A 144,179-nucleotide genomic window follows, 5' to 3' on the forward strand; every position below is an offset into this window, starting at 1 on the left:
TTCAAAAAAAGAATCGGGGAGTTGAAATCTTTTGACATCTTGGCATCATAAACAGTTTCACTTAAGTGATTAAAGCAATAGAACCACAGACTACTTTTTAAAATCTGGAAATAAGCAGAAGGTGAACAGTAAAACCGACTGTCACTAAAACTGTGAAAAAAAAAACATAACCAATAATTTGTCAGCCTTTTGACTTTTATTTACATTAGATTCATTTTGTGAAAACAAACAAAAAAGGTACACAAAAAACTCCCTGTTAGCAGCATTTAGAATTAACAACAATACAAAAACAAGGATTACAAAGAGCTGATCATGCAAATGAAAGGGACAGCTTTTCTTGCTGATCAGATTATTCATAACTGCTAATTTCAGAATATTATGTAGTTATATATGAAAAATAATGAGTGCTTTAAGTTAAATGATAAGAATGATATGCTAAATTGCTAATGCTAAGAAGGTGTATGCTTGCTATATTTCCCATCTTGGCTAGGCTAACATGGCTACATTTGCTAATTAACTTTACATACAAAGTACAGCTGAGGAAAGCATGAATGCTGCGAATATTAGCTCAATCCATGCCGTTATTGTGGGGGCATCTTCTCAGACACAATCACTATTATCTTCATTTTGGATTTTAAAAAATGGAATATAACTGAATAACAATGGTATGCTGGCCTCAGCTTCTTTTCAAGTTCCTATCTTAGATGTTTCATCTTCCTTAAGAACTTTGTTGACTGGTATTTATGTGTCTCTAGTATATCCCAACTGAAAGGATCTGTACAATGAGAGGGATTTGTTCTTGAAACTTCTCCATGTTATTGTTTTTTTATTTATTTTTTACAATGTTTCGATCAGTAGCATTTTTAAAGGTTTTGCATGATCTTCACAAATTTGAATAAAAAAACTGATAAACTGAAGTGTATGGTATGTTAACTGAATCTCAGAAATGCCTGAAGATGACAAATGTGATGAATACCAAACATCTTATTAACGTTAAGACCTGTAATTACAGGAGAAGGAAGTGATTGTTATGTTGCATCAAAGTAATATAAAGAATTAGCAGAAAAAATGCATAACCGAGAAAACTTGGTACACATTTGTAAAAATTTTACACAAACCTGGACCCATGCTTTATGTGTGTCCTACACATGGTAATCACTGGCATGCTTTTACAGTGTGGAGAATATGTTTTGATTTTTATATATACCAAAACATTTATTAACATTGATCAAAATGACTTATTGTGATAGGGGAAAAAAAAATCTTATTTAAGTGTTCAAGAGAAGTTGATTTTAAGATGAACTTAATAGGGAAAATCATAATAGTGTAAAGAGTAAACACTTTTAACATACTGGATTGCAAATAGGCAACAAATGCTTTATAAATGTATAAATTGTGTTTTTGTTGAATGTGGTAAAATATTATAAAGTTAAAAAAGCATGCAAATATCTTGTATATGTAATATTTTTGTACTACAGCCGGAACACAAGTTTTGGTTGTCCCTCTGCAGTAACGCTGGCAGTTAGCATTAATAATATCTTGCAAAGTACAAAGTAAAGAGAGAGAGAGCGTTGTGCAGATATTTAACCTTTTTATATAGTCTTACAATTGGGGCTCTCAAGGCCTTTCATTTGTGAAGATCCTGTGGAAAAATCAGGGAGCTTGGACTCATTTCACTACCGGTACAGTATATTTATATTTCAGCTCCAATCAAAGCTAGCCAATATGCCATCACTATGTATTTTCCCCTCTGAGCCCTGCCTCCCCACTATAATTTCCACCGACATTTTGTGTGCAAATGCAGTAATAGACACATTTATCACATCAAAAGAGATTCAATTTTCTTTTCAATCATCCACCGGTATGAATAGCGCCACATCCTCTGTGGCCAACAATGAAGGGCCATTACCGTGAGCCAAAGGATGGCTTCGCCTTCTCTATGCATTCAAGGGGAAAAGTGTGTCAAACTGTTTTCCAACGCCAACATTTGTTCTAGGCAAATGGAGACAGCTTTCAGACAGGTTAGTATCCAATTTTATTGTCAGACAAATGTCATTTTTGTTTGGGGCCATGGTAATCACTGGGCTCAGACACCGGTGTTCCTCTGCGGTAAAGCCGGCAGTTAGTCCATTTAATACTCTAACTCTCATGCCAGTAGCAGATTGCCAAGTCCAGACATGACACCCGCTGTCTCTTCATTATGTGAAGAGGGTGACATGCAGAATTCATGCCTCAGTCCTCAGGGGGAGGAGGGTGATGGGCTAATTGCCTAAGACATTGTTGACTTTGCAAGTGCAGTTAATTGTTGTCAAATCTTGCTGACAAATCAGAGATGTCGACGGGACACTTTATGTTAAGTTTTCTTTGCAGTAGCATGTATATATGCAGGAGAGTTGCGCTTGCAGACATACATAAATTTGTTGATTTTTACTGCCGTACTTTGGACCTTCTCTAAATGTTGCTGCAGTTTTGCAAAGTTAAAAATCACCACTGCTGTCAGCACCGCATAATAGGTGCAGCTTCTTTTCTTTTTTTATAGTTTTGGGGAGTTTTGCCTTTAAATCACTAATGAAACTGCATAGTTTCCATTTTGAAGATGAAACTTTAATTTTAGGTTAGTTTACTGACCACATCCTAATCTATTCAGGAATACATCATGCATTCACAGTATCAGACTTTGTCCAGGGGACAATAATAAAGTCCCGTCTTAGTTTCATTTCCTGATATATTTGAGTGAAAATGTCCTTCTTGTTTTTACTCATTGTTTTTTAACCTTCAAAAATAGTCCAGACAGCACACAAAAATAAGGTTTGCTATTCTCACACTTTCTATATTTCTGTAAATAAATACAGAAATCGATTTGGAAGTTGTGTCAAAGGTTGCTTGCATGTTTTAGCCAACAGCTGGACAGCTAATAGATTGCTTTGTTATTTAAGGACTATACAAGTCTGACCACTACTCTACTGAAACTATTCTATTTAATGTATTTCATGTGCTTAATGTCTTCAAATGCATTACTTTTGCCTTAATTTGACCAAATAAGTGCATCCACACTCCGTCCCTTTTCACAGAAAGTGTCTCTGCTGTATTTTCTGTCATCTCCTGCCATACCTTATACACGCTCCATCGTTGCCAAACCACCCAAGCCGCAGCTGATGAGGTCATTCATGCAGCTAGTACCGGTCCCTGAAAGCTTTGCTTAATCTGATATCATTGGCAGCAAGATACTTAACCAGCTCCATTTCTGGCCACACTATTTTGGGGTGCTCACCATCCAACAATGCTGTCTTGTCTCAGCCTTCGTGGATCCTTAGATCTACTCGTAAAGCTAAATTATTCTCAGTTTATACCTTTGAAGTCTGTAGAAAGCTTGTTCTTGTGATGCCATTTCCAAAGAGCTGTATGGCGGTTGGTTTATTGCGCGTGGTGGAATGGCATAAGCAATATAGAAAAAGAGAAGGAGCCACCAAAACACGTCAGCGCATGAGGCAAAGATAGCCCATTTACTTTTATGTTAAGTAGAGTGTGTTCTAGTTGTGGTCTGGCTACTGAATTATGTTGGAAGTGGAAGAAATGAACAATCCATCTTTGGATTTCGACTAAAGCAAACTGAAAAAAAGTCATGTTATTGACACAGAAAATAAATAATGCAGTGTAAGAATGCTATGCAATAATTTATTAAACATAATTTGTTTCACAACCCAAAATGAGCAACAGCAGCTGTGAATGATATTTAAGATTAACCCACGTATCCGGCCACACATCTTCACATTCTGTCTTTCTCCATTAAATATGTATTACATGGGCTTGGGCCTCTGACCTTGGCTCAGGAAAAAGCTTGCATCATTTCATGTTGAAATAAAAAGAGAGACTGTCCGCAAATCTAGCATGCTAATTACACATTCACTTTCATCTGTTAGAAAATCACACAGATCTGTCCTTAATGTGGCTGTTGGGTTTCTTTTGATGGAGGGGGAAAGTACTGTACTGTATTAAAATATAAATAAAATAAGATAACATCTGTCAGGAGCCCCATATTATTAATATCCACTTGTTCTTACCTGTTTTGATGCAAGCGCTGTTCTTGTTTAATTGAGAAGACATCTGAAACGGGAGGTGGGGAGGATAAATAACGAGCTTCATGAATGATGAATGGTTAATGATCTATATCTATTTCAATCTTTAATAAAAAATATACAAAAAAGCAGCGTCTTTAAGGGACACACTCAGACACACGTAGTAACTCTCACTTCTTGTGTTTATTCATTTTTTGGCTTTCAGAAATTCTCCAGACAGCATGATGAAAGTGGGGATTTTATTTTTGGATTGGTGCATTGGCACATACAGTATCTCTTAAAGGAAAGGTTAGCCAGTTTCAAAAGAGGCTATTACAATTTCCTCTGTCAGGATGCAGGAGGAAGGTTAGGCTTGTTATCCCCATCCCCCCACATCTGTGTGTTAATAAATTCTACTCTTAAAAAATAAAAATCCACAATTTCATTGTACATGTACAATGACAAAGGGCTATTCTACTCTGTTCTAAAGAGCAGTCTACCCAAATAGCATTGTCACTACCTTGTTGGTGCCATCTTTCAATTCTCTGATGTCAAAAGCAATTTTGTTTTTTTTGTTTTTTTTGCTGCAACAAACAAAATTAAGTTGCATGAGTGCATTTTAAAGGGAGAGAAAAACAGAAAATAAAAGCATTAGAGATCTGAAGGGTGGAAGATAGAGATAACATGAGATATTATAAGAAGATAGAAGATAGAAGGGATGCTCTGCTGGAAGGACGTTATACTTCTATGAATTGAACTGAAGCCCCAGCCATCATTTTGCTATCCTATCACTTTAAAAAAAAAATCACAAAACTACACACAACAATATAATAAAACTATGACGTCTATAATAAAAGCAAGAACAAGAAACTAACCACAAATTGTGTGCATTTACCTCTTTTATTGTAAATGTACCTAAGCTTCTAGCCAGAGCAACCCACATATATGTAGCCAGTATGACAGATGGACCTAAATGACTTCATCCACTGGTTTTAGGCAATTTGATGCCTCAAAGTTACTGTTTTGGCTACAAATATGTTAGTTTTTGAAGCCAGATACAATATTTGGTCAAGAAGGTAAAGGCATTAGCCAGTGCTAGCAAGCCTGGTTAGCAAGCTAGGTGTGCTGCACAAACACATGCTAGCTAAATAGTACTAAGTAACAGCCAAACAAAACACACAATTTCACCAACCAAGACTTTCAGCATAGGCTGTACCACAAAGCAAAGAGTATTTTTATTGTGTATCAGCTAATTTGATAAAAATGTCACAAAAGCACAAAGATGCAGTTCAGTGAGTTCAGTTAACAATTTAACATGGTTAAATTACTTTGTCTTGTTTTAATTTATTCTCTTTTATTTTATTTACGTTGGTGTTACCTGTGCTTAGAGGTCTGTTGGCTGCTGATTTAATCATAATAAAGTGAGCAAAAAGACGGGCTTTGGAATGCAGCACACCTAAACACAGGAAGTGGAAATCCACAGACACACACACACAGGCCGTGTCCCAATTAAGAGACTGCACGCGTGAAGTACGCGCACTACGCGTACTACGTACGGTGCGTACTATAAGTACGAGAAGTGAGAGGCTTGTGAAATGGGACGGTATACGCATCGTCGCGCTGTTATACTAACCGCGAGACCCGTTACATACAGCTTTGTTTGACAGAAATGAAGGAGAAAAATGTTCTGTTGGTCATTCATTTTTGTCATGACATCACTTTGATTAGTTGAGTATCTGAGGCTGAGACCACAGGACTGTAAAACATGATTGTTGGGCTTCATTTCTGTGCTGAACAGTCATTTAAGATTAGTTAGTAAATAACAGTTAGTTAATGTTGTTCATGAGACTAAAGTCAACTCACTGTGGCAATGTAAATATAATATGGCCAATATTATACTATTGTCAGATTATTATGATATATATATATAAATATATATATATATATATATATATATATATATATATATATATATATATATATATATATATATATATACACACATCTTATTAGGGAAATTCCACATACATAAATGTAAATTTCAAAACTCAACCCCATCATTTAATTTGTTTTTGATTGAAATTGAATATTACTTTAACTCTCTTAAATTAACTTCCAATAAAAAAGGTTTATCATTGATTGAAATTCGTTCAGAAATGTTTAACGAATGAGCTGTCACAACTTTCAAATACAAAGTTATTATGAAGTCTGTCACATTCCCCCCTCTTTTTTATCCTTTATTTATTTATCCTTCTTATTTCATTGTACTGTATATTGTTACTCTTATTTGCCTTGTATGTCTACTGTACAAACTGAACTGGAATGACTGACTCTTCGCTTTATGGTTTCAATTAAGTTTGGAAAAAAAAAAAACAACCTCTTCAGCCGCTCCCGTCTGCCGTATTTTGCGGCAAAATTATCCACACCCACCGCCGCGCAATGAATTGTGGGATATATGGAACCACGAAGCGTGTCACTACCCGATCCGTACCGGAAACCCGATCGGTACCCCGCATGCGCGAAAGGTTTCTACTTCCGGTCGTAGCGTTTTACGATAGTTACAGGTCAGAGTATCTGTTAAGATGTTAAGAATAACTAGAAAAATTTGCATTTCCTGCGAAAATGCAGTGTGGATGCCTTAACGGCTGAAGATATCTGCTGAAAAAAGCTGAAAAAGTTGAAACAAAAAAAAAAAAAAAAAAAGATGCCCTGAGCAGGATTCGAACCTGGCCCTCCTGGTCAAAGGGCAGCTATTTAGCTCACTGAGCCAAACACTTTCTCACAAAGAAAAGGTGGAGAGATTGACAATTGTGCTAGCAGAATTTGGGCAAAAAAAAGGGGGTGAAAATTCTGCTGAAAAGAGTTCAATCAGCAGAATTTCTGCTGAAAAGAGGTGACTGAGCAGAATTCTGCTGAAAATAGGTTTTTGCTGAAAAAGAGCTGAAAAAGTTTGGATTTGTGCTGAAAAGGGGTTAAAAAAAACTGAAAATTTTGCTGAAAAGGGGTGAAAAAAATGAAATTTGTGTTGAAAAGAGTTTAAAAAAAGTTTAACTGTTAAGTGAAAGAAATGTTGCCATAAGCTGGATTTGAACCCAGGCCTCCCAGTCTGAGAACGGATGCTTATCTCACTGAGGTAAAACACAGCTCAGCCCATCATGCAAAATCAGTGACCACATTGATAATGTGTTCCATTCATTTCAATGGTCAAAAGTCATAACACACATCAGCAGAAATAGCAGAATTTTTTAAAGTTTAAACATAGCATTTCTGCTAAAACTTAGTATTTATGCTAAATAATATTTTTTTCCTGCCAAATCATAGCATTTGTGCTGGAACACAGAAAGTTCCACCAAATCATACAATTTGTACTAAAACATTATTTATGATTTAGCAGAAACATTGGGACTTGGTAGAAATACTATGATTTACATAAAATACTTTGACTTAGCAGAAGTACTACAATCTAGGAAAAAAGTACTAAAGCATAGCAGAAATTCTATCATTGAGCAGAATTACTAGGATTTAGAAGAAATACTAAGATTTGGCACAAACACTGATGTGGCTCAAGAACCTTTATTATGCAGTTATACTATGATTTGGAAGAAATACTATACTTTGGCACAAATACTATGATTTGGAAGAAATACTATGTTTTAGCACAAATACTATGATTTGGCTCAAATACTATAACTATCCTCGGTCAGAAGGAGAGGCTGACATCCAGGGATTAGATTACCACGAGGTGGAGTTTATTGCGGTCAGATGGATGGTACAGGGAGGTATGGCATACAGTAGGAGGATGTGGAGAGGTGATATGGTGTGGTTTCTATGATTAAGAACAGGGTATGCATTACAACATGCATACAGATTAAAGATTAAGAAAACTGGTAACAAATTCCTCCACTACAAATCAGTCTGATGCCACTTTTTACAGGGTTCCCGTTTACTAAGGCACTACCCAAAAGGCGCCACAAGAGGGCACTCCAACACAAGAGATGACCTATTTACACTGATGCACTTAGTAAACAGCCCCTACTTAGCCACTACATAATACAGTGATATTACAGTATACAAATTCACACAAATACTATGATTTGGCAGAAATACTATGACTGAGTAGTAATACTATAACATAACAGATTTCCTAAAAAAAACTATTAAATTGCAGTAATTCTATGACTTGGCAGAGATACTACGTTTTAGCACAAATACTATAACAACGCAGAAATACTATGACTTAGTAGTAATACTATAACATAACAGTTCAATGTTCTTGCACAAATACCACAATATGGCAGAAATACTATGTTTTAGCACAAATACTGTGATTTGGTATAAATACTATGATTTGGCACACATACTATATTCCGCAGATACACTATAACATAACAGATATTCTACAACTTAGTAGTAATACTATAACATAACAGAATTATTATTTGGGCACAAATACCACGATTTGGCAAAAATACTATGATTGGGTACAAATACTATGATTTGGCAATAATACTGCATTTTAACACAACTACTGAGATTTAATTGAAATACTATGATTTAGAAGAAATACTATTACTCCATACAAATACGATACTTTGGGACAAATACTATGTTTTGGTTCCAATACTATGATGTGCAACAAATACTATGATTTGGCACAAGTACTATGATTTAGTACAAATACTATGATTTGGCAGAAATACTATGACTTAGTAGTAATACTATAACATAACAGATTTCCTAAAAAAAACTATGAAATTGCATTAATTCTATGACTTGGCAGAGATACTACGTTTTAGCACAAATACTATAACAACGCAGAAATACTATGACTTAGTAGTAATACTATAACATAACAGTTCAATGTTCTTGCACAAATACCACAATATGGCAGAAATACTATGTTTTAGCAAAAATACTGTGATTTGGTGTAAATACTACGATTTGGCACACATACTATATTCCGCAGATACACTATAACATAACAGATATTCTACGACTTAGTAGTAATACTATAACATAACAGAATTATTAATTGGGCACAAATACCACGATTTGGCAAAAATACTATGATTGGGTACAAATACTATGATTTGGCAATAATACTGCATTTTAACACAACTACTGAGATTTGATTGAAATACTATGATTTAGAAGAAATACTATTACTCAATACAAATACGATGCTTTGGGACAAATACTATGTTTTGGTTCCAATACTATGATGTTCAACAAATACTATGATTTGGCACAAGTACTATGATTTAGTACAAATACTATGATTTGGCAGAAATACTATGCCTTAGTAGTAATACTATAACATAAGAGATATACTATGGTTTTGCAGACATACTATGTTTTTGCACAAATACCATGATTTGGCACAAATGCTATGATTTAGCAGAAATACTATGATTGGGTACAAATACTATGATTTGGCAATAATACTGCGTTTTAACAACAACTACTGAGATTTGATTGAAATACTATGATTTAGAAGAAATACTATGACTCCATACAAATACGATGCTTTGGCACAAATACTATGATTTGGCAGAAATACTATGACTTAGTAGTAATACTATAACATAACAGATTTCCTAAAAAAAACTATGAAATTGCAGTAATTCTATGACTTGGCAGAGATACTACGTTTTAGTACAAATACTATAACAATGCAGAAATACTATGACTTAGTAGTAATACTATAACATAACAGTTCAATGTTCTTGCACAAATACCACAATATGGCAGAAATACTATGTTTTACCACAAATACTGTGATTTGGTATAAATACTGCGATTTGGCACACACACTATGATTTGGCAGAAATACTATGCCTTAGTAGTAATACTATAACATAACAGATATACTATGGTTTTGCAGACATACTATGTTTTTGCACAAATACCATGATTTGGCACAAATGCTATGATTTAGCAGAAATACTATGATTGGGTATAAATACTATGATTTGGCACAAGTACTATGATTTAGTACAAATACTATGATTGGGCAGAAGTACCATGTTTCAGTACAAATACTATGATTTGGCAGGAATACTCTGGTTTAGCAGAAATACTGTAATTTGGCATAAATACTATAATTTGGGATAAATACTATGATTTGGCACATATAATATATTCAGCACATATATTATAAAATAACAGAAATGTTTGGCCCCAAAACCATGATTTTGCACAAATACCATGATTTTGCAAAAATACTATGAATTGGCAGAAATACTATGATTTAGCAGAAGTACTAAGATGTAGTAGAAGTACTTTGCTTTAGCAGAAATACTATGATTGAGGAGTAATACCTAAACATAGGAGAAATATTGATACACAGACACACATACACAGACAGTAAAGGGAACAGGAGCTGTTGAGAGTCTGGGCTTGGTATATGTAGGTCAGTTAAATTAGCTGCACCTGCTGTAGTCAGCCCTTACACACGCAGGCACAGAGAGAGGTGTGAGTTTTCTTCAGTGTATTTCTGACATTCAGGATTCCCCTCGAACAAATGGCCATAATTTCCTAACCGTAGAGGCTAGAACGGTCATTCAGGCATCGTTTTATTCAGAAGAGATGGGGGAATCTTCAGGTCTTCATAATTCAGAGATAAAACATAAATTATTAAAGATATATGACTTGTAATACACTGTAACTGAGTAGAGGCGAAGCAAAAACTGCCTTGACTTGCGCTCAAACAACCTTTGGTAACTCTAAATCTATATGGAGCATCAAAATCATTCTTTCACCGTAAGAAACAGCAGGCTTTGGTGAACAGTCATGGAAATTTTCAGGGCTCTGTGGAAATCCATCAAAAAGATATGACGAGAGAAAAAAGTGGTTCATTTCCAGAGATTGAAATCTGATGAAATCTGAGCGAGGGACAAATTTCCTACCCTCAAACAAGTCCAACTCATTTCAGAATGGTAATAGGTGAGAAAGAAATTCTTGAATTGTGAGCGTCAGGAGTGTCTGAACATATACGGGGACAAGCCTCATGTCTTAACTTCGCTTCGTTAAGGAGATATGACAATTTGAAAATGCCTCTCATTAGAGAAATCCAGCGGTGATTTTGAACAAACTCTCCATTGAGTTTATATGGAGAGTTTTCTGACTTTGTGTTACTCTGAGGAGATTTGCAAAATATCTATGAGTCCCACAACAATGATAGTGACATTTTCTGAAAGCCAGCAAAAATACCTACGTTTTGATGTATAATTTGTGGGGCTTGAGTGGAAATTGAGCGAGTAGAAAGAAGTTGTTTGGACATGAAGAGAAAATTCAAACAGTTTCACTGTCCCCTCTGAGTTAATTGCATAGCAACCATAGCAACGCATGTATTTTCTGAAAAATCACAATTTTGCAACTGAAAACTCAAAGAGGGATAAGATTAAAACGGTAGAAGATCTGAAAAAGCTGAATCATACAGGAATAGCCAAATCATTTGAGAACATTTTAAAGTTTGAATGGAGTTTCTAGGTGAAAGTATGAGGCAGTAGTTAAGTTTCAAAGACAAGAAAGTTTTAGCAGAATTGTGGAAGTTTCCCATTCATTTCAATGGGACAAATTAAAGGAAAAAAGTGTAATATTTTAAAAAGTATAATAGTAATAAACACCAAAAGTCATAGCCGGCATTAGCAGAAAGAGCAGAACAGTTTAGAGTTTGAACGGTGAAAATAGCACAAAAATTGTGGAAGTAGATCCACGGCAAAAAGTGTACGGAAACACCCGGAATAATAACTAGAAAAATTTGCATTTCCTGCGAAAATGCAGTGTGGATGCTTAAAGCTGAAGCTGTATGCAAAAAGTAGCTGAAAAAGCTGAAAAGTTGCAGAAATTGTAAAAACTTTGCAGAAGCAAAGGAACATTGCTAAAATGTAATAATTTAGCAGAACTGCAATATCTTAGAGGAAACATAATACTTGGCAGAAATACAATAGCATAGCAGAACTTAGCAGAAATATTGTAACTTGCCAGAAACATAACTTCTCAAAAATACAAGAATTTAGGAGAAATACTATAAGATAACAGAAAGAATATATTTAGCCAAAAATACTTAAACATTACAGAAACACTATGATTTAGAAAAATAGTACAACATAGCACAAATACTTTGATTTACCAGAGACACTGTGATGAACTATGAATATTGTAATTTTAAATTAATACTATTTTTTAGCACAAATACTATAATTTGACAGAAATACTATCATTTGGCAGAAATACTATGTTTCAGCACAAATACTCTGGTTTAGCACAAATATTATAACATAGCAGAAATACTATTATATAGCAGAAATGCTATATTTAGAAAGAAAAATATAATATAGTAGAAATAGTATGATTTAGCAGAAATACTGTGTTTAGCACAAGTACCACAAAGTAGCAGAAATACTATCATTTAGCAGAAATACTATGATTGAGCAGAAGTACTAAGATGTAATAAAAGTACTTTGATTTAACAGAAATACAATTATGGAGGAGTAATACTTTAAAATGGGAGAAATATTGATACACACACACACACACATACACAGAGCGTAAAGGGAAGAGTATTTGTGCCATGGAGTGTTAACAAGAATGTGAGGTCTATATTAGAAAAGCTGGTAAAATCATAAAAGTTTGCAGAATTGTAATAAATGATGAATATGAATTACTGGTCTGTGACAGTGTATTAATTTGTAGGGAAAAAAAACATGTTGACCAAGGTGGAATCGAACCCACGATCTTTGGCTTGCAGACCCGTGTCAATACCAACTGCGCCACTGGGAAAGAGAGCAGGCGTTTTGAAAAACAGGCTGATGAGGAGTCAGAATTAGATCGCGGTGAGAGGCGAAAAATGCCATTTTTGGAGTTACAAAACAGTGTGTAACTCAAACATTAGGTGGACTAGAAGCATAATTCTTCTACTGGCTGAATCAGCGGACTTTGGTGTACTTTGACTGCGATTTTCATTGCTCTCTGTACATCTGTCGCTGAGATATGACGAGAGAGGAAACGGGAGACCTCAGATATGATTGGCTGGCTGGGAAGCCGTGCAGGCTGTGATCTGTATACTTGAATGTCTGAGTCCTCACAGAGGATTGGCTGCCTGGGGACCTGGCAGAAATATATAGAAATAGTATGATTAAGCATAAATCCTATAAAAAGCAGAAATAGTATATTAAGCACAAATCCTATAAAAAGCAGAAATAGTATATTAAGCACAAATCCTATAAAAAAGCAGAAATAGTATATTAAGCACAAATCCTATAAAAAGCAGAACTAGTATATTAAGCAGAAATCTTATGAAATAGCAGAAATAGTATGATTTAGCACAATAATAATAACTTAAACAGAAAAATTGGAAAAGCAAAATGGACAGCTGAAAAAATGCTGAACGTGCTGAAGGTCCCTCAACTATACTTGTTAAATGAAAAAAATCAGCAAAAAAATCTATAACAGCCACACAATCACAAATATCTACACATAAGGAAACACACATGCACAGAGAGACACACACACAAGATCAAATTCAGTCACCCAGTCTAAATATATTGAATTTGAATCTTACAATGAGATCATCCCATTAAAAGGCTTTCTCTCTCTCTCTCTCTCTCTCTCTCTCCCTGTCACACACAGACACACACACACACACACACACACACACAGGGAGAGAGAAGTAAGTTTCTAGGTCAGCCTGGGAGCTGCTGAATTTGAATCCACCAATCAGAGAGCCTGTGTACTTTTTCCCCACCAAAACGGGTGCTTCTGTTTACACACGCAGCACAGAGAGAGACACTGGATCATTGCAGTCTATTTCTCATAGTGACGACTCCCCTCAAACAAATGACCATAATTTCCTAACCGTAGGGGCTAGAACGGTCATTCTTACACCGTTTTGTTCAGAAGAGATGGGGGAATCTTCAAGTGTTGACAATTTATCATTAAAATATGAATTTTTAGAGATATATGACATGGATGACTTGTTGACTTAGAAGCCACGAATTCCCCAATATGCAAATTTGAATGCCTGAGGCCACATATATGATTGGCTGGCTGGGAAGCTGTGCAGGCCCTGATTTGTGGATTTGAATTCCTCAGCCCTCAGATATGATTGGCTGGCTTAGAAGCCATGAAGGCCCCAATATGCAAATTTGAATGCCTCAGGACACTTATATGATTGGCTGGGAAACCGTGCAGGCCCTGATTTGAAAATTTGAATGTCTCAGTCCTCACAGAGGATTGGCTGCCTGGGGACCTGGCAGAAATATATAGAAATAGTATGATTAAGCATAAATACTACATTTAGTAGAAATACTATGTTTTAGCACAAATACTATAAAAAGCAGAAATACTATAATTTAGCAGAAATACCATATTAAGCACAAATCATATAAAAAGCAGAAATACTATATTAAGCACAAATCCTATAAAAAGCAGAAATAGGATATTAAGCACAAATTCTATAAAAAGCAGAAATACTATATTAAGCACAAATTCTATAAAAAGCAGAAATACTATATTAAGCACAAATCCTATTAAAAGCAGAAATACTATATTAAGCACAAATCTTATGAAATAGCAGAAACAGTATGATTTAGCACAATAGTAATAAGTTAAACAGAAAAATTGGAAAAGCAAAATGGACAGCTGAAAAAATGCTGAACATGCTGAGGGTCCCTCAAATATACTTGTTAAATGAAAAAATCAGCAAAAAAATGCACAGGGAGAGAGAAGTAAGTTTCTAGGTCAGCCTGGGAGCTGCTGAATTTGAATCCACCAATCAGAGAGCCTGTGTACTTTTTCCCCACCAAAACGGGTGCTTCTGTTTACACACGCAGCACAGAGAGAGACACTGGATTATTGCAGTCTATTTCTCATAGTGACGACTCCCCTCAAACAAATGACCATAATTTCCTAACCGTAGGGGCTAGAACGGTCATTCTTACACCGTTTTGTTCAGAAGAGATGGGGGAATCTTCAAGTGTTGACAATTTATCATTAAAATATGAATTTTTAGAGATATACGACATGGATGACTTGTTGACTTAGAAGCCACGAATTCCCCAATATGCAAATTTGAATGCCTGAGGCCACATATATGATTGGCTGGCTGGGAAGCTGTGCAGGCCCTGATTTGTGGATTTGAATTCCTCAGCCCTCAGATATGATTGGCTGGCTTAGAAGCCATGAAGGCCCCAATATGCAAATTTGAATGCCTCAGGACACTTATATGATTGGCTGGGAAACCGTGCAGGCCCTGATTTGAAAATTTGAATGTCTCAGTCCTCACAGAGGATTGGCTGCCTGGGGACCTGGCAGAAATATATAGAAATAGTATGATTAAGCATAAATACTACATTTAGTAGAAATACTATGTTTTAGCACAAATACTATAAAAAGCAGAAATACTATAATTTAGCAGAAATACCATATTAAGCACAAATCATATAAAAAGCAGAAATACTATATTAAGCACAAATTCTATAAAAAGCAGAAATACTATATTAAGCACAAATCCTATTAAAAGCAGAAATACTATATTAAGCACAAATCTTATGAAATAGCAGAAACAGTATGATTTAGCACAATAGTAATAAGTTAAACAGAAAAATTGGAAAAGCAAAATGGACAGCTGAAAAAATGCTGAACATGCTGAGGGTCCCTCAAATATACTTGTTAAATGAAAAAATCAGCATAAAAATGCACAGGGAGAGAGAAGTAAGTTTCTAGGTCAGCCTGGGAGCTGCTGAATTTGAATCCACCAATCAGAGAGCCTGTGTACTTTTTCCCGCCAAAACAGGTGCATCTTTTTACACACGCAGCAGAGAGGCACAGGATTATTGCAGCCTATTTCTCATAGTGAGGACTCCCCTCAAACAAATGACCATAATTTCCTAACCGTAGGGGCTAGAGCGGTCATTCTTACACCGTTTTGTTCAGAAGAGATGGGGGAATCTTCCAGTGTTAACAATTTATCATTAAAATGTGAATTTTTAGAGATATACGACATGGATGACTTGTTGACTTAGAAGCCACGAATTCCCCCAATATGCAAATTTGAATGCCTGAGGCCACATATATGATTGGCTGGCTGGGAAGCCGTGCAGGCCCTGATTTGTGGATTTGAATTCCTCAGCCCTCAGATATGATTGGCTGGCTTAGAAGCCATGAAGGCCCCAATATGCAAATTTGAATGCCTCAGGACACATATATGATTGGCTGGGAAACCGTGCAGGCCCTGATTTGAAAATTTGAATGTCTAAGTCCTCACAGAGGATTGGCTGCCTGGGGACCTGGCAGAAATATATAGAAATACTATGATTAAGCATAAATACTACATTTAGTAGAAATACTATGTTTTAGCACAAATACTATAAAAAGCAGAAATACTATAATTTAGCAGAAATACTATATTAAGCACAAATCCTATAAAAAGCAGAAATAGGATGATTAAGCATAAACACTACATTTAGTAGAAATACTATGTTTGAGCAAAAATCCTATAAAAAGCAGAAATACTATATTAGGCACAAATCCCATAAAAAGCAGAAATAGTATGATTAAGCATAAATACTACATTTAGTAGAAATACTATGTTTTAGCACAAATAGTATAAAAAGCAGAAATACTGTAATTTAGCAGAAATACTATATTAGGCACAAATCTTATAAAATAGCAGAAATAGTATGATTTAGCACAATAGTAATACGTTAAACAGAAAAATTGGAAAAGCAAAATGGACAGCTGAAAAAATGCTGAACATGCTGAGGGTCCCTCAAATATACTTGTTAAATGAAAAAATCAGCAAAAAAATGCACAGGGAGAGAGAAGTAAGTTTCTAGGTCAGCCTGGGAGCTGCTGAATTTGAATCCACCAATCAGAGAGCCTGTGTACTTTTTCCCGCCAAAACATGTGCCTCTTTTTACACACGCAGCACAGAGAGGCACAGGATTATTGCAGCCTATTTCTCATAGTGAGGACTCCCCTCAAACAAATGACCATAATTTCCAAACCGTAGGGGCTAGAGCGGTCATTCTTACACCGTTTTGTTCAGAAGAGATGGGGGAATCTTCCAGTGTTTACAATTTATCATTAAAATATGAATTATTAAAGATATTTGACTTCTAATGCACCATAACTGAGTAGAGCGAAGCAAAAACTGCCTTGACTTGCCCTCAAACAACGCTTTGTGACTTGAAATCTATTTGGAGTATCGATATCATTCTTTCACCGTAAGAGACAGCAGGCTTTGGTGAACAATCATGGAAATTTTCAGGTCTCTGTGGAAATCCAACAAAAAGTTATGACGAGAGAAAAAAGTGGTTCATTTCCACAGTTTGAAATCTGAAGAAATCTGAGCGAAGGACGAATTTCCTACCCTCAAACAAGTCCAACTCATTTCAGAACGGTAATAGGTGAGAAAGAAATTCTTGAATTGTGAGCGTCAGGGGTGTCTGAAGATATTCGGGGACAAGCCTCATGTCTTAACTTTGCTTCGTTAAGGAGATATGACGATTCGAATATGCCTCTCATTACAGAAATCAAGCGGTGATTTTGAACAAACTCTCCATTGACTTTCTATGGAGAGTTTTCTGACATTGTGTTGGTCTGAGGAGATTTGCGAAAGTTCTATGAATACCACAACAATGATAGTGACATTTTCTGAAAGCCAGCAAAAATACCTACGTTTTGATGTATAATTTGTGGAAGTTGAGTGAAAATTGAGCAAGTAGCAAACAGTTGTTCGGACATGAAGAGAAGACTGCAAAAGCTTCAGTGTCACACTGGAAGCCAAGAGCATAGCAACCATAACAACGCATGTATTTTGTGAAAAATCACAATTTTGCAACTCAAAACTTTAAGAGGCATAAAAGTAAAACAGTAAAAGATTTGAAAAAGCTGAATCATACCTGAATAGCCCAATAATTTGTGAACATTTTAAAGTTTGAATGGTTGTTCTAGGTGAAAATATGAGGAAGTAGTTAAGTTTCAAAAACAAGCAAATTTTAGCAGAATTGCAGAAGTTTCCCATTCATTTCAATGGGACAAATTAAAGGAAAAAAGTGGAATATTTTAAAAAGTATAATAGTTAAAAATAGCAAAAGTCATAGCCGGCATTAGCAAAAATAGCTGAATAGTTTAAAGTTTGAACGGTGAAAATAGCACAAAAATTGTGGAAGTAGTTCCACGGCGAAAAGTGTACGGAAGTCCTAAGAATAATAAAGAATAAAGAGAAACAGGAACTCAATAGTGTGGATGCTTAAAGCATCCACACAACTAGAAAGATTTGCATTTCCTGCGAAAATGCAGTGTGGATGCTTTAAAGCTGAAGCTGTATGCAAAAACTAGCTGAAAAAGCTGAAAAGTTGCAGAAATTGTAAAAACTTTGCAGAAGCAAAGGAACTTTGCTAAAATGGAATAACTTAGCAGAACTGCAATATCTTAGAGGAAACATAATACTTGGCAGAAATACAATAGCATAGCAGAACTTAGCAGAAATATTGTAACTTACCAGAAACATGATAACTTCTCAAAAATACAAGAATTTAGGAGAAATAGTATAAGATAACAGAAAGAATATATTTAGCCAAAAATACTTAAGCATTACAGAAACACTATGATTTAGAAAAATAGTACAACAGAGCAGAAATACTGTGATTTACCAGAGACACTGTGATGAACTATGAATATTGTAATTTTAAATCAATACTATGTTTTAGCACAAATACTATAATTTGACAGAAATACTATATTTAGCACAAATCTTATAAAATAGCAGAAATAGTATGATTTAGCACAATAGTAATAACTTAAACAGAAAAATTGGAAAAGCAAAATGGACAGCTGAAAAAATGCTGAACATGCTAAGGGTCCCTCAAATATACTTGTTAAATGAAAAAAATTGGCAAAAAAAAATATAACAGCCACACAATCACAAATATGGACACATATGGAAACACACATGCACAGAGAGAGACACACACAAGATCCAATTCAGTCAACCAGTCTAAATATATTGAATTTGAATCTTACAATGAGATCATCTCTCTCTCTCTCTCTCTCTCTCTCTCTCTCTCTCTCTCTCTCTCTCTCTCTCTCTCGCTCAGTCAAGCAGCCTGGGAGCTGCTGAATTTGAATCCACCAATCAGGGAGCCTGTGCACTTTTTCCCGCCAAAACAGGTGCACGCAGCACAGAGAGACACAGGATTTTTGCAGTCTATTTCTCATAATGACGACTCCCCTCAAACAAATGACCATAATTTCCTAACCGTAGGGGCTAGAACGGTCATTCTTACACCGTTTTGTTCAGAAGAGATGGGGGAATCTTAAAGTGTTGACAATTTATCATTAAAATATGAATTATTAAAGATAATTGACTTCTAATGCACCATAACTGAGTAGAGCAAAGCAAAAACTGCCTTGACTTGCCCTCAAACAACGCTTTCTAACTCTAAATCTATTTGGAGTATCAATATCATTCTTTCACCGTAAGAGACAGCAGGCTTTGGTGAACAATCATGGAAATTTTCAGGTCTCTGTGGAAATCCATTAAAAAGATATGACGAGAGAAAAAAGTGGTTCATTTCCAGAGTTTGAAATCTGAAGAAATCTGAGCGAAGGACGAATTTCCTACCCTCAAACAAGTCTAACTCATTTCAGAACGGTAATAGGTGAGAAAATAATTCTTGAATTGTGAGCGTCAGGAGTGTCTGAAGATATACTGGGACAAGCCTTATGTCTTAACTTTGCTTCGTTAAGGAGATATGACGATTCGAATATGCCTCTCATTACAGAAATCAAGCGGTGATTTTGAACAAGCTCTCCATTGACTTTCTATGGAGAGTTTTGCGACTTTGTGTTGGTCTGAGGAGATTTGCCAAAATTCTATAAATCCCACAACAATGATAGTGACATTTTCGGAAACCCAGCAAAAATACCTACGTTTTGATGTATAATTTGTGGAAGTTGAGTGAAGATTGAGCAAGTAGCAAGAAGTTGTTCGGACATGAAGAGAAGACTGCAAAACCTTCAGTGGCACACTGGAAGCCAAGTGCATAGCAACCATAACAACGCATGTATTTTGTGAAAAATCACAATTTTGCAACTGAAAACTTTAAGAGGCATAAAGGTAAAACGGTAAAAGATTTGAAAAAGCTGAATCATACCTGAATAGCCCAATAATTTGAGAACATTTTAAAGTTTGAATGGTTGTTCTACGTGAAAATATGAGGAAGTAGTTAAGTTTCAGAAACAAGCAAATTTTAGCAGAATTGCAGAAGTTTCCCATTCATTTCAATGGGACAAATTAAGCTTAATATTTTAAAAAGTATAATAGTGAAAAATACCAAAAGACATAGCAGGAATTAGCAGAAATAGCAGAATATTTTAAAATTTGAACGGTGAAAATCGGCTGAAAATTGCGGAAGTAGTTAAGTGCCAAAAAGTGTACGGAAGTCCCAAGAGGAACTCAATAGTGTGGATGCTTAAAGCATCCACACAATAAAGAAGAAAGAGAAACAGGATCTCAATAGTGTGGATGCCTATTAAGGCATCCACACAACAAGTATATCTTAAAATGTTTGCAATAATGAAGCATTTCAGTACAATGTAGACAAAAACGATTGTTTAAATGTCCCGGGCAGTCGAAAAGGAGGCAGAGCTGTTGAGAAATGCTAGGAGCTAACTGGGCGCTAACCGTATCATTCAAATATATTGAATGTCGCAATGTTGGCAAAGAGAGGAAGTGACGTAAGATTTGCGCATGCGGGGTACCGATCAGGTTTCCGGTACAGGTCGGGTAGTGACAAAGCGTGCACCGGACCACGCTTGATATTTGGGGAAATCGACAGCGCATTTGGAGTGTGCATTTGAAGTACACTTCGAATTGGGACAGCCGTCATCGCGTGGCGGTGACGTAACCGCACTTAAAATGCGTACTTCAAGCGTGCAGTCTCTTAATTGGGACACAGCCACAGACACTGAGCTGGATTTGGTTCATGACCAGAGATGGGCAGTAACGCGTTACGGTAATCTGATTACTTTTTTCGAGTAACGAGTAAAGTAAGGGATTACTATTGCAAAAACGGTAATTAGATTACCGTTACTTTCCCGTAGGAACGCTGCATTACTGCGTTACTAAAACCGTGATTTTTTGCGAGAATGTCTCACGACAGTGACGTAACCAAGTGCGCCATTAGTGACAACAGCTGTGTGCAGATCAACAATGGATCACATATCGATTGTGGGAGAGAGTGTGAGCGTGCAGCGTTTAAAACTTGGAAGTACTGACCTTACTTTGAGTTTGATTCCATAAAAAGTGACAAAAACATTACCGTCCATCGTGCGTGGGAAGAAAACGTCTTTTTACAGCAAAAAAACCCCCTAAACTTCCAAGCAAGCACCGAGTGCACAACGACGTAATGGGAAACTCACAGAGAAACTCGCGGATTCTTCAACTGACCGCGGCACACCTGCACCAGGGTAAACCTCCCCCTACCGCAGTCCTGCTTTACAGGTGAAAATAGAGCAACAGGACCGTTGAGTCTTTGACTTTATTTATATTCTGCAGTGTTTTACTTGCATGTATTTGAAAGAGTGAGTGTAAACACAAAAAATATTTTATTTTATGTGCTGGAATGTGCAGAAAATAGGTTTAAATGTTAAACTAATTTATTCAATTCAGAGAATGTTGCATATAATTAAATTTTTGCTTGATGCATAAAGTTAAGATTAAAACTGATAAAACAAGTTTTAAAAAAAGAGACTTTTCCATTTGATTACATTTTGTATGATGGATTATGCAGAAAAAGTAGAATTGGGCTGAAGGATCTATCGTTTTTGTCATGGTTGGCTGTGTGGCAGGCGGGCAAGCAGGAGTGGTGGATCCAAAATGCAGGACTCAGACACAGAAGTTCAACTTAAAGCGCAGCTTTAATGCTGGAAAACCTCTTACTAACTAAACTCACCAAAAGACAAACAAAAACGCTGGTGGACTAAAACACTGAAGCACAAAACACTGAACTGGAAACAAAACACTGGCAACACGGAGGCAAAACACACACAGCTTGTTGAGGGTACGACGCAACACTGACTCAGAGAAACACAGGGACTAAATACACTGGGAAGTAACGAGGAGAATGAGACACAGAAGGAGAGCACAGCTGGGGGAAATTAGAACTGACGAGACAAGCAAAGCAGGACACATTCACATAAGACACGGACCTTCAAAGTAAAACAGGAAGGATCACACAGAGACGCGAACTTGACACAGTGGAGACAGCAACTAAGAAACACAGAGACATAAACCATAAGGCAGAGGACTCTAAGAACCGAGAGACACAGAGGGGAAATCAAACATGCAGACACAGACTTACACAGAACAGAGGGGACATAGAGAAACATGAAGGGCAAGGGATCGAAACTAGAAACTCACACCAAGTACAATAATACAAAAATCACAAAGAACTAAAACGCTGGGTCAGGAGACCCAGGACCCTGACAGTACCCTCCCCCCAAGGGCTGGCTCCCGACAGCCCAACACAAGAAAACGAAAAAAAAACCAAAAACCGCCCAAAACAGAAAACAACCCGACCAGGGCGGGCGGCGGGGGCCCAGGAAGGAGGGCACGAAACAAAAACACCAAAGCACAAGAAAGCCCCAAAACAAAACACGAGCCCAGAAAAAAGAACAATGCAGGGGGCTGGCCAGGGGGCCGACAGCACAGGAGTCCAAACAGGTCAGGGGGCCGGCCGTGCGGAAGGCAGCGGCGGCGACGAAGGAGACGACGGAGCAGTTCAGGGGGCCGGCCGCGCGGAAGGCAGCGGCGGCGCCCCAGTGTCAAGCGTACTGGCTGAGGCCCGGTGGGCACAGGACCAGGCGGGGCAGGACCAGGCGGGGCAGGACCAGACGACGGCGGGGCTGGACCAGGCGAAGCACAGGCAGAAGCTGGACCAGGCGTGGATGAAGACACGGAGGCTGGGCCTGGCGAGGCTGAAGACACGGAGGCTGGACCAGACGAGGCCGAAGGCTCTGATGAGGCTGGACCAGACGAGGCCGAAGGCTCTGATGGAGCTGGACCAGGCGAAGCACAGGCTGAAGCCGGACCGGACCAGGCGAAGCACAGGCTGAAGCCGGACCAGGCGAGGACGAAGACTCGGATGAAGCTGGACCAGACGAGGACGAAGACTCGGATAAGATAAGATAAGATAAGATAACCTTTATTAGTCCCACACGTGGGAAATTTGTTTTGTCACAGCAGGAAGTGGACAGTGCAAAAGTTATGAGGCAAAAATTAGAATACAATAAGAATAAATACAGTACACAACTGTACAGAATAGAATAAAATAAAATACTATATACAGTAGAATAAAATAAATATACAATAAGATAAAAATAGAATACAAATACAAATACTATATACAACTGAGTAAAAATACAACGATGACAGAAAGGATTATTGCACTTAGTATTATTGCATATCAAATCAAATCAAATCACTTTTTATTGTCACATCACATGTGCAGGCACACTGGCACAGCACATGCGAGTGAAATTCTTGTGTGCGAGCCCCACAAGCAACAGAGATGTGCAAACACAACAACACAAACGAGCAAAATACAAGAATGGCCAACCTGAAACTAATAAATATATGTACAATATATAATAGTGTATGCATTTCTGGATGTGTATACTAAATATTTTCCTACGTGTGTGTGTGTGTGTGTGTGTGTGTGTGTGTGTGTGTGTGTGTGTATACACATTTTTACAAATTAAATAGTAAAAAAATAAAATAAAATAATAATAATAATAATAATAATAAAATATATAAAATATACAGAGTTGAATATGTGCAAAACAAGTGGCATTTATATACAGTGTGGAGTGCATAATGTTGAAGTTCCAGTAGTGAAGCTGAGGTGTCTATGACGTGTTCAGCAGTCTGATGGCCTGGTGGAAGAAGCTGTCTCTCAGTCTGCTGGTACGGGACCGGATGCTGCAGAACCTCCTTCCTGATGGAAGCAGTCTGAACAGTTTATGGCTGGGGTGACTGGAGTCCTTGATGATCCTCCCCGCTTTCCTCAGGCACCGCTTCCTGTAGATGTCTTGGAGGGAGGGAAGCTCACCTCCAATTATCTGTTCAGAGCACCGCACTACTCGCTGGAGAGCTTTGCAGTTGTAGGCGGTGCTGTTGCCATACCAGGTGGTGATGCATCCAGTGAGGATGCTCTCAATGGCACAGTGATAGAAGGTCCTGAGGATGCGGGGGCTCATGCCGAATCTTTTCAGTCTCCTGAGAAAGAAGAGGCGCTGCTGGGCCTTCTTCACTGTTTTGTTTGTGTGTACTGACCACGTAAGATCCTCAGCCAGGTGTACGCCAAGGAACCGGAAGCTGCTCACTCTCTCCACAGCAGCGCCGTTGATGGTGATGGGGGTGTGTACTTCTCTGCACCTCCGGAAGTCCACTATCAACTCCTTTGTCTTTGCGACGTTGAGGGTGAGATGGTTGTCTTGACACCAGTGGGTCAGGGCGCTGACCTCCTCCCTGTAAGCCGTCTCATCACCGTTGGTGATAAGACCCACCACTGTAGTGTCGTCCGCAAACTTCACAATGATGTTGGAGCTGTTAGTGGCTGTGCAGTCGTAGGTGTAGAGTGAGTACAGGAGAGGGCTCAGTACACACCCCTGTGGAGCACCAGTGTTCAGTGTGATGGGGGGTGAGGTGATGCTGCCCAGTCTGACCACCTGGCGTCTGTCAGACAGGAAGCTAAGGATCCAGCTGCAGAGGGAGCTGCTCAGTCCTAGATCCTGCAGTTTCCTGTCCAGCTTCGAGGGAACGATGGTATTGAATGCTGAGCTGTAATCTACAAACAGCATCCTCACATATGTGTCTCTCTTCTCCAGGTGTGACAGGGCAGTGTGTAGTGTCAGGGCTATGGCATCATCAGTGGACCTGTTGTGGCGGTATGCAAACTGTAGAGGGTCCAGTGAGTCGGGTAGTGCAGAGCAGATGAAGTCCCTGACCAGCTTCTCGAAGCATTTGCTTACGATGGGGGTCAGGGCTACAGGATGTATGGATATGTATGGATGTGTGTGCTTGATCAGTTAAAGTCTTTATTATGGAGTCTGAGAGCAGTGGGGAGGAAAGACCTGCGAAATCTCTCCGTCCCACACCGTGGGTGCCGCAGTCTCCCACTGAAGGAGCTGCTCAGTGCTGTCACAGTCTGCTGCATGGGGTGGGAGATGTTGTCCATCAGGGATGACAGCTTAGCCGCCGTTCTCCTGTCACTCACCACCTCCACTGGGTCCAGAGGGCATCCTAGAACAGAGCTGGCCCTTCGGATCACCCTGTTCAGTCTCTTCCTGTCCCCAGCAGAGATGCTGCCACCCCAGCAGACCACGCCATAAAAGATAGCAGAAGCCACAACAGAGTCATAGAATTTCTTCAGGAGTGGGCCCTCCACTCCAAACGACCTGAGTCTCCGCAGCAGGTACAGCCTGCTCTGCCCTTTCCTGTAGAGGGCGTCTGAGTTATGCGTCCAGTCCAGTCTATTGTTCAGATGAACACCAAGGTACCTGTAGCTGTCCACAGCCTCAATGTCCATACCTTGGATGTTCAGTGGTTGCAGTGGAGAATGCTTGTGCCTGCGGAAGTCTACCACCAGTTCCTTGGTTTTACTGGCGTTGATCTGGAGGTAGTTCAGCTGGCACCAGTCCACAAAGTCTTGGGTCAGACCTCTGTACTCCTTGTCGTCCCCATCAGTGATGAGGCCGACTATTGCAGAGTCATCAGAGAACTTCTGCAGGAAGCACTGGGTGGAATTGTGGGAGAAGTCTGCAGTGTAGATGGTGAAGAGGAACGGAGCCAGAACCGTTCCCTGTGGGGCCCCCGTACTGCAGACGACCCTGTCCGACACACAGCCCTGAGTCCTCACATACTGTGGTCGGTCGGTGAGGTAGTCCAGGATCCAGGTAGTGAGGTGATGGTCCACTCCAGAGTTCACCAGCTTGTCCTTTAGAACCGAGGGAAGAATGGTGTTGAAGGCACTGGAGAAATCAAAGAACATGATTCTCACAGTGCTTCCAGCGGTCTCCAGGTGAGCGAGGGAACGATGTAGGAGGTGAATGACGGCATCATCCGCTCCAATGCCAGGCTGGTAGGCAAACTGAAGTGGGTCCAGTGATGAGCTTATTAGGCGCCGAAGCTGAGCCAGGACCAACCGCTCCAGGGTCTTCATCAGGTGGGATGTCAGATGAAGCTGGACCAGGCGAGGACGAAGACTCGGATGAAGCTGGACCAGGCGAGGATGAGGCGGCCGCAGGTGGCGGCTGGACAGGCTCCTCGGGCCCTCCAGCTGACGCGGCGTGAGGCTGAACGGGCCCCTCGGACCCTCCAGCGGAGACAGGAGGCTGAACGGGCCCCTCGGACCCTCCAGCCGACGAGGCATGAGGCTGGTGTGGTTCTCCGGAACCACCAGCTGACGAGGAGGGCTGCTGGACGGGCTCCTCGGGCCCCCCAGCTGAAACAGGAGACAAAGGCTGGACGGGCCCCTTGGACCCTCCAGCAGAAGCCATCACAAAGCCAGCAGGCATGGAGTCCACTGGCAGACATGAAGGAAATGGGTGCTGTGCTGAGCACTGGCCCTGCTCAGACAGCACTGACACGGGGCACTTCCCAGGTGGCTGCTTAAACTCCAGGGGTCCAGCATCAGCTGAGGACTGGGACCTAGCCTCTGGGGAAGCCCTGGAGCGGCAAACAGTGCCAATGGCGGCTGAACCATGAAAAGCACCTTGAGTAGGACTTAGGCTTTCTCCCTGCATGGAGTGAACGAGTGGAACCGGTAATGCTGGAGCCAGAGCTACAGGCGGCACTGGAGCTACTGGGGCCTGCGCTACAGGCAGCACTGGAGCTACTGGGGCCTGCGCTACAGGCGGCACTGGAGCTACTGCGGCACTGGAGCTACTGGGGCCTGCGCTACAGGCGGCACTGGAGCTACTGGGGCCTGCGCTACAGGCGGCACTGGGGCCTGCGCTACAGGCGGCACTGGGGCCTGCGCTGAGGGTGGCACTGGAGACTGAGCTGAAGGTGGCACTGGAGACTGAGCTGAGGGTGGCACTGGAGACTGAGCTGAGGGTGGCACTGGAGACTGAGCTGAGGGTGGCTGCGGGGGAGCTAACTGGGCTGAGAGTGGCTGCTGAGCAGGCGACACTGGGAGCTGAGCTGCTGGAGACACAGGTGACACTGGTGTACTGGGGTGAAGGCAACGAGGATGCAGTCCCTCTCTTAAGGGAGGATGGAATGATTTAGTGATAAAGCTTGATGGGAACAGATGCTGAGAATACCAGGCAGCGAGGGCTTCCAGGAGGGTAGCTGACTCTACCTTGCCTGGACCGCCCATGCCAAACAGTTCGAAGCAAATCCTGGCTCTCAGAGCTGTTATTAATTGTTTTAATCCGTTAATGTCCAAAAAACCAGCTGTGCAGAGGGTGGAAGACAAAAAGTTGTCGAAAAAGACCACCTGAAGGAGTCTCTTGGGGGTGTCCTCAGCGTGGATTACCTCCCGGCAGTAATTCCACAACTGCGCGAGATACTGAGACCGTGAGTCCGCAGGATCCATTTGATGGTTGCGTCGTTCTGTCATGGTTGGCTGTGTGGCAGGCGGGCAAGCAGGAGTGGTGGATCCAAAATGCAGGACTCAGACACAGAAGTTCAACTTAAAGCGCAGCTTTAATGCTGGAAAACCTCTTACTAACTAAACTCACCAAAAGACAAACAAAAACGCTGGTGGACTAAAACACTGAAGCACAAAACACTGAACTGGAAACAAAACACTGGCAACACGGAGGCAAAACACACACAGCTTGTTGAGGGTACGACGCAACACTGACTCAGAGAAACACAGGGACTAAATACACTGGGAAGTAACGAGGAGAATGAGACACAGAAGGAGAGCACAGCTGGGGGAAATTAGAACTGACGAGACAAGCAAAGCAGGACACATTCACATAAGACACGGACCTTCAAAGTAAAACAGGAAGGATCACACAGAGACGCGAACTTGACACAGTGGAGACAGCAACTAAGAAACACAGAGACATAAACCATAAGGCAGAGGACTCTAAGAACCGAGAGACACAGAGGGGAAATCAAACATGCAGACACAGACTTACACAGAACAGAGGGGACATAGAGAAACATGAAGGGCAAGGGATCGAAACTAGAAACTCACACCAAGTACAATAATACAAAAATCACAAAGAACTAAAACGCTGGGTCAGGAGACCCAGGACCCTGACAGTTTTATCACCTCTTCAGGTTGTAAATCATGTTTTTAAAAAGTAACCAAGTAACTAAGTAATTAATTACTTTTGAAAATAAGTAATCAGTAAAGTAACGGGATTACTTTTTACGGAAGTAATCAGCAATTAGTTACTGATTACTTTTTTCACGTAACTTGACCAACACTGTTCATGACACAGGGAATTTTATTAATGTAGCACATTTCAATACATAAAAACTCAAAGTCCTCAGTACAAAAAAAGAAGACATAAAAACAATTAATGGTTCAATGGTAAGCTAAAGTAGCTGTAAGACTTACTATAGGGTTTTTTTTCTCTGTAGTTAGTTAATATGTTAATATTTAAGTCCCTTACATGTACATTTTGGTTTCATCAGCTACTGTACCATTTAGTTTAAACTTTGTTTTGTTTTGTTGAGGTTGCAGAATTTCTTATTTGACTTTTTGGTTTGTGGATTTTTTTTGAAGGTGTAAATTTTGTTTTGGAAAATAGCCTGTTCCTTACCTCTGAGGATGTTCTAGTCTTTTTTTTTTAAGGCTGTTCACTTATGTAATGGTCAAAACCCTATTTTGTCTGAAAACCTGTCTCTTAGAAACTGACTTGTCCTGCAATGCAGTAGAATAAATGTAATATAGGAGTGGGTTAATCATTAAATTCTTAATATACTATTATTGTGTCAATATTCACAGTCTAACAAATCCAACAGCTCTGTTTTATACAGTACATGTGTGAAAATACTTGTACACACACCTGTATAAACCAACAGTCACACATGACCAGATGTCCCCTCCAAGAGGTCATACTCAATCAACAAACCATTCTTAATTTTTAACCAGATAAGTCATTTTAGGGGACAGGATGTTACAGTAGATAAGGCAAAGTTTACTTTTCTGTTTGTGGAAAAGTTTTGGGAATCAGCTGGCAACTGTCTAACTTGGCACGCTGTCATCTAATTGTGTTTTTAATTGGAAAACGTTGATTTAAAGCACATCAAAAAGCAATTCAAATGAGTACCAAAATCTAAATAAAGTAAATTTAAAAAGCTATGGTAGCTTATTTATTTATATAAACTTTGTTAGCATAGCTACCAGAGTTTTTATGGAAGTTAAAAAAATAAATAAATCTTGCTCTTGAAAATATAAATACCCAAGAGAAGAAGAGCGCCTGCTGCCAAGCTAAAACTGTGTCAAACAAACTCTGCCTTGTTAGACATATAAAAACTAAAGGCGATGGATTCTGAGGCTGTTACATGATATGCTCCGTCATAACTGTGGACACAGACAGTTACACAAACGTGGCCTGGCGGTTTGCTACTGTCTGCAGTTATGGGCAGCGATACAGTAAAAACAAATACAGTTCTGTTGCCTGGTCGTCTGTAGGAGAAACAATCTCTCCACAAATTCTCAGAGGTGTTGGATAGAAAGAGGACAGAAGGATCTCCTGTGTGGGGGTGTGTGTATCGGGGTGTGTGGGTTTGGGTGGAATGGAAGACCTAAGTGGAGAGAGCGTGCTGTGGTGGCTTGTAAATGCTGAATGGAGCTCACAGGACCAAAGAGAGGAACGCATGTACTTATATTTGTTCATGTACTTATATGTATTTCTAATGTTGTGGGGGCATTAGTCTGTTTGCAGGGAGACATTGCTGAGATTCAACTACATTCAGTTTTAGGGAACATAGATCGTGGATTCTAGGTCAGTTAGCTTTAGGGTTCCAGCCAATGAATGTAAGTGGGTGTAGTAATCATTTGCTGAAGCACAGCTGAGTGTATTAAAAACTGTAAGGGTGACATCAGGTTTCTGTGTTTTTTTAAAGACAGAATGAAAAACAAAATCAATAATCAAAGTATGTTTCATGTGTGTGCGTATAACCACAGGAACATGCAGCTACTGTATTTGATTGTCTATGCAGTGTGTAAATGAAATACTTTGTAAAGTTTGAGAGTTAAGACATAAAGTGATAAAGTATATATTTAGGCTGCTTCTCAGGATTAAGGATAGGTTTTCTCACAGATATGACCCCTTATCATGCTACAGTTTTGAAAGGCGGGTCTCTGATGGGGTTTTTTTTGTCATTAAAGATTTAATTTCAAGTGTGTGGCAAGAACCAGTAAACATACATGGAAAAAAGGACTCAGACTTGTAAGTGTTTTGGGGGATAGAAAATGCACTCAGCAGTTTTATTCAGCCTCAAAAGTGTTTGAACAGCACCAATGGGGGTGGAAAGCAGCACATTTAATCAGGGTACTTTGTGACTTAAGAAATAATAACAAAATAAGGGTTTCTGTTCCATGCTTCCTCCAGAATTACAGTAAATGCCTCGAAGTCTGATTAGGAAACAGTTTGAAACAAACTTTCAATCACTCTTGAAAATCATACTGTAATCGTGAACAAAGCATATTTCACACCCATGTTGATCTAAGAAGGAGTCTGATGAGCAAAAATGCAGTTATGACTTTACACTGACTAAGTCACTAGAAACTTAAAAGAGCATACTATCAGAGAGAGGACTACTCAAGTCATGGAAACGGGCAGTTAGTGAGTTGAGTGTTATTTTCACATACAGTGCAACAACAGCACTGCTGTACTCTGACGTCACTGGCTGCTTCACAATAACAGTGTACTGGACAGCAAACATTGCTGTAACAGTGTTTGCTGTCCAGTCCATGCTGCCTGTACAGAGATTCATGGGGTCAGGAGGAACAAGGCTTCCAGTATGTAAGCCAAACTTGAGTCTGAATTTTCTGAACTATACCTTTGTTTAAATATGAATTAAAAGACCATGGTGTACATATGTACAAATGTTTATCTCAAAAGTTATTTCACTTCTTATATCTGCTTGGGACTGATGAACTTTTGATTGGAATCAATCTGTGTTTGTGTCTCTCTTGCAAACCAAAGGCACATTGTCTCCAGAGAGATGGTACACTGCTAATTAGTCATTTCAGTCAGAGTAAAACTAAAAATGGACTTTTTCTCAACTTTATGGCAAATGTGTTTCACCGCTCACATACTTGTAAGTATGAAAATATAGCTAAGTTTTATGTTCCTCCAGTGAATAGCCCTATATTCTTTTTAACTTAAACATACTGCCATGAGAAAGAAAAGACTTATATCGACTTTATTTTTTTTCTTTCAAATGACAAAAAAAAAAAGCAAAAAACAAAACAAGTTTTCCTCTGTGTGCAGAGAATTCAGTTCTGAATTCAATTCTGTGTCGCAATACACCTCATGCCTATTTAAGTCCTCGGTTCAGGTTGTGTCAGTTCCTTGTCCCCCTGTCAAGTTGTCACGTCTCCTTCCTTATGTTATATGTGCTCCTTAGTCTGTATTTGCATTTCAGTTGCTTTCTCCAGCTTAGTTCTGCTCTTTATTTTGTTCTGTCAACCTTCAACCTACAATAAAGCAGTTGTCCATTAAGTCAGTCTGCCAAGTCCTGCATTTTGGGCCCTCTCTCTGCCTGTCACACACCTAACATGACACATAGTCTGAGACCAACACAGAACCAGCTTTATGAGAAAATGTTACACCATAGTAGTTTGTAAAACTGCAATTTAAACAACTGAGTCAACTTGCACTTTGCTGTCAGCAGTTAACATTAGCTCTATTTCTCAGGTGCTTGCAATAAGAATTGCTCACTGATGTATGTGTGTGTGTGTGTGTGTGTGTGTGTGTGTGTGTGTGTGTGTGTGTGTGTGTGTGTGTGTGTGTATACATGAATTTAATAAAATTAATAGTTTCAATGAGGGTCCTCTTGAGTTTGGAGGTACAAACATGTTTGCTTATACATTATGTGTTTGCACACACGATGTTCAAGGCAGTTTCTCGCTGCCGGAGTTTCTCCAGTCCCTGAAGACCAGTGCTGTCTTTCTTTCATTCTCTCTCTTCCTCTCTCTCTCTCTCTCTCTCTCTCACACACACACACGCGCGCGCGCGCGCGCACACACACACACACACACACACAGATTCACTCAAATGCATAAATACAGACATAATAAAAACACCCTTTGAAACTAGACTGTAGCTGCTCAAATTTTAATCACCACATTTCATTAATTCATTCCTTTTTCCAGAAGCATGCTGGTCTCCATCCAGTGATTTTGGTGAAAGAAAAAGATTCAAAATGTTAATTTTCTTCTGATGAAAATTAACTTTTGTTTATCTTTTACTTTTACTGTGGAAAATAAATTACAGCACTGAATATGCTGAACATTTTATCAAGGCCACAGGTCTTAAGAAAAAAAAGGAGCTTTTTGAGCCTTGGCTTGGTGTATTTATTTGAGAGTCAGTTACGACCCACACAGGGACCTCCTGCTGTCCCACCTGGCACGCACAAATTAAGGCACACTCAGGCAACAACTGAACAAAAACACAGTGATCCACCAATCATTTTGTAGAACACAAAAGAAAAAAAGGGTTTTGTTTCACCTTGAAGGCCGGTGAAAAAAAAGTTTGCTTGACAGTACATGCTGCCTCATGTTCTTTGATCCTTGCTATTGCACCTAAGAAGCCTCTTTTTTTTCATTTAGCTGAATTTTGAATGGTGCAATGGAAAGTTTCTTTCACTAAAAAATACTACATCAAAAGTGGTCGGCGAGTGGAAAGTTCTCTTTGTCCTATTAAGCGGCAAAAACATAGGGAAAAACTACAATGTGTTTTACATGGGATGGAATTTTTTTCTAAAACTCAACTGAAGCTTTTGAGTAACTCAACTGAAGCAATTCTGTTCATAATTTCCTAGGTGTAGCCAAGTGGCAGAAGGCTTCTGCTTGGGTGGTCAGTGCCCACTCTGGGTTGGAACTGTGGGGGATACTTAAACTTGAGTTCAAGTATCTCAGGGTCTTGTTCACGAGTCAATTTATAGCTTTTTTTTGTTTGTTTTGTTTAGAAACATCAGACGCAGCTCATCAACTCTTAATGTTTACTTCAATTTTTTTGTTGTGCATTTTTTGTGTCAAATTTTTCACAAAATTTAAACACTTTAGGTGTATATATACATTCAACGACACATTTGCATCCAAAAAAGTTGTAATTTCATATTTTTTTTGCAACAGGTTTGAAGTCTAAAGGCTTTTAGTCTTTTCTTCTTTAGATTCTATTTAAACTATTATGAAAAGTTCAGAATTTGACACAACTGTCATTTGTGCCTCAGACAGACTTCCTTTACATACATGTAGTGGTGCCCCTATGTTTAGGATCGCAAATCCTGGTGTATGTCCCCTCACCCCCAAACAGTTGTGGTAGATGGCTGTCCCTCCTAGAGACTGGTTCTGCTGGAGGTTTATTCCTGTTAAAAGGGAGTTTTTCTTTACTACTGTCACCAATTGCTTGCCCATAGGGGATCTTCTGTTGGGCTTTTCTCTATGTTATTGTAGGGTTTTTACCATGCATACTAAGGCACCTTAAGGTAAGATTTGTTGTGATTTGATGCTACATAAATTAAATGTAATTGAACTGGACTGAATTAAAATGTATATTAGGGATCACTCAGATTTTATTTAAAGACATTTTTTCTGATGGGACTCTGCCTCCCAAAGTACCCCTAAATAAAGCAACCACGATTCATCACTGTAAAGACTGATTAATGGATTACTGTGAAATCAATAACGTGCAGATCCAAGTGTTTGCTCATGTAAAACTCTTAAATTCATAATCACAAAACCAACAAAAACAGACGCTGACATACAAAATGTTTTTAGTGGTGAATTACCTTCTGACAAAGTACTTATAACAAAAAGAAAGAGAAGAAAATGCCATTTGCCCACGCGTGATTTGTTTTCATTGCATAACATTTATTCTTGCATTCATTCTGCAGTTTCAAGACACAGAAGAAAATTATGAAAGGGAGCTTCTGCACTGCACACATTCTTGGACATTTTTATGGCATTAAGCTTTTACCCTCCACTGCCTTTGGCCAAAAGTTGCAACCACAAGTGCAGATATTAATTACTCTCAGCGTTGTGGTTGTATTTTAGCAATTAAAATCCCACTGGGTCCTCAAAAGAGGCCAACTGGGGAGTTATCAGTAAACAGGAATATTACTCTTTAATTGGCTGTCCAACAGTGATGGCACTTAAGTCATAATTAGTCGTTATACTCTGAGGTCTATATGTGCTGCAAGATGATACTAATGTGGGATCGTGTGTGTCTCTGTGTGCGTGCGTGTATCGTTGCAGAAATGTTAGCAGTGCATTGACTGAGATAAATAAACAGATACTAATGGTTTTTGTTGATTTAGGTTTTTCTAATGAGCTCATTCAACCAAAGGAATGGTGTAAAACTAGTCTGAAAGTACAAGTCTCTCAACGGCAGCTTGTTTTACTCTGGAAGAGTCATGGAAAGAATGTAGAACTAAAGCTAAAAGTCTGTTGCTGCTGGAAAATTGCAAGTGATGTGAAATTACGTCTCTTGAGTTTAAAAAAAAAAAAAGGTGAATACAGTATCTGTGCTGTCAACAGCAACAACTTAATGTCCACAACATTTTATTGAGACACTTAGTAAAACATTTGGGAAAAGGAAGCCTGTGTAAACCAGACAGCAAATGTGACCACAATTAGAAACACTACAGGTCGATCTGTTGAAAGCTAAATACATTTTTTCTTTCATTGATGCAGCAGAACAGTATGCAAATAACACGCCCTAATAAAGCTGCTAAAAGTACACTTCTAGAGTTACTTTCAGCTGCTCTCTTATTCCTACGATGTGTCCTAAGATGCAGGTTGCACTAAAAACTCATTTTAGTTTTTACACCAGTTGCCCTTCCTAAAGCAACCCTAAAGGGATTTTTGTCTCTGCCCAGGACTGAACCACTGATCTTTTGCTTTACAGGTAAACTGAGCCAAGCATGTTTGTTGGGAAATAGAGATGCAGTGTAGTTGCTGCTCTTGTGCTGTCAATTTTATTATTTCCAAAGCCTTATTAAAAAGCACCTACTGCTATAGTAATCTTACAATTATTTAAAAAAAACACATGGCATTTCATGTTATAGATGGAGACCTTGGGTCTTAGATAGCCTAAGATACAGTTTGTCTAACAACAGAAACAAGATTTCACATTTCTTTATATGCATCTTGAAAATATGCAGACTTGCATCATTTTAATCCCTTGACCAAAAGAAATTATCTACAAAGTTTGGACACATTATTTCTTCCTAATTTGTGAGTTTTGGAGAAGTGAAGTTCTATCAACTTCTGAAAGCATTTTTTTAAAGAAGGAGAAATTTCAATCATTGTTTGCTGAAATAAAAAGAGGAAGACAGAGAAAAAGTTTTCCAAGCAAAAGATGTGACACATAAAATATTCAGGTCTCACGGGAGCCAGAGAGAAGTGTCTTCTTGCATTAGAAGTCCTCTGATCCTTTTCCTTCCCCAAATGCCAGGTGTATATATAGCTATAGTTTGGAAAAGTGTTTAGCATAGTACAAGTGGGGGTACAAATATTTCCATTCCCATTTTTGATGAAAATAGAGATGGATGGTTTGCTGATTTTTTTATTTGTTAATTACCCCCTTAAAAATGTTCAAATTGCTACTGAAAGAAAACAAAAGAATGGCAACAACATACACAGACTACTGAAGATGATGTAGAGGGAGGAAAGTGAAAGTTCAAGAGCTAAGAAACTGAGAAAAACTCTACAAGCTACAATACTTGGTCTCATGATCATGGTCAAACCAAAACAATATCAAAAGAACCTGTGTTTTTTAGGCTGTCTGCTTAGTCCTCCTCTTTATTCATACATATTTCATCAGGTTTCAACAAAGCGAGGCAGGAGCATATTCTATCACAAAAGCCTGTGAACACAGTCCCACGTGTATGCTGGACAACACACATGCGCACACACAAAGCAACTCAATTGTCTCAGTGCTGAGTTGGAGTGTTACAAGTCCAGGCTCAGCATTAGTGCCCTTAGGTGAAAAAGAAGCTACAGTGAAAGCAAGAAGACCCTCAATTGTCTCTCCAAGGAGAGGAAGGCTTATGAAAAAAGCTGAGTGTTTTTTTTATCAAAGGGATGGCAATACAAAGGACACATTTTGCAGATCGACACTCAGACATCTTTTTTCCTATTACTTGGTGTATTTCCCAATCATTAGTGAAAATTTAATGTTTAACTCTTCAATAATAGGGAGGTGTTAGGTCCTTTTTAATGCTATTGTAAATGAATGAATTCTCAAACTTTTGATGACAAGTTTTTCCAACTTGGGAAAAATTCTCTCTCAAAGAGAGACAGCATCACACACTGTTAGAGGTCTGCCTCACCACCACATATTTCAAATACAACAAAGGTTTCTACAGGCAAAAACATGGCTGTCACCTATTGTAGCCAACCTTTACATGGAAGAAGTGGAAAGAAAGGCTCCTGGCTCTTTTAAAGGGAGAGTACCCAGCCACTGGTACAGATATGTAGATGACACCTGAGTGATCAGGACCCTACACCACCAGGCAGAACATGTTCCCTCTAAGCCTGAAGGGGAAAAGAAGGAACACACACATGTAAAGGAAGCGCTTAAGACATGCGGTTATCCTAATTGGGCTTTCATCGAGTCAGCAAAGATGCACAGAAAAGAAGACCAGACACCAGCGAGGGAGGATAAGAAGGACAGACGCAACAACATTGTCATCCCTTATGTAGCCAGTGTATCAGAAAAACTCAGGAGAGTTTTCTCCAAGCACGACATCCCGGTGTATTTCAGACCCAGCAACACGCTCAGACAGAAACTGGTTCATCCCAAAGACAAAACTCCTAAACACAAAATTAACAATGTGGTGTATGCTGTACAGTGCAGCGAGGAATGCTCAGACCTCTACATTGGAGAGACCAAACAGCCACTTGATAAATGCATGGCACAACATAGAAGAGCCACCTCCATGGGACAAGACTCAGCTGTCCATCTGCATCTAAAGGATAAAGGACACTCTTTCAAGGATGCCAATGTTCACATTTTGGACAGAGAGGACAGATGGTTTGAAAGAGGAGTGAAAGAAGCCATCTATGTCCACTGTGAGCGACCATCTTTGAACAGAGGCGGTGGTTTACGACACCAACTGTCTGCCATCTATAATCCAGTTTTGAGATCCCTTCCCAGACGCCCACTCACATCCTGGGCCATCTGACCTCAGGAAATCACATGAGAGGATGGGGCCAGGTTTCACAATGAGCTCACCTGAAACCTTGGCTGATTGTGACCCACACCCATTTTCACTCCTTGGCTCATGTGATTAGGTAGAGGATCATTAGGGGGTCCATTGTCCCTCTCGGTGGACAGGGCTTAAATCTGGGACTCTCCACCATTTGACCCTAGAACTGAAGAAGCTTCTCGGATGAGAGGTGAAACGTCTTCAAGCAATTTAAAGAAGTCCAGACGCTTTTCTTTCCAAGCTCCTTAGACTCTCTCTCAGAGAACTCGGTGGTGCACCGAGGACCAATAGGTAAATCTTTGGATCCACCATCTCTTAGTCTCGTCACTTTGATGTTTCCCTGTGAGCCTCATTCAAAAGCTTTTCACATATCTGGTGTTTTGTTTTTTTGCCTATTTAGCAACAATAGGCAGTACTGTAGTAAAATAGTACTGACATGCCCCTTTTAATTAATTGGCTACATTGTTAGCAGTTACTTACTTGCCCAAGCAGTGTGATAGATTTCTTTCAGGTACGTTTGTGTGGTCTGGTGCGTAAAAGTCTAATATTTACCTTCTTTCAGATCCGCATTTGCTCTCTACCAACTACAGGGGAAATATCTGGTTTGCTAAATAGTCCACAAAGTTTGCGAGCTATCTGTTGTGTTGAGCTGCAGTTTGTTGCTGAGCAGGTGGCGTTAGTGCTTACAGACTTTTGAATGAAAACACCTTGGAATATAATACACTGGATAAACACCTTAAATCCAGGGGTGACATTTGTCTGTAGGTTCTTTAGAAAAGCTTTTATTATTGTTATAAATATATTTATTAAACCTGCTTTATGATTTAAATACACAGTAAACCGTGTCTTCAATAATAGGCTATTAACCAGACATTTGTTTGTATTTATTGTTTAGTGATTTCATTTTCTATAATGATAGATATTATAAATACAGAGCACTCTTAACAGCCCTAAAATTCACAACATCTTGCTCTTGACCTCAGTAAAATGTGATGAAAAGACAGACTGTGGTGCTTCACAACTTATTCTGCTGTTCTGAACTACTGGGCTAAAACATTTCTCTCTTTCTGTGTGGTATACACTCTTGTGCTACCATGTACTGTCATAGCACATAACAGGCACTGACCAAAGACAATTTATTTCTTTGTAACAAAACAGAAGATTTTACAGCATTCAATAAGCGACAGCATTCAAAAATACCAAAATGACCTTCACTAAGGCACTGGCTAAAGCATCTTTTTGGCATCTTTTAACTAAGACACAATGAAGATAGGAGAATTGGGTTCCTTTACATTGCCTGTCTGGGAGCTTTGAAAGATAAATTAACCATGACTGTTAGCGGTTAACCCGTTTCTTAATTAATTAATGGACTTTTTTTTTTCTCTCTGTTAGTTACATGTGTAATTATCACCATAATCCTCAATTAACAATGACCTTGTATTCACTGAGTTGATCAAAAACTCCTCTGTCTGACAGCTCCAGCTTGGTCAAGATTGGCTCATGTAACAGGACAATGATGCCAAGCGCTGCAACAAATCAGCAACAGGATGGCTCAAAAAGGAATGGCTCAAGGCCTTGCAGTGACCCAAAGTCCAGACCTCGACCCAAATTAAATACTGTGGGAGGGACCTTAAGCAAGCTGTGTATAAACAAATGCCTATAGACCAAAACTCCTCCACAATGATTTGACAGACCGATAAGCTCATATTTCAGTCATCCTTTAAGTTATTGCTGCTAGAGTTGTTTCCTATTAAACTAAGCTATTAAATTACAGGGCTGCTTAGTTTACTTAGAAAAACTTTCTTTTTCACATGACTGTAACAAAAGCAAACAAAAACATACACGACAGTGGTAATAATTTACTTACTTAGTTATTTTAAAAAATGGTTGCTCACTGAAAAAGTTTATTATTTGAAGAAGATGAGGATAAAATAAACCAAAACTAAATCTCAGTTCTTAAATGATAGACATTTCAGATTGACAGTTTTCTCTGAAACCTTTTATAGAGTCAAAACGCTTCAGAAACAATGTAAAAAAAATTGCACAGTGGTCAAATTTAAAGCATTTCATTGCATTTTTTTTTTCAAAACGTTTCATCTACTTATACAAATACTTACTGTTATGATTAATGAAATAATGAAATTCTCTGTAGAATAACATGAAATAATGACCCACGTTTTCCTAAAACAACATACATGTTTGTTGCATTTAATCTGAAAACTGAGTTGCACTATGCAACACATTTATACACATTTATATGTCCTCTGCATCTATTCAGCTATTTCCTATTAACTGAACGAGAAATTTAGACTCAAACAAAGCTGTAGTCATGAAACAGATACACTCCTTCAGAACACGCGTGGTTTTGTACTGACAATGAGAGTTCTTCACTCTCGGTGATTTGGTGTGCAGGGGATCATACAAAGCTCTCCTCCATGTTGGAACACAGCAGGAAAGAGTCAACTAGACGTGGTTTGATCAGCTGCTGGTGGTCAGCTGCCTCGATGCTGTCTGGACAGCCTGCTGCCAGCCTCCTCAAAGCAGCCTGAAGACATGCACAGTAAGCGTGTTAGCAAACACACGTACCACACAGACATTCATGTTATCATATCTCATCATTGTGCTGCACATATACAGTAAATATGCAATCATGCATACAGGCAACTGCACATGAATAATATGGCTTGACAACCAAAAAGAAACTTATGCATCCTTACAGTTTCAGCAAGAAACTGTAATGAAAATACCAAATTCAATCCTATAACCTTTACTGGGCTAGAAGTTCTTTAAAATCACCCTGTTTTTTGTTTTTCCCAGTGTCTCGCTTTATTTGAAGAGCGTACAAGTTTTACACGTGATGCCTCTAATCCATTCAGCCACGAGAGCCTCCAACATTTATGTTGAAAATTACAAATGATCTGTCAAAGCTCGGCGTCTTTTGAAGGTAAAACTTCAACATCTACAAACGCGCTACTTAACCCTTGGCCAAAAGGATAAGATGGAATCGCATTAATTTGAATAGACTGAGTGTGGTTACAGTAAAGAAGAAGGCATTTCTCAGCGCAGCGAGGCAGCCCAATTAAGCTCCTGACCATTATGTGCTTCAAATCCCCTCATCAGCCCCAAGATCTGCTCTCAATAATTATGGTCAGAATGATAATGTATGAGCAGAGATATTATTCATGATATGTACATATTTAAACACGCAGCGTCTGAAATGGTGCTTTCTCAGCGTGGCTTGGAGAGGATAAGGTTGATATATTTTCCGCTTTTTAAAAATTGCCTTTTAAATGTAATTAAATAGGACAATATTAGGAGCACTGATTGTGGGCCTGTGGTGTATTGCACTTACTTTTACCGCTGAAAATGTATAGTATATTAGGAGTCAAATTTAAATAGGCAGTTTGTGAGTTTGAATGATGTATTTGTATTCAGTACACAGAATAATTTACACATATGTAAAGGTTTGTATGTGCACACACAAATAAAAACACACGGTTTACACCTACCAGGCAAGCCACCAGCACAGAGTCACTGTTATTTCTCTCAGTAGGGGAGCGACACAGCTCAATAAGGCGAGGAACAGCTAAAGACAACAGAGGAACATTTCAGTTAGCAGCTTGTCCAACTCTTTGATGTCAAACAGAGCAACTGTAGCTGTGTGTTGTAGACTTCTGGGTAAAAGTCTTTTTTAGCATTCTGTGATCAATAAATTGAATACCACCCCTTTAAAAAAGAAGAGAGATTCAGTCGCTCTGTCACTTCTGATACAGACTATGAAACATGTAACTTTTTCAAATTCAGATTAAAGGATTCAGAAAAATCAGCTATGCAGAATAACATATGTACAACCAATACTCTTAAATTATTTCCGTCTGGTCTATCAGGCATTTTTTTTAAAGAGTATTGATTATGAGGATTTGACATCCAACTAATATCTTTATGTGGCCAAAATCATTTTTACTTATGTCAGTCAAAACCAGCTGATCATCTGATTACGGTAGTGGCTTTACGTTGCAAAATAAACCTCTCTGAGGCAACTGTTGTGAATTGGCGCAATGTAAAATAGATTTTATTGAATTGCATAAATGCATATGTTTGTATTAAGATGGTTGCATAAATATACAAAAAAAACAAAAAACAGACTTTTTTTTTCCGTTTTAAAAGCTACAAAACTGATAAAACGGAAACAAAATACTTTCCATTTTCCTACTGTCTGTCTGTGACCCTCTAGTGGCCACCGACAGACTTACAGCACTTATGTGTGCGTGTGTGTGTTTTATATATTAGTTTACTTATGCCAGATGTGTGGATTGGACGTGTGTGTCTTTTGGAACATTTAACAATTTTTTTAATTAAATACACATATCACCTTGTACAAAATGCATTTCATTTACTTCTTTTGTACATTTTGTACAATGCGATATTTAATAAGTAAGATAATTGTTAAGTGTTCCAAAAGACACAAAGCCTCACTACCTTTAAGCTGGATAGCTGTTTGGGCCACATCAGGGTCTCTGCTCAGTCGGGCCAGTGTGACGGCAGCTTTCTGCTGGACACGCTCACAGGCAGCGCCCTCTGATGGACTGGAAGAGGATGGTTTTTCTCCCAGCAACAGTAGCAGTCTTTCTATACCTTGAATATATAATATTCAGCACAGATTAGCCAGGCAGGAAAATAACACATAGGAACCAGCAAAATGTAAAATGTAATATAAGAGCAGGAACAAAACAACACATTTAGAGAGACTTGAGAGTTTCCAGACAAAAAGTTACACAAGAGTCAAGGTTTCAAGTGAAAAAGAAAGAAGCAAAACTTTCTACACATGCCTGTGAGAAAGGATATAGAAAAAGTGCAGTTAGTATAATAAAGAAAAAAATTACTGAAGGCAGTCAGTCAGCCCTTCAGCCAGTTATTGTTAAATAATATTTCAAAATTATTCTGAAAAATAAGTTATAAGGCTAACACCCTAAGGGCAATGCTATAATTCAAAGGCCAAAACTCATAAAGTGACATTGAGAGATAATAAATCTAAATCATTTTTAGCTGCTTAATATATGATAAAAATGTTTTGTTACAAAAACAATCAGATTTTTTTTTTCACTGAGGTGCTCGTATGAAAAATAAAATCAAACTGGCCTTAATGAGCAGAAAAAGAGACTGAAACTGCCAACCTTCGATAGTGTGAGACTGAGACAGTGACTCAGACACATCTATCTATCTCACTCTTTTATAGTGTAAGAAGTACAGAGCCAGTGGAATACGTTAAACAGAAAAAGGAAAAGAGTTTGAAAAAATACAAATGGGAATGATGAAAGGATTACAAAATGATACAAAACACATATTATCTCTATGTAACTCTATTTAACAAATAATACCTCTTTAATAAAAATATATTTTTTTTTATGTTCAATGTCTGATGTTTTCAGCTCTTCTAAGCTAGTTCACAGAAATTAAAGTGATGCTGCCCTCCTGAGGAATAAAAAAGAATTACACTGAAGCGTCTCACTTTTACTTTCATCTAGTCAGCAGTTTGGTAGTTTCCACTACCATTAATTTAATTTAAAGTTTTATATTCATTTTGGAGGTTTAGTGGAGTATTAAGTTTAAAGGAGTTCCTAATATTTGAACCCTCTTAGGGACAAGAGGTGGGCGAAACAAATGTGTAAGAATGCTCCAGTCCAGTACAACAACACTAACCATCAGTATAAATTATCACCTTTTTGAAAACATTAGCAAAAACTGAAAATGTAGAGGCTTCATTAAAGGAGAGTTTATTTCAGAGCTGCTGTAATAGAGTGCATTAGATTTTACAGGTGTACCTAATGAAGAGGCCCGTGAGTGTATTACCTTGATTAAACTGCAGTGTAGCCAGGGAAAAAAATCCCAAATATGGGTAAAAAGGAATAAAAAGCTATAGTTAGAAAACAGACTACCTTGTTCTTGCAGGACTTCAGATGCGCATTGCTCTAAGACAGACAGGTTTGCCAAGATTGTCACCACCTACGATTTAACAAAAACAAAATGATTAAAGGTCTGGCAAAGAACTATAGTTGAGAGCACTGCTTAAAAACAGGTTGATTTTTGCATTATTGTTAGTAATAGTGTAATTATATAGTATGTTTGCTTTTATGTGACACTTAGGGTAAGAAAAACATTGCATACATGTGTGTGAATGTGAGAGTGAATGAATAGTGGCATTGTAAAGCGCTTTGGGTGCCTTGAAAAGCGCTATATAAATCCAATCCATTATTATTATTATTATTATTATTATTATTATGTGACACTTAGAGTAAGAAAAACATTGCATACATGGAAACATGTACCTGGTCTTTGGAGTAGGGTGTGTCAACTCTCTGGCGGTCTTTGCAGGCCTGAAGTAAGATGTGGATGGCATTAAGCTGCAGGAGGATCTCACAGGCCATGCTGTCGAAGAAGGTGATATTGGCCAAGGCAGCCGACGCCAGGAGGAACACTTCCCCACAGGATGCGGTCTCACACAACTCTGAGAGAAAAAAAAGACGTAACGTACCAAACTGCAGGGGTATTATTAATACACTGTAACATCCAAAATGCAAGTAAAGCAAACCACAAAATATACGACTGATCCCCTCTCTTGTTTAGAGTTTTATAGAGGTTTAAAAGAAATTCAGTAAGGTAGTAAAGTTTAGCCTCGTGCTAAAACAATCACGTACTCATAATTTTCTATGAAATCAAAACAACTTTTTCCTCCTATAAATCAGTGGTCAGGGTGAGGTCATCACCACTGCGTCCACTCACTGATGAGCGCCGTGACAATGTCGTGCATGCTCTCCAGGAAGCTGGCGAGGTGCTGAGTGGATGTGTGGTGAGGCGAAGTGATCTGAGCTACAACAGCTGCCGCTTCAGCTCTGGCTGCCTCCACGCTGCTGTCATCAGTCAAGATGTCTGCCAGGCACAGGATCCCGTCCACCTATTAGACATACAGCAGGGACTGTTTTACTGCTGCAGTGGAAACACGCAGTCATATTCTTTTCATACTCACTTATTTGTCTTATTTCTTTTATTCCAAAATTGCGCGCAAACAGAAATATAGCTGCTCGGCGAATGGGGAAACTATGTACATGTACTTTATTTCACTGTGAGACAAGAGGTTTTAACTGATGGTTTATCGTCACATGATATACAGTGGCCTGCGTCATCTTTGGTCTCACACGGTAGCACGTTAACCTTGATCGTAAACAGCTTAGACTAACAAAATGTAAAGGATATGGATTCATTACTAACATTTCATTAAAGGTTCTATTTATTAGAATTTGGTTCAGGATCAGGCACTGGCAAAACAACACAGATGCGAGGAAAACTCAAACATGTTGAATCCTCAATGTGGTTCTTAAAACCCATTTCTGATTCCTAAGCTGAAGAGCTTCAACTAACAACACATTTGCAGTGGCTGTCCAGACGGACAGTGACGTTTCCATGGTATCAGCTTGACTAAAGCCAGCACCTCTCCCCATAAAGCCATCAATATTTTAAAAACACCACTTCCTTTTAATGGCCAACTACTAGAGTTAATGTGCTGCTGTGAAACTTGTATATCTGACTGGCATCGACCCAGAGTGTGTGCATCATCGGTGAGGAAGTAAGGGAGGAACTCAGAGTTATAGGAGAGAAGGAAGTACTCATCCCTATAAACAAAACTTTTCTTGTGGGCATGAGGTCATGTATTGATTTAATGTATGCTCCAATGAATTTGTGTTTGCTTATTTGTTTGTACGTGGCTGTAAGACTGTAGAGGAACGAGGAAATAAAGAGGTAGGACAGGTTTCTATCCACTTGGGGGCAGTGTTGATCAGTTCATGCAAACATTGCTACTGATGTTAGCGGCTACTCCGCAAATCTCTGCAGTAGTTTTGAACAAATTTTTCATATCTGTAAGACTTGAAAGTCAGAGGATACTGTGAAAAAAGTCAGAACTACAAGTTAAACGTTTTAATCATACTTGAATTTATGCACGGGAAAACTGCAGTATTCTAAACATCAGCTACTTTAGAGTTTGCAGTCATTTTTCAATCATAGCTTTTGTTGCCATTCATGATAAAACAAATTTGCTCGCTGTCACTCCTGAAAACAGTTTACACAAGTTTGCAGACGGATATCTCGAGTGGAGCACTCAGCCAGCCACACCTGTCAGTCATACCTGCTGACGAGCATCAACGCACCAAGCTTCACAGGGCAATTCCCTATTTTTGTCTCTGTGGACGTCAGCAGCACTGTGCCAGCGCGACCTACTGACGTGGAACAATCTACTCTCTACACCTCCGTTCATCGACTGCTCCCCTGTCCCCTCTTCCCTAACTCCTCCTCCTCGCTAAAATAGGATGATCCCCAGCTCCTCGTCTATCAGACCAGAGGATGTGTCTCATTTATCATCAGGATCAATGACAAATAACTTTCCTTCTTTACTAGGAATATTAAAAGAAATAGTTTAAGACACCTGCTCACAGTTTGAAGTGTTTCTGTGGTAGATCCCTGCTGTGACTGAGATCACGGAAAGGACATACTGTAGAACCGAGAGAATTTCATAAGGTCTTGGTGCTGCAATAGCCAACTTCGTGCTAAATCTCCTGGTACAACCCTACACACTGAAAAAAAAGATTCTTTACCATCAATAAAGATGAAGGAATACTTTCAAGTAAAATGCAAGTGAAATAAAAGTGTTATTTATTGAAATAATGTATCACTAAGGAAATATGCTTGGTATAAATTAATGTATACCAATCAAGTAAATTTCCTTTTACCAAATTCCAAGACTTTAACACTTTAGAACAGCGGTCCCCAACCTTTTTTGCGCCACGGACCGGTTTATGCCCGACAATATTTTCACGGACCGGCCTTTAAGGTGTCGCGGATAAATACAACAAAATAAAACTAGTACCGGTACCGAAAAAAAAAAGATTTATTCATAACACACGTGAAAAGACCCAGGAAAACCAAGTTAACGATAAAAACGATAACAAAATAATGCTGAAAACCGATAAAAACCCTGAAAACCATACATTTCACACCTGAGCCTCAACTCTCGCGGCCTGGCACCAAACGACTCACGGACCGGTACCGGTCCGAGGCCCGGGGGTTGGGGACCGCTGCTTTAGAATGTGCCTATGTAAAAGAATTACATGGAACATTTTCAGTAATCAGGTTAGTTAAAGTCAGCATTTTGGGCATAAAATATTTTTCGAGTGTGGCCACTGCTTATTGAACTCTTATTTGAAATTTTACGAGTGTGGGTTGAAACCTTCACTTTCAGTCAGTTAAATATCGCACTGACCCATGCTCTCTGCCCACGATGCAAAGCTGTTCCTTTTCTTTGTTCATTGAGCATATCTTTTCTGAATCAATAACCAACCTTGCCTTTCCTGAATTCACCTGGAAATGTTATGATTACATAATCATCCGGTTGGGGATAAAACTAAGAAGTATAGCCACCAGTGAGCACTGCAGATGCGTTATGGGCCCCCTTTATTTGATCCTTCAACGGTGACAGTTGTGTTTCTCAAGCCTGAGCGAATCGCCAGTGAGCGGTTGGTAGCGTAGACTTGCCTGACAGCTTTTCCCCCTGGAAGAGGCTGCTAATCTGGGGCGGACTTTGGTTCCCATTAAAGAGTTTTCATGCACGGATGATTCATGCTGTCCCAGCTGCTCTATATGTGAACAGACACCATTGTGGCATCATTATTCACTGCAATCAGGTTATATTTGTCTTTCTGTAAACGCTCGTCCCACACAGGTGCGTCTGTTGTTTATTTTGGTTGAATTCTCCATAGAGAATGAACAAGGACGAACAAAGATGGATGTATCGTTAGTCTTTCCTCTGCCTGTCTCACATTATTTCCTACACACACACACACACACACACACATTCATGAGTTATATTTTGGTGTATTCGCTATATAATTTTTCCAGAAGAGCAAAACATGTACCTTGCTTACGCACCCCCCTCACCTACGCAATATAACATTTCCTCAGCTTTAAATTACACAGCAGTGTTTAATAGTAGGTCCTCGGCTCTGAGGTAACTGGAGCTAGTGAGCTCATTCATGAAAATTTAATCAAGTAAATAAGAAAAGTGCGCAGCTCAGCTACTGTTGTTGAAAGTTTACTCCCTAAAAATACAGGCAGTTGTTCAGGAGTCAGAAATGGACTTGTGAAGAATGAAAAGCTGCCACATGAATATCAATTATTTACTGTGAGACACAATGCTGTTGCTGTTAAATTTGGAACTGACTGACAGCTTCCACATTTCATTTTGCAACTGAGAGCAGCCAAATGTAGAAACCAGCAGCAGTATGTTTATACTCTTTACCTGAGGTGAGTCTCACATGGCCCAGCAGTAATGAGCAACATTTTTAGGGAATGTAATTTTAATTACTGCTAAACACTAGCACCATCAGCAATGACACCACCTCATGTGTCTTGCATGAAGCATTAACTATATATATATATGTTTACATTTTCACCTGTGAAAATAAACTATACATACATAGATATACATATATACATATAGATATACATATATACACATACATACATATATACACACACACACACACACACACATATATACACACACACACACACACACACACACACACACATATACACACACACACACACACACACACACACACACACACACACACACACATATATACACACACACACATATATACACACACACACACACATATATACACACACACACATATATACACACACACACACACATATACACACACACACACACATATATACACACACACACATACACACACACACACACATATATACACACACACACATATATATACACACACACACACACATATACAAAAAAAAAACACCCAGCACGCCCCTGCGGGCGGTTTATCCTTCAAGCTCGGGTCCTCTACCAGAGGCCTGGGAGCTTGAGGGTCCTGCGCAGTATCTTAGCTGTTCCCAGGACTGCGCTCTTCTGGACAGAGATCTCCGATGTTGTTCCCGGGATCTGCTGGAGCCACTCGCCTAGCTTGGGAGTCACCGCACCTAGTGCTCCGATTACCACGGGGACCACCGTTACCTTCACCCTCCACATCCTCTCGAGCTCTTCTCTGAGCCCTTGGTATTTCTCCAGCTTCTCGTGTTCCTTCTTCCTGATATTGCTGTCATTGGGAACCGCTACATCGATCACTACGGCCGTCTTCTTCTGTTTGTCTACCACCACTATGTCCGGTTGGTTAGCCACCACCATTTTGTCCGTCTGTATCTGGAAGTCCCACAGGATCTTAGCTCGGTCATTCTCCACCACCCTTGGGGGCTTCTCCCATTTTGACCTCGGGACTTCCAGGTTATACTCGGCACAGATGTTCCTGTACACTATGCCGGCCACTTGGTTATGGCGTTCCATGTATGCCTTGCCTGCTAGCATCTTGCACCCTGCTGTTATGTGCTGGATTGTCTCTGGGGCATCTTTACACAGCCTGCACCTGGGGTCTTGCCTGGTGTGATAGACCCCAGCCTCTATGGATCTTGTACTCAGAGCTTGTTCTTGTGCTGCCATGATTAGTGCCTCTGTGCTGTCTTTCAGTCCAGCTTTGTCCAGCCACTGGTAGGATTTCTGGATATCAGCCACCTCCTCTATCTGCCGGTGGTACATACCGTGCAGGGGCCTGTCCTTCCATGATGGTTCCTCGTCTCCCTCCTCTTTCTTAGGTTTCTGCTGCCTGAGGTATTCACTGAGCACTCGGTCAGTTGGGGCCATCTTCCCAATGTATTCTTGGATGTTCCTTGTCTCATCCTGGACTGTGGTGCTGACACTCACCAGTCCCCGGCCCCCTTCCTTCCGCTTAGCGTACAGCCTCAGGGTGCTGGACTTGGGGTGAAACCCTCCATGCATGGTCAGGAGCTTTCTTGTCTTTATGTCAGTGGCTTCTATCTCCTCCTTTGGCCAGCCTATTACCCCAGCAGGGTACCTGATCACGGGCAGGGCGTATGTGTTGATGGCCCGGATCTTGTTCTTACCATTCAGCTGACTCCTCAGGACTTGCCTGACCCTCTGCAGGTACTTGGTGGTTGCAGCCTTTCTAGCGGCCTCTTCATGGTTCCCATTTGCCTGCGGGATCCCCAGGTACTTGTAACTGTCCTCTATGTCTGCAATGTTGCAGACATAGAGGACAGACATATATATATATATATATATATATATATATATATATATATATATATATACATACATATACATACATACATACATACATACATATATATATATATATATATATATATATATACATACATACATACATACATACATACATACATACATATATATATATATATATATTAGGGGTGCAACGATACACAAAATTCACGGTTCGGTTCGGTTCGATACTTTGGTGTCACGGTTCGATATTTTTTCGATACAAAAAAAATGTTCATGCCTTTTTAATTTGTCATTTATTAAAATTATAAATATATATTTTAACTCAAAAGTACAGTTTTTAAATTTAACCCTAACCCTTGTGCGTGTTTTTTATTTTGACAGCGAATGCGCACCTGCGGACCACTTATGTGCAGCCCTGGTTATTTAGCTCGTCATATTGCAGCCACAGAAATTCTTTTGTCCATGAAACCATAAAGCTGCACTTTCTTTTTGCCTTATAGTCTGATTTGTCATAACTTCTCCGTTTTGTGGTAAGCTTTTCTTTGGCTGTCACTTCTTCACCCTGACCTGTCTTATTTGGCTCAGCAGAACTAAAATATATATCTGTCTGTGAAGGTCATCATAGTCAAATATATATCCTGCTGCTTTTACGCACACTCACATAAGCTCAGCGATTCTCTGCGCGATCAACCTCTCACATGTTTAAGCTTGCTGCGGGAGATTTCACTTGTCATGTTTGCATAGTAAGCTAACAATTAATAAGACGATGTCAGAGGAATTGGTGCACAAATTATCATCACTCACAGATCAGTGCTGTCATTGCAAAGTGAAAGCAAAAAAACAAGCGCAAATTCAAACGCGACTTCAATATGTCACATATTGACAGTGGCTCACCGATGCCAATGACATAATTACCCAGCTACATTTCTGAAAGAATGCAAAAGCATTGACATATATTTTTCCTTTCTACAATAGCCCAACGGGCAGGGCAGAGATAGATTTTGGTAGCCCGACTGGAAAAATCGCTAGCCCCGGGACGTCGGGCTAGCGATATTGCAAGCCCTGTATCTGATTGAGGAATCACTCATCTTTGGAAAAAGAGAGTTTATTACAGAGAAATGTCTCTTTCCAAAATAAAAGCTATACTATCCGCTTCTTCTGGGCTATATTCTCAGCAGCATATTAAACATATAAGGAGAATCATGTGCTAACAGCTGTCTAAATGACTCGGCTAAAGTTAGTAGCATGCTTGTTGTTTTTGTCTTTGCACTAGGATGATGTCGGTGTAAATGTGCAGTCATATTCGTTGTGTTCCCACTAGTGCTTTCAGGTTAATCTCGTTGAAATGACCTTAACGCCACAACACGCAAATCTCCGTTAACGAGCTACCGCCTATCGCTCTGTGCATGGGGCTAGACGGCCAACACGTTAACGAGCTAACTGCGCTAACACACTAGCTCCCACCCATGTAATTGAGCATTGCATGGCACATCCAACATACTGTTTTACTTTAGTGCATGACTCGCTTACCTTCAGGGTCATACGTCACATGAAAACCAAAATAATTCCAAACGCCAGATCTGAATGAGGGTGCGGGAGGTCCATGTTGTAAGGAGAGCTTAACTTCTGTCTCGCTAGCTTGCCCTGCGCTCTTCCTTCTGACAATGCTGTCTGTGTTGAGCGCTCAGTGAATCTGCGTTCGACTACTCCGCCTAGGCTGCACTGTCGAGCCTAGGCGGAGTAGTCGAACGCAGATTCACTGAGCGCTCAACACAGACAGCATCGTCAGAAGGAAAGTTGATAAAATAAATTAAAAATTTTGTATTGTTCGATACATATGCGTACCGAACCGAAAGCACTGTATCGAACGGTTCAATATCGATACGAATATCGTTGCACCCCTAATATATATATATATATATATACATACACATATAACCTTGCAGTCATATCTTACTGCTGACTTACAACTTCAGCCAAACATCATCTGGCTGGACTGGAGCTACTCACGGTTTTTACTGGATTTATTTTATTGACTTACTTTTACTCCAGACTGATGTAATCTCTCACTCCCCTTATATCTTAAATACGTGCGTGTACCCATTTTTGTTTATTACTTGAAAGTCTGGAAATAGTGCCTCATGCATGTGAGGTACATGTGCTATTCTTCCCCACTTTATTTGATTTGTTCATTCTAACCACAAACTAATGACAAATTTCCTTTGGGGCCACCTTTACTTATTCACAGTTTATCTGTAAATCGCTGCACACCCTTATACACATACATGTGTACCTGAGTGTGTAAGGCGGAGAATTTTACCTTTTCCAGTTGGTTAATGCCTTCCTCCACACAGCAGATGGAGGCCACTGTTCTTAAAGCGTGTGCGTAGAGATCTCTGAAGCGGTCCTGTCTGCAGATCTTAAACAGGGCTACCACAGCTCCTTCCTGTAGGAAAAGAAAACGTGTTATTTTAATATTTAAGTCTAAGGAGAAAAGTGCACGCTTGTATGTGCACTCATGTTATTCAGTGCCACATTCAGGTCCCACAATAGCATCATCTGTTCGGTGAGTCTTGATCAGGGGAACAAGCTAAAGCTACTAAGTCATTGTAAAAAAGAACTTTAAAAATGTAATACATTTACGAAACCAATGTTTCACAAATGCTTTGTGAAAGTTGCAAAACAAGAATATATAAACAATAAAAACTGTTTATCTAGACTCATGTGAGACTGGATGATCATTATGATTATTAATCATTATCATCCATCCATCCATTCTCTTCCGCTTGGGGGGGCTGAAGCCTATCCCAGCTGTCTCAGGGCGAAAGGCAGGGTAGACCATGGACAGGTTGGCAGTCTGACACAGGGCTTAATCATTATCACTTGGTTTATTTCTGCTAAGTGTAAATGCAGAAGCTGTTCACATGACGGCTGGTATAAACTTTATATTTCAACAAGACAATCCTAATTCAGTTGATTCAAAACAAGGACCTTCTTGCCGTGAGGCAACAGTCCTTTTTTTGCTTAAAGTCTATCCTGAGTTTCTAAATTTGTCAGTGGGACACTTTACTATTTTTCAAAGCATTAGTGAATGTGGGACAAAAATTGGTAAAACATTCAGAGTCCAACTTGCAACTTTCACAGGCCTGACATTAGATTGCTCAACGCCAAATTATTCAGGATGCATCATTGTCAGCTCTTGCCTTGAAGCGCACATTACTGTGCAAAACAATGGATCAAATTACTTCTTGCTAGACTGTGTTATGAGAGCCAACTATCCCTACACATTTAAGCCAATAGCAGCATACTGGTTTTAAAGAGTCCAAGAGACCCGGAATGACCGATAGACTTGGCCAGCTTCATTCAGTGAGCCTGCCAACCACAGAACCTATCAAATAGCTCACACAATCTATCATGTCAGGTTAAAACAGCCAAAATATATATATTTCATGAATAGAAAACACTGAGAAGGGGGAAAAAAGATGATTTGCTAGCCATAATAACTGTGCATTTTCTGTTGCGTATGCTTGGTGTAAACAAACAAAAACAGATCCTCCTGTATTGGCTGCATGTCCACTTTAAAGCACCCCTTTGACAAAAAACACTTGCAGGTATTGAATTCTATTCACTGTGCAGATAGCTAGAATTACCTGGAGGAAGATGAAGCCTGTAACTACCACCATTATCCTAATAAGGCAATTATACTGGGCTGGCATGTCTCATATGCTGCTAAGGCCATGCTGCCAGGGCTTGGAGTGGTTAATCATCCTGCCCTCCAGCCTGACCGCTACTTCCCCGCTTGCTGCCTACGCTGTATCGGACCACCATACCTGGAAGAACTACCAACACTGATGGACAGTTTTCAGTAAACCCTCTAAAACACTGAGAGGCTTACATGCTGATTCCAAATGCCTGGGTGGCGCTGGAGAGCCTGTTGATCCTGTTACTTCACTCTGATGCAAATCTCACTTAAAGTTGATGTTCAAAACGAGTCTGTGGCACCGAGCATTAGTTCTTTGGTTTAAATTATTTAAAGCTAGCTTTATTATTATTTTTTAAAATATTTAGTGTCCAGAAGTATTTAACCAACCGAATTATGTCTTCAGTGACATTTTGTATTTATACACATATTTCACTCAAGGCCATTGCAGTCAAAAAATATGATTTAATCTGCAGTCATTTATATTTGGCAGTATGGTCCAGGAACTTCCTGCATTTCTATTTGCACACAAAGCCTTAGGATGGAAGAGCAATATCAAGACTCGCAGTGCCACAGCCAGCATCAGAAATACATTTTATTAAGTATTAAGGGTTTTTTACACATTATCATGTACAATATAAAGCACCTTGAGGTGACTGTTGTGTGTTGGATTTGCTGCTATATTAATAAAACTGAACTCAGTTGAAGTCAGATGCAGCTTGGAAAGGAGGAGCTGGGGTGCAGGTGGGTTGCAAAACGACTTACAGAGACAGTAGCAACTGTAGTTAAACTAAATCGATATCGTGCCCTTTATGACATTTTCCCATAGGATGTGTGCCATTGGCTGACACCAAGATCAGCTGTTATAAATGCACCGTTTGTTTAAGCTTCAGATACATTTAAACTGTATCTCCTGCATCCATCCATTCGCTTCCGCTTATCCTTTTCAGGGTTGCGGGGGGCACCGGAGCCTATCCCAGCTCTCATGGGGCGAGAGGCGGGGTACACCCTGGACAGGTCGCCAGTCTGTCGCAGGGCTAACACACAGGGACAGACAACCATTCGCACTCACATTCACTTGCACATTCATACCTAGTGGCAATTTGGATTATCCAATTAACCTATCCCCACAAGCTGCATGTCTTTGGACGGTGGGAGGAAGCCGGAGTACCCGGAGAGAACCCACGCAAACACGGGGAGAAGATGCAAACTCCACACAGAAAGGATGGTGGAATTGAACTCAGGACCTTCTTGCTGTGCGGCAACAGTGCTAACCACCTTGCCACCGTGCTGCCACCATCCTGCATAATCTTCCCAAAATATAATCTACCTTAAATTAACTGAATGTAATATGTGTATTGTTGGCAGCAGGTTTAATAAAACTGAAAACTATATTGCTTCAGTTTTTTAATACTAGCACCTACTAACAAAAAGACACAAAACTGTAGGCCTTAGTCTTGTTTCAAGCAAAGTACCATAACTGGATGAAGATTCATAGATCTTCTGTGATCTTTCTTAATATACTGTAAAAAAAAAAAAAAAAAAAGTAAATAAATAGAAATGGCTCAGAGGAACAGACTACAGAGATTTGTTCAGACAATCGTCACTCTCTGGTGGAAGCACCTTTCTATTATTTCATCCCCACAGACTTTTCTTTTACAGATTATTAGACTTGTTGGCTTGTTTCTTTTCTCTGACAAACAACTTGCACTTGTTGCTTCCACTGACTTCATCCCCATCTCTTAAATTAAGCCCACAGAACACATTTGTTCTCACACTCACGCATTTTGGTTCTTGTTGCAATAACATCAAGTGAAACTTGACTACTCACTGGAAAATGCTTCTTTATCTGCGTGTTTGCATGTATAACCCTACACGGTGTATAATCTGTTTCCATCTTATAACTTCCTGAGTCGTGCTCTCTGGGCTTGTTTCGCTTGTAAACACCAAACATGCAACTACAGGCAGTTTTCAGCAGGGTTTGTAAAAAAAGAAAGAAAAGAAGAAGAAGAAAGAAAGAAAGAAAGAAAGAAAGAAAGAAAGAAAGAAAGAAAGAAAGAAAGAAAGAAAGAAAGAAAGAAAGAAAGAAAGAAAGAAAGAAAGAAAGACTTTGTGCTTTAAGGGATGAGAAAGATGAAAATGAAGGGAGACTGGCAGGTATCTTTCATCTGATCCTAAAAGGGACGTCAAATTAGAGAGCTTCATGGGATTTACAGTATTTCTAAGCCCCCTTTCTACCCACAGAGCTTTGATGACACACTGGCTCTCACCAGGCCTGAGTTATTGCCATTTCATGCTCTACACGCCTTGCAGTTTACAGCTATCAGAGCAAGGACACACATATGACAAGTCTGCCAACATGGACAAATTTAGATTGAGATCTATCATGACAGTAGGCAAACACTGAGGATGCAAATTCGCGTGCACATCATGACACAGTCACTCTCCAGCGTTCCAGCTGCTATTTGATTTATGGTGTGGCACATGGCTCAGTATTAAAGCTGACATGAAACACCACATTTATAATGGCTAACTTACAAACCTCCAGGTTCATTATGACATTTATAAAGAGAAACTTCACAATTATAATTTACAACTGAGGAATGCAAGGAGGTCCTACTTCTCTGACATCATCACTAAAAACAGCCATAATGCTCGGGTCTTATTTTCTACAGTTGACAGGCTAACAAACCCTCCTGTGTCAGTGGCAGCTGAACTTCATTCGACCATGGCCTGCAATGACTTTGCCAAATTCTTCACTGAAAAAATCCAAAAAATTAGACAAGCAATTGGTACATCAACAGCAGATCCAGGATATGTACTGTGTCCACCAAAAAACTGTTTAAACACCATGAAACAGTTTCAACCTATTAACAGCAACTGAACTCCTCCTCCTGCTGTTTAGATGTCCTGCCAACAAGTTTTTTCAAAAAGGTCTCAAAGACTTTAGAGTCAGACCTGTTACAGATCGTCAACTTTTCTTTATTATCAGGTGTGTTTCCAGAATCACTAAAAACTGCTGTAATCAAACCTATACTGAAAAAGGACAATCTTGACAAGACACAAATGAACAACTACAGGCCGATCTCAAATCTCCCGTTTTTAAGTAAGATCATTGAAAAAGCAGTTTCTCAACAGCTCAGTTACTTCTTAAAACAGAATAATTGCTACGATGCCTTCCAGTCAGGTTTTAGACAGAACCACAGCACTGAAACCGCTCTGACCAAAGTGTTTAATGACATATGTCTGAATACAGACAGTGGAAAAATGTCAGTCCTAGTTTTACTGGATCTCAGTGCAGCATTTGATACAGTTGACCACAACATATTACTCAAACGACTGGAGAACTGGACAGGTCTTTCAGGAACTGTACTAAACTGGTTCAAAACATACGTAGAAAACAGGAAATACTTTGTATCAATAGGTAACTTCACATCTGAGCAGACAAGTATCACATGTGGAGTTCCCCAAGGTTCCATCTTGGGACCCCTTCTGTTTAACATCTACATGCTCCCACTGGCACAGATTATAAACAACAACAAAATAAACTATCACAGCTATGCAGATGACACACAAATATATATCACAATGTCACCAGGAGACCGAGGCCCTGTACAGGCTCTTGGTAAATGCATTGAGGAAATCAATGACTGGTTGTGCCACAATTTTCTCCAGCTAAACAAAAACAAAACTGAGGTAATAGTCTTTGGCGCCAAAGAAAAACGATTACAGGTCACCAGAGAACTTCAATCTATACATCTAAAAACCACAAACCAGGCGAGAAATTTGGGTGTAGGGATGGATGCAGACCTAAACTTAGAAAAACACATTAAGACAATAACAAAGTCAGCTTACTATCACCTCAAGAATATATCAAGGATAAAAGATCTGATGTCTCAACAGGACCTGGAAAAACTAGTCCATGCATTCATCTTTAGTAGGCTTGATTACTGTAACAGCATCTTTACAGGTCTACCTAAAAAATCAGTCAGACAACTACAGCTCATTCAGAACTCTGCTGCTCGAGTCCTCACTAAGACCAAAAAAGTGGACCACATCAGTCCAGCTCTGAGGTCCTTACACTGGCTGCCTGTCCGTCAGAGGATAGACTTTAAAGTTCTGATGCTGGCCTATAAAGCTCTGAATGGTTTAGGACCAAAATACATCAATGACCTCCTGACCCAGTATGAACCATCCAGATCCCTCAGGTCATCTGGATCCGGTCTTTTATCAGTTCCCAGAGTCAGAACCAGACACGGAGAAGCTGCATTCAGCTTTTATGCTCCTTATATCTGGAACAAACTCCCAGAAAGCCTCAGATCAGCTGAAACACTCAGTTTATTTAAATCCAGGTTGAAGACTCACCTGTTCTCAGCTGCATTTGAATAAAGCACCAAATCCACACTTTAAGCTTAAATTTCAAAACTTACATTTAACTACTGATTTTATCTACTGTTCTGATTTTATCTGTTTTGATTTTATATACTGTTGTTTGTTTGTTTGTTTGTTTGTTTGTTTGTTTGTTTGTTTGTTTGTTTGTTTGTTTGTTAATTAGTTAGTTAGTTTATTTGGTTGTTTTATTCAATTTTAAATCATGCTTTTTATTTGTTCTTGTTTCTAATGTCTCTGTAAAGCACTTTGAATCACCTTGTTGTTGAATTGTGCTATACAAATAAACTTGCCTTGCCTTGCCTTACACCATGGAGTCTAATACAGCGCACCTGACTCAAACAGGTTCTCCTCCATACAGTCCTCATTTGTAAAGTGCTCTAGAAACCCAAACATTACAGCAAACAGGGGGATTTTCCAGTTTGAGTGCAGCTAGTAAAGAATGAAAAACGTGTTGCTTTAAAGACGGAAAGTAAAAGTGGACGGTATATCCTCTTCTTTTTTTTTTAACATAAAAGCCATTGTTGTAGCCACAAGCAGTACAAAACTGACCTCTTTAGGCTTCTTTTCAGTTTTAATTGCCTTGTTTTCCACTGAGTTATCGGTCCTATCAGTTAGCTAACATAAACTAATGTGAGTCCATCCGGTCTTTAAGTCTGACGTCATTAGCCGTTTCAGGGTCCAACTCTGCTTCGGGTCCCAAAGTCAAACAAATACTGCGGCATCACTGAGAGTTACAAACTGATTCAATTTTTTCATCTTTAATAAAATGACAATTGACAATTGTGATCCATGAAAACAGAATTTATTAAATTTAACAGAGTTAGAAGTTAGCAGGAAGTTAGCTCACTAGTTTCCACCTAAGCATGATATACCATGTTCTGACTGAGAGATTTCTGAAAAAATTAAAACGTACAGCTCTGCTATCACTTCCAACATAAATGAAGACAGAAAACTAAACAGCAGTGACGTTTGTAGGGTTACTGAAGTTGGACTAGCTGGTATATAATGATGTGCTATGTGATGGCTAGCAAGACAGCTATGTTAGCATAACGTAAACACATTGAAGCTGGAGGATGAATGCTAACTTTTTCCACTCAATAAAAGTTAATATCATTGCATGGCAGGATGGTGTAAACGGACCAAGTTAGGAGAACAACTGAGATAATCTATCCACAATATAAGGTTAGTCATTAATATACTGCTGCATGGGCTGGGCTGTACAGGGAGTGCAGAATTATTAGGCAAATGAGTATTTTGTCCACATCATCCTCTTCATGCATGTTGTCTTACTCCAAGCTGTATCGAAAGCCTACTACCAATTAAGCATATTAGGTGATGTGCATCTCTGTAATGAGAAGGGGTGTGGTCTAATGACATCAACACCCTATATCAGGTGTGCATAATTATTAGGCAACTTCCTTTCCTTTGGCAAAATGGGTCAAAAGAAGGACTTGACAGGCTCAGAAAAGTCAAAAATAGTGAGATATCTTGCAGAGGGATGCAGCAGTCTCAAAATTGCAAAGCTTCTGAAGCGTGATCATTGAACAATCAAGAGTTTCATTCAAAATAGTCAACAGGGTCGCAAGAAGCGTGTGGAAAAACCAAGGCGCAAAATAACTGCCCATGAACTGAGAAAAGTCAAGCGTGCAGCTGCCAAGATGCCACTTGCCACCAGTTTGGCCATATTTCAGAGCTGCAACATCACTGGAGTGCCCAAAAGCACAAGGTGTGCAATACTCAGAGACATGGCCAAGGTAAGAAAGGCTGAAAGACGACCGCCACTGAACAAGACACACAAGCTGAAACGTCAAGACTGGGCCAAGAAATATCTCAAGACTGGTTTTTCTAAGGTTTTATGGACTGATGAAATGAGAGTGAGTCTTGATGGGCCAGATGGATGGGCCCGTGGCTGGATTGGTAAAGGGCAGAGAGCTCCAGTCCGACTCAGACGCCAGCAAGGTGGAGGTGGAGTAGTGGTTTGGGCTGGTATCATCAAAGATGAGCTTGTGGGGCCTTTTCGGGTTGAGGATGGAGTCAAGCTCAACTCCCAGTCCTACTGCCAGTTTCTGGAAGACACCTTCTTCAAGCAGTGGTACAGGAAGAAGTCTGCATCCTTCAAGAAAAACATGATTTTCATGCAGGACAATGCTCCATCACACGCGTCCAAGTACTCCACAGCGTGGCTGGCAAGAAAGGGTATAAAAGAAGAAAAACTAATGACATGGCCACCTCGTTCACCTGATCTGAACCCCATTGAGAACCTGTGGTCCATCGTCAAATGTGAGATTTACAAGGAGGGAAAACAGTACACCTCTCTGAACAGTGTCTGGGAGGCTGTGGTTGCTGCTGCACGCAATGTTGATGGTGAACAGATCAAAACACTGACAGAATCCATGGATGGCAGGCTTTTGAGTGTCCTTGCAAAGAAAGGTGGCTATATTGGTCGCTGATTTGTTTTTGTTTTATTTTTGAATGTCAGAAATGTATATTTGTGAATGTGGAGATGTTATACTGGTGTCACTGGTAAAAATAAATAATTGAAATGGGTATATATTTGTTTTTTGTTAAGTTGCCTAATAATTATGCACAGTAATAGTCACCTGCACACACAGATATCCCCCTAAAATAGCTAAAACTAAAAACAAACTAAAAACTACTTCCAAAAACATTCAGCTTTGATATTAATGAGTTTTTTGGGTTCATTGAGAACATGGTTGTTGTTCAATAATAAAATTATTCCTCAAAAATACAACTTGCCTAATAATTCTGCACTCCCTGTAGTTACATCAGAAGGTTTTAAAAACTGAGCTTTAAAATGAATAGTGGTAATAAAAACCGAGCGAGGCCAACAATTATCACTGCCTTTTTTAGGGGCTTGTTCAGATTAAATAGAACAAGATACAAAGCATTAAAACGTGTTAAAAACACAAGAACCTTATTAAACGCAGAGTAGTTTGGACCTGGAAGCAGGGTTCATATGTCATCACTTAAAGACCAGTGGCAAACCAACCAAACAACCTAGTGATGTCACGTTCTATACTGGCACAAGATGGTGCTTTAAATGCTCTAAAAACGTTAACTTTAAACACTTCTTGAATCCAGCTTTGCAGACACTGCTAAATCCGTGACAACTGCTCTTTCTGCCTGGCTGCTGAATTTTGTTACTGTATTGGTTGATGTGTTTTATTCCTAAGACATGCAGAAAATATAAATATAAAAAATGTAAATGACTATAAAAAGGTAGGTATGTATAATTATGGTTCATCTCTAAAACACCAAAGAAAATAAAATAGTTTGAATTTGATGGATTAAAGAATAAATAATGCTTTTAGATGAATATGGTGGGCATTTATTTTGTTTGTTTTGTCATTTTGAGTGGGTCATGAGCTAAAGGCAGGCATGAATAGTGTTCAGCGATAATTTGTATGATTTGTTCTGATCTGTTTGGTATGACAGATGTGTGCAGTCAACCGTCCCAAATCAGCCTTGATGGCGTAAATACTCAGGGTCTGATAAGCTGTCAATTACTGAGAAGTGCTTTGGAAAAACATCACCTACAAGGGTTTGAAATCACAAGAGAGAAAAAAAATACTTAATATGTTTTGAAATAATGGCTTATTAAAATCAGGGCATGAGAGTTGATAGACTTGACAATAATTTGTTGACACATATTTTTTAATATTTTCAATTTAAATCATTTGTGCAGCGCTTTTTAAAAAATCCTCCTCAGGTGTAGGTTCAATAAAATATCTGCAAGTTGAGGAAACGCACAGTTTTAATACATGTGATTTACTTACTGTACTGAACACTGTACATTTTATTTACAGCTTCTATAATCAACTTAAAATATTACAATTGATCAAATGACTTTCTGTGTGTCAAAGGAGTAACTCATAGTGAAAAACCCACAGTGATTTACTGGTTGGCTGTGCTGACCCTGTAGGTTCAGCACTTTACCTACTGGTACTTATAAAGTGGTTTTTTTTTTACTGTAACTGCACTCAAAGCACTTTTGACTACAAATGACATTCGCCCAGTCACACGTTCATGCAGGCGCTTTTTCTGTACCTAAGTGTTCTGTACCTAATATTTGCACACACACTCACGCTCCGATGGACACATCAGAGGCAACTCGGGTTCATTGTCTTGCCCAAGGATACTTCAACATGCAGACTGGATCCACCAACCTTCTGATTATTAGATGGCCTGCTCTAAGTCCTGAGCCACAACTGCTCCCACTGTGTAGTCAAGTCATTTGTGTAATCATGGGTTGGGTCACAGGACCTGCATTAAAGGCTAGACTCCACCCCTGCACCACATGGATTACATCAGATTTTACAAACCGATTATTTACTTTATATTATGTGTGATGTGATGATTCCATGACAAATCTTAGAGTACGACACTTGACATAACAACAACAACCATCAACAACCAATAACTAAGCAAAAGCAGCAAATCTTTACTCCTGTTGTCATGCAAATTACAAGTTATCATTATCACACTATTTCCTCTTTTAAGGTACCTCACTGGCTCAAGCTGTATGATAGCTACAATGATTTTTAACATCATGGGAGTCCACCCATCTGATTTTTTAACCTTTTTATCTTTTTATCTAACACTAAAATCAGCCCATCAACAAAGACACTGGCATAGAGATGGAGAGGGTGGAAATGTCAGGTCCCCACCCAGACATTTAAATGGCTAATTGCTGTTCTTCAGTGCACGAGTGAAGTCAGCAGCAGTGGAAAATTTGTAATGAGCAAAATGTTCAAATATGAGCTGATGTTATGCATCAAAGGGGTGTGTGAGAAAGTGTAATAGACATATAGCTGAAAGCAAATTATTTGCTATGGTGGGTTTCAGGATTCCTCTGAGATGGTTCGTCCAGCTCTGCTACACACCAAGTTAAGAACATAGACTGTATTTTAAGGATGGATGTAGGCACTGTGACATTATCCTTTGGTTTGTAAAGCCCAGTTTTGAAGCCTTGAGATTGGTGTTTGGAGGGGAGTGGAGTGCTAAGTTATTATCTAATGATCACAAAGCTTAATTAGCAAATTGCATAAATAGACTACATGCAATCAAATATGTGCCATACTGCAAAAATGACATACTGAAAAAATAATACTGGGTCCTGGAGCACTGAAACAGGAGCAAAGACTTCCTTGACAGGCTGTTGGTATAATTAAGCATTATGCCACATATTCAGATAATTTATGTGGCGGTGAAGTGAAGATGACCTGTAACCTGTCACTTAAGGCGACCTCATCTTTAAACTAGATATAAATGGTTGAAAATGTACCCTTGTATGATTGCTATGAAGCCTTTGTTAGCTTTTAAGAGTACCACACTGTAAACATTAATTTGTTTCTGCAAAGCTCAACGATATCCATGGGGACTGACTTGCTTTGCAGAAACAGCCTCATTTTTACATGGCTTTACTTTCTTAGCCCTGGAGCTTGGTTAAAAAAGCGAGAGTGGATTAAAAGGTAAAGACACCTGAGCAACCTGAATGTGTAATCAATACTTACGACTAATGAGAGCTGACAGTATTGATCTGACAATTTGGCTGCAAAGAGCGTGTATGTGTGTGTATGAGTGGGCCAGGAAGTGTCTTATCAAAAGCATCCTGAAAGCGGTCAGCTAACTAATGGCCAATACAGACTTGCTGTCCAGTCTGTCGTTTCTTATCTCACAGTGAAATAGCTTTATAGAGGCATGTATAATAAGATAGCTGGCAATCCCAGGTCTGCTGGTTAGAATGACAAACATCGGTATAGGTGGACTTTCCACAGGAGTGAATAAAATGAAGCAAGGTCCCAGTTGCTCTCTAAATGTAGTAAGAAGGATAGCATAGAGTCTATTTTTATGTCCCGAGTACCTTGGCAATGATGCTGCAGAGCTGAGGTCCATCCTGGGTTAGGGACAGCAGGTTGCTAATGGCACTACCAATGGTATGAAGGCTGTCCGATGATTCAATCTGCTTGATCAGAACCTGCAAGGAAATTGACATCTTTATCATTTTATTCACAACTCAACACATTTCAAATCATCACTTTTAACGACATGATGCATAAATCTGTTTCTAGTGGCTCATTAATACTGTTATGGTGTCAGCTGTGTCATCTTATTTCGATACAACCACTGGATAGCACAAACATGACAGGCATTTCTAAGTCTATTTCTATAAGTGTGCAACAATCAAGGGACAATTTCTCTCCTTCTTATCTGACCCAAACATGGAGTGTAACTATATATATACATATATATGTGTGTGTGTGTGCTTGGATCCAAAATATTACTATACACAGTATCTGTTTTAACGGCATCACAGTCAGTGTTGCTTAAAGTGGGACAGAGAACAATAGACTGCATTTATAGGATTGACTGATTGGTTGATTGACATAATATTACTGGCAACTTTTCGTGTTGCCCCTAACTCTCTGTCTAGAAAAAAAAAAAGAACTAAGAGTAGCCAGCAGTATCTGCAGGACTGTACACCATGATTAAAGGCACTTGTTGCAATTACCCGCCACAAAATTTAAATGATAGCCTTCACCACCAGGTGGAAGCATTTTACCAGTAGGTAGGTATGTGTAGGTACTTTAATTACAATTTCTTTCCATTTATATTTTAAATTGTCTGAAATGAGCCTGTTAGTTCTCTTTGATTCTTTTAGTTATACAAAAATTATTTATCTACATGACACTGTAACGATGATCTATTAATCGGGAGGCTATTTAGGGTTTTGTTTTGCTTTGGTTCTTTTCCTCTCAGCCTACTCTTAGGTGGAGATGGGCAGGTTCTGCTGTGGGACTCCACACTTCAGCGAACACACCTTTTAGGATTCACTCATTTCCATCCAGTACTTAAGGACCAGCTGAAGCTCACATTCTTCTCCAGATTGTTGTTGAAAGTAGCCGTGGTGATCAGGCTCCTCGTGCTAACTGTAAGTCACAAACTATGTATGGTCCTTGTGGAAATCTTGGTCTTCCCCATCGCCAAAACTCTCTTCTTTCTTTTGATCACTCCATAACAACAAACTTTGCTAAATTCAACCCTGAGATTGTTTGGCTCTTACTTCAGAGTTGAATTATTTACACCACTGATTACAACACTATTATAAATTAGGCAAAGCAACACCTCAACCTATCAGCAAAATTATAAACACATGACACTGCAGAGCACACAACGGAATATGCGCAAATACAGAAACTACATACCCGGATCTCATTGGCTAAAGCCATGTCAATCATGTTGCTGAACGAGTCACTGACATCTGTAAGGATCTCATGGATGGCCTCCCTCATGGATTTCAGGAAGAATTCATCGTCAGTGTGAAGGCACCTGTGGGTGCAAATCAAATGTTTGATTTAGAAAAACAAAGTATTTGTTTGGGAGTTTTTTAAATTACTGCATATTAACGTTGTAGATTTTACCTCTCTGTAATATTAGTCAGCTCCATACACTTTTCCAGCAAAGACTTCTCATACTACAACAAAACATGCACATTTAAGTGGTCAGACCTCCACAGTTCTAAACATAAATGGCCTGTCAGTGGGGTATAACTGCAGGTATTTGTAGATAACAGATGAGCAAATAATGTTCAGTAATGTAAGCTCAGCTTATGTCAAACAGCTCCAGTTAAAAAGAAACATTGTTCAGTTTTTTTCATTACTGTAAAATGGGCACATTTTTATGTATGCAAACCTAATTTTCAAAGTCAACCATCACCTTCTGCATCTCCGGCGGTGTGTTTCGAGCTGCACTGTACTCATGTACCAGTGAGCGAACATGGCAGTTTGCCCGTACAGCCGTGCTGTGGACCCTCTGCCAGCGTCCCTTCTCCAGCCGCTGAAACATCTTTCCTAGCTCTGTGCTGACCACCAAAGCTCGGCGAAGGAGCGTCTGCAAGTTGTTTCTAGCCACGTGGTCCCCTGCACTAACCCCAGAGCCCACAATCAGCTCTCCCTGCTGAGAGTCCTCCTCTACCCCGATGGGTTTGGCCTGGAGGACACACATGCACTCTACTTCCGTCATGTGACGGAGGTCTTCCATCCACCGCTGGACCGAGTCAACCTGAAGAGACTGCGCACGGGTACTGTGGGTGAAACAAACAGAATAATAGATTAAAAAATGTAATCTAATGTAAAAGTCTCAGTGTGAACAGGACTTTTTCTTAAACCAGAGGCAAAAGAACTAAGAGCAGGGATGTAGATTTAACACAATTTCAAGGAATCCCCTGTTTTCCCCATGTTTACATGCTGCATGTTCTCATTTATAACTCCAGCTTCGACCAAAAGTGAGTCAGCAATCCTGAAGACAACGGTGTCCCAATTTTTTGATTTTTGTTAGTGATACAACAGCGTTATTCAGCTTGTTGTGTATATCTGGTCCATTGCAAACAAAATGAAGGAAGATGGCACAGACTATTTTTCTATTGCCATCTATTGATTGCGGTATGCGAAGAAAACTTCTTTCCCTCCTTCTTGTTTGCTCAGACTAAATCGACAGCAACTGGCTCTTTGGTTTCTCATTATTAATTAGAATATCGAATACATATTGCTAAACAAACACTGCTACATACATGAAATGAATGTGCACTGGTTACTATGTACTGAGGGCAGTGTCATGTTAGAGAGAACATCATTAATGCTGACTGTCCTGCCTGCTATTCTGTAGCTTAAGCACATTTACATGAAAAAAGTCTGATCATCTTTGCCTCCTCCACAAGAAATAACATGGGTAATCAGTGGAAAATTAAGGAAATTCAAATTGGTTGTTAGGAAGCTTACTTGTCTGTGCCACCCTTGTCATCTCTATATAATTTTCCTGTTGTTTTTTCCTTTTCTCTTTGGAAAAAGTACATGATATATCATTAATCTCTTATGCCAAAACAAACACTGCTAATCCCTCACACAAACATCAATTGTCTTTATCCCATCATGGCCGGTGTATCTGCTCTGATGCAGGCTACTCATTATTGGATAAAAGAGAGGACAGTGTTTGAGTCAAAGATGGAACCTGCTCACTTCAATATTGAGCACCTGGCTTGTGAGTCAGAAAATGATCTAGCTAACAAACACAAACTGTACACCACCACTGGACATGGGTTGGAGTTCTTGCTCCTGTTGGCAAATCTTGCTGCAATAAATATAAGGTGAGCTGATATAAGGTGACAGCTTAAATTTTAGTTAGCTAAAACTGACCTCCAGCAAAGAGTTTTTCTTTTGTGTTTTTGGTAGTACTTGCATGTGTGTATTTCATTCTTTGTGAAACATGACAGATTGAAAACTTTTGAAGAATTCCTTGCTCATAGGGGGTGATTGTTGAGTTTTTCTCTGTATGTATTAGGGTCTACCTTACAATATAAAGCGCCTTTAGGCGACTGTTGTTGTGATTTGGCACTATATCAAAACAAAACAAAAAAACGGAATTGAAATGAATTAATTGGAAATAAATTTTAAAAAAACATGAAAAATAATGATGCTCAAAATTATGTTAAGTATATTAAAATGGGTTTCAACAGAGCAAATAACTTACATATGTAAGTACGTACGTATGTTTAAAAAGAAAAATCTAACCCAAAATTACAAAATTTCTTAAGGAACCAGCGAGCCTCGACACATCAATTGGGAACCATCCATATACCATATAGGTTATACATGTAAACTCCAGTATCATGATAATCAGTCACTGGAGACTACAGTATTCAGTTCTAAAATACCCAAATCAATAATGTGTTGTCAAGGTCAGTTATTCACAGATGATAGCCATCTTCTGTCCTCATTAGTCTAATCCCTCGTTTCCCCTCAGGATTGTGATGGCTTTAAGAAGCAGCTTTACTGAGCAAACACTCTCCCCACTTCAATCTCTCCCAGCAATGACCCTAATGAAGGGAGGCTTAAGGGGGCAATCCAGAGGCCAGCATCCCGCGAGGCAAAGCTCCCCGAAAGAGGATGGGTCGATGGCTACAACAGCCACCTTTGCTTTGAGGGAACACAGAGGAAAGGGTCTGAAGATGAATATTTTCCTCTTGGCTCTTGACTTGACTGCAGTTTGAAATGGCAACTGGCGACACATGTTGGGATATTGCACTGGTATTGAGTATTGGCTGACATCATCTGAATGAAGCACTGTTGTGTTTACATTTAGAACAAAGATTTGTCATTGAACAGCAGCAGCCATCATTATTAAGTGATGTCTTCGAGCTATGCAATGACCTTTATATTTTAGCAATAGCGGGTTACACAAGAATAAATCCTTAGCAAGCCACAAATCTAATTATAGCTAATCTTATATTAAACATGATTGGAGGGCAGATGTGTGCTAGGGAATGGAACAGCAGATTTATATCACATTCATTTAAATTTTGAGTCGGCTACGAAAGACAAAGCATGTATGTTCTGATAAATATACATTCAGTGAGTCATCTGCCAACTGGGGATGGGGAGCATCGCGGCGAAAGATGTAAAATGTGCAGGCTGTAGAGAGAGGCAGCTCAGTGGTTCGAAACTCTGAAGCAGAGATAAATCTCATTCATTGTAAGAGAATGGAGATGTAATTAGCTATAAATTTAAACTGGAATAAGTAACTGCACAGAATAGTAAGCATTAATATGCCGCTTACTCTGCTAAGTGGGGTAAAAAGCTTCAGAGTGATCATCAGATGAGATGAGTTTTAGTTTAACTCTACCTAGGCGATTAAAGATATTAATATCTTTAAAATACTACTGAATCCTGTTTCCTGTTTTTTTCCTGCTTATTTGAAAGCCTCTTAAAAACCACTCTAGTTCTTGAAAGGTCCTTTGTTGGAGATTTGTCACGCAGCGGTGAATAACACAGTGATTCAACCTAAGTGGCAGATTAGTCACAAAGCTAAAGGTTTGATAATTATTAATTCTTTTTTTGGGGTGGGGGAGGTTTATTGGATGACAAAGAAACATAAAAAAAAGCCTAATGGTAAAATGTGAACATTTGAAACTGTTTCCAGAATCTCCTGGTTTCTATCAGTCCAAAAATGTCATTTTAAAACCATTTGCTCGGTTATATCATAGCATCACACCAGGATGAACCCATCTGGATTTACACAACCAATAAAGCCCCGAAACACTCCCGTCATCATATGTTTAAAAAAAAAAAAGCAGATAATAATAGGTTTGTTTTCCAAAGGAGGGGAAGCGGTGCACTTCAGCTTGCAGGGCATGACAAATATTTACATGTGGGGCCAAAAGAGGGTCAGGCGACAGCAACTCTATTATCCCAGACAGGATGTCTCTGCAGTGATGAAGCATCAGTACTTCTCATCTGCTGGCAGCTGGCTGGCAGAAAACTGAGCAATGGTGGCAACGAAAGAGACAGGAGCTGGTTAAAAGGAGATAGCTGCGTTTTTGTTGCACGATTCTGCTCTTGTCGGTTTTTCATTTTAGTGTTCATTCTGCGTGATGATGAGGTAGGCGGGAGATGGGCTACTGTCCGATGGTGCTAATTCCATTTTTCAACCTATGCATCTTTAAGGATAGAAAAACACGCAGTATCAACAGGTTCCGCTGTTTAAAAAATGGTAAACTTGGAGAATGCATAATCTGTTTTTAAAAAATATAAAGTGTAGATGGTAAAAAAAAAAAAAGAGTGGGACAATCTCTGAATGTTAAGATGAGTAGCTGAGCTTCATCAAAAAAAGGGCAAATCCTCTATGGATTTGTGAAGGAGTTCGGGCTGGTGTGCTGAGCTGGTGCGCCACAGTGAACTCACTCTTCCTGTAACACATCAGGTGAGAATTATAACCGGAGCTTTTAGATTATTCCCTCTTAAACTTTTTATGTACTTGAGGCACATGGAGTTCTGCTGCATGAGTCACTGTCAGGCTGCTGCTGTATGTTGAGCCCCTAAACGATCTATCCCTTAGCTCCACTGCAGATTTATGAAACAGAGAAGCTTGTGACCGCAGAGTCAGTTTGCGAGTGTGTGTTCTTGTGCTTTTCTTATTTGAAGAGTTATGTTGGCTTTAGGTTAAGATAAGGGTAAGAGTTGGGCTATGCTCAGTCACAAACAGTCTGTTTGATGTTTTCTCACAGGGAAATCGTCATGGATGTTCCAAACTGCCATGCTCAAAGGCGAATGAAAAGCCAGCCGCCGTGGTACTCGGTTGTTGAAATAAAAAGCGACAGAAACAGAAAGTTAGAGACAAAAAAAAAAGTATCAAACCCCACATATCCACTTCACATGAAAGTGAGTGTGAATGTCATAGTGTTGGTTTTGAAAAGTGGGGTTGTGTTGAGGCAAGAAGATGCATTATGTATGTACTGTTTTTTAGGAAGGTTTTTTGCATGTTTTTATTTTAAAGGCACTTTTTTTTTTCTCTCCATGCAAACGCGATGCCAGTGATAGAGGCTGCCATCTTTTTCTGATCATCTGCACGATAACTTTATAAAAATAAAACAAAGTAACTGCATATTAGTTTACAGGCTTGCTTGCTAGACATCAAGGATACTTCTCAACAAGTTGAAAATTATATGAATATTTGACCTATATTAGCAGCCTCATAGCCAATTTTCATTGTACATCGACCTAAACTAGAAAAACTGTTTTACAGCAGTGTCACACACCATTAACTATTGATTACAGGCCAGAGCTAATTATAGGAAAAGCTAGGTCTTTATCGTCATGAATAGAGACCTAGCTTCTTCTAGCTTGTCATTCTATTGACACCATGGCATTTGCAAGGAAACCAAACAGGAAGTTGACTGAGGAAGCTAAGAAGACAAAAGAAAAGTGAATAAGCAAGAAGTCAGGTAAGAGCAAATCTTGCACCAGCAAGATTTTTCAAACCAAAGATGGCAGGACACAAGCTGAGTCAATCTTCCTGCTGACAGCAGTTAACACAATACAGTGGGTGTTCACAGTAGGGGGCACCCAGAAGCAAAAATATCAGTTTCATAGTGTTGCTCAAACTATATTAGCCTTTGAAAGTTGAGTTCTGGTGGCAAACTTTTATGCCAAATTCTCATACAAAGGTCAGTGCCTATACAACTTTAGTCAAAGCAGCTGCCAATCACATATGCCATAACATGTCAAAACATTTAAAATACGCTCACTCTGTGTGCTCTACCATCCCAGCAGAAGGAATGTTCTGCTGACAGCTTCGCTTTGCTGAGGTACATCATTACCCACCACAGTGAAAAATGACAAAAGCATCACTTACACGTATGGACTCTCGCCTCATTAGAGGCTGTGAGTCATTTTGTTTGAGGCTAAAAATAGCCATGTCCACATGAAAGCACTTTGTAAACTTTAAACTCTTTGCACCCAGTCTGTGGGTCTTTCACTTGCATCTTGTAGATGGTTACAATAAAAGATAATATAAATGTGCTCCAAATCACAGAGAGTCATAATTCCCACCCTTAATGCTGTATCAGTTCACAGAGAGCTTGCTAGTTAGTGAGAAGCAGACGGGCAGGTGTGAACTCAAGCACGGGAGCACCTGTTGTCACTCAAGTATAGCAGTTATTGTACAGCAGGAGCTAATTTGTTCTTCAGGGCTGGAAGCCTATTAAAAGGCTTGTTCCACATATCGCTAGAGGCTTCAAGTGATTCAGGTACTATGTACAACACTTCACAGATCATGACCGCAGGTTGAGTAATGTCTGCTTCTCTTTGCTTGATGAATGGTCTTCCTACACGTAGAGTAACCCTGCTGTCAGATGCAAAAGGATCCCACACAGATGGTTTGAATTAAAGGGTAGATGTCCTCTGTGGCTCAGGAACATTTAAAGGCAGTGTATTACATCAACATGTCTTAAAATACAGACAAATAAGTCTCCTCTGCTTTTACGGGTAAAATCACAAGACACTGAATGAAGCTATACGAACACACAAACAGACACTGACAACTGATTAGTCAAATGACAAAACTGGCATCTCCATTTCCTTTGATGTGTCATTCATCTTTCGAATACGTAAAAATGCTATGAAAGCCCTGGTTCCAGGCCGTGACTTCTTGTGGTGTCGGAATAAAAATAAAAACAAAGTTCCAATTGCAAGTTGGCAATATCAACTTAACTTTGAGAGTTTGTTTAATTTGTACTGTTGTATTAGAGGGTAACTAATAGTTGCTGTTCATATAGTGACCTAATTAGAAATGTTAGCACTTACCAACAACCACAGTTATAAACTTACCTATACCAGGCTATATTTGCTAGCAGTAACTAGCAAGTTGTTAGCTAGCAGCTAACACAAAGCTCAGTATAAGTTATGATTGTGTTCTTTGAACTTCTATTTAATGTAATAAATGCTCATACAAAAATCTTTACTCACTTTGTATCATCCTCAGAAGCTGCTTTACTTGCCAAAATCAGCTTTTTGTGTCTTAGACTTCTCCAAAAAATCATCTAAAACAAAATAATTTGTACCTGATAACACACAGACTGCTTTCTTTATAAAAAAAAAAAAAAAATCATGTTATGAATTTACACTCTCATGGTACAAGGAGGAATTTAGGATTAACCAACATCTGGAACTGTCCATTAACTCCAGGCAGTATTCCTGGCATCCTCAGTGTTTCTTGCTTGGAAAATAAACAGCAACATGTGTTGGTTTGTGTCATTATGTCTGTCTGGGATCTGACTGCATTCAGTTCAGATTATTTGCTGCATATTCTTCTGATATGGTAGTCATTTAAGACAGTATAAGCAGGAAGGAGGTCTTCACTGTCGTCCAGTGTTTGGGGTGCATGGATATCACAATCTGATGACTGATGTAATGGAACTAAATGGAAATCTTTCTTAAATACCACAACAGAACCACAGTCCAACTAGGCAGAGGGAATGGAAATGTGGGCAGAGTGAGCTGTTAGATTTTGAGGACCCAGCCATTGTGGCTTTGGCTTCAGCTGAAGGAGGAAACAAGGACACTCTTGTCCCAAACAGAATTAAATATGGAGGCATATAATCAAGTAGGATGTTAATGCATTCCTCTTTAGCTCAGAAACCAGAATATTGCTTAATGGAATCATCTTTTACACAGAAACAGCTTCACTGGGAGGTTTCTATATAATATAGTTTCACTGTGGCAAGAGGTGACAGATGAGCAAAGAAAATGGTTAAGGCATCTGGCTAATGGCATATTTAAATGTACAAGTCACGCCTTGATTTTCTGGGTGAAGGTGGAGCATGTGCTCCTCCTGAAGTAGCACATGGAAAGGGGATATTGTGGCCTCTGACTGGTACAGCTGAATCCTGGCTAGAGAAGCAGACATCTGACTCCCAGATGCTTCAGACAGCCTCTTATGTGTAGCCAAGACTAGATTCTCCTAAGACAAAAAACACAGCCCGTTTTTTCTCTTTTCTTTTCTCTCTCTTTGTCTCAGCCGACTTCTAACCTCAAATTTAATTATCTCAGGCTTCTTAGCACACCGTGTTAAATGCGCACAACGCATACAAATACAGACATATGTAAAAGGCATTAGAATATGATCCATCTCTCTCTCTGTCTCAAACCATCTCCAGTCCATTCATCTTACACTTTGGTTTGCTTCCTCATTTTTCTTAGTCTCACACACACTTTCCCCCACATTACTAAAGCCACACTTTTTGACAACTTTTCCAATTTTCCTAAGTGAGCGGCCACAACTCACTTTAGAAATATACACACACAAACAAATATAAAGAGACAGACACTTGGCTAACCTGTTTGCAGTGTAATGACTCGCCAACCACTTTCAGACTGCGCCCCGAGGCTTTGAATGTGCAGACAAGCCGATCTGGGAAAAGGTTCTGCTGTGGAGATGTTTGTTAGCTGAGTTCATGTACGTGTCCCATCTGTGTTTGCAATTTATTTTAATGCAGTTCAGCCACTTGGCTCGTTTCATCAGCTGATTTACTGACTGTTAGTGCACCGTGCGCAGCACAAATCCAATTTATATTTGAGTCTGTACATGAGACACAGACAGAGATAAGTATGAGACCGGTTTGTCCTTTATTTATGTGCGTGTGTGTGTGTGCCTATGGCGTGTGAGTTCCCCTGATTCAATATCCAAGTGCATTCACTGTGCATCTTCTGAGACGCTTTGCGAACATTAGTAAACACCGAACTGTCAGAAGATATATATTCAAATTTATTTTCAGTGACTGAAATATTCTAAACCACAGATGCTGACAAAGCAGCTTCTGTAATTGTTAAAAGAAAGAAGGGTCAGCATGTGTGACTGTCAGTCGACTGTGAGACAAAACTGTGTGTGATAAGAGCTGATTTGCATTTGAGACCAAAAAGTGGTGTTTTTTTGGGGGGTGGGGGTGGGGGGGGGGGGGAATCTAGGACAGCAGTTCACTTAGAGTTTCATAGTCGTAAAGGTTTGAAAACCTTGATGTTTTCTTTGGAGTTCAGTTAATAAAACATGAAAAAAGAGAAGACGCTAAAAAAAACTGACAGTTGCCAATTTCACATTTAAAAAGACCAGATCTCCAGCTGAATGCTGTGTTGTTGGTGTCTCAACAGTGAGAAGTGATCAGCTGAGAACAGCTAGTGGGTTTGTGCTCCCTGTCAGTTCAGTTTCTCACTGCTTGTTACATGTGGACGTCTCTTTTAGCATCTTGGCCACATGTGTCTTACAGATTTTTCAGCATTTTAGATTTTGAGCTCTGGCTTTTTGCGTTTATCAGTAAAGTTTGTAAAGTTTATTTTTTATGTAGCCTCAGTATTATGGATGGGCAGGAAAGCTGAACCCATCCAAACATGGGATTGCATCGTTGGGAAGGTTTTTGACCTTTGCATTACCTGTAATAATAAGGTGCAATAATAATTAATGTGCAATAATAACAGTGTGCAATACAAATACACTTATTCTTCTTTTTTATACTAAGTTAATATACTGTGTTGTGTTGTTTGTTGCATTGTGATGTGTCATATTGTGTCGTGTTGTGTTATATGTAGTGCCGATGTAGGACAGTTTTCCAATTTCCTTGTACTACTGTAGTATGTATGACTGTGCAATGACAATAAAGAGTTATCTTATCTTATCTATCTTATCTTAATTGAGTACCTCAAATATATTGATCTGGGATCTTCACTGAGGTGCAAATATTAGTATGATCAAACATCAAGTTGAAGATATATCCTAAGGCAGATATGAAGGCTTAATTCAGCAACTCAGGGGTCTGATATAACAACAACAACAATAATAATAATAATAATGTCACCAAACATCTCCTCATGCATTCATCTACTGGGAATGACAAATGACACAACTGCACCCTGTCACTACTGCAAACCTTAATCCCTGCTTCCATGAGAGGTGGCACGCATCTCTCACACCACCTCCATTACACTGCATTACCCGCAGAAGATAAGGGGCCAAAGTATGCTGCTTTTTTGGAGGTTCCATTTGCAGATGAAACAGGAGGGTAGTTTCTTGCTATCAGGTTGGTGTTTAGCTGTGTTTTTGTGCATGAAGGTGAACAGTGCTCTCCACATCTTCACCAGTGGCCGCAATATTAACATGAGTAGTCCTGAGAGACAATAAACTACTGCGTATGATTGCTAATAACAAACCATTTGCTTGGGAAATTGTTTTCTCTGATCTCTGGAAATTGTCTAGTGGAACTATCACATTGTCAAAGTTCCTTTAATTTCAGTTCAGTTCATTTTTATTTAAAACATTTCAAACATGTGCCTTCACAATCATTCCAAAATATCATTCCATTATTTGTTTGAAAAGGAGTAGGCTGAAGTATTTACTTATTTGTCCCTACCCCCTCAAGTTTTACCTCTTGATTAATTAATTTTTTTTTGTCTTAAATTAAACAAACAACATATGAAACATATGAAACATATGAAGTAAAGCAAAACAAAACAAAACATACATAAATCAAAAACAAGAAATTAGCAAGCCCCACCACAGTATAGTTTCTTTCATATGAAAAATACAGAATGTGTATATTTGCAGATACACAAGTTATGGAAAAACAAACAAACAAACAAACAATTTGTCTTTTTTTCTGCAATGATCTTTAAACAGCTGGTCCAGATAACATGCAGAATTCAAGGCCTGCATTGAACACTGAGGTCATTTCCGCTTCTCATATAACATCCGCTGTCTTGTATAATCAGTCATTTGAACGATATGTTCACATTGGTGGTGTAGCCTACAAACCGTGTTATTAATATTATTATTCAATGAACATTTGGTCAGTTAAAGAGATGCATTGTATTTTTAAGTAGCAATAACAAAAAGAAAAGAATGTCTTTCTTACAACTTATTTTCCCAATATTCACATTTTTCCACATTTTATTTTTTGCTTTCAGCATGAAATTGGGAGAAAAAGTAAAAACCACTCAAGGAAGCACAGCTAATATTGATGAGTGTATTTTTTATTCTTATTATGACAAAGAAGTGACACATGGAGTGGGTATATTACTGGTGTCATTGTAGCCTTTGTTCAAAGTCCAAACATCAGTGCCTAACCTGCATAAACCAAGTGTATCTGTGCTTTCAACGACCAGACCTGTTGTTAGTACACATGAGAACATTACTTGTTAAAACATGAGGTACAGACCCAAAGTGTGCACACTGGGTTGTTACTTGCCTCATTGGAGATGAAGAGAGTGAGCTGCTCTGTCTGGAGCTGCTCTGAGGACTTGCCATCCTGCCTGAGGCCATCTTACTTCAGCTCAGCACCTGAAATACAGCATGTGCACTGTAAACACCAAGTGATGAATGAATACGAATTTGGACGTCTGCCTTTATCAATATGTCCCGTGTTGGGGAGTAACAGAATACATGTTCTGCCGTTATGTATTTAAAATACGAAATATAAGTAACTGTATTCTGTTACAGTTACTGTTTAAAAAGGTGGCAATTAGAATAGAGTTTGTTGAAATAAATGGATACACAGCGGTCTTTTCCTGTTTCATATGTTAGGCTATCCCCTCTCTAATTTAATTACACGCATTGCCGGAACCCCCAAAAAAAAACATGCAATAAGAGGCTCTAATGTAAGTATCCTATTAATGTTGGTGGCATCACTTACACAACGGACCCGAGGCCAGCACAGCAGAGACAGCAGTACACGGGCAGGAATGCATTTTTTACTTGGAAAATCCAACACCACTTCACATTTAAAGAAGAAAGGGAGAAATCTGACCGTGCAATGCAAACTCTGCCAGCAAAACAGACTCCAAAAGACTTGGACCTAAAGAAATATCTGGAAGTAAGTTCTTTTTTAAAAACTAACGTTAGCCTACTGCAACTACCTTGTTTTACTTGTGGTAGCTACCTGGGATATGTGCCACTTCAGTATCTTCGATGTACTATTGCTATGTGATTTATGACTATCAATGAAGGCTACTTGCCACCGAGCTAGCATTGCTAGCTGGCCTTAGCTGAGGTTATTTCATAGACTGCAGACTGTTAGGCTTGATAGCATTAATGACCTGCTAGCTGCAAATGATCATGTGCAGTTCTGAAAGCAGTCTGTGAACTAACCTCAGCTAACGCCAGTTTAGCAATGTTAGCTCGGTGGCGAGTAGCCTTCAGTAATAGTAACAATTCTCACAGCAATAGTACATTCATGCAGTTGTAAAAAGCATTACGATATATTAAGTTATCCAAAGTAATCAGAATATGTTACTCACATTGAGTAACTTAACGGAATACGCTACAAACTACATTTTGGGGCATTTATTCTGTAATCTGTAGTGACATACATTTTAAAAGTAACCTTCCCAATACTGAATATGTCACCATCAAATTGAATATCAAGTTTAATCAAATGTAGCACTGGAAATGGAAACTTTGCACCACTACACAACATCTTTCAACACACACACTGTAAATATGCTATCACATGATGACACACACGTTACATCCCCCTAGCTGTACTGCTGACCACCGCACTGTCATCCACTACAGTAGCTCCTTATTGATCTACCTCTAAGCTTTCTATTCTTGTCCCCCTCTCCAAGTAATTCAATTATCAATAAACCTCACTGTTTTAAATAGCTTCAAGCTGATGGTGTGCCATGGAATAATATTTCTTATCTTCTAATCTGTTGGCTGGCTGCCAGCCAGTGACTGTCTTCCCTTCTTTGAGCCCGAGCAAGAGGGCTTAAGTGCCCGGAACTTTATTCTGCTGTTTTATTGATGTATCCCATTTAGATTAGTCCATTTTCAATCGGGAGAAGCCACAGATGCCCTCCCGCCTGAACCACACTCTAATCCTTTTAGTTAATGATATCCTGCAGTTGTGTGGTTACAAATTTCGTGTTTACTGCGGAGATATAATTAGCAGGTAGTTACAATGTGAGACGAGCTCTCTCACGCACACAAATACACAACTACCCCGTGTTGTGGAGCAGATTTCAACTGTTTTGCTCTGCCTTTTATTAATTGCTTACAGAGAGCGACGGGATCGATAGACATAAGCTTACAATAAAGTAATTGAGGCTAGAGGGATGTACAATGCGCGTGAAGCGTCTCTTATTGAATCCCACGTCAACCTGCTTCATGAGGGCCGCACTGCCACAATTACAGAATATCTGCTGCTTTTAGTCAGGTTTGAAGATCGAGCGGCTGCACATTAACGGGGTCACCAACTCTGTTTGACTGTTTGCTTCAGTTGCTTCGAAAACTGAGAAATATTTGATTACCGTTGAGTACTTTTTCTTTTTTGGGTTTCAGTAACCTAGTCAGATAAAGAGACGGATGAATGGGTGGAGGGATAGACTTGTAATACAGACACAAAGCAAAAGTAGAGGAAAAAAACCCGCACAAAGAGTAAGATGCAGGAGAGGGGGGGAAAGTGGTAGGAGGGTTGGGGTGGGGAGTATTTTAACTGCAGTCTTGGCATGGCTTCTCTAGGCCCATTTTCAGAGAAAGCATCACAGTGAATCAGAAATTATACCAATACTGTGCCAGGACCATGGAAATCTACTGACAGTAAGCACCCTGTGCTGGGGAAAAGCCCACATCTATTACACTTGGTGCAGTGAGTCATGAAAGTAGAATATCATAGAATGAGTGCTGATATAATTGAACCGTTGGACTATTACAATAGAGGTGCAGATGAATTTTATTGACCCAATAATTGAGCACAGGGTCATAGCCATTAAGTCACAGTTCCAGCAAATTCCATTACATGTGCTTGCGGCTTGTTACAGTGCTCTTCAGTGGATTACCCTACAAATGGAGATGAGTTGTCCAATCAAGCAATTGTCCTGAGCAATTGGAGTGTGCCGCTAAGTGCTGTGTTAAGGACCATTGCACTGAAAGTGATTGCTGTCTCCTGTGAGTGCCCACTGGCTGTTTTTAGACAATCTCCCTTTCAGCCTTGTGGACTGATGTCATTTTGTTATTAGCATTTCCCTGTTAATTTACATAATCTTGTAATAAACGCTAGAAATTTACAGTGAGGTGAAAAAAACCCATTGGCTCCTTTGTTTTTGCTTATTTGTCAGAGTTCACAGTCATCATCAAACACATTTGAATGATAGACAAAGATAACCTGAATAGATATAATATGCAGTTTTTAAATGATGATTTCATGATTAATTGTTTTTTGTGTTTGTCTGAGCTATTCAGCGGTGAAGTTGCTGTGTGTTTTGGATTACAAAGCAAAGCAGTTCCCGACCATCACACCTCCACCACCATGTTTGACTGTTGGTATGATGTTGTTTTGATGAAATGCTGTGTTAATTTTACAGGACTCAGACATTTCAAAAGGTGGACTGAGAGCGATAAGATATGGACTAATCTAAATGGGATCGATAAAACTTTCCGTGCACTGTCTAGTTTTGGTGATCATCAAGCCTCTGTGTTCTTTGTTGTCAGCAGTGGTTTTTACTTTGGAACTCTCTCATGGATGCCATTTTGGTCCAGTCTCTTTTTCATTTTTCATTTTATGAACACCGACTATAACTGAGGTAAGTTAGACCTGTTCTTTAGATTTTGTCCTGGGTTCTTTTATGAACTCCTGGATGTCTCTCCAGGTTTTCTCCATTTGTGGATAATGGCTCTCACTGTGGTTCGCTAGAGCTATAAGATGGCTTTTCTGGACTGACAGATGTTGGTGACTTTGTTTCTTATTTGTTCTTGAGTGTAAATCAGAGCATGATGTGTTGCTTTTTCAGATCTTTTAACCTACTTCACTTTGTCAAACACGCTCTCTTTAGGCAATTTCTTTATTGAACAGGTCTGGCAGTAATCAGGCCTGGTTGTAGCTAATAAAATTGAACTCGGGTTTCCCACAAATGTGTTTAGTCACAATTAATTCATGATTTTACAAAGGGAATAATTACTTTTTCACATAGCGGCAGGTCAGGTTGCATAGTCGTTTCCTCTTAATAAATAAAAATGATTATTTAAAAACTGCATTTTGTATTTACACCAAATTTATCTTTGTTAAATGTCTTTTTTGAAAATAAAATAAATAAGATTTATATCTCTGTGCTGCATTGTGCACAGATGCTGCAAGTGCTACAGAAACTTGAGTTCTGTGAGCAGATGGTCAGGTTTGACTGTATCCTGGCTAATTTTTTCTTGCTAGGGTGGACATTTCTTTTCATGTCTGAGCTGAAACCTGAGTGGCCCAACAGGTTTCCCCATTCAGCTGCAGTTTTAGGTAAGCCAAACAAAGGACAGCTCTGTCTCAGCCTCATGTCACATGCCGGGTAAAATAACAACCACTTAGTGACTTGTGCGTGTCAGAGAATTCACTAGGGTGTGCCTTTCAGATTTACTGCAGCATTTGTATTTATTCTTTGCATGTGTGGGAATTTAGAGGACTTTTAAATGTGGTTTGTGCTTGTGTGCATGTTTCTGTCACTTGCAGTTTTCCAGTCCTGTATCTGTTTCAAGTTAATGTCATGCCAAACCTGTACTAGCGAGGGCAATCTTGATTCTTTGTTACTGGCACACTGGAGCCGTTATAAATTCTGTTTGTGAATATAAAACCAGTTAAAAAGGACAAAAGTAATTTTCCAAAGTGTAAAGACTTGCAACCTGAGTTTCAAAGTCAGTACTGGTTCCTCCCATTTGTCTAGACCAATGTAATGTAATTGTTTGATAGTTGCTGACCTAGGTAGGAAGAACAAACCCCCCCCCCTATCAACCATGCCTTTTTCTTTCGTAGCCCCTGTGCTATTTCAGTTTGTGTGCAGGAAAATGGTGGAGCACGTAAAACCTTTGAGGAGTGGGGATACAGACGTCAGTTTTACTTTTAAAAGGATAAGAGCGTGATGGTAAAGCGCAAACTTGACCCAGGACAGAAAATAAAACTGAAGCTCTTTGCACAAACACACAACGCTAGCAAAGAATCCAAGGTGGTGTTAGAGCTGAGGGTTTGCTGACACCAGACCAGTCAGAGCAGTGTTAATTTCTACAACCAATAATCTCCCAAACTACTTTTTATTTGGATGAAAGCAAAATGATAACTAAATGAAAAAAAGATAAATGATAACTACATGGACAAAGAAATGTACCGACACTATAAATGGGAAAAAAAAAAAATGTATTAGTTCTGATTGATCCAGTCAAAGCTAATCGCCTTGTGGAGCAGTACAACTAGCTCCTACCCTCATTTCTCATGGATACTCGATACAATGCCAACGCTTAGGAGGAAGAGAAGAGTAGCCATACAGATACATTTACCATATGATGTCAGGAAATTAAAGCGCTTTGTAAACCGTTATATGTACTTGTTTCTAAAGCCAAGTCATTGTGGTGATCACGTTCATGTCTCTTTGGGTTGGTTGTCAACTTGACTGTGTGTTGTCAGTTTTGTGTTCATACGTGAACTTTAAAAGAAATATCATCCGTGTGCCGGATTAGGGATATGTGTCCGTGTTCAGATCATGTTACTGACTGACGTGAAAGTAATGTAACGTATTGCATTACTTTTAAGAACAGCAATGCTGCATAGTTTATTTTTTAAAACTACAGCTACGAACATGTTTTTTGACTCAGATGAACTCAGCATATGTGCAGAGTAATATATCACTGTATACCAACTTCTCCCTGTGTGCTCTCTATAACTTCTACATCACTGACTAAAAATACGTTTCCAGTCTTTCTAGAATATACTGTGGTAAAGCAGAATGCCTGTTGCCAGATTCTTGGCAAAACCACTAAATGAATACAAAAACTGCTCTGCAGAAAACAAAATACCACAGCACTGCGGTTTAGCTTCGGTGTTGTGCCAACAACAATGAATTTCTGTTCGACGCAAATACAAGAAACTGAACTCTGAGGAGAAACAGAAGAAACGAGCAAAGCCACTCACCATCTTGAGAGGCCAAGATCAGCTTGACTCAATGTGATTGTGTTCAGGACAAACTGAGTCATGCTGCGTAATCCAAATTTAATGTCCATGATGTTTCAGGGATCCATCATTGTGCAGCCCGTTCCTTATGGCTTGGCTTTGTTTTGAAATTGCCAGTGATTAAACACTCTGGCTTCTTCTCCCACTGCTCTCTGAAACTCACAGACTGAAGAAAGCATATAATATGTGAGTTTCTTTTGGACGCTGGTCTTTAAATACAGTGGACATGCTCTGTATCAGCAAGTCAGCCATGCCGTCCTGCTCACGTCCTATCATTGAGCTGAAGACTGGGTTCACAGGAGGAGACAGCGGTTACAGTCTCACCACAGAGCTGTCATGTGGAGAAGAAAACTGAGCAGGATGGGTACTGTATGAGTGGCTGGGTGGGAACAAACTGGAAGCTGGCTGTGCTCAGCCATGGGCCCAGCATTCCTATCCCACACACACTGGGCAGGCTTAAAGTGCACCTTGTTTTTAGACAGAGAGAAATCCATAAAGGGTGACGGAGAAGGTCTGATGCGAACTAAGCATTTGGTGAGTTAGCAAGTGTATTGCAAAGTTTAACTACATTAGACTATTTTGTTATCAATAATTTAATATTTTCTAATGTATATATGTATATTGCTGTATTTTCTTTTTCTTTTTACACATATTTTAAATCTTACAGTAAGATTTAAGGTTCATTAAGAAACCCCCCACCTCATTATCCATGTAGTGATAATGCCATGCTCAAACTCTTGAGCTAATCAGACAGAGATTTATGCCAGAATAATCTGGCTGCAGTTGACTTAAACTGATCCAACAGAGTAGAGTAAAACTTTTTGGAACAATTATGGAGCTAGAGAACAGCAATAGCTTGTTTAACACAACTGGAACTGTATGTTTGTATACCGAAAATGGTGCCGATTGCTTCAGTCATGACTTCCTGTGCTGCTCTGTTCTGTGAAAATGATCTTTACAAACTGGAATCACAACAGTCACAAAACCAGAATTTCCTGCGTGATCTATTAAGTAATTTAAGCTTGTCTAAATAATTTGACAGGATTTCACAGCTCATAAATTGCAAATTATCCTCCAGTTTGTCCTCTTTGGGGTAAAGTATGTAAGAAAACTTGTATATTTGTTTTGCACAGCATTCTATAAATAATGATTATTAGTATTACTATTGTTTCTTTTACATGAAGCAGATTTTGAAACTGCATACTTTACTCTCCAGACACAACCCTCTTGTCCGCTATCTCAGTCTGAGTCTAAATGCAGGGCATTCCACAGATAACATTAGCATGACATAGCCGCCTATTTTTAATGTGGATTCTGTAAAAATCCACGTGTGAAGCATGTTCTTCTGGGACAGCGTGGGAAACCTTACTAATGCTGAAATTTTTCATGTCCAACTTAAAAATAAAAATACACCAAACTGTGCACATTACCAAATTTGCATTCAAGATGTTAATGGCCAAAGTAATATTAGTTGAATTAACTTTTCCAGCTCTCTTGTGATAAAGGAAAGTTTGTTCTCATGGTCTCATGTTTATTAGTCTTTATATACTCCTATATTTTTATTTATGTCACTGTTATTTCTGCTGTTGCTCTGTCTGGTTAGATTTAAGTAGGAATACATTCAAAAATCATCTTTTTGAGCCGTAACTGACAATTAACTAACTGAAAAAAAGGGCACATCTTGCACTTGCCAGTCAAAATGTGGAACAAGGGATAAAAATGCTGTTCATACAGAGGGACACCTGGTCACGCTATTCATAAGTGATCCATAAAGTCCAGCTTTGGTCTTTACCTTGAAGGATTTATTTTTGTGAAAGCCTGAGTGATTCTAGTGGTATGCTTACACTGAGCTTTGTGTGTGTGTGTTCCATCTCGTAGGGATTTGTTTATTTGGTTTGACTTGTTATGATGTGAGGTGTCATTTGAATTGCACCAAGAGAAGAAAAATTTACTTTATCTCTTTTCTAAAGTTAACTGGATGCCAGATTTTAAGATCTATTCATCGTACAAGCAACTTTAGAGCTTTTCTGTTTATGAGTACTTGATTTACTTATGTGGTTTTACCTTACCAAAATAAACTAGGGTTTCCACTGTCATTAATATCAAGTAGATAAAGCTTTAATCCATCCCCTTTGATATCATCCCGCATCATTCACTACAAAGCTTCCACTGACACCTGAGAGTTGTTTAGCACAATGAGCATTAAAGCCATTCCTTGACAGTGCTAACTGCGGGTAAGAGATCTGAATGACCTTCTCAGCAAGCATTCTGGCCTAAAGCCCAACCTTGTTGCGACCATTCCTCCATTCAGCACTGTTCAAAGAAAAGCTCACAGCCAGAACCAAGAGGAATGTCTCTTCTGAAACATACAGAGATGGATGACAAACCAAAGTCCTACATTTACCACCATGGAAACATTTTGTGTTTAGAAGCCATAGCGTTTCGAAACTGCAAACACAGCAAGAGTGGTCACTTGGAGGCAACTTCCTAGCAATAATGTGGGAGTAATGTGTCATGAGATAAATCTGATATTAACAGATTTTTCTAATCATTTTGTTCTCGGCCAGCAATGAGAATATGTGTAGGTCTTACACTGCTAACTGCTGCAGATTAGCTATATGTTTACCAATTAGCTCCAGTCTCTGTTCTAACTTTGATTAGCTGCTAGTGTACAGAGGGATCTTAGAGCTTTTTTTCTGAAAAAGATTTGTATTGCTGTGCATAAAACATATAAACAACAAGCAGAAACTGTATACAGCTCTATGAACTCAAAGAGAGCTGCAGGTTTTTCTGATCTTTGACTTCACTGGAAAAGCAGCTGCACCATCTTTAGGCATTGTCGTCCCCGTACTCTGTCAATATGAAACGGCTTTACTGATTTCACCATCAGTCAAATCTCACGCAGAGGGAGGCACATTTGAAAACTTCAGCAGCTACCGCATCTAACTCCATGACCCCCAACAACTGTGTTCTTGGCATGTAACAACACATGCAACACACAGCATCGGTGTGAGACGGCTAGCAGAGAAATTTGCCTTTAAAGACGCAAGACCCCATTCTGCAGCAGAGCTATTGTTGCTGTGCTAATGATAGAAAAACAGTGTCAACATCCTGACATGTTTCAGGGGACGGTGACAGGGCTTCATGAGCATCACAAGTTTGAGTGTGACACACCGTGATGTCAGAAATAAATGTGTAGGAGGACAGAGTGGAAGCACCGTTCCACTTTCCATATATTTTTATAACAAAAAATGGCTATTCAGTGTGAAGAGTGAAGAGAGTTGAGAAAGTGGTGGGGATGGTGAAAAATGGGTGATAGGTTGTGGGCAATACAGGTGCTGCCACAGAGCTGTAAAAACACTTCTGCTACAACCCTCCTCACCAAAGAGAGTTTGTCTGCTTCAATACTTCTTTAATCAGACAAACTCAAATTATTCAGACGTGATGTACTGACACTGTTTTGAACTTGTATGTGATTTGCTTCATTAAATTTCACCAAAGTGAACATAACATATTTTGTCATAGTGGTTTCATCTTTGGACAGTGCAACAGCATTTAGCATTAAGGTAATCAAGGTAATCAACTAATCACATGACTGTAGGAATAAACAAGCCGATGTACTAATACAACAAGAAGTCAATAGGAGTTATCTTTAAGGTTTCCAACAGTTAACTGGGTATGTTAAGCAGATTCTTTCTAAATGATATGTAAAGAAAAGATGGGAGAATTAGAAGCAATAGAAAGGTTACATAGCAGACATATAAACTGCAGTTCCACTACTGATAGTTACACACAATACAAGTATTAGAAAGTTGACACCAATTGGAAGGTGTTAGAGTGTCATTCAAGCCTTTGTAACTTAAAAATCCGTTGTGGAGCAGGAACGATTGGGATATCATTTAGCGTCTGTCACCAGCCTCTACAGACAAGATCAGTTTAGATTGTCACGGACCCGGCTCTGGGGACTCGGGGTCCGTGGGCAGTGGGGACGATGACTGTTGTTGTTGTTGTTGTTATTATTATTTGGTGTGTTGTCTGCACTGCCCCTGTGCACATCTGTATGTAGGCAGGTATGTGTGTGTGTATCGCCTTTCTGCTGTGGCCAAGTTACAGGCACCTTCAGCCCCGGGGGGCGTGGCCTAACTTGAGGGCTGGCCACACCCGAAGTCCTGGCCGCACACCTGCTCCTCATCTGGGCTCGTCGGGGGAGCTATTTAGATGAGCGATGGAGCTTCCACCGACGCTGGAGTATTGCGTTTGACTACATGTCAGTCTTCAAGCAAGTCAAGTCAAGTGTGAGTGTATGCCTGCCTGCCTGCTGGGATAAGTTGTAACGGCTGCCTCTATTGTCTTCCCCTCAGGAGGAGTGTGGGACGAGAAGGAGCAGTGAGCACGGGGAGTGCAGGGACACTGGGGCAGAGAGCACTACACGGGGACTTTTGGGAAGAAGACACTACACGGGAGCCTGGGAAACTGGGGATTTATTGTTGTTTACTTCACCACCTTGTAAATAAACACTGTTGCACTGAAGAGTCCGGCGTTTGGGTCCTATTTCCCCATCTCCCCACGGTCTGCCAGCCAGACCGTGACATAGCATGTGATATTCTCCCTCAACGGCGTACCTTGACAGGAGAACCACAGTTTTGCTCCATTGTACTTCCGTCACTCATACTGTACCCAGACCCGGAAAAAAGAGTTTTCCTACTTTTTTAAGAAACTATCAGTTGAGCAAAAAACTTAAAGGATATTCAGAAAAGAAGTGGAAAAATCCTTTTGTATTATTTGCAGAGAACAGTGTGGCTCTTTCCCACTTAAACCTCAGTTACCATTAAAGCTACTGTTAGCAGTTGATATAGTAAAAACATTCGATAAAAAGTTCACTGGAAATTAGGTCAATTTTTTTGTCTAGTAAATCATAATTATCCTCAGGAGTGTCTGCATACATGAGTATGAGATATGAAAACTTCCTTCCCCAAGGACATACTTCTGACTGGAATAATGTGAAGATGCCCTTGTAAGGCCAAAAAAAGGAACAGTATGTTTGGGCCTGAGGTCATTCTTTCCTTTGGCATAATATTATGGAAGTTAAATTTGCTGCCCTCCTGATGTTTCTAGGCAACCGTGTGGCTTATGGAGAATTCAGATGGGGTCAAGTTGCACACGCACATTTGCACAGACCTGTAGCCAGAGTTGTGGTCTAAGATCAGCCACCCCATTAGATATCATGCTAATAAATGTAGACAGATGACAGAGACTGATAGCTCCTACACGTCACAGCAGCAGTAATCACAGCAGCTTCCTCAGGCACCAAAGGAGCTATTTGCCTCCCAAAAAGATTACATTCAGCTGGATAAATAACTACACTGCTTCACCACAAGTCTGCTAAAGTGAACACACCATCTTCTTGGTTGGACACTTTATGGTAAGCTATAAAAGTACCCATAATTCTCATTTTCAGAGGGGAAAAAAGATGACAGCAGCACCATACCTCCCGAGAGATGAAATGGCCTCAAGATCACGCCAAGAGAAATATCCAAATGCATTTTAAGCTTCCCAGTTCCATTGACAGCTAGTCGAAGAAATAACAAGGGGGAATCAGCCAGAGAAAAGCCAACATCCAGAGCTAACAAAAGGCTTTAGAGTAGAGCTCAGCAGCTCTGGGAGCAGCTCCAACAGGCCAGAGACTGGAACTGGATCCCTAGTCAGGCTGGTTCAGTAAAGAGGATCGTGTGGGTACCTGACACCGGAGCAGTGACGGCCAGCAAAACATCAGGAGCTTCTTAATAATGAATGAGCAAAGCCTGTAGAGAGGCACCACACTCACATACACAGCACATGGCTAATAGAGAGTCACACTGAGATAATTGATGACAGACTTACAGCGTGGTCAGGTAAAAGCAGGGTATGTGACTATAATCAGTCGAAGCAACTTGACACATGTTACTAACAAAGTAGCCTGTCATAACTCGGCAGCAGCCACTTTACGCAGAAAGGACCACAAATGTGCCTATAAGATAAGTTTAAGCACAAGAGAAACTTACACACCTCTCTACTTAGTTTTAGTGCATAATAAAAAAAAATTAAATGACAAAAGCGGGAGAAAGGAAAACTGGAAGATCACTCAGTTACAGGCCAGTGTGGTGTTCAAAATAACAAGATTGATGGGTGTTGTCATGTATGACTTAACCCCAACCACACCCACCTCAGAAACAACCTTTGATTGGCTGAGATGCATTTCTTGTGGCAAAGGAGAGGGGAAAACCGAATCAGAGCTGCAGACTGCTTCAAGAAACAAAAGTGGAAAGCTGTTTTTTTTTCAGTGAAACATCAGCTGAGTCACCTCAGAGCCAAGAAGACTGACAAACACTGAGGTTAAAGGCAGGAGACAGAAGTGAATCCATTTGAAAAGTGTGGTCAGACTGGCTGGGTCCTGAAAACCCAGATTAAGTGGGCACAGAACACCTAACCAGAACTAAAACCCAAAAGCAACATCAAATGGAACCACATTGTCATTAGATATGTGCCTTTTGTTTTTATAAAACAAAACTTGGCAGCAGTTAACTCGATTAACTTGCGGAGAACTGCATACCTTAACATCATCAGTGCTATGCTGCTCACTCAGCGAAGCTATAAATCTGATGTACACAGTGCAAGACAGCAAGCCCACCAACTCAGGACATGCTAGTTTTTACATCCTGGTCATAACTTTCTTATTTGTCACTGGCTTGGAAAATCCCTGTAGTAACAAGTACACCTTCTAGGTTTCACCACCTTTTTACAAATCGCTTTTACAGCTCCTAGTGATTATATGATTTTATTCAAATATGCTTTGAATGTACCTCTTTCCTCTTAAGTGTGTCTTTAACTATTGCTATGACTTAACTGTATTCAGCTGTATGTCCAGCTTTTACCGTTATCTCCCATCACGGGTATGCAGTTAACTGAACAAATTTTCATCAGGATTAGGAACCATAGCACTGTAACACAGAGTCTGCTATCATGAGAGTGAATTGTATTTAAATTAGAGATGGACCGATCCGATATTACGTATCGTATCGGTCCGATACTGACCTAAATTACTGGATCGGATATCGGAGAAAAATAAAAAATGTAATCCGATCCATTAAATATCACGAAAGCACCTCACAAAACTTGCAACACACCGTAACTCACCTCAGAACGTTAGCACGTCGGAGCAGTATGCATCACGTGATAGAGCGGCTGTGGCATGCGGGACCTGTCGGTGGTCTGGATAGCATGTGGAGCTTCACTAGCAACCCGGCATTTCATCTCCGATAAAGTTATCCCCGAGAGAAGTAAAGCAAGTGTGTAAGTCCATCTCTGAATGTTTGTAAAGCATTCCTGCGTTAAGCTTAACAAACGACTGCCTCTTCTTGCTGCTACTTCAATCATGAAACTGCTTAACGATCAGCTGATCGGCTTTTCTGTGGCGAGTCCGTGTCTCTAGTTTGCTTTTGGCCCACTTTGCACCAGAAAGAGGAAACCAGCGGATAAACAACAGCAGCACGTTTAAGCTCTATAAGCTGTTGTTAGAATTTATTTAATATTACTTTCTACTCCAGGATCTTTTTCTACGTAGCTGACGCTGGTAACTGTGCAGGGGTGGATCTAGCAAAGTTTAGCCAGGGGGGCCGATAGGGCATGAACAGGGAAAAGGGGGCACAAAGAAATACTTTTCTTTCTTATTCTCATTTAAAATGTCTAGCTTTTAATAAATAATTATCTTACACCCAAAGTTTTAATTTGATGTAAAATGAATAGAAGTCAATTACTGTATATAGTAACTATTAAGTCTAATATATATACCCTAGTAAGCTATAGTACTTTTTCCTTTGGGAAGGTACCATCTGTGCAGTCTGCAATTTTGTTGAAGAAAGATGTTGAATCTATTTAATATTTCTTGAAAAATAATTGATTTCTGTGCATTTTTTTTTCACACTGCATCAAATTAAGGTTGATTACGTCGATTAAGCATCATGAGGTGGAGCGTGAGGGGTGGTTCCCTATTTTTTATTTATTTATTTTTATTGTTGCTGGGAGTTGGAACTCTATTAGTTAGGTTGCTTAATATATATGCTAAGTACTCTTTAAAATACCAGAATAGGGAGGATGGTGTAGGTTTAAGTTTATTAGATTGATCAGTATTGCTGAACTATGAAATATTTTTTTTTGCATACAGGTATAACAGAATAGCTTTAGTGTAGTTGTTGTTTTAAACTTGAGTATGAACTTATACAAAATGCAGCAAGATATTAAAAAAACAGTTTTGTTGATTAAAAAACACTATATCAGATTCATATCGGTATCGGCAGATATCCAAATTTATGATATCGGTATCGGACATAAAAAAGTGGTATCGTGCCATCTCTAATTTAAATTATGGAAAATTCCTACTTTCAGCTCTTTGTTGCCTCAGACAGTGCCAGTAATTCCATTCTCATAGACCTCCTCAAGCATGTTGTCAGCATTCATGGGAGGACGTTTCATTCTTTCCACTACTTCCAGAGACAGATCATCAATGCCAGAGATGCCAACAGAATCATACAAGGCTGGAACCACTTTTACTTCAACTTATTTATTGTAGATTGTACTATTTTTATTCTTTGCCCTGCTGCTGTTTATATTTCCTTGTGGGAAATATAAAGTATCTATCTATCTATCTATCTATCTATCTATCTATCTATCTATCTATCTATCTATCTATCTATCTATCTATCTATCTATCTATCTATCTATCTATCTATCTATCTATCTATCTATCTATCTATCTATCTATCTATCTCCTTGCTTTTTACACAAGCAGATATTTGTGAAAGAAGAAGCGCTTAATGTTAGCGTCTGGCATACAAAAAATGAAATTGAACATAACCTGGTGGTTTTCTGCCAAATAATCCTTAACCATCCATTTCTGATTAACTGTGTGCAGAACATCACATAGCAACTCAAAGAGTGTGCATGTGGAACCGTGAGGGTTCACTGAACTCTCAGCTGCCTCTGTGGAGCCACTCAAACTCAGCACGAGATCTTAGTAAAGCCACAAGCTGAAGGAGAAAACTCTATAAAACAATAAGTGAACAAGTTACCATGGGGGTGTAGCAGTTTAAAGAAAAAAAATATACAGGTGCATCGAGCTACAGATTTTAAGACCAACAAAATCCCTGAAAATCAGCTGCCATGTTTGACTTCTGACATGTGGCCAAAACATTCCTTTGAAGCAGATTCCCAACCACAGCAAGAGCTTTCAAGCCTCAGCATCATTTCCTAGTCTCCTGCTATCAATCACAAACAAAGTGACCTCATGACAGTTATGTCACACAGCTCCTTCAGTTAGATGGAGTGCCGTGGAAATGGCATTGGACCAGTTATGACTTTGCATTACATGTCAGGGAGACCACGCGGCTGCAAGAATGTATGAGTGAAGCACACTGTATGAAGAATTTATCATCACCTGTCAGCTCAGCTATCTCCACCCACAGCCACCTGCAATGTAAATTCATGCCCTATATATCCAGTGCCCAGACCATAAATAAACCGGTGAAAGGAAGGCTGAGTTACACACCTTATTTGGGTATGTGAGTGATGTGATATTAGGGACCACACGCAAAATGGCTGAGAAAAAGAATAGACACATGAATGGGAGTAGGGCTGCAATAGCAGTAATTCCATGCTACTCAAGGCTACAGCTGTTTGACATTAGGAGGTGGGAGTAAATTAGGTGGGCTGGGTCCATGTGTGGGTTTAGGGAGAAAGGAAGAGAAGACTAGGAATCCTGGGTGGAGGATAGGTCTGCTGCCCAGACCTAAGCAAAGGAACACAAGAACCACTTGAGGGTAGGGTGGAACTTTTCAAGACTGTTTTTCCTCTAACTGTTATTCCGCTGCTGCATTAAAAGTGCAGGGTGAACGGCACAAGTGGTCATGTTGATAAGTAAATATCGGCTGCAAAAATCTCAAGGTATGCAGGAAAGGCTCCATGTGTACCCACCGTGCACACATGTGGCACCTCTAAAAGACATTTCAGTGCTGTTTTTTGTACTTTGGGCATGAAAAGTAAACATGCAGCAGTTTTATGCAGTTTTCTGCGTAATTAGAGCTGAAAAACAGTTAGAGCTGCTAACTCTCATTTAAGATATAAAGAATATTCTCATGCTTTAAAAAAGTGTGATTTTAAAATGAGATATGCATCATTTAGAAAGGTGTAACACCACCGCTGGTAGAATTGTTGTGGACATTTAACCTCACCCTCTTTTTTCTTTCTTTCTTTCTTTTTTGGACATAATAATGGCCTTTCTTTCTAAATTCGAATCTGAAAGCTGCTGAGTGTCTGTCTCCGATGTATAAATCAATGCAAGCCACAAGCTGACAAAAGCAGAGTGGGTGCAGAGGTTATCTAAACAGAAAATGACACTGCTAGACCGAAGGAGTAGCAGGCTGTCAAGACTCCCCAAGGTTTTCCCAAACACCACCAAGGCTTGTTCACAAAGAGGAGTGAGCGGTAACCTTTCTGAATCCTACAACAAACACGGACGTACTGAAGCCGCCACTTCCTTTCATGATCTCCCCAGTGGACCAAAACAGTGGGCCAGAGAGCAGATATAGCACATGTCAATTGAACTAAAGACAGAAAAAGCAGCCTAAAGCTCAGCAAGCCATGACCTTCCTCCAATTAGTAGATGGAGATGAGGGGAGAAAAACGGACGGAGCAAAGAAAAAGAGGTTAACTCAAGGGAAGCTTCATACTGATGCTCTAATTCAACCAGTCTCATATTGATTTATCTCTCAGTCTTGGGCCCCCATGTGTCTGCCATATTGGGCCCACCTACACAAAAATTTATACCTGCACTCTTCTAATTGAGTCCATACTTTGAAGAGAGGGCCTCCACTGAGTCATGAACATTGTTGCAGTGATGTGTCAACAGTTAGCATTACCCACAATAAAGTAACGTCAAAGAGGTACATGTGCCACATGTGGATTTTCAACAGCACAAAGTCAGTGACAATGGTGTGGGTTCAAATTTGTTACAAATGTTCATACTTATTGCAGAAGTTGCATAAAATGTGCAAAATATGTATAATCTCAAGAAGTGATTTCTGTGTTTAAATTAAATAATGAAGTTTTGCAGAGAATTTCTTCCTTTCTACTTTTTTTTAACAGTTTTCATTGACGAAGCCGAGATAGACACAAAAGGAGCTCCTTGCTGGGATGCACTAACATGCTATTAGTGCATTTCGTCAGAATAGTCTGTTTTGCTAGTGATGTATGAATGGCTCTACCTAGCTAAGAAGCAAAGCAAATTCTGATTTTCGTGCTTTTCCAACTTTACTACCAGAACTCACTATTGTTGTCCCTCCTGAGTTCCAACATCCAACTTCCGAGGTAACAGGAAGGCGGCATATACCACATTATCGGTGTTGCCAGAAATGTAGTACTGCAATTATCACAATTTACAGATAGCTTTCTTTCTCCATGGTCGAACGCTGACTCTGAACAAAGTAGGCACTCTGTCATGTTCGATTTATACATTACATTTCAGTAATTTAGCTTAGCTTGAGACAATCTACTATGAGAAATATCTTCATATCTTCACTTTCCACCCCATTCCTGGAGCTTATATTCTTCCTCCTGCTCCTACTGCCTGAGCAGCTGTCACCCAGCTGCTCCAGAGACATCAACCTTTTTTCCCCACAAAGTTATAGTCTTCTGCAAAATGCAGTATTGTCATAATTCTTCCTGCTTTCCTCCTTTGTTCCATTTATTTTCATAAATATCAGCAAAAAATTGTAGTAATTCCCGAAAACTCTATTCCTTAATAGTGTGAGCCATAGTTTCTGCAAAGTATACATTAAAATGTGTTTTATAACAACAAGCATTAACCATCCAGATGCTGTCTAACAGACGGTTCATTATGTTTTCCTATTAACTGAAGAACAGTAGGAATGAATTAAAAATATGAGCCAAAAAATACAAGACTGTTGCAACCAATGAATTGTACTACTTCTGTTTTCTCTGAAGAAAACCCTGAGCTCCTGAGCCATGAGTGAGAAAGCAGTCCTGGCTCTATGAGAAATAGCTTCTGGGGAAGCACCAGACTAGTGGGAGGAGAACAAAAAATGACCGGTTCTTGACTCCAGCAAGGCCACACAGAAGCATGAATGAGGGTCTGGAAAATGGAAATAAATTACAAAGAAAGAAACTAGTTTATCCAGAGGAAAGAGGCTGATCGTAGAGAATGACTGGACCAAGTCCACTTTCAGGCATGTAATATAGTCTTGAAAGAGAATGACTTTGTTGTCAGCAACTTTAAGGAGCCTTTAATTATAGGAGCAAATATACTGAAAGGGTTTGACAGTTTTTGATAGATGAAAGAAGTTCTCATGTTCAGTATAAAACCACTTCAGCATCACAGACACGGTTCTGACTGCATAATGCTTTGGCAATGAGCTCTCAAAAGCCAGACTTCCGTGGAGTCAAGTGCAGCTTCATGCTTCCAGATTTAGTAGCAGCCACACCCTCAGTGACAGTAACTGTTCATCTAGAGTGGCACTCTTTTAATGTGACAGGACAATGTGTGGGGGTGAGACCGTAGAGAGACGAGATTTTTTACAGCGGAAACCCTGATGTTCCACACCCGAAAACCTAATTAAACAGCGTGGCAGCACAGTGAGGGCCACACCTGCATGCGCGGTTCATGCTGACCACAACACGCCCTCCTAAGCTGTTCATCAGACAGCCAAGAGGAGAATGCATGGCAGATTTATCCCTAAGCAACCATGTACTGTATTATTAGAAGAAGTGCTAAACAGATATTTAAGGGAAACAGCAGTCATAACCATCTGAGAATAAACGTTTTGTTCTGCTTAAATATAAAAGGAGGAAGAGGAAGGTCTGAACTCTGTTTAGACTGCTGCCTCTCTGGATAGATACATTTTACATGTAAAAATGGCTGTCAACTTAAATTAATATAATTAAATTCATCTCCAGTAAGAGAATTTATGTGGCCCAAACCACAGGAAAGAATTGTTGCACATTTTGTCTACTTGTATTTAGATACTTTAAGTACACAATGTACACCATGCACTTATTTAATTTAACATGGGGGGAATGATGCTACTAGCTAGCTAGTGAGACCTGGCATTGCCATTTTTCTGAAAACTGATTAGCAATCTCTTCCTTTCTGTTACAATTACAGATTGGCAACCAACTTTTTGACTTTTTTCATTTAGGTACTTGTGCACTGCAGTAGAGTACTTATTAGCATGAGCGCAGTTAAGCTTAGCAATGAAAATGAGGTGGGAGCCAAGCTAGTCATAAACATTAGCTAAAAAAGACACGTGCTTAGTATGTTCATCAGGCTGTAACCTGATGAGAACTTCTTTCATTCTGTTAAATTTAAATATGAGTTTTGCAGTACTTTTTGATCCTTAACATCGTGACAGCCCTAACGAACACATTGGGTTATAGCCTACATTAACGAAGTTGAAATCATTCTTTAAAATGAATAATCATGTAGCTGTCTCAGCCTATAGTCTGTGGATAAGAACTTATTGAAAAATCTGCACCTCAGCTTTAACTTCATATTAATGTTTACTCTCCAATGACAAACAGCTTAGGTTCGATCATCATCCACAAATACTGCTGGCCTATTTTCAGGTGAATAGTCAACTTTCAGATCATGGTTTATAACACTGGGTGTTTATCGTTTGCTGGAAAAAGTTTGGAGCATAAATTAAGAGTGCACCACTACAACACTGCATTATTATAATGTTCTGAATCTACAAGATTCACCGTTAGGTCCTGTGTGCTGTTGTTTTTCACATAATTACACAGTCCATGAAATGCTTCTGATTCAGATTGAATGTTGCTGATCAGTGGTCTTTTTTTCTCCTCGTACATTTCCACTGAGAACACAGGTAACATCTCCTAAAGTGGATATGGTGAATAGACCAGCGTGGTGATAGACCACACTGTTCGCCTATAAAATCTCTGGGTTCATATGAAAAAACATGACACAGCTCTCATGTAGTCACTAATTGCCTTTGTCATGCATACACACATTGCCCAAAACCACATCACAAACAGACAGAAGCCTGTAGTAAAGGCATGTGTCCTCATCATTACCACCGGCCTCACTGTAATCTTTGTTGTTTTGCAGAGTCTGAGCTTCCATCATTCCCACACAAACCAGGTCAGCCTATTCCAAACAGTTATAGCAGAAAGTTGGAGTTGAACACGGTGGAGTTTAACTCCAACGTGACTCAAACACAAACGCAGCTATGATGATGGTTTTAACTGTTATTTGAAAGCGAGGAGTTGTTTTTCTTAGGTTATGTTGATGATTCATTCGGTAGCGCCTGTATGAAGGCTGATTCAGCAAAAAAGTTCTATCCTGTAGATTCTTTTCATGACTTTAAGTAGCACTATTCAATAATCTGATGTTAAAACTGAAGAAAAGTGCAGAATTTAGCAGCTAAAGCTATCAGGTTGGTAGAGACCAAAAAAAGAGCAAAAGGGGAGCAAACACTGGACTTACCAAAATTCCAAGAACATTAATTTTAAGTTCCAAGGTGGTGAAAAACCTGCACAGGAAGCACATATGCTGACGACTTGTGAGTATTATGTATTGATCATTAATATCCCCATTCAAAAGTATTTACAGTTTTGTAGAACTTCTAGAGATCTAAACTTAATTTTGTGTCCTTTTCCTATCTGACACTTTGAGCTTGGTTGCTTTTCACGTCTCCTGTGTTTATGAGATTTAAATAATTCACAACACTAATCAGTTTCCAGCTGCACCTTGCTCAACACAGCAAGAGCATCGCCAACTGGAAAAGTCTGTGAACGCTTGGAAAAAACAGATGATCTGCCACGGATGCCCTGCATTCTCTTTTAAGTTTTGTATTTGAATGCTTCACAGCTAAGTCATGCAAGCCAAAGTTTTCCACAGTTTAAAGGCTCAAAGTTCCTTGACAGAAGCCTTTCACTATTCCCAGAATTTGAGATCAGACTGAACTCTTTGCAAAACTTACCCATTCTCTTTGTCAGCAACTGAAAGCTTTAAGCGTGTCCAGTCGGGTTCATAGTTACAGCTCGTAGTACTTCTCAGCACACTCTCCGTGTGTGTCTTCGCTTTCATTCACGCTGACTTAGTCTCTGTCTTCCTTCTCGGTGCCCAGCTGGACCAACCGCCTCTGAAGCCTGCTGCAGTAAGACTGCTCAGAGTGTAAACGTGACTGGCCTTAAAGGTTTTTCTTGAGGAGAACAAACCCACATCCCACTGTCAGTCAAGCAGCTGAGCATAGTTTCAGCTGGGCTGCCATCCAAACAGACATGAAACTAGTCTATTTTGGTCTGCCATATGAGCAGTGGTGCTTTTCAGAGACAGGAGGTGGGGATGCAGGAGGGGGATTCTGTGGTGGAGCATGTAATTGCAGAGTGACCAGTTATGGTGGGATGTAATTGCAGACCTCATCAGATATAGCGAAACTGCCAACAAGACAAGGTAAAGGACTTTAAAATAAGGCTCTTGGAAAAAAAAGAAGAGAGAAACACAACAGACCACATAAATAAATGAGGAGCTGGGTTCCAGATGTGGCAGCACAGGGAGGGAGGGGAGGAGAAGTACAAGGGGGAGAAAGAAAGCACGGCAGTTGAAGGAACTGCCATTGCAGCAGAAAGAAATCTCATTTCTGACAGAGTGAAAGGGTGTTTACCTCCTCAGGAACAGTTGCACAAGACGGAATGGGGGGATTGGGGAAGGTGAAAGGATGTTGGGCCCACCCTTATGTTGTTTCTGGACCTTTACCATGAGTACTCATGGGTGTCTGGTTTCACGTCAGCCTTGGAAATGACTACCTTATGGAAAAACTCGGGGCTTTAAAAATGAGGAAGGAAAATGAAAATATAAACGGCGGTCGGCTGGTTCCCATTACAACCGAGACTCAGCTGGTCTGGGTTGCTGCCGCTAGTGTTGCTACGTACTCTTGAGTGAATAATTATTATGTGACTTTATGAAGCGGGTCCCACTACACACGCACTCCCATGCACACAACACAGGCCTGTTATACTTTAGGGTGTTGATAAATATTAGCTTTAGTTGAAATCTGAACATAAACGCCTTATTTCCTCCGAAATCTTACCTCATTTCCTGGCAAAACCAACAGGAGAGTCAAAAGCAGACCGAGAGTCACATTGCCATATGTGAAGGTAATCCTCAGCCAGACACAGTTTAATAGTTTGTAAATATAGTCAATATCACATCAGAGCCATTATTTTAAACTTCCTTAATTTTCTTCTGCAATATGTAGTGAATACTTTTGATGTTATGATGCTATTGCTACATAAGTGCAGGAAATCACATTAATATAAATAAAAAGACAACAATGATCATACTAAAAAAAGAATTCAATGTGACAAAAATTAAACAGTAAGTTAGGAAATATTTAGCTTGGCATCAAGCATACTGATGCATAGGTTGCTGTATTTTTTGATGATGAAGAAGGATTACTGTAAATGTCATAAACAGGATCTCAAACACACGTCCATTTGGTTTGAGAGTGAATATATGTGAATTTCTAGTCCTGGACAGCTTTTATTGAGTTTGTTGAGTTTAAATGACTGGCCAAAGACGGCTTTGTTTGTTTATTGGATTTTTGAGTAGATAAGTCAATATAATATTTCTGGAACAAGCAGTTTACATGCTTCACCAAATACTACAGGTAAACTGTTGAAAATGTCTCATTATATGTCTTATTTGGTGAACACTGTGGATATAGATTAAAACAATATCAAGAAAATGAGCACGCAAAGAGCGCAAACCTCTATCAAGGCAGCTCACTCTCTTGGCAATACTTTTCACTGAACAGTGTTGTGTTTTCTTTATAGTTGGGGGGGTTTTTTTGTTCTTTTTAAATATTGCGAAGTTTGTGATGCAGTCAGAAAATGTGTGTCTTTTGTTATTTGCCTTGTTGAAACTCATTTTAAAATACTTCACATAATTTTGAGTACAATCTTTTTGTTTTGTTATTATTTCACTAGCTGGGACCACATCCTTGGTAACGATGGGCGATGACGGATGAGGAAATGTGAACTGGTGCTGCGGTTTGGGTAAGGCCTCAAAGGGGACCGGCGACGGCTCCCGGGCCGGGCAGATCCCCATGTACTAACGAGAAGTGAATGAAGGAAAGGAAGAGAGGAGAAGAGAGGGAAAATGGGGGGGAAGGGTGGGGCATGAAAATGAGAACAGCAGGTATTGGTGAAGGGGGGCCTGAGGCCGGAGGGGGCATGAAGGAGGAGTGGTCCCGCTCCTGAAATTCAGACGGTATCTCCACTTGTATGTGGGAGAGGTCAAAGGTCAAATTTAATATGATTTTTTTTAAAATTCTTATACAGTACTTTCTATATGTTGACAGTACACGGGAATCATAGTTTCTCATTTCTAAGACTTTTTGTCAATTTTTTAACCGATAAATCATCGAAGACCTTGGTTCGATGTAAGGCAAATTATGATGAACTGTTAACATGACCCCACTCTGCACTCTCACTCTGCACCCGTACTTAGTTTTCATTCAAAACTTTTTAAGATATCTTGTTTACAGAGAGAATCCTACCAAAAACCTTGGCGGAGGAAATATAGTTCTGCCAGGCAGCTACATTTTTCTGGTGGCTTGTATGTGCTGACAAAGTTTTATTAAACATTGTTAAGAAATAACAAGGATTAAAAGTTACGTGGAAATACGACTCATTTTCCACAAATTTCAAACTATTCTAGGGAAGCATCGTCCAAAACCCCAGGTTTTGAAATTGGATTGTGGTGTAGATTTCTGGGAACTGGACGAGCAGTGCATCTTCTCTTTGGAGTAGAGGGCCAAATGATTGGTTTTCTTATATGAACTGTCTAATTTCCAATTGCAAGGGCCCCATTAAAAAGCAGCTGCATACCATTATGACTGTTATTCTCATTGGCATAGTGAGATTGTGAGATTATTGCTGAGAAAAAAGCCCCAAAACCAAACCCACAAATCAACCCTCAACCTGTCACCATCCCTCAATTATCAGAATCTAGGGTTTATTCTTTTCCTTATCTGTCATGCAGGAAAAGTGTCCATGTGGATTCCAGCATGGATTTAGCAGCGATTTCCTCAGGCATATAAGCAGACAGATACTGAGAGCAAGAGAGAATAAGTGGAAAGACTGTAAAAACAACTGACAGACGAGGGTTTGAAGGCTCGAGAAGGAATGAAGCACAAATCTCCTTTTCTCTTTATACTCCCATAGCATAAGTTCACATATTAGTCAGACATATCCTGTCATCGGGGAAATAATAAGTCATCCAGTTGAGTGGCTAGAATCAAGACCAAACATTTATTTCTCTAAATGTCTGCAGCGCTGATCTAGCGTGTCTGATGTTGATCGGTTGCCATTTTTCCACGTGGATTCAATGTAATTCATAGAAACTAGATACGATGTTTGACAAAAGTACATTTGCTTCCATGGTACTGACAACTCTTGCGTGCACGATGCACTCAAATATCTTGCATTTGCTCTGGTGCACACTTGGCATTCATCCGTGCAGCCAAATAGGATCAACCATATCCTGTTTATCACTTTCACCCTCATTATCCTCTCAGTTTCCCGACTTGCAATCCCGTATGTGCTATCCAAAACTGAGGGGCCTTTATTTATCCCTCCTTCAAGTATTTGTTTTTAGTTCTGTCTGTGATTTTGCTTGGAAAGCCTTCACATCAAATGGTTTGAAACTACTGGCAGTACACTCAAAGCGTGCTATTCCTGGGAAAATACAACATAAAATGGTAATAATGTATTTGTATGATATTTATCTTTTCCAGGTTGTGCAATTAATGTGATTAAATATTTGATTTCCTGTTACATAATTTTCCAAATACAGCTAGAGTCTCTTTTTTGTTGCTTACTAATGATGTGCACTTTTCTTTGAGCCTTTTATTTATGTATTTTTTGAGTTTGTACTTTTCTCAGTCTTACAAATGACCACTCAAGAATTAAATAATCTTCGATTTACTCTTGGATTATATGTTTCTCTTCATCATAGACCTACGTGAGAGTTCAGCAGGTTTTTTATCTTCGTAACAAAACAAGCAGGAGTTCAAACACAAAACCCATACAATCATTTTATTACTTGTGCCTTTTCATTTTGCTTTTCACTCTTTTTTAGGCTCAGATATTCTTCCTCATTTGTTTAATTGTTTGGGAAAATGAAAGAGAAAATAGCTTATGACTATGACTATTTCAGTGTTTCCATCATTTGAGGCAGATCTGTGAGACTCACTGAAACTTTGGTAATTATGTTGCCATCTATTGGAGTTCTGCTGCAAAAACAAGTGAGCCCCAAAATGTTCAATCACGCAGCCATTAATGTTTCACAATTAAAAACAAACCTTGTGTGCAAAGGTGCAAGTGAATCTCTTACATGCTATTTATGGCCAAGCCTTTCTTGTAAAAAAAAAAAAAAAAAAAGACTTGGCTTCTGTGTGCTGAAATAAGTGGTGAACATTTACCTTCACTGGAGCTAAAGAACAACTCTGACTGCAGGTTTGACTGCATTTTATTAAGCAATTCCCCATGCACTGTTTTTTTTTTCTTGTATCAACATGTATTGTAACATATCCATGCCACTGTGGTGTCATCAGAAATATTTCCAATGAAACTGATGTGTTCACACATTCATCTGTGCAACAGGAGTGTGTATGACTGTGCATTCCATTTTTTCCCCCAATACTTCGCCAAATTATAAACGTGTGCTACATGTTTTCACGACGTGATTGTGCATTCGTCAGTGGGAAATAGTGTTAGATTTCTAATCAGCAACTTACAAAGAGCTCTCTGCCTGTGAGATTCCATCATTCGTAATTTGTGGACAGTATTTATCAGTATTAATAATACAAATATAAACTTCTCCTTATATAATCAACTTCACAGTCACTCAGCGTCCTTCTACACTTGCTTAAAAACCTTTGAAGAACAACACAAGTACCCCATACCCGAGTGTATCTAAAATACATTTTAATCTTGCTGAAACTTGTTTTCACAATATTGTTTCATTTTCTGCATCCTCGCTCGGGTCTTCTTTATTGTCTCTAAACAGAAACTGTACAATCATGTTCATGTAAATTGTTCTACATCAAGGCACAAGACAACAGCCGTTGTGGGGGGGGCCTTGGGTATGCTGATCTTTAATGGCGTCCCTCTGGCACACAGGAAAAAAGGATACCCTCGGGAGGGAAGGGAATTATAAGCAATGTAGAAGTATGTATCTTAAATCGGGAGGTGAGGGAGTGGGGAGTGGGTCTGGGGTTGGGTTGGCATGGAAGAAATGTGCTCTGACGAGGTGATAAGCGGAAAAGAATAAAGTGATACCACTGCTGCTTTCATTTTATTTTCCAATGATACGGAAATATAAAAAAGAGGAATGATTAGGACTTTTTTTTCTTTCTTCAGGAGTTCATTTGTTCATGTACATAAAGTGCCTTTTTTTTTTTCTTTTTTTTTTCTTATTTGCCAAAAGCAAAAGGCTTCACTAACAGGATGAAAATTAGGAGATGTCCCGTGGGGTCTTTTTTTTTCCCCTGTTCCTGGAGGAATGTGAAAGAGTGGATAAAGGGCCAGTTCAGTGTTAATTTTCTGGTCAATTTTGTTTTTCTTGATTTATCTTCTCAGGTTATTTCTGATGTTTTCTCGTCAGGTTCTCAACCCCTGAAAGACAGAAATGAACGAGACAGAAAAAAGAAAAAGGATGTAAATTTAAGCTGGCTGTTTGCGTCCGCGTGTAAGTTGGACAGTCGGAAATTTTTATCAATTTGTGAAATCAAAAATAAAATAAAATGTTGTTGTAAGTCTGAAATTCTTGAAACCAAAGGAAATCTATAAAGAAAGTCATGATTGAAAAGGTGTTATTCACCATTTCCCAGATGGGAACGCTCACATCTGGATGCTTCTCCTCCGCCTGCCGAAAGCCTTGGCGCCGACATTGGTGGGGACGAAGTTGCTGTTACCCATTCCCCCCGACCGGCTGAGGAAGTCTGCCAGACGGTGAGTCACACAGGTTGCCGTGTTGCAGCCTCGCTTCTGTGCTGTAACGCTGCTTCAGGAGAACAGAAAGGGGCTTAACGAAAAGATTGGGCCACTGCCATCCATACAATAATGTAAGACACAGCTATACACATTAACGCTAACATCAAAGAACTGAAAGTACATCAAGTTTGGATTTACAGCTTAAAAACAGAATGCATCTGAGTGTTTGTCTTACCTTTGGACTCGGTGACAGCTTCAGACAAAATTTTAAAGGCTCTAAAACTCTTATTTAGGCCCATCATTTAAAATGGCCATTGACTGTCTGCATGGGTGGCTACATGTCTGTTTTAGAGTCCTTAAGAATGAAAATGACCTAAGCCTTCCTGGTAGAAAAATACGTTTATTGAACAACAAACATGGTGTCGCATGAGTGGATCATTTATTAACGTTTAGATTAAGTGATCGCTCTCAACTCTTGAGTTTCAGGGGCTTTGAAATGCCATCAAATTACTCCACATACAGTACACAGAGATGGATGTATGAATTGGCTCCTGAATTACACTTGTGAAAATCGTCTGAGATTACAGGGACAAATCATTCTCTGCCAAAAGAAATATGGGGGGGAGAAAAAGAACTGAAAAACTGCAGTTCAAAGTCATAATCTTCATGTCAATCAAGCAGGTAATATCAGCATGCACGTCCCATTCCAGAAAGAAACTGGGATGAGGAGAGGAAGATGACAGAAGAGAAGGACGGGGGAAAGAATGACAAAGGAAGAGGAGATGCGGGAAAAGTAAAAGCGGGTTTAATGGATGAGGAGGAAGGGGTTTAGATGCTTTCAAACGTCTCGCCGTAGCTTGCATAGCTGTCGCTCTCAGGCGCACTGCGCTTCTTGCCGGGCGTTCCTGCTCCCACGTTCGTGCGAGGGAAAGTCTGCAACTTGTGCAGCTCCTGAGACAGTTTACCCAACACACAGGTGCTGAGGTTGGAGCAGCGCTTGGTTAAGGGCCTGTCCATGCTGTCGAGGAGGGGACACACAAAACACATGCATAGAACAGGCTCATAGATACGGGGAAAACATGCGCTCTGTATCTCTTAAGCTTTTTTTCTCTCTTTCCATTCACGCATCATTTCACTCACATGCATTTCTTTCTCATGCCATTGCAGGTATAAACAAAGTAAAAACATCCCAGGTCCTTACAGCATCATGCCACTCCCCCTGCCCTTCCCAACATTCAAAAACTTGTCATCCATCCCCTCATGCATCAGAACCTCCACCCCCACCCCAGTCAGCCTTTTACCCATAGAACAAACAGAAACCAGTTGCTTCCCACTGTCATGCAGCTCCACTTAATTGACATCATGCACACTTATTTGTTTTGTTAAGCATACAATGTTCACATGCCCGGCAGGCTGGTTCAAAATAGTAGTCTATCCACGCAAGTCAAAATCAAATGCATCCATGCGGGGGCAGGCTCATGACAGAGAATCGGGTTTCGTTTTTTGGGCTTTTTTTGGAGTCACATGTTAAAACTAAGATGTTATTCTTTGATCTGCCGAGAAGTACATACCTCCTGGCCTGACTGAACCCAAGTGGGGAACTAAAGAAATGTATTTCCAGCACATTAAAGTAAAAACAGGATTTGTTTCCCAATAACATCCCTAAAAAATAGCTTTTTTTAATTTTACCTTTTTATTTAGTCCAAAACCAGTTTCACTTTCCAGTTTCTCATTAGTCAAATCCTTGGCTGGTGGTTTCTGTGCAGGGTGGAAATGTTAAACTAATTTTCAAAGGTTAAACTAAATAAGATTCATCTGTACCTGTTTCCCTCAGTTGCCTGCTGCTCCAGCTCCTCCGCCGTCATCTGCACAAACTCCTTCACAATGGCGTTGAGTAACCTTCGCGCTTCGTAGTCCGTGAGCGTGACTCGGTCTGACATGGACTCTAAACCCGGTCTGTGGTTAGAAGTGGAGTGGGGGGGAATTTAGGGGTCAGAGTGGTTGAGGGGAGGGAAACGGCAATGAGATCAGCATTAATGGAAATGCTCCGCTAGGGTTACACCTGCAGTGAAAAAGGAGGGGTGGTGGGTTGAGTGGGGATGTTGGGGTGGGGTAAGGGACTGGTGGGGACTGGGGGGGTAACAGAGACGTCACCACCTCCGTGAGGAATGACGTCTGAGTCGGAGGGCCCCTGGCCAAAGCTGGGGGAAACAATCTGCAGAAAGTGCCCCTTGTGAGAAAGAAGCTGATGTATAACCAGCTTTAGAGTTATTACAAAATCAATAGCTTCATTGGAAAGGGGGGGCAGGAGGGGGAACTTGAGTGGGGACTCAAATTAATATATATATCTCTCTCTATATATAGAAAGATATATGCATATATAGAGATAAAAACTGAATTACATTTGTTGTGTTTCCTGTGCTTTTAATTTAAGTACAACTTTATCCACTTATATTGGAAGTATTACAAGCAATACATATATTTAAATAATATATGTATTTCATTTAAAGCTACCATAGATTAAGACTAAACAGAACAACTACAATGTTCTTTTCTGCATACACACATTTATTTAACCTATGTTGTTACTATGGCGTTACTATACAACTTTCACATCTTACTCTATTTCTCCTGTTTAATAAAAAACATTTTATGTTTAAGTAAAAAAAAAATAATTTAACCTGCAGAGTCCAAGTTCCAACATACTGTTTTTGCATAAACCCTGCCCATCTTTTCTACTGGTTGTTTGCGGTAAGTCTGTTGAGCTGCAGAGAAAAAGCAACTTAACAGTGAGAAGGGTAAAAGGCAATTTCCGTGTGTCTCACCTGGCAGGCGCGGCTTGTGAGCAGTACATCTGGCAAATGACCAGGGCGTACGCAACGAGGAAAGCAGAGATCTTCAACATAACCATGGTCCCCTACACGGCAAGAAAAAAAAAACCAAAACTCCACATCAGCTTCTTGTGCTTCCATTCACACTCACACACCACTGATACAAGAGCTCAAATCTCCTAAAAGTATAGCTACAAACCAGCATGCAACTAGAAACTGCCCTTGTCTAGTCTTCTTGTGTTGTCAGGAAGAAGGTGCAAAAAGTGTCATTCCCTGTGAGGCGAGCTTTAGTTCGCCTTACATCTGAGCTTACTGCTCTCAGCTCTTGTCCCCTGCTGAACAATGCTCCCCTGGCTCACACGCGCCTCCAAAACGGACCGTTCCTCCAGAATATCCAGCTGAGAGCAAAGAACAGGTAGTTCTCTCATGTCGTATGCTGCTGCTCCTGGTGTGTGTCATGCCTGTGTGGAGTGTATGCATGTGTGTGTGTGTGTGTGTGTGTGTGTGTGTGTGTGTGTGTGTGTGTGTGTAATGGTAGGAAGGGGTCCTACATTGTGCGATGTATGTATCACTTGCTAATGCTGGAGGAGGAGAAGTGAAGGGGGGGGACTCCATGCTTGCCAGCTCCCTTGGGGACCAGTGCATTAGTGTAATGAGCTGCCAGCTCTCTCTCACTCACACACACACACACACACACACACACACACACACACACACACACACACACACACACACACACACACACACTACCTTAAAACAACACACACTCACTCAACCCTGATTTCTCCTGCCCATTTTCCTCTGTCACTTGCTCTTCTTTACTTAAGCTTCTTCTCATTTTCGAGTGCCTGCCTTCTCATTCACGCTTTCCTTCTGTTGAAGCAGCGCACTGGACCTTCACAAAATGAGCAGGGGTAACCCGGTGGCCACACTCCATGCCCATAACCACCACTGTCACATCACCGTCTTACATAATGACTCTGGCTGCACATTGCATCTGACCCACACACACACACACACACACATGCCACCACCCTATAAGTAACAATTTCAGTCTAGTTGTAAAACTTCTAACACAACATCAAAAGTTGTCACTTACCTTCAGCGATAATCACCCAGCAAAATAAAAAGTAAATATATATCTCTATGAAGCTCTATGCAAACCACAATAAAGTTGACTTTCTCTCAACTTAGTGAACAACTCTTGATTCTGTTGCGTGCAGTGCCAACGCACCAGCCTATATACCCCACCACTTGGATTTGTGCATTGACTGTGTAGGTGTTTAATTATCTGATGCCAGCCAATCGCATTGCTCTGATGCTAAAGCGAGCCAATGGGATTCCTCCTCTCAGTCCTGGCTCACTAATAAGAGATATGGCTTTGCGTTTACGTCATTCCTCAGTCACTAAGTGCTCCATTCACAAAATCCACCAGTCATTTGGACCATTTGCTATCCCCAATTTGCATTGATGTCATTAATTAAATAGGAGGCAAAGCAAACTGGTGTCCGTGGAGAAGCAACACCAGCAATAAATATTTTAAGAACTTTCAAAAAAATGTTACAATTCATGCTATATCCCAAATGCCAAATCAATAAGCCCCCCCACATTCCCCCACAACTCCACCCAACCGTGTAAGCACTTGCAGGCGGGGCCATCTGCTGGGGATGGATGTATACTACAGTGATGCACTCTTAGGTTCTTCATTCATAATGCTGCTCAGATAACACCAGCTTCAGCACTACACCCAGCCCAGTGTAGACTATCTACAGTCAGCTTATGTAATCGAATCATCTTCTTATTGATTTGATTTGAGGCCATGTCATCTGCTTCACTAGAACTTATAGAGTCATGGCACTTTGCATATCAAAGTTTCTGTTTAAGTACTTTCAGTCTACAAAGCAACTGTGCAATTGTTATCTTATCCAATTCAATCTGTTATCAGTATGATTCACTTTAAACATGGTCCCACTCTCACAAAAGCTTCTGCTGTGCTCTGTTTGCAGTACAACTCGAGCTAAGTATGACAACTTCCCTTCCCACAACAGTGAAACATCAAAGTGTATTGAGTTAATAAAAGTGATACCACAGTCACTTAATGATCGCTGCTGCCCGGGCCTCCTCCCACACACTGAGCAAACGAGTTGTCCTCTGTAAAGACCAAATCGATGACAGACTCCGACAAGAGCCGTTTCTCAAAAGCAATTACACAACTGTTTGCCGTGGACCATCCTCTCTATTCCCTTCCTTTTCATTAGTGCACAGGCTGTGTGTTTTTGTGTGTTGTGTTCACTCCTATTTTACTGCGCATACCAAGACCTTTTTTATTTATGTGTCTGTTTGAAATGAATGCATATCTGTCTGTGTGCACTCACAAGCACTGCATAGTGGACAAAATGAATGGGCGTCCAGTAGGGGTGTGTGTGTGTGTGTGTAAGATTATCTGTCGGACTAAAAGAAGGGGAGGGTTTGCCTCTCCATGTCTGCGTCATAGAGGAACCCCATTAGGCAGGATGAGCCTTTTAGTGCTATTGAGCCACAAGACTCAGCCATGTCAGACGTTAAATCAGAGCTGAATAGACAGCTGCCTGGTCTCAAGCCACATCCGTGCACCTGCATTGCTACCTGCATAACTCATGCGGTGATGGAAGAATACTGGGAGTCAGCAGGCACTCTCAGATCAGCGTCACTTATTTTACCTTCCTTTGAGTGTTTATTTCTGATGTACACTGGGTCACGGAAAAGTTTAAATGAGTTCCTATTGAGGTGAGTAAAAACAAAATCTTTAACCATCCCTTAGTAAGACTGCTTCTGACCCCACCACCACCCCCACCCCGAGCTATACACATATTTCAACTGCTGCTTTTAAAGGGAGCCACGTAAAATGGAGCATTATAACATTCATGGAGCTAGAATTTGTTGCAAGATAAATGAATTTTCCCACTTCCCCACTCGAGTGCACAGACATTAAAAGAAAGCTCCAAATGGACTCAGGGAGGACGAGAAAAAGGATTGTCTGAGGTGTCCACAGGTGTGGGACAGAACGGGTCTACAAGGGAGTATAATCACAGCCTTACTTTAGTTATTTAATGCTTTTGGATAACTGAGGAGCTTAAATATGTCAATAAACATATGAGTGTGTGAAAGTGTGCATAGAAAACACACACACACACACACAAACAGAGAGAGAAAACAAATGATTAGGAAAAAATCTGTTTATTAAGATGAGTATTTGTCCACTGTAAGCACTTGTGTGTTTGTACGTCTCTCTGCCCTTTAAAAATGGACTCGATAAAGAGAGCATGGAGCAGCTGTGTCATGGTTAAAAATAAAGGTTTTTATAGGTGCCCTTTTTTAGTTTTCACCTGACATCATATGGTTTTAACACTCAGTGGCCAAGTACATCTGTTTAACTGCTACTGACAACAACTGACTGTCTTTATTCAAGTAGACATGGTCAAGATTGCCTGATGTTCAAATTGTGCTTGGAATGGAAATAAATGTAAAGTACTTTGAATGTGTGATGGTTGCTTGAGGAACCAAATGCAGACTGCAGCAGACGAAGGTGAAGCTGAGTGTTTATTGCTGAGCTTATGAAAGCATTTAAGTCCAAAAACAGAAAGAAATAACTGGAAAACATTAGTGAGAGCACAACTACATGGGGCAACTAGACAAAGGACAGGAGGAGACTTAGACACAAGAGGTAATAAGGGAAGAGGAGATAAAGATACTATCAAAATAAAACAGGAAGTAATTACACATAGATACAAGGCTTATATACAACTTTGAGGAAAAAAACAAGACATGGGGGGATTCTAGGTTCAAACTTTTAGAGGGGCTCATTTTCACTTTTTCAAACCTCATTTCACTTTACAGTGTTGCCTTCAAAAGAAACTTAATTAGTCGGATGACCTATTGCAGTGTCTAAGAATAATTCAGGATGAATAATCACAGATTTCAATATGATGAACTAGTTTTAAAGTGGACGCTTAAGTTATCAATGATCAAAAGCTCAGTCATGCTGACCACAACTTTCTTAAGTAAGTTAACCAATGATTTGCAGCAAAGCAGATAAGAGGAGAAACATGCACAGTGTTGTTTCAGTGTCTTAACGACCCAGAGGCCATTCACACAGACATCAAGTGCTTAAAGTAGCATTATTAAGTACAGAAACTATAAAATCACCATGCTACTTCATGCACCTTGACAAGAAGCAAACTGGAAATAAAGCTGCTTTCAAATTAAGGTTTTTTGAATTCATACAAAACCCTCTGATTAATGTACAAAGTCAGCACAGAGCATCATGTACCCCAGCTCCAAGAGTAGATAGTGTGATAGTGATAGATACCGTACAATATAAAGCGCCTTGAGGTGACTGTTGTTGTGATTTGGCGCTATATAAATAAAATTTATTTGAAATTAATTGAATTGAATTAGATAGATTTTCTGTCACATGAATGTAGTGGCAAGCATGTTGAAGCCATGCTTAGTGATATGAATCCTGTAAAATACCACTATTCATATGAATGGATATGTTCTAGAATGCCCAAGTTTGCTACTGTAAAGCACACAAAACATGTAAAATTGCTCTTCTACAACCTCTCTGTCCTCCTTCTCTCCCTCCAGGCTTTTCATTTCTTCTTTGCACTGACAGTCACACACAAATATATTGTATTCAACTAGAAAATAACAAAAAGATAATCATATAATAATTATTATGAGAGCAGGTTAAGAGTTTCACATTTCATAACATTATAACACACTGCTTAGTTATGTGAAATCAATGAATGTGGAAATAAAAACAGAAGCTACGTCGACTTTATAATTTTTTATTGACTTTTTGCTCCTTGGTCTCTCCCTTTCTCTCCCTCTCGCTCCTCCTCTCTCAGTGTTTGTGCTGTCACCCAAAAATGAAACGTAACAGTGAAAGAGAATTTACAACTCAATAAAAGGCATAAACGGATCCATATCAATTTACTGCAATATACAGCTGCTGGCCATTGACATGTACTGCCTACTGACTTACTTTCGCCTGGAACTGGAGTTGTACTGTAAACATACAATGAATCCTAATTTGCCCAGAATAGGAATAGAAATCGTAACCAAACTAAAATTATAAAATCAGTCGGCTGATTGGCTGATCACAAGCAACATAACACTAGACTAATAGCTCTAACAGCTACAATGAGCTAATTAGGTCTGGTGATCTAGCTTACTTTAACTTTTTTATGCTCTTTAGGGAACAAATAAAAATAAGGAGACACTTTGTAAGTCACAGCAGCTTCCCTGTATGATCAGAACAGTTTACATTTCAGGTAAAGTGTGTTTTAAATCTGCACTACTCATTTGTGTCATGAAATTACCTCTTCATCTTTCTGCCACAGCAATGCAAACCTGATATATTAATGATGAGCCACTCTGTTGATGCAGTGCCTCTATTTGGGTGCACTGTAACATCATGACATCAAGAACAGTGGGGATTAAAACCTTTTTCATTATAACCTGTAACATCTTCAATAGACAAGTTGGGAAAATACAGTGTTTGAAGACAATGTGAAAAAAACAGGGAGGTTATGGGTTACCCTGAAATCTAGGGGCGCTCGAACACCCTTGAACACCCTTGAATACCCTTTAAAATTTCTACAGTAAACTTAGGTGTGAATGAAACTATACCAAATAACCCTGAAGCAGAATACTAATGGAAATAATCATTTAGGAAAAACAAATAAATGAGACTCAAAATTGTAAAAAGCTACTAATCAAACCAAATGGGCATTAAACAATAAGCAAGAATTCAACAGTTCACAGCTGAAAACCCTGGCTCCAAACCCCAGGACCACAACAGGTCTCTGGGCAAAAATGCCTTGTTAATGTCAGAGGTCGGAGGACCAGATTGCTTTAAGCTGTTAAGAGGGGAATGTTAACTCAAACAACTACTCATTACAACCAAGGCATGCAGAAGGACTTGAAGGCACAACACAAACCTCATGGCAGATGGGCTACAAGACTGCACCAGCTGCCACCCGGTCAGCAGGACAGTTTAAACAGACTCACCAAAATGAAACAAATGAGAATTGGAAAAGACACGGGCTGGTCTGCAGCAATATTTGAATGGTAGGGACAGAATTTGGTATAAACAACATGACAGCTTGGATTGATCCAGCTAAATATCAACGGTTCAGGTTGGTGGTCAAAAAATGGCACGTGATAAAGCTCAGATCATGTCAAACTGGTTTCTTGGACATGATACTGAGCTCACCGTACTCAAATAGCCTTCGGGTCCAGCAGTTCTCAATCCCCCGGAGCACCTTTGAGAGGTGGTGGAAGGAGAGTCACATCATGGATGTGCAGCAAACAAATCTGCAGCAATTGTGCGATGCCATTATATTAATACAAACCAAAATCTCAGATAAATGTTTTGTAATCGATGACAGGCAAAGATTCAACTTGTCAACTTGTCCCACAAAGAATTAAAGCACTTCTGAAAACAAAAGGGAATTCAACCCAATACTAACAAGGTGTACCTAATAAAGTGAGCAGTGAGTGAATGTCACGTGAGCAAATACAGACAGACTCACAAACACAAACACACACACACGTCTTTGGAGGCCAAACATCCAGTGAATCCTCTGCGTGCACTCGGCATGCTTACGTACACGTGCTCATGTTTTTTAGCATTGGTTTTCCTTCTGGGTCATCTGTATCACACTTCACCCGGGGGAGCTTTCAGCACAGACCACCCTGTCCCTTTAAAGTTTCCCTTCAATTCTTGAAAAACTTTGAAGCACTGAGTCAATACAGTAACCTTTGAAGAACCCTCAGCTTAGATCAACACACTCACCCTAGTGTAAGTTATCACTGGGAACACAACTGCTCCTGAGGTAATGTTAGATGTTGCCAAACGTGCTACATTTACACACAGAGAAATGAATGGTGTCATTGCTGAACATGTGAGGCTCCCCGTAATGTCTCAGTGTAAGTTTGAGTTAGTTAAAAGTGTGATGTAGAGGTGTTCGGTTTGCTGCACACTAATGAATCACAGCATGAATTTAAATACACACAAGAGACACGTGTAGAACTTTCTGCTGGATATATCGTGATTTTGTATCTGACTGGGCAAAGCACCTATTTCCCGTCTACAACTGCCTTCCATGACGGTTGTGTAGAACGTATTTTTTTCAAAAAGGGTGATTTTGTGAATTCACAAATGTCATCTTCCCACTGAAATCTGAAAATGTTGAAATTTCCCAAAATCTGGTGATAAGTGGTTTTGACTGTACTTTACCTGTCAGCAGGTGATGTATAAGTGTCCCTACAGCTGCAGTAGCTAGTCAGTTAAATGAATCATTCTAGTTATAGTTTAAACAGTGCTCTCATCTAACTATATAGTAAGTACTCTTAATGCAGCTCATAGTAAATTGGACAAAAGCCACGAAGCTCATATTTTGGGCTGTGCAAACTAAGCTATTTAACTATGTTTCCTTGGGGTTGATTGTGATTACTTTTTTGCATTTCATAACCTTAATTATAATCACTGAAAATAAACAAGTTTATTGAAACTGAAAACAGAAATTGTTGCCATATTTACAATTTCAAATGGGAAATGCTCTTATTGTGTTGGTCTTTTCTGTTCTTAGATACTCACCTACCAAACAGCCTTAATCATTATAAGTTGAGCTGAGTTGAGTTGAGAAGTACTTTTATTTGTCAGTTGCAGTTCCCCGCAACTGAGATGACAGACCTTGCCGACCGTACATACAATACACAGACATCACATTGGGGAGACGGGTCAGGCTAAGTAGCAAAAAGGAAAAACAATGATGCGCTCAGCAATGCAGTTCTTAAATTCCTCTATGAGCATTAGTTCCCGGATCGAAGCCAGGTCAGTGGCTTTGCAGGCCGCACACCACCGATCGAAAAGAACACCTTTTTCCCTGGCAGTTCAGGAGAAAAAAACAAATTTCTGTTCATAATGATCCCCAAAAGGGAGTCAGCATGATGAGAAAACAAAAACTCCATAGCACATAAGAAGCACAGATATCATCACACAGTAAGACTAAAGCATAAAGTCTATGACATCTTTTTTAGTTTTCTGTTTTCTCCACCCATCGTGTTACGTGGAGATGCCACAAATTTCCTGTAACAGAGCCATATTTACACTGTGATGGCTGCAAATCCCTACTTTTTCCCTCCTTTAGACGCAGATTTTTCTTTCAGTCTGTGTACTGTATATGCCTCTCCCAGGACTGTAACACTGTACCTGTACACTAGAGCCATGCACTGAGTTTTCTCCAGTAACCTGCAGGGCTAAAGATGAAGCAAGGTGCTCAAAAGCCTTCTTGAGGATGACTCTAAAACCAAGTCAGTCTCCATAGATCCCACTTTAGAGTAAATATATTGGGATTCTGAAAACATGTAAAAATCCTTCCCAACAGGTTTTTAATGGGACATTATGATATATTAGTTGCTAGTTTTCTCTGTTGCTCAATATAGAAATTTGCCTACTGCCAACCACTAGTATCAGTATAAACTAACTATTTTCAGGCCTTTTCGGGTTTATTTTTAAGCACATAGCTTCCAGTTGAGTTTATTTCCATTACTGCTTGGTGTCCTTATTTTACAACTCTGGATGCCAGCAGGCTGACCCACATTATGCCTCCAAGCTTTGCTCTGGCTCAGAACATAGCTACTACATAAACCAAATAAACATCATTCCGTGGTTTTAAAATGACCAATCAAATAAAGAATGATGTCATGCTCCCGTAATGGAATATCAAGGTGGCCAGCAGTTGCCTCGATACTCCATTATGAGGCTAAACCACAAGACATTGTGTTTGTTCAAGGGGCACAGCTCTCTGCTGACAGCTGTTGCTCCTGCTGTCTCCACCTACATAAAACAATTAGGGTGAACTTAGCTTGATATTGGATATTGGATCTTCACCGGATATTTGTTTTTTCACTTTCAATAACTTAACGAAAGCAAACAATTAAAACTAGAGTAATGATTGCATCTTGTTTCTTAGAAAAGAGAGAACAATTTACAACCACTGGTTTTAATACTTAAAGTGCCGTCCACGAATAAATGGAAGCACACTGGTTCACACCAGTTCTCTGGAGCTTGATGAAGGACATTCTGAGAAAAGGAGGAAATAACTACATAGCCAATGGATACAGATGACTGACTTTTTAATACTCTTGAGGATGCTTTCTCTTGTCGCCCAGCAATTATTCTGCATCACGCTTGAGCATATTGTCAGTCACTGAAGGCTATTATTACATTTTAACGTTGCTACAACATCTCAAAGTTAAAAATATCCTGAAGTCCTAATGTCACTTTCATTACTTATAAGATGGTAGTATCATTTATGTTGTACACAGGTCAGATTAAAATTCTTTGTATTAATTGCATTTCTGTTGTGATATTTCTGAACAGAATCCATGTCAAAAGTTGTTTCTGAAGGTGCATTATTTTATTGCATAGCCATGAAAAGTTTAAACTTGCTGTGCATACATCTGACTAATATGAGTACAGCATATGAATACAGACAGGTTCATACATAATGCTTTTCTACTCTATTTGAGCACTCAAAGCACTTTATACAACAGGCATCTTTCACTCAAGTACTTCTTTCCAGCTTCCAAGTGCTTTCTATCAAACACTCACACTCCAGCTACTTAGTGCAACTGAAGTTCAGTGTTTTGCCCAAGTACCGTTTCTCAGAGTGGAGCAACCAGGGAATGAACCACCAACACTTGGATTAGTACATGACCTGCGCCCTATCTCCTCCTTAACAGGTTTGCCAATCTCAACTCAAACTTTGCACCAACATCATCACACATACAGAGATTATTAAAATTAACGTTTTCAGAAAAGACTTATTATAAATCCCAATTCATTGGATTCTTTTGGTCATTATCGCCCTGCCAATAAGATTTTACGTTCTCCATTTGTATTTGTTTCATGTTCAATGTGTTGCCTGTACATAACTTTACTGTCACCAACATTTGTTTTCCTGATGGGGTTTTGTTTGAGTCACCACTCAATATGGAATAAAGAAAGTGCAGCAGACTAGTTACTTGAAATGTACATTCAGGTTCTTAGGAGACCGTTAAATCACTCTCCAACAAAAAATAAAAAAATAAAAAAATCTAGAGGTAAGAGACTAAATGTGAATTTTCTCTATTAACTGTGACACCATTAGACACAACAAAAACACAAGGATCATGTCAAGGATACGAGAAAGATCAAAGCAACGATATTTCCCATTTTCAATATTTACCTTTTATTTTTACATCCAACGTTTGCAAATTACCTGACATTAGTGGACAATTACCATTGCACAAAAGCTAGACACTGATGCAGACATCAAGGACATGCCATAATATACTGATAGAGAAGGTCCACATCTACACCTATGGCACTACAGCATATAAATGTGAGGAGTGATCTGCATTCATCTATAACTAAATAACTTCTAATTATAGACAAACTCAATTTGACTAATCATTCATAGTCACATCTGTGATAATGACTTAAGTAATGTGTTCCACCTAAGGAGATGGGACTGATATTATAGGTTGCAGAGTGTGATATAGTGAGCACACTAGGTTACTTTGGTTTATTGCTGTTGTTACTTTCTTGGCTAATGTAAACCTGAAACATGTGGAGTTATGGATTTGACTATACATGGAGAAAATGAAGATAAAGGTGGGACTGTTTGTAGAAATGCCAGAACCAGCAATAACCACCTTTAAGTTGTCTGATGGCTTTTAACTAGGGGGAGGAGAATGCATCAGTTTTGTAGCATGTAAATTAGTGCTTGCTTGGATACTTAAAGCAATCACATTGTTATTATTGATTAATCTTATTAATTTTAAAACCAATCATTATTTCAAAAAATGTCTGAAATTTTTAAAAACACCTGGTCATCACTTTGCCTTTTTTTTATTCACTCAATAAATGTAGAAAAAATAAAGAAGATGCTCTTTGTGTCAAAAACTAACAACTTCAACGTTCCCTCTTATCAGGACCTCGAACTAATGATCATAACATTCACTCATTTAGTCATACTGCTTGAAATGACCCTACGATAAGTGTTCCAGAAGTACATATTACAAGTTAGGTGGGGGCATGGGTAGTGGCACAATTCCTCCTACTTTCAACCAGGAAACTGTAATTTAAGTTATGTCTGTAACCACTTCAAAGTGTTACTCATGGTTGTATAAGGATTACTTGAGTATTGCTAGCTTAAAGCAAGATGTAAACATGGGGTACGATAACTGCATAAGGACAAACAGCCTATCGGTACAGTCTCAAATGTTGCAGCACAACGGGCATAATTGGTAACCAAGAAGAAGGTTTAAGAAGACTCCAAAAAGTCTTAGGGGTGTTTCTTTGAGATCAATAGTTTTGCTGACGCACAGAAAAAGACTGATCTTCTACAAGGACCTTTGGTAGCTCCGTAAAAAACAAAAAAAACAAAACAAAAAAATACAAAGTTAACAAGAGCCAACTTAACAAGCTGTGAATATAACCAGTATTCCAATGTCATACTTCTCCAAGTACAGAAACTATAAATAATCATTAAAAGGATGGAGTGTTGATTGGGTCAAAGCTGGGTGATATGATCTATACAGCACTGCTCACCGCTGGGCACATCCCAGTCAGTTAAGGGCAGGTCCATCCAGATAAATCACTTCCTGGGGAGAAAGAAAGACGAAACAGCACTTAAGTCATTATCCAACTGCAGCCTCCTGTAATGGCTCTCAATCTCCAAATCTAATCAGTGGCTTGCCACCACAAAGAAAGCTAGCCACCTGATTAAATGAGAGTTCAAATGAAGGAACTGGTGTCACTTTGTGGTTTTACATCAGGACGAACAGGGATGGTGTTTAAACACCTGGGGCGACGTGTCCATCAGGATTAACAAGAACGGTCTTTAGTAAAGGATGTGTACCTTCTAGCAGGTGTTAACACTCCCAGAGCACGCTGTCTTGTTTGTTCAACCGGAAGAACAAGAGTGACTGAGCAGAAGGTCGTGCTAGTACTCTGGGATAGGTCATCAGTAAAAGAAACATGTTAAATGTCAAGGATGCGAGCAGGGCAGCCGACGTTTCCAGGCGTTTGCTTTTGTTCATCCCCAAGACATTAAGGAGATTACATTCAATTGTTAAAACCTCAAAGCATCAATCAGGGGCCTTTTGCATTGCAGCGTAGGAGGGATGTTGGCACTCTGACTGACTCACTGTCTGAACCGCCTGGGCTTTCTTGTATCTACTCCACATTCATTCAAGAAAAAGAAGCAAACAAGAAAAAGAGACCTCTCAGCAATCAATAGCTAGACACTTACAAATGCTGTGGACGTATAAAGCAACACTGAGGAGACTTTGTGCTTCCGAAAAGTGCCTGTTGTGGCTCCTATTTATCATGATTACACAAGAATGAATGAAGTGACTTGACTTGTAGAAATATGGTAGCAAGAATTTGAGTTGTGTGAAGATTTTGCTTGCCAGCCAGACTATATAAAACATTAGGATTCTGTTTCCCAGACATGGATTAGGCCTAGTCTAGGCTTTTTTCCCCCCAGTGGAGATCTTGATTTAATTATTATTTTAGTCATTTAATAATTTATTTCATGCACAAATATTTTCATATAAAAGAAAGCTAGCAGACTTAGATGCTTACGCACATGCAGCTTAGCTTTGGTTTGGATTCATTCCATTTCTGGGACTTTCTAGATGAAGACTGAAGGCAGCACTGGGCCAATCAATGGTATTGTGGAAAGTCTAATAAGGCAGTTAGATGAGAACACTGTTTAAACCTCACCTATGCTGAAACGATTAAATTATTTGTAGTTTAGCAAATCCTTTTCAGTCTAAAACCACAGAATTTCAACCAGAAAGAGCAAGTGCTGTGAAAACATTGAAGTGATGAAGGACCAGCAGTCATCTTGCAATCCCTTTTGCCAGAAACTATATATAGAATCGAGCTAAATTTAAAACCTAGTTGACACACTTGATATAACTGGTAAACAATCAGGGCAGCTATCAGTCACCTATACTTATTAAAGCAGAGCACAATTGTGCCCTTTTAACTTATCGATACCAATGAGATCTTGTGTAGTGCAACCATTATAGCTGCTTGAATACTCTGTATCTTAGGAAAGAGCAGAGTGACTCAGGCTGGTACCCTGTCAAAAGCTGGGCAGAGGCAAGCAGTTCCTCTGAAGTATCTTAAGGAAACTTGGCTCTCATCTTTGGAGTCATTTCAGATTCAATCACACTTGATCAACTTGGACTGCATCCCGTGGTATTTATAGAAAGTTAAACGTTATGCGGTTATAAAGCCTGGCCGAAACCCAAGAATCTGCCATCGTTTCTGCCTCTGCAGCAAAGCTGAGAGTTGGAAATTTCCGGCTTTTAGTGTGGCTCAGAGATGCTTAAATTACAATGAAACTGAGGAAGAAAATCTTCATGAAGAGGAAACATAATATACATTTAAAATGTGCTATTCTTTTGCAAGTTCAACTTGTATATCATTTCCAGGAAAGGTCTAAGCTATTACCTCTGTCTTGAATGTTTCTTTTGCCTGTTTTGCATTATTTTGTGCATTCTGTAGTCATCATCCCTTTAAAAAACTTGCTCTCATTTCCAGAGAAAAATACTGCAATTGTGGACCATTAAATTCCCGATCCACGAACTTGATCTTTCGCTTGTTATGTCACTCTTGTTGAGTTAAAAGAGTCTACCAGTTAATGGTTCAGTTGGCCTGGCAATGAAATTAATATAGTGTGTTCAGCCCTTGCATTTTTTCCCTCTGCCACCAGAAATGGGACAGTTTTTCCAATCAGTCAAATGCAGTTAAAAGCACCCTTCACTCGTAAAAGCCATTATTGTGACATGATGGATCCTGAAGCACAAGAGGCCATTAAGGGAGTTTAATGAATAGATTAGTAAGAGCAGCCAGGTGTCTCTAGAACAACACTTGATCACACGCCCACCGAAGTTCAAATTGTGGCATTGCCAGCTGGTGTGTGTATAAATACAAAATCTGATTTTATTTTTTTTTAGAAAAACTGTGATTTTTTTTTATTACAGCCTATTAAAATCTGGCACAGAAAGGCTTCACTGAAGATATAAACTACTGCTTAAAGATTTGGGATCATCCAGTAAATGTCATATTTTTGATCAAAGCTACTACTGCTTTCATTCACCAAATGAGTTGCAAAGTGAATAGTGAATATATCCAAGACATTGACAAGGTTGTAAGTAAGGATTTTATTTTTATCTGTCACCCTGTCAATTTGTTGAACTAATCTAAAAAAAAAAACTTTCCCTGATGCTCAATCAAGCGCTTTTCACAAGTTGGATTAGCTTGATGGGCCTTTCTCATCACAGCCAATAATACAACAATTCTCTGTGGGGTTTAGGTAACTGTGCTGGCCATTTCACTGTAGACAAAAACAAGCTGCTTGCTTCTTTTCTCAGTGGTTATTGTATAGTTTGGAGCTGAGATTTGGGTCATTTTACAAAGGTCAGAGTAAATTAGCTCCATGGGATATGGCATTGTAAAATCAAGTGACTTCCTTGCTCAAGATCCCATTTCTCATGTCAAAGTAACCTCAAACCATCACATGTCTTTAACATGCTTTACAGGTGGAAGTGACTCATCCTCCTCCATGTTTTTATGAGTCATTCATCTCACAAATGACCCCAAATCCTAGAACTTGGGTTCATTTGTCCACAATATAAACCTTTAAAGACTGAACCATGAAATAATTGACAGAAATCTGCATATCAAAGTTTAAATTTGTATCTTATGTTTATTTAGTTTTTTTTTTTTGGGGGGGGGGGGGGGGGGGGGGTTGGCAATTTATTGCTTAAAAATATATTGCGCAATTTATTTCTTTTTGGCTGGGGATCATACTGATGATCACAAAACTCCTGTTTGAACTACGATACACTTGGTTTTATTTATTATAATTTAAATTTTAGGAGCCAAACCAATGCTCAAGACTCGAGCAAAAAAAATTAATTCTTATAAAAGCAGAAGAATTTTTAGCTGTACTAACAGCTTTATGATTGTCTAATGATCAGTTAGCCTTTTAACATGATAAACCTGCATTAAGTAACAGAATACAGCATGAACGCCTGTTGAACAATTCATTTGTAATCAGAAAATTTGATTTCTAGATTTTGAAAAATCTCCTGTCAAGTCTTGGCATGTTGGGAAAAAATATTCTAACTATGATATTTCAAACATTACTTTTTTCTTCATTTTCTCTAAAATGGTCCTGCAGTTTTCTCCAAAACATTGAGTATAGGGTAAGGGTAGTTGCTTTCTATCTATCTATCTATCTATCTATCTATCTATCTATCTATCTATCTATCTATCTATCTATCTATCTATCTATCTAGATATGTATGTATAAATTTTACTATTTGTTTACTTATAATATTATAACAAATGTCTCTTTTTCTAAAAACATGAGCTTATTTCTAAGTGACCTTCTGAGTGGTCTTGTATAAATATGTCTAGACTTTAGTGGCTATTTCATTGGATTTCCAAAACAGGCAAGTCTAAAAGTCAAAAAGCATAAATATCAAACTGAGGTAGCCTTTCTCTGTGACCTGGAATTCCTCTGCATCTAGCTTCCTTCATATCTGGGAGTATTGATTGGCACGTCCCGCTGTCCTAATTTAACATCATGCTTTCTTCGCTGTAACCATACAACCATTACGTAATGCCAGGATTAATTCCAGCATCCGAGCTGATGACATGATCAAATACCAATGGTTCTCGAAGCACAGTTGATGCCTTTTTAGAGCAGCCTGTAATAACTTAAACTAGACACACGTGCCCACGCTAAACCAGAAGCTCTGACAGAAATTCCATGATAAGCACACAAATGTCACATCACATGAAATTTAAAGCTGGTGGATATTTCAATTAGTTTGACAGAACGATCTGATGGCTTGCCATCTTCAGTTGTCAGTTACATTGCACATTATTTCTCTAACTCCACACTCTATTATTGTTGTGTAACAACCCATTCTTATTGACACCACCATCATTACTGATCACCATTACTTTCAATGATAAAGACATATTGCATTCTTTTAGACCAGTGAAAAGGGAAATATATTTAGCAGCATACCTCTATGTTTCTTTTCTTGCCTGTTTTTTAATATTTTTTGTCACATCTGTGCTGCTTTTCATAGTCAACATAGAGCAAACCTGCACCAAGGTAGTCCACCCTCTGCGCAGTATTTACTTTTAAGGGAATAGCTTTGTATTTTCCAAAAAGTTGATTCTTCAGTGTTGTTTTTTGAGTTCTTTTTTAATCTACTTTATCACTTTTTTTTAGTGCAGTAAAAACAACTGCAAAATGCAAGCTTTTTTTAAATAAAATTTTATTTAAAAGCAAGCTCCTCAACAGAGGTAATAATTAATTAAATTTGCAAGACTGTGTAAAAATTCAAGTTTTGGATAAGCCTATCTGAGGAAAGTGTGAGCATTATACCAGTTTCTCCTTGCAATGTTTAAAATTAAATAAAATATATTTTAAATGGTAATAAGAACCCCAAAGTTAGGTCACATGCGATAGCTACTAGAAACCCTCCCCACTGGAGTATTATTTTGCTTTAGTGGTAAATATATATTTAATAATCATTAATCATTTATTGCCACATAATTTTCACCTTCTGGGGCCCCTTGGTTTACAATCTGGAAGTACGTTTCTTAATGAGTAGTGGATATAATTTAATCATTCAACAAAGGCTGAGCAAATAACAAGGAACAGGAAGACATGCATGACGCCAGCGTGAAACACCGCACTGAACTTTACATGAGTCAGAAATCAGACTGTTGTATCACACAGCAGAGTGGCTTTCATGTCAAGGCTTCGTCTACAGTGAAGTACATCATTGTCTTGATAAAATCTGATCACTTGTGACAACAAAATGAAAAGTGTGACTCATGGTAAAGCTGAGTTGAAGGCTCATCCCAACTTCCTCCTGTTCATACTAATATCAAATTATGTGTCATCAGGAAAAAAGACTGACAGCCTGTGCAATTCAGATAAATCAATTAGATTTCAACTGATTGATATCAGCTTTCTTTTTCGTTTTATCCGCTTTCAAAAATAATTTGTGCATATGAAATAAATCAGCGTTGAGTTAATCAACACAAGACAATGTTCTCATCTCCAAAAGTGACTGCTCACATTGCCTTTATTCCAAAGCTGGAGTGCTAGATGAGCAAATGCAATTAATGCTTAAATGTTTTCTGGAGAGCCAAAAGCAATGATTGGATGTCTCAGTTTTGTAGGCTTGGCATCATCAGATGTTTCCGCTTTGACACTGACACGAGGTGACAAATGAACAAATGGTTCTGCTGTGTTCATTTTCAAGTTAACTCAGATGCTGACATCATCAAAAGTCCAACATCTTTACAGTAAATGACTGCATTTCCTCAGACATGTAACGTGATGACGAGAGACAGCGATGACAGCAAATCTTATAATTCTGCATACATGACAAACAATTTCTGTAATGTTTTATTTTTGGTTCAGTTAAATCAAAAGTTAGACTGAAATCCAAAGAGAAAGCATTAAGTTAGAGGGTGGCAATCAAGAGTTTATAGAGTCTGATCCAAAGCTGACTATTTTGGATCAGTCCGAGTTCTTCAAGTTTAGCTTCATATAACAGAGAAGCCTTTTTAAGTATCCATGGACTATGCTCAATTGAACCATACGGCTGGTAGCCCGGTTACCTTGTGGGTAAAGTTGAGACCATGGCTTTGACAAGTACTACGAAAAGGTAGTAAGATTATTTGGAACTAACTTTTAAACTGCAATCAGCTGTGTGCTACCAGGATTCATGACGTATCCATACTGCAAGATGGGTGGGTTCTGAAGTTTTACAAGCATTGATCGCCATCACTTGTAATCATGAAATCCGGTCATTAAGTGATGACGTGACGAATCCTACTTCCGGGCCTAAAGTAGTCTGCGTTTAATATGGCTTTTGTGTTGTTAACATGTTTAATGTTTTGTATTTTCTTCTATTTAATCTCAAAAAGCTCCTAAAACAGTCAGTGATCACTGTTGACCTCCCTCGGCTTTTATTACTGCTGATCATTTATTTAAGCTCAGTTTTTAAAACCTTAGGATGTAACTACAGCCCAGCCCATGCAGCAGTATATGAATGACTAACCTCGTATTGTGGATGGATTATCTCAGTTGTTCTCCTGGCTGAAGTTTGGTCCTTTTACAGCATCCTGCCATGCGATTACATTTGTTCCTGACCACTGAGAACACTCACGTTAACTTTTATCGAGTGGAAAAAAAGTTAGCTTGTTTATATTATGCTAACATAGCTGTGTCGCTAGCGGTCATGTAGCACATCATTATATACCAGCTAGCCAAACTTCAGTAACCCTACAAACGTCACTGCTGTTTAGTTTTCTGTCTTCATTTATGTTGGAAGTGATAACAGAGCTGTACGTTTTAATTTGTTTCCAAAACCCCGCAGTCAGGGCATGCTATATTGTATTTAGATAGAAGCTAGCGAGCTAACTTCCTGCTAACTTCTAACTCTGTTAAATGTCATAAATTCCGTTTTCATGGATGCCTGGATGTTAAACTCAATTGTTACACCTGATAGAGCAGAACGCTGATCATTTTATTAAAGATGAAAGACTTTAGACAGTTTTTCAACTCTCAGTAATGCCATAGTGATCGTTTGATATATGGACCTGCAGCGGAGTTTAGGCCCAGACACGGCTAGTGACGTCAGACTTAACGACCGGATAGCAGGGTTCCTGTCTCATCTGTAAATGAAAATTAAAAAATCAAAGCTCAACCAGCAGGTACTGTGGAAGTATTACAGTTTTTCTCAGTCGCTTTGGTGCGTTCCTCAGAACACCATTAACATTTGCACAGCAGTTAGTGCATTTCCCAAAACAATTAGTGCAAACTGCAAAACCTAGTGGATAGCCTGCAAAAGCACGTCACATGCACAGAATTGATTATCCATACCTCAAAAGCAAGTATCCATGTCAATGAAACTGTCAGTGCCATCAAAATGAAAAGTCTTGACACCATCTTTATGAACAAGATAGTCAAATGGCATTGTCATGTTTCCACTATGACAGTTTATAATTTCAGTGTTTCCCATTGCAAAAACAATTGGTGACACCTGAAAATGCTGACGACAGCACTATGGCCTACCTGTACAGCCATCTGAAATGTGCAGTAAAGTCACTGTAGATGTTATGGGAGTCTTGGGAGTAACTGAGACACTGAATATGTACGTTTCACATTTCCATTGTGTAGAAATGTTTGTAATCCTACAGAATTGTGCAAAAGAAAAATATGCTACAGTCACTTGTTCACTGTAGAATACATGTAAACATAAAATCACCCATTTGGTAGAGCTGTGCACTAATGTGAACAATAAACAGCACATGTAACAGTACAGTAAATCATTCTGGCACATCCAGACGTTCCTGTCTGTCTGGCCACATATTTTCATCTACATCACAACAGATGTTATCCCTCGCAATGCAGCGAGGAAAGTATCTCCTGGAGTGGCGAATCCATCCTCTGCAGGACCCTGCTGTGATGTCGTCACATGCTGCATCCATGGCTGCTAGCAGGGCCATTTGCTCATGTGGATGCCGGTCATAAACTTTCCACCTCCAGGCAGAGAAAAACTCCTCTATTGGATTAAGGAATGGGGAATATGGAGGGAGATATTCAACCAGAATTCTGTCATGTGCTGCAAACCACTCTGACCTGATGGGAGTGGTGAAAACGGACATTATCCCAGACAACAACATACTTGCTGGGTTGGCCTCCACCTCTCTCATTCTCAGGGACTAGGTCCCTGTAAAGAGTGTCTAAAAATGTCAGGAGATGTTGGGTATTGTATGGACCAAGAAGGGGGATATGGGTGAGGACGCAGTTGTCTGAGATGGCTGCACACATGGTAATATTCCCTCCGCGCTGACCAGGGACTTCAGTGGTTGCCCTCTGTCCAATGCGATTCCTTCCACGCCTTCTGCCTTTGGCCAGATTGAAACCTGCCTCATCAACATATATGAATGTGTGCAGTGTTTCCCTGGCTTCCAGCTCCAGTACACGCTTTAGAGAGAGACAGAAATGCAATGTCACAATATGCCTGTGTACAGTAACAAACAGTAATGCATGCATTCGGTGAAACACATTGTAGAGTATGTGCTGTGGAATTGCAAGTGTACTGCATGAAACTACGAAGTACTGTAAAACAGTTTGCAGTGCAGAACATAGAAGACCAGCTTTACTTGCACATACTGGTGACGGATCTCCTTCACCCTGTCACTGTTTCGTTCAAATGGCACTTTATACAATTGCTTCATGTGGATTTCATTTTTCTTGAGTACTCTGTCAATTGTTGAAATTGGAACAGATTCAATATTGCCAAATACCGTGTAATTCTCTATGACAGCGCTTTGTATTTCTCTCAGCTTTATTGCATTGTTTGCAATGACCATTGCACAAATGGCTTCTTCTTGCTGTGGGGTAAAAAGGGGCCCTCTTCCGTCTCCGCGAGGTTGTCTTACAATCCTATGTGGTGCAGAGTGAACTTTTTGTGAAATTGCAAATACAGTACAGTAACATGTGATGTGTCTGAGATGGCACAGTACAGTACAGTGTATTACTGTTTGCATACCTGTTTTCCCTACGGAATGTTTGAATGATTGAACTGACAGTAGTTCTTCCAATATTGGGTTGCACCCTTCGACCAGCCTCCTCAATGGTGAGGCCGTGATTGACAACATGGTCCACAATTGTAGCCCTTATTTCATTAGGAATCCGCCTATATCTGCCTCTTCTCCCTCTTCCCCTTCCCCTTCCTCCCCGCATCCTCACCCCTCTTCCACGGTGCTGACCTTCCATTTTGTGTCACAGAAGTATAGAAATGGTACACACTAGCTCCTGCGCAGTTTATATATGCTTGCCAATTGGGGATTCACAGGATTCATCCATAATTGACAGTGAACAAGTTGTTTGTCATTGGTTACAACTAAACTTTCACACGCCTCCTCATGAGTGACAGCTGTAATTCACCTGAGATCAATTATTCAATTTCGGAGACATTTCCAGGAAAAATGATACAGAAAGGTATAGGATTTGCTTGATAGATGGCCAATATTTGGCATGTGATAACTAGTTCAACAATTTTGTGTGTGATGACTCAAGCAATGGATGTATGACTATTAGTTTTATTGGGAACGACTATTCAGCATCCATAGGTATGATTACTTTTGACTGACATGACATAAGCAAATGGAAATGTCAGAAAGCAGCAGGGAAATGTATGGAAGCAACTGATTCATGTCCAAAATCATTTGCAGTTTGTTCAGAGAGAGGAGAAATTGCTACTATGATGTGCACAAATGACTGAGTGTTGTGGAGGTTGAACTAATAGTTATGAGAATTTCAATTCTGATCTGAGAAACGCACCAAAGCGACTGAGAAAAACTGTAATCCAGGTCTGCATCTATCTACTCTATCATGCTATAATAATGTGATCATTTATCCCACAATCACAAACATTTATACATTTAACAGTTCAAGTGAGCACCACTTTAAACCTCAAAACCAACCTTAAAATTATATTCACCCTGCACACTTTTGTTGGCGTTTAGTGTGGATATGCTACGGTAGTTCAGTTTGTGTGTGTTCTATGCTTGGTATGCTACGAATTTTAACAGTCAGCACAAAAAAAATCTATAAAGTAATTTTCAGATGGTGCAGATGATTATTTAATAGAGTTGTCGAAATAAGCAACTGTAAAAATGATTAAAGTCTAGAAAATAGCAGAGCAGATGCAAAAATCAAGGGATGAAAAGACAAAGTTCTGGTTAATGTACCTTCATTAAAATATTAGTATTATATGTGCTTGCTTAGTATAATGTAACTGTAATATATTTATTAAGGACATAAATTTAAAACATTTAGATTAGTCAGAGTTAACCTAGCCTCACTGTATACGTAATTTATTTTACATAAATATATTTGGAAAGATTAGATGATAACAGTTCGTGTAAGTATCTCATGTCATTGTGTAACAGAAGCTCAGCATCACATTGGCGGCATTTCTTGATAATTATTGTTTGTTGAGCTAACACTAAAACGAAGACCTGTTTATAGTGCAGCGGTTTGCTTGGCCAGTACTTTTTTAATACTATTTAGTTTAGTATTTTAACATGAGATACTGGCTTATTTCTTTAACCTCCCAAGACCGAAACTCTTTCGTGGAATGTATTTTTATTTTCTCTTTGCTATTTGGCTTTATAGCGTTCGATAGAAACTGAGTAATGATGTGCAAAACTCTTTAATTGCTGTCTGAACAGAGCAGCATTTTTCCTGAATACAAAAACAAAATGAGAAACAACATTTGTGCCCCTTTGAGCAATATGGCTCATTGGAAAGCCATTTGAAAGAGCAAAATTTAGTATTGTGGTCTAGACAACCAAAAATGTGACGTCGCCGTATGTGGACACCAGGTCCTGGGAGGCTAAGGGAGCTTCAATTAGCTGATCTACATTTTTTGGCAGTTTTACTTTAGTGGTTAATTTTTCAGTCCTGGAGTCTTTGAGTCTTGATTGAGAGAGCTTCAGTACACAGCAGCATGTCAAATTGTTTCATTAGTTACAAGATAAATGTATTTTTATTGCAATCAATTTTTTCTCTAAGCCTAAAAAGCATGTTTCCCAGGCGCCTCTTTAAAAAAAAAAAAAAAAAAAAACTACTTACACCTCTCATTATCTATTTTTTTTTTTTTTTACGTTTTTTAACCTGTCATTGTCACGGCGGGGTGCGCCGATGTGTGCGGAAACAGGACCCAAAAGCAGATGATGACGAGGAATAGTAATGATTAACAGAAAAGTGAACCTTTATTGCGATGACGGCAGGAAATGAACCAAGAGACCAAAGCAAACAGGCAAAACACTAAGAAACAAAACACTGAGCTGGCAAAACACTAAGAAACAAAACACTAAAGGTACTAAGACCAAAAACTATAACTATGACTGAGGTGGAAAATAAACAGGCTAAGACTATGACTATGACTGTAACTCTGGTGAGAATAAACAGACGAACTGACAATGGCATGAAGAAAACAAAAGGCTTAAATACAGACATGAGGTGATCAGGGGAAGTGGCGACACATGGGGGAAAACAGCTGACAGACATAAACCTAATGACAGGACCAGGAGAGGAAAGCTAAATACAATGAACAAAGAACACATGACATTGTCAGAATAAAACAGGAAATGACAACACAACTTAACAGACCTAATACGTGATGAAATAAATAGAAAACCCCAAAACATAGAAAACCCAGGAACAATAACTGCCTAAACTAAAGGCAAATAGGAAATAACACAAACTAATAACATATCAAAAAATACAAAGAAAACTCAGAGTGCTGGGTCGGAGACCCAGCCTGTGACAGAGCCCCCCCCCCTTAAGGGCGGATTCCAGACGCCCTAAAACCTCGAAAAACAAAACCAAAAACAACCCACCAAGGGCGGGCGGTGGGGGTCCAGGACGGAGGGCCAGAAACAAGGCCAAAAAAAAAACCAAAAACAAAATGTCCATCAATATCACAGGAGCGCAGGGAACAGTTCATGACTCCTCAGGGGGCCGACCCGGAGGGTGACGGTCCAGAAAGTCATAGTTTATGTGATCAGGGGGCCGTCCGTGCGGACGGCAACGGCGGCGACACGGAAACGGTTCAGGGGGCCGACCTCGACGGCGGTGACGTGGAAACAGTTCAGGGGGCCGGCCGTGCGGAAGGCGACGGGGCGGGAACCGTTCAGGGGGCCGGCCGTGCGGAAGGCGGCGGCGCCCAAGTGTCAGGCGTACCGGCCGAGGCTTGGAGGGCACAGGACCAGGTGACGCTGAAGCAGAGGCTGAGGCCGGACCAGGCGTAGCAGAAGCAGAGGCAGAGGCCGGACCAGGCGTAGCAGAAGCAGAGGCAGAGGCCGGACCAGGCGTAGCAGAAGCACAGGCAGAGGCCGGACCAGGCGTAGCAGAAGCACAGGCAGAGGCCGGACCAGGCGTAGCAGAAGCACAGGCAGAGGCCGGACCAGGCGTAGCAGAAGACTCTGACGAGGCCGGACCAGGCGTAGCAGAAGACTCTGACGAGGCCGGACCAGGCGTAGCAGAAGACTCTGACGAGGCCGGACCAGACGAGGCTGAAGACTCTGACGAGGCCGGACCAGACGAGGCTGAAGACTCTGAGGCTGGGCCAGACGAGGACGAAGACTCTGAGGCTGAAGCCGGAGCCGGACCAGGTGGAGCAGGAGCAGCTGATGCAGAGGCCGGACCGGGCGAGGATGAAGGCTCTGAGGCTGCAGCTGACGAAGCACAGGCTGGAGCTGCGGCTGACGAAGCACAGGCTGGAGCTGGACCGGGCGAAGCACAGACCGGAGCTGGTCCTGGCGTAGCAGAGGCAGAACCAGGTGACAGTGAGGCAGCCACAGGTGGTGAAGCAGAAGCCCAGCCAACATGTATATATGGGCCCCACCTGGTTTTTGCTCGGGCTGGATGGGTACCATGTGGGCATGGGCTCAAACTGGGCTTTTTGTATGGGGCCTACTTGGGTTCTTCACATTAAACCCATATGGGCCATCCCAAGTGAGCACTTTTAGTAGGTCCTAGCTGGGTCAAACATGGGAAACACTTAACTTGGTCCAAAATGGGAAACACATGTAGGACCCACTTGGGTTTTCCACCTGGGATAGACATGGGCAAACACAGTCATTTAAGGATAGGCTGTTGTTGTGTGCCCCAGGTGGGGCAAAGTTAGGTAATCAATATATGTTTTAGTATCGATGACACAGGTGGGCCCCACCTGGTCAAACTAAATGGGTCGCACATGGGCAAATGCAAGTCAGACCCTGAAAACATGTCTATGTGGGCCCCAGGTGGGGCAAAGTGAGGTAATCAATATATTTTTTTAGCACTGATGACATAGGTGGGGCCCACCTGGTCAAACTATATGGGTCGCACATGGGCAAATGCAAGTCAGACCCTGAAACATGTCTATGTGGGCCCCAGGTGGGGCAAAGTTAGGTAATCAATATATTTTTTTAGCACTGATGACATAGGTGGGGCCCACCTGGTCAAACTATATGGGTCACACATGGGCAAATGCAAGTTAGACCCTGAAAACATGTCTATGTAGGCCCCATATGGGTTATGTTAAGTTAATATGGGCATATATTTTATGTGGGCTCAAGATTGTTTAGTATATATGGGACCCACTTGGGTTTCTCACATGAAAGCCATATGGGCAAAACCAAGTGGGAACATATAGTAGGTCCTGGCTGGGTCAAACATGGGAAACACTTCACTTGTTTCAAAATGGGAAACACACGTAGGACCCACTTGGGTTTTTCACCTGGGTTAGACATGGACAAACACAGTCATTTAAAGAAAAGCGTTTGCTGTGTGCCCCAAGTAGGGCAAAGTTAGGTAATCAGTATATATTTTTTAGTACTGATGACACAGGTGGGTCCTACCTGGCCAAACTATATGGGTCACACATGGGCAAATGCAAGTCAGACCCTGAAAACATGTCTATGTGGGCCCCATATGGGTTATGTTAAGTTAATATGGGCATATATTTTATGTGGGCTCAAGATTGTTTAGTATATATGGGACCCACTTAGGTTTCTCACATTAAAGCCATATGGGCAAAACCGAGTGGAAACATATAGTAGGTCCTGGCTGGGTCAAACATGGGAAACACTTCACTTGTTTCAAAATGGGAAACACACGTAGGACCCACTTGGGTTTTTCACCTGGGTTAGACATGGGCAAACACAGTCATTTAAAGAAAAGCATTTGCTGTGTGCCCCAGGTGGGGCAAAGTGAGGTAATCGGTATATATTTTTTGGTACTGATGACATAGGTGGGGCCCACCTGGTCAAACTATATGTGTCACACATGGGCAAATGCAAGTCAGACCCTGAAAACATGTCTACGTGGGCCCCAAATGGGTTATGTTAAATTAATATGGGCATATATTTTACATGGGCTCAAGACTGTTTAGTATATATGGGACCCACTTGCGTTTCTAACATCAAATCCATATGGGTGGGCATCCAATGTAGGTCCTAGTTGGGTTAGTGATGGTAAATGTGTACATTGGTTCAAAATGGTAGCACATGCTTATGTGAGGATTCTTCTTCTGTGAAGAGCCTGAGAAAGTGTTATTTGAATAAAGGAGGATTTATTCCAAACAAGCCCATCACAGATTGCGCACAACCCAGGGAGTTCTGAAAGTCAAATTGTAAAAATAATCTCAAAAGAAAGTATGAACATAACTCTCTTTTATAACCTGCAGACGGCACCCATGTGGTACCATTCTCTAAGAAATCACCCTAACTTTAACATATTTGGCACAACCTCAGTCTATCACTTTTGCTACCCTTACGTACAGTCAGATGTTCTTGACCCTTCATTTTTGACCCTCTCAGTATTTAGCCTTGGCTAGCAAATGTACTCAAAGTCCACATTGAGACCTCAAGATGTTATGTGTTATCAGACACTACAACCCAGCTGTCAAGTGAGACTATAGGAACTTTGGTGTTTTTGAACATTCAATGTTACTCAAAACACTCTGCACACTATTCCAAATAACTGGTTTGAAACTGGTTACTTTTTAATTTTAGATTTCATTTTATGTACTTAATGTGAACTCTGCATGGTAGGCTGCATGGTGAGGCTCAGATAAGATAAAATAAGGACTTCATGATTCTTCTTAGGTAAATTCACTTGTCACAGCAGCAATAATAAGTGATTAAAACGGACACAAGAGTAGAAAAAAAGAAAAGCAAAAAATACAAATAAAAAACCTAAGATAAAAGTGAATTACACAGACAAAATCCAGATTTGGCATTTGCAAATTAAGGATTACTGGTTGTTCAAACAATTAAGACTATTTACTTGAGCAAACATGCAGTTGAGGATTTTTAGTAGATCAGACACACTCTACTGTATTAGAGAAAAGACAGTTAGTTACATGGAAGATGGAAGTTTTGGTTAATCAGATCCAGTAAAGCTCCTGAAGTATATTACCGATCTGTTAAAATGTTACTCTTCAAACTTGTGCCCTCAAATTATATAACCAGAAATAATTTATATTTTCTTTGAACTAGTGGAAAGGAGAGGGAATGGGGTCTTTCAAGCAGTCACACTTCAACTGTGAAACTCCCTTGTCCTTATGGTGTATTGACACTATTGAAACTTTTCAAAACCAGTCTAATGTTAGAAGAGCTTTTAGGTAAACTGTTATTCTTCTTCTTATCATTATTATATTTTTATTAATTATATTTTTATTATGATGTTGATTTGGGTGACACTTTTTGATAAATATTATATATTACTTTTTAAAACATTAACCATCCCTATGCTTAAAAAACTTTTAAAAATAAAATTGTTCTTTTAAACTTGTGCATTGTTTGACTTTTAAAATTTTTGTATCAGGTGTAAAACGACTTTTTAAATAAAGTTGTTTTTAATGTGAGCAGCTCCTATTGGCTCGTTTAAAAAGAGGGAGGAGCAGATTGCACCGCCTAGCGTCTAGTCTTCGCGGTCTTTCGTCTGTAGCGCCTTTTCTCTCCCTGGTGTTTAAGAACGTGGAGGACAAAAGGATACCAAAGAATCGAAAACTATGACAAAGGTAAATACTTAAAGTTTGATACGTTTTCATCAATGGTTATTTTAGTAACTTTCTATAGTCGTCCTAAACGGTATAAGGGGGAGAAGCATAACATCTTTAGCTAGCAGGTAGAACTGGGTTAATTTGCTGCATTGTCTTTGGCAAACATAATTTAAAGTTAATTAAAAAACTCTTACTGCCTATATTCTACTCAATAAAGTTCATCTTATCTTATTCTGTTTTCATTGCACCATTCTCTCTATACAGTTTTTGAATTTACACACTATAAGGTACACGGCAGTTTTTTTCTGTGCTTCTGCAACTGTTTCTTGGGTTTTCCTATAAGGTTTTTGTAATTAATTTAAAAAATTTATATTATTTTTTTGGCTTTAGTGGATTCCTGCTCAGCTAACTCGGCCATTATGCACTACCCAGTAAACAAAATGGCTGAACAGTATCTTAAATGTCTGAACATGAGCTAGTCATACCATGTTACGTAATATTCATGTGCAGTGTAGCAAGGTGATTGTTTAAATTACAGGAGTAGATGCCTGCAGCTGAAACGGTTTTCTGATCTGAATACGGTAATGTTACCAGATATGCATTGTACTATGGGAAAACGGTGGTGGATCAGTGTGTAAAAAGCCCCCAAAAGAAACACACAGTGTCTTTAGCTCAAACACTGTCTGATCACTCTCTTAGATACTGTGCTGTTCCATCTAGTTATTGGTTACTGAGAAATGTTAGGTCATTAATTAATTAAGAGAGTGCAGCTGTTCAGATCAGATGGTGGAGTAGGAAAATGCAGAACATGTTATTATAGCTGAATGCTGTGTAAAATACTAGTAATAAATCTAACTCCCATTTATGGCTTTTACTACTGTGGGGCTAAATAAAAAATTACAGACATAATGAAATCTGCTACAATTACAAAGCTTAAGTTTAAAACAATTATTATATATTAAGCATTTTTTTGCTCTTTTTTTTTTTTAATTCTTTTTGCTAATAATGGACTCAATTTTATTATCAACTTCAAAGACCTATTAAACTTTTAAACCATTAAATCCAGGAAATTAGATGCCCGTAAATGTACGAGACCCTCTTTATGTCTAGTATCCCCAAATATTTAATAATCCTTTCTAAAAGTACACAAATTTTGTTCTTTTCAATTAAATATTGCATGTTCAATGTATTCTTGAGCAGGTAAAAATTCCACTAAATTAGTTTTTGCATATTTTTAAGTATAATCAAATTTTTATAGTTTGCGAGTACTTTTAATTTGGAGATTTTGCCACTTGATTTGAAGTTTGTATAGTGCTTTATAGTCATTTGTAAATGTTTTGAACTCATCTGGCTTCTTAATAATTTAATAAAAAATTAACAAGCCATGTAATAATTTGAAAACCACTAGGGACCACTTATAAAAAAGTAATTCCTTTTTTACTTAAAGGAATTTAGGATTTATGTCTGTCAAGTCATTTGTTCTGGCATAAGTCACCATTTTGATATATCTTCCTGTGACTTTAAAGTCTGTCAGCTAGTTAGATACATTTTTGCACTGCTAGTGTTTGCTGCTTGAATTAGTCAGTTTATCATATAAACACATGCAGTGCCTTTCAAACTTTTAATTACACTGTTCATTTTGTGCATTAGTAAGAGAATCTTTTATATTGAATTATCCTGGGAAAAAACAAAAATGTTTGTATTTTCTCATGCACTTTCTTTCATTTCCTTATCACGTTTAGATTCTTCAAGATCACAAGCACCATCTTTGACATGTAAGTAACTTTCATATTATTTGTATTACTTATTATTATTATTATTATTATTTTTGAAAAGTGATGGTCTTTGGGGCATCCTTTTTTTTTATTGGTATTAAGTATATATATTTATTTAGGCACAGGAGGCAATGATCTATTTTAAAATTTAACATTTATTTAATTTTCATCTTTTATGCTAACAATAATGCCAACAGTGTTCTCTTCACTTGACCCACAACTCTGACAGTTTTGGTCCTCTGCTCTCCTCACAATTGGCTGATTTCCATCTGAGCTGCTACTGTCAACTGCATTAAACTGATTTTACATTGCCTTGTTATTCTAATCTTTATCTGCGTTTTGGACTCCAAACATTCACACCTGCTGTTAGTAACCAGAGCTCACAAGAGTGTAAGGCGTGTAGTTCAATAAAGTGATCGATGTGTTCACTAGCTGATTTCAATAAACCGGTAACTTATCAAATCCATATTTTATAGGAAGTACATTACTGATAAAAGTGGTAATAAACACGGTAACCAATAAAAATTAAAATTTCCTGTTATAAAAAAAAATACTGCTGTGAGCTCGGTTTTCTAACACCAGGTGTGAACATCTACAGTCTTTAAGCGCTGGTAAAGATTTAAAAATAAAAGCATTCAATAACATAACATTAAACACTAAATTAGTTTGATGGTGTTGACTGCAGCAGCTCAATGTTAATCAGCTGATGGTGATGGAAGCAGATGAGCGTTTTTCATCATGGTTGTTAGTGATGTGTTGGTCAAAACGAAACGGCTCTTTGAAGTGAACGACACAAGCGTGTTTTTTCTCTCTCTCTCACCCTCTCTCTCGCACTTTTTTTCCGCTTCACTCCGCATGCGAGCCTTGTGCTTTGCGCTGGGAAGAGGGGGGAGGGGCGGTTGTTACACACGCAGTAGCACAGTAACAGAGCAGGAGGGAGAGAGAGAGAAAGAGAGCCAGGGACAACAACGTCACATTACAAAGGTATAGTAATCATCCACAACTATTTTCAATTGCGGATGATAAAGGATTCAGAAAGTTTATTCATGCAGGCCCATATGACAGAGAATGTGCATCTTCTGTTTGTTTTCATATTATAATTTATATTTAATTGTGTTGTGGTTTGCAGTGTTTTGTGTTGTTTCACTTTAAATTTGTTTAAAAGGAAAAAGCTGAAAATTTAAATAGTTAAAAGTTGAAATGTAAATAGTTGTTTTTTTTTGTATTATATGATTTATTTATTACATTTTATGTGGAGAGAATAAATAAAAGTATATTTACGGTGGCTGCTAGAGACAAAGCACGTACAAACCCCAAAACACGTAAAAACTCCATAGCACGTACAAACTCCAAAGCACGTACAAAACACAACAGAAGTGCTCCAGGATGCTAGGCACAGTGTTGAGATTTTGTTACCTAGTGGCTACACAAGCCAGGAAGTACCAACGACCGGATTTGGTGTGTGGTAGTAACAGGTAAATGAACAGCTTTTGGAATTTTTTATGAATATATATGAGTGCTTGTGTATAAATACACAAAAAATACACATATGATTTCAATTGTGTAAATTAAGTGATCTAGATAGCTCTGTTTTGGAAGTTCAGTTGACGCTAGAAATGGGTTTTGGAGTTTGTACATGCTTTGTCTCTAGGGGCCACCATATATATTTATATATAAACATATATAAATAAAACCACGTTTCTTTTTTTACATTAGTAATTCCTTTTGTTCATAATTTTATATTGTTGTTAATAATAAATTAATTAAAGCAACAAAACAACCTGAAGAGCCGGTTGGGAGCCGAAAGAGCCGGCTTTCTAAAAAGAGACGAAAATCCCATCACTAGTTGTGTAATATGCTGGTATTGATATGATCAAAAATGAACTGAGTTGTTTCGTATTCTATAGAAATTGTACATCTAATTAATAACAAGGCTTTCTGCTGATGTTATTAATTAAAAATGTATTGTTTTATTTTTAAGCAACAACTTTTTAGCATGCAATCAGTCCATGCTGTACAGGACAGATTTGTAAACTGTGCATACAAAAATAGACTATTTTACAAAATTGCTCTTTCAACAAATGTAAATCACAGCAGATTTTTTTTGTTGTAGGTGCACTGTCACAACTAGAAATGTGGGGGGAAGTCCTCAAAGTTGAAGGCAGAACAGGAAAATACATGGAAATAACAATTTTCCTTTAAATGGTAAATGGCCTGCATTTTTATAGCGCTTTTCTAGTCCCTAAGGACCCCAAAGCGCTTCACACTACATTCAGTCATTCACCCATTCACACACACAATCACACACTGGCGATGGCAAGCTACATTGTAGCCACAGCTGCCCTGGGGCGCACTGACAGAGCACATCAGTAAAGGTCGATCTGGATACTTGATAACTGTTGGTATAGGTATGACATGAATTTGAATCTCCATTATCACAGGTTTTAATTGGGAGGGAACATGCAGATATACAGGAGGACTATAAACAGCAATTCCTATTGCATACAACTGTTTTAGAAAATACCAACAACACTGTTAATTTATCACTTGCTGGTCTATAGACTTTACAGTGTGGATGGATGGAAAATCCATCTGGCTCCACTCTGGCTGAATTGGTGCTACAAACAACTCTGCGCTCGGCTTTCCTGGCTGTGTGTGGATTTATACTTACACATCCAAATTTTGACCCTATTTTTCTTCCTTTCAGCTGATTGGTCAATTTCATGTCAATCACCAATTAAACAATCCAATCAGAGAACATCTCCAGAAGTTGATTCTGTTCATCTGGACGTAGCATTTTCAGTGGGAGAAAATGCTGCAAGCGCTACGTCCAGATGAACAGAATCAACTTTTGGAGATTTACTTACCTGGATGATTGAGCATGCATCAAGACAATCAGAGAACAGATAGGTTTGGCTGTTGGAGGGCTGCATTACGGAGCTTCAGGTCCTGGAAGAATAAATTCCCTTTTACATACCAGACCAGCATTTTTCTTCATTAGCACGAAGGAAAACAGTCTGTGCGTGTCAGAGTTCTGTGGTTTTTGTGTCACAGGGCTTATAATATGTGTAAAAATCTGGCCAGGGACCATCACATCACACTGCTATCATATTTTTCTGTTGCTATCATGTTTCTTTTCTGAGATGTTGTTACTTTTATGACAGATGTAACGAGAAATCTTCCAGAAAGTTAAATTTTTTATTCTAATCAAATATTTGATTCTGATAACAGATAAAGATTTTTTTTTTTACTTTTGTTCTGCTATTTCATAGTTTATACAAATTTTGGCCAATTCCTATTTATTTTAACCCTTTAGCCCCCAAAAAGTCGCCAGCGACAGGTTTTTTCAAACCTGTCTCGTCAAACCTGAGCTCTGCCAGGGGCCCAACACGCCTGGACTTTTAGAAGAAAAGAGATGTCCGAAAATAAACCACAGGGTCAAATACTTAATTTTGTTCAGTGTTTTAGAGTTATTAATTTGAATTGACTAATTTAAATATTTTATTCATGTACATTTTGATTGCCTTTAGTAAAAATGGCAAAATTTCAATTTCTTTTTTCTTTCTGTTATTAATCCTTGATTACATTCATATAGTATACAGTAGAGGAAAAAACCTACCAGACCTACCAGTTATCCTGCGTAACATTATTGGGGATAAAGGGTTAAGGAAGCGCAATTAATTTTTTTAGTTTAGCTTGTGTTTACTACCATTTTTTTTTTTATCACCACACAGTAAACATTAAGTAATATGTAAAGTGTCCATTTATCCTCCATTCCGGTCCATTATCTTAAGCTTAGGCTGCTGCCCCTCGACCCAATCCGGTACTAAGTAGAGAGGCCCAGACTTCGCTCTCTCTAGGCACTTGGCCCAGCTCTTCCGGGGGAATCCCAAGGCATTCCCAGGCCAGCCGAAAAACATAGTCCCTCCAGCATGTCCTGGGTGTTCTGGGTCTCTTCCTGGTGGGACGTGCCCAAAACACCTCACCAGGGAGGCATCCTAACCAGATGCCAGTATCTAATCTGTCCTTTTTGTATGTTCCCCTCAGGTTGCCATGGTAGCAGATACAGGGGAAACAAGTGTAGACGATGCCACAAGAAGGATGATGAAATTCCTCATATCACCTGAGCTGGCTGTGGAGTACAACATGCTTGGCCGACATGGGGAAAAAAAGTTCAGAGATTTGCGTCTTTTTAATGTTGTGTATGGTAAGTTAGTTTCACTTGAGACATTTGAACTTTAGAAAACTAAACTTTTTTAATAAAGTGTTTGAAAGTGTAACTGAGATTGGTTATCATGCAATTTGTATATATTTTTTGAGGCAATAAAGTGAAATAAACATTGTTCTTTGAAAATCATCACCAAATGAAGTAAGCTAAGATTAACTTTACTTTGGCTTGCCCGTTTTTCTTCTTCTTCATTTGCAGAGGCACTGAAGAATTATTTAACATCAAAAGTCAACTTGCAAGAAGCAGAGAAGGCTCTGTCCAAGTGGTTCAGTGGAGCTAAAGACAGAGGAGGACCGAGGGCTGCAAGGGTACAAAATAGACTTACGGCTCTGTAAAAAAACAAACCCTGCTGATTCAAGATAAGCTTTTGAGTTTTCCATCTGACCTTTTCCCCATGTTGCTACAGTTCCAAATATCTAAGGAATTTTGCTGTAGTTTGACATTTCTAGTTTTTAAACGTTTACGCACTTTGGAATACAGTTACGTAAAATCACAGTTGTTGGACAAAATAAATGTGAAAAATGTTGTTTTGTGTACCCTCGTGATTTTTGAAATGGTTTTATTTACAAACTAGATTTTGTTTGCGGTCAGCTTTAATATATTTGGTGTCTTTGTGTCACAGAACCCGTATTAGCCGTCTGAAAAATTGATTTTGTGACTGTTTTACTACATGGGGCCCACTCAGTGCCAGAACTTAGTCAATTCAAACTAGAAATAAGATGCAAATACAGAACCCACTGCTAATGCCATTCCAACTTTTTAGCTCATGTTTTCCTCATGTTGTACCCACTAAGAACTTGAAAAATGGGGCCTAGGTGGGTTTCAGTGTACTTTGCCCAGTTGGGGTCCATTTAGTTCCCAGATTTTACCTATATAACACCGAGATGGGCTTATAAAATGGGGCCATTATGGAACCCGCGGACAATCCCACTTAAAACCCACTTTTTAGCCTATGTGGTACTCACATGGTACCCACAAAACAACTTGAAAGGTGGGGCCTGGGTGGGTTTCTTTGTACTTTGCCCAGTTGGGGTCCATTTAGTTCCCAGATTATACCAATATAACACCAAGATGGGCTTACAAAATGGGGCCATTATGGAACCCGCGGACAATCCCACTTAAAACCCACTTTTTAGCCTATGTGGTACTCACATGGTACCCACAAAACAACTTGAAAGGTGGGGCCCGGGTGGGTTTCTGTGTACTTTGCCCAGTTGGGGCCCATTTAGTTCCCAGATTTTACCAATATAACACCGAGATGGGCTTATAAAATGGGGCCATTACGGAACCCGCGGACAATCCCACTTAAAACCCACTTTTTAGCCTATGTGGTGCCCACATGGTACCCACAAAAACTTGAAAGATGGGGCCCGGGTGGGTTTCTGTGTACTTTGCCCAGTTGGGGTCCATCTAGTTCCCAGATTTTACCAATATAATACCGAGATGGGCTTATTAAATGGGGCCATTATGGAACCCGCGGACAATCCCACTTAAAACCCACTTTTTAGCCTATGTGGTGCCCACATGGTACCCACAAAAAACTTGAAAGATGGGGCCCAGGTGGGTTTCTGTGTACTTTGCCCAGTTGGGGTCCATTTAGTTCCCAGATTATACCAATATAACACCAAGATGGGCTTACAAAATGGGGCCATTATGGAACCCGCGGACAATCCCACTTAAAACCCACTTTTTAGCCTATGTGGTACTCACATGGTACCCACAAAACAACTTGAAAGGTGGGGCCCGGGTGGGTTTCTGTGTACTTTGCCCAGTTGGGGCCCATTTAGTTCCCAGATTTTACCAATATAACACCGAGATGGGCTTATAAAATGGGGCCATTGTGGAACCTGCGGACAATCCCACTTAAAACCCACTTTTTAGCCTATGTGGTGCCTACATGGTACCCACAAAAACTTGAAAGATGGGGCCCAGGTGGGTTTCTGTGTACTTTTCCCAGTTGGGGCCCATTTAGTTCCCAGATTTTCCTAACATAACACCTATATGGGCATTTAATATGGGGCCATTACGGAACCCGCGGACAATCCTATATGGGGCCCATTTTTCAGCCCATTTCCAAACCATATGGGCCCCACATATAAATGTTGGCTGGGAGGTGGCCAGACGGGCTCCTCAGGCCCTCCAGCTGACGAAGCATGAGGCTGAACGGGCTCCTCGGGCCCCCCAGCAGACGTGGCTTGAGGCCGGATGGGCTCCTCGGGCCCCCCAGCAGACGTGGCTTGAGGCCGGAAGGGCTCCTCGGGCCCCCCAGCAGACGTGGCATGAGGCCGGAAGGGCTCCTCGGGCCCCCCAGCAGACGTGGCATGAGGCCGGAAGGGCTCCTCGGGCCCCCCAGCAGACGTGGCATGAGGCCGGAAGGGCTCCTCGGGCCCCCCAGCAGACGTGGCGTGAGGCCGGAAGGGCTCCCCGGGCCCTCCAGCTGACGAGGCATGAGGCTGGTGTGGTTCTCCTGAACCTTCAGCAGACGAGGCATGAAGCTGGCTGGATTCTCCTGAACCTCCAGCAGACGAAGCATGAAGCTGGCTGGATTCTCCTGAACCTCCAGCAGACGAAGCATGAAGCTGGCTGGATTCTTCTGAACCTCCAGCAGACGAAGCATGAAGCTGGCTGGGTTCTCCTGAACCTCCAGCAAACGAAACATGAGGCTGGCTGGGTTCTCCTGAACCTCCAGCAGACGAAACATGAGGCCGGACGGGCTCCCCGGGCCCTCCGGCTGACACTGAAATTGGCTGCACCAGCTGTACCTCCGTCTCCGGCTCCAAACCGGCCTGGATAGCAGTACCACAGCAGCTTAGCTGAGCCTGATGGCTAGCTTTTCCAGGGCAAACAGTCTCTGTATAGCCGGGCTCATTAACCGGAAAAGTAGTGTCAATTTCAACAACTTCCTGAGAGAAAACATGAGGAGCCAAAATGTAATCACTCACTTGCGTTTGTGATACGGAGCGTCGGTGGCGCGCACGCCGCTTTTTCTTAGGAGTGGAAGACGGCGGAGCGATGGGTGGAAGTCCCTGGTAACTCCGAGGTCCCCCGAGAGCCAGTCGAGTTCCCCGGAAAGAGTGCTTGTGCTCCGGAATGAGCCACGGCTTCCACCGGAGCTCCTCCTCCAAGAGAGCGCAGAATATAGACTGGCGCTCGTCGTCGTCCAAGTCTATGGTGTGCGGCGCTTCCTCGCGCTGAACTGTGACAGGAGTATGGCGAGACTGTGATGAGGGCGTGGAAACTGGTGAGCTGAGAGGTGGTGACGCTGCGGCGAATCTCAGCGAACCGACACGAACACACTCAGGTTCCGGAGGCAGCAATGGAGATGACTGATTGTGGGGTTGTTGTGACTGGTGGGTGCTGGAAGCCATTTCCTGACTCGACAGTCCCTGGGCCTGCAGCATCTCCTTTATCCTCGTAAAGGCATCAACTATGGCAGGTGAGTCCGGGAGCTGGAGAAGTCGGGGATCCCTCTCCATAATAGCTTCAGCAGCGTTAATCATTACCAGCTTGCTCTTCAAATCGGGCGCTGTAAAGAAGCGGTCGAGGATCGCTTGGATCCGAGCAGTCTCCTCCAGACACTCGGTGAGAGCAGAATCCACTGGGTCCATGACTGGTCAGTTCGTTCTGTCACGGCGGGGTGCGCCGATGTGTGCGGAAACAGGACCCAAAAGCAGATGATGACGAGGAATAGTAATGATTAACAGAAAAGTGAACCTTTATTGCGATGACGGCAGGAAATGAACCAAGAGACCAAAGCAAACAGGCAAAACACTAAGAAACAAAACACTGAGCTGGCAAAACACTAAGAAACAAAACACTAAAGGTACTAAGACCAAAAACTATAACTATGACCGAGGTGGAAAATAAACAGGCTATGACTATGACTATGACTGTAACTCTGGTGAGAATAAACAGACGAACTGACAATGGCATGAAGAAAACAAAAGGCTTAAATACAGACATGAGGTGATCAGGGGAAGTGGCGACACATGGGGGAAAACAGCTGACAGACATAAACCTAATGACAGGACCAGGAGAGGAAAGCTAAATACAATGAACAAAGAACACATGACATTGTCAGAATAAAACAGGAAATGACAACACAACTTAACAGACCTAATACGTGATGAAATAAATAGAAAACCCCAAAACATAGAAAACCCAGGAACAATAACTGCCTAAACTAAAGGCAAATAGGAAATAACACAAACTAATAACATATCAAAAAATACAAAGAAAACTCAGAGTGCTTGGGTCGGAGACCCAGCCTGTGACAGTCATCTTATACCTCCAACATCTATGAACATTAACACATTAGCATCCTAGCTTGGTCTATTCCCATAAAGGAAGTTTATGAATTGCTGCCCATTTGTCTGCATATCTGTCTGTCTCCCATGTGCCAAGAGAATTTTAACTTCCAGAAACAAAACCCCGCTCAGTTTTAGAAAAGATCTGGGAAAGCATGTGGATCCTGCACATTTACTTTAT

The 144,179-nt window shown here is 39.8% G+C and overlaps 2 protein-coding genes, 1 long non-coding RNA gene and 1 pseudogene across 8 annotated transcripts; 2 read left to right on the plus strand and 2 right to left on the minus strand.

Annotated features, from left to right (window-relative positions):
- Positions 1 to 29,832: 29,832 nt before the first annotated feature.
- Positions 29,833 to 37,564, plus strand: LOC146665307 (uncharacterized; annotated as a pseudogene).
- Positions 37,565 to 38,051: 487 nt separating this feature from the next.
- insc (INSC spindle orientation adaptor protein) lies at positions 38,052 to 97,341 on the minus strand. 3 transcript variants are annotated; one of them, XM_085412911.1, is made up of 13 exons: positions 97,113 to 97,341; positions 76,336 to 76,427; positions 65,490 to 65,856; positions 65,195 to 65,247; positions 64,979 to 65,102; positions 63,637 to 63,750; positions 51,981 to 52,106; positions 44,260 to 44,431; positions 43,806 to 43,984; positions 43,416 to 43,482; positions 41,959 to 42,114; positions 40,989 to 41,065; positions 38,052 to 40,024 (listed from the first exon to the last, which is right to left on the minus strand). In XM_085412911.1, the coding sequence occupies exons 2-13, from the start codon at positions 76,407 to 76,409 to the stop codon at positions 39,896 to 39,898; spliced, it is 1,638 nt and encodes a 545-aa protein (XP_085269037.1). In that variant the 5' UTR covers positions 76,410 to 76,427; positions 97,113 to 97,341; the 3' UTR covers positions 38,052 to 39,895. The 3 variants fall into 3 exon arrangements, with proteins under 3 accessions (XP_085269037.1, XP_085269036.1, XP_085269035.1); XM_085412910.1 differs by lacking the exon at positions 97,113 to 97,341 and adding an exon at positions 87,554 to 87,747; XM_085412909.1 differs by lacking the exon at positions 97,113 to 97,341 and adding an exon at positions 82,027 to 82,453.
- Positions 97,342 to 101,774: 4,433 nt separating this feature from the next.
- On the minus strand, positions 101,775 to 107,192 carry LOC146665309 (calcitonin gene-related peptide 1-like). Of its 4 annotated transcripts, none has more exons than XM_085411122.1 (5): positions 106,162 to 106,377; positions 105,957 to 106,048; positions 104,953 to 105,087; positions 103,019 to 103,201; positions 101,775 to 102,813 (listed from the first exon to the last, which is right to left on the minus strand). In XM_085411122.1, exons 1-4 carry the CDS (start codon positions 106,165 to 106,167, stop codon positions 103,039 to 103,041), a joined length of 396 nt encoding a protein of 131 aa, XP_085267248.1. In that variant the 5' UTR covers positions 106,168 to 106,377; the 3' UTR covers positions 101,775 to 102,813; positions 103,019 to 103,038. The 4 variants fall into 4 exon arrangements, with proteins under 4 accessions (XP_085267248.1, XP_085267249.1, XP_085267247.1 ...); XM_085411123.1 differs by having other exon boundaries at positions 101,777 to 102,813; positions 103,019 to 103,198; positions 106,162 to 106,339; XM_085411121.1 differs by lacking the exons at positions 101,775 to 102,813; positions 103,019 to 103,201; positions 106,162 to 106,377 and adding exons at positions 103,217 to 104,149; positions 107,062 to 107,192.
- Positions 107,193 to 133,585: 26,393 nt separating this feature from the next.
- On the plus strand, positions 133,586 to 140,217 carry LOC146665310 (uncharacterized). Its single transcript, XR_014912592.1, has 4 exons — positions 133,586 to 133,706; positions 135,431 to 135,463; positions 139,511 to 139,670; positions 139,890 to 140,217. It is a non-coding gene; the product is annotated as an uncharacterized LOC146665310 (long non-coding RNA).
- Positions 140,218 to 144,179: the final 3,962 nt, after the last annotated feature.

Source organism: Rhamphochromis longiceps, linkage group LG7 (genome assembly GCF_057381845.1).
Source record: "Rhamphochromis longiceps isolate RC_006_pf linkage group LG7, R_longiceps_female_GT1.1, whole genome shotgun sequence".
Classification (NCBI taxonomy): domain Eukaryota; kingdom Metazoa; phylum Chordata; class Actinopteri; order Cichliformes; family Cichlidae; genus Rhamphochromis; species Rhamphochromis longiceps.

Bases quoted from the DNA above. Each gene is read 5' to 3' on its own strand.
- insc (XM_085412911.1), bottom strand. From the start codon at position 76,409: ATGGCCTCAGGCAGGATGGCAAGTCCTCAGAGCAGCTCCAGACAGAGC. The intron at 65,248-65,489 runs GTGATGGTTGAC...GTTTTGTTGTAG, and splicing joins CACCGCCGGAGATGCAGAAG to TATGAGAAGTCTTTGCTGGA. The intron at 65,103-65,194 runs GTAAAATCTACA...TTGCACCCACAG, and splicing joins CTGACTAATATTACAGAGAG to GTGCCTTCACACTGACGATG.
- LOC146665309 (XM_085411120.1), bottom strand. The intron at 105,088-105,956 runs GTGAGACACACG...TTCTAACCACAG, and splicing joins TCACAAGCCGCGCCTGCCAG to ACCGGGTTTAGAGTCCATGT. The intron at 104,150-104,952 runs GTACAGATGAAT...CCTCCTCGACAG, and splicing joins CAGGCAACTGAGGGAAACAG to CATGGACAGGCCCTTAACCA.